Source organism: Carcharhinus amblyrhynchos, chromosome 5 (assembly GCF_965287045.1).
Source record: "Carcharhinus amblyrhynchos chromosome 5, sCarAmb.v2.hapA, whole genome shotgun sequence".
Lineage (NCBI taxonomy): Eukaryota > Metazoa > Chordata > Chondrichthyes > Carcharhiniformes > Carcharhinidae > Carcharhinus > Carcharhinus amblyrhynchos.
Window position 1 is genome coordinate 52,299,304 of NC_137328.1, and position 111,374 is coordinate 52,410,677.

At 42.2% G+C, this 111,374-nt stretch overlaps 1 protein-coding gene across 1 annotated transcript; it reads right to left on the bottom strand.

Moving 5' to 3' along the window:
* Window positions 1-1,359: 1,359 nt before the first annotated feature.
* On the bottom strand, window positions 1,360-98,047 carry LOC145343536 (uncharacterized). Its single transcript, XM_080189786.1, has 18 exons — window positions 97,986-98,047; window positions 95,029-95,113; window positions 90,620-90,653; window positions 89,861-89,939; window positions 83,475-83,563; window positions 80,315-80,461; window positions 79,632-79,683; window positions 72,550-72,700; window positions 51,758-51,836; window positions 41,913-41,998; window positions 32,643-32,730; window positions 30,281-30,329; window positions 16,673-16,760; window positions 14,075-14,175; window positions 11,701-11,785; window positions 7,065-7,100; window positions 3,022-3,126; window positions 1,360-1,464 (listed from the first exon to the last, which is right to left on the bottom strand). Exons 1-18 carry the CDS (start codon window positions 98,045-98,047, stop codon window positions 1,360-1,362), a joined length of 1,521 nt encoding a protein of 506 aa, XP_080045912.1.
* Between the last annotated feature and the right edge of the window lie 13,327 nt (window positions 98,048-111,374).

Genomic DNA, 111,374 nt, shown 5'->3' on the forward strand with positions numbered 1-111,374 from the left:
TATCACCAGCAAATTTGCTGATCTGATTTACTACATTGTCATCCAGATCATTGATATAGATGACAAACAACAAAGGACCCAGCACTGATCCCTGTGGCACACCACTAGTCACAGTCCTCCACTCAGAGAAGCAATCTCCACAACCACTCTCTGGCTTCTTCCATTGAGCCAGTGTCTAATCCAATTTACATCCTCCCCATGTATACCTAGTGACTGAACCTTCCTAACTAACCTTGCATGAGGGACCTTATCAAAGGCCTTGCTGAAATCCAGGTAGACAACATCCACCTCCTTCCCTTCATCTACTTTCCTGGTAACCTCCTCGAAAAACTCTAATAGATTGGTCAAACATGACTTACCACGCACTCAAACATGACCTACCACGCACCTACCACGATAACATGGAAAGAAAACTGAAAACGTCAAATTAAAACGTGATTAAAGGGGTCAATAATACACCTCCGTCCCTGCGGTGCCCAGCAGGCATGGAAAGCATTAACAATGCCCTCGGACACCACATGCTCCCTTTCCAGGGACACCCAGCTGCAATGTAGCTGCAGTAGAGAGGCAGACAGTCAGGTTGGATGACCCCCTCAATGGCTCTCTGCCTGGACCTGTATTGCCTCAAATCAGGGAGATCATATTCTAACAGGTTCACCTTGTGGACCTTGTTAAAGTCATTACAACTCCCTTGTCTGTCAGGAATCTGAGTGTATAATGCATAAGCAAGAAAGTAGAGTTGAGGCCACAATCAGATCAGCCATGATTTCATCAAATCTGGAGCAGATCTGAGGGGTTGAACAGCCTACACATGATCCTAATTTGTACATTTGTATGTATGACATGGAATTGCTTCTCTGAGACAGTCATTAGTGTTTGGTATTTTCTTTCCCCCCGAGCAGTAGAGATTGGGTTATTGAATATATTCAAGACTGAGTTAGACAGGTTTTTGATTGACAAGAGAGTTAAGAGTGAGGACAGGTAGAAAATTGGAGTTAGGGCACAATCAGATCAGCTTAGCTCCTATTGACTGCAGAGCAAATTCAAAGGGCTGAATGGCATACTCCTGCTTCTATTTCTCATGTTCTTATCTCTCAATATCAAGTAAACTATCAAAGACTTTCAACTGTACAAATAAATATATAGAGATTTTACATAAATTATACAGTAATACAATCTTGAACATTTGACAGATTTATGAACAAATAATACTTCCATCTTGCTCCTTATGTCATTGGATATCTTCCTTCTACATGTTTGCTGTTGATTTGCAGAAACGAATCTACTATCTGAGAATACAAGGAGAAAAGGCTAAACCCTGTAGAGCACTTTCAGATTTTTGTTTAATGCTTAACATCCTCACATCCCTTTAAACTGCTGCATTAAGGAGAGCAATTGCTGACTACGCATTTGAAGGCCTTTCTGTTCTTCATGCAACTTCTCTTGTTCCTGAAGCAATTCCACCTGTAAAACGGAGGTTTACTGTTGAAATGAAAAGGAGTTTAATCTCACAGTTCAAGTTCTTAACCATGATCATGTATACAGAGGATGATCTTGAGCCCATGCTCGCTGTCTGCAGGAATGGTGGCAGAGGCTCAAGATTTGGCGAAACCTGGAAGTTTGTCAGTGATGTAATCAGGTTCGCATTTTCATTTGTTAACATACTATTAAAGACTCCCCGACCAGATATTGCCATATATTCAAACTGCACCAACATGATGTCATGTTGGTGCGATGTACAACAGATTCACCCAGATATTACCTGTCACAGGGGTGTAAAAATGAATATAACTCACAGGGGAGAGGGACATGACCAAGCAGTAGCCTGGTAATGTCCCTGCCACTGCCCCTTTGCACAGGTGGGCACCATGCCCATGTCAACCTGGCAGTGCCACCCTGTACCGGGGGAGTCTCATGGGGGTGGGGAGGAATTCATTTATTTGTGGTTGGGGGAGAGCAGATGTGGGAGCTGAGAATGCCAGTGATATCGATTGCTGTTGGGGTGAAATTGTTCATTTTGGCAGGAAGAATGAAAAAGCATATTATCTAAATAGTCAAAGATTGCAGAGCTGAGGTGCAAAGGGATCTTGGTGTCCTAGTGCATGAACTACAAAAGGCCAATATGCAGGTATAGCAAAAAATTAGGAAAGTTATTGAAATGTTATCTTTTATTGTGAAGGGAAATGAATACTAAGTAGGGAGGTTATGTTTCAATTGAGACAACATTTGGAATATTGTGTACAGTATTAGTCACCTTATTTAAAGGAAGGATGTAAATGCATTAGAGACAGTTCAGAGAAGATTTACCAGACTAACACTTAGAATGGGTCAGTTGTCTTGTGAGGGAAGAGTGGACAGGCTAGGCTTCTATCCATTTGAGTTTTGAACGTAAGAGGTGACTTAATTGAAATATATAAGATCCTGAGGGATCGTGATGTGAAGAGGATGTTTCCTCTTATGGGAGAATCTGGAACTAGGGGTCACTGTTGAAAAATTGAGGGTCACTCATTTAAATTTGAGATGAGGCAAATAAATTTCTCTCAGAGAATTGAGTGCCTTTGGAACTCTCTTTCTGAAAAGGTGCTGGAAGCAGATTCTTTGAATATTTTTAACGTAGTAGAGGATAGATTCTTGATACAAGGGGGGTGATAGGTTATCAAGGGTAAGTGGAACACAGATTTGAAGTTGCTACCAGATCAGCCATGATCTTAGTAAATGGTGGAGGAAACTTGAGAGGCTGAATGGCCTAATCCTGTTCCTTGTTCATACGTTCATACAAAGAAGTCATGAGTGATAGTGAGGGACGCAGGAAAGTGGACTCAATCAAGTCCGTCAAGATCTTATTAAATGGTATAGTGGATTCAATGTATCGTATGACTGTTGCTCCTATCTCTTATGCTCTTATATTCTCACGCCTCTATTTTTGGGCTTGCATTTTCAGTATATCGTTTCTTTTGTGCCAGTTTTGGCAATAACTCAATTTTTCCTCCTTTTCTTTTGGAATTAATGGATAATCCTTACCCTTTGCTTGAACAGCTCCTGTCTTTCTCTATCATTTTGCTCAGCCCGAGCTTTAAGCCAGGCTTCATTCTGTGCTTTATGTTTCTCTAGCATCTCCTGAAGTTCCTGAAAGACAATGTTAGGAGCATTTCATTCACAAAAAAGTTGCGAATTATTCAAAATGAATTCTGTGAATTTAGAATTTTGATCCATGGAGAAATGGGCTTGTATTATTTCAACTTTACAGTATTTATGCACTGATATCACCATTCTTTATGTAGTGCATTTTAGATAGTTGATATCAGTTATCACCTTGTATTCAGACCTTCTATGAATTGTTGTAACAATCTTAGCATATAAGAAAGGAAAGAATTTAATCTCAGGATGTCCCAAAGAACTTAATGAAGTACATTTTAAAGTTTAATCGTGATTGTAAAATAGGAAAAGGTGGCAACTGATCCATGCACAAAAATATCCTACAAACCACAATGAGATAAATGACTTGATAAGGCCATGACATTTAATGATTGTGCTGCCTGCTTATTTAAATGATTCTCCTTGGTGTAGCATTGCCAGCTACACAATACTTAAGAGTTTTCCTTAATTAGTATATTACTTGCTATTGTGTATTTTCTTCATTTTCTTTTTGGGGATATCTTTACAGCAATATGCCACGCTGGCTGAGGTGACGGGCTTGAAATGTATTGCATATTTATTTGAATCTAACAAGCCACTTAAAAAATATTGATAATCTACATGAGAATTAACAAAAACATTGCCACAAGGTCAATTATTTAATAAATTAAGACTACTGCCACTTAAAAAAGCAGCCAGCATGATGTCTACTGTTAAATGGCTACATGTTAGAGCTGGGGAAAGGGATACAAAATCCTGAGGAGCGAGCACAAGATCATACCGGTCTGAACTACTTAAAGCAAGCTCGCATCTCTTGTAATGGAGGTGTACCTGGAACAGGTACTGGGAAATTATCAAATTACCCTAAGAGTGATTTTGATCTGTAAGATCAAGCATCAGATAAAGGCCAAGATGAGGTGCAATGCCTCTTCTTGTCAGCTTGAACTTTGTATGTCTCTCTTGTAACCATGAATTGGATTCAATTCGAATTGGTTTTGAAGCATGCAAAGAGATGGATTAAGGGCTTGCCCAGTCCACTCTGTGGGGTGATCTTGTAACTTTAAGAATGGAGTAATGAAACCACTGAATATGGTTTAAAAAAAACCCACAAGAAATAGCACAACAGGAGTGAGAGCAAACTCCAGGATTTTCTGATCTGCATTGGAGGCTTGGTGAAGAAGAAAAGAGATGTCACCTGTCCACAATGGGGCCAGAAGGCTGGAGGCCCATTGATACAGACTTTATTAATAATAGCAATGGTAGTCAATGCCAGAACTCTGTCCGTGAGGACCTGGACACAATGATACAACCAGTTTAATGATCTCACAGAAGTGTCCAAGGTCAGGAATGTATCTTGAAATTCCATATCCTACTAACTTCAACATGATTCTCACACACGCACAATGCACCACACCCCAGCAAGCACTTAACAACAATGTCTATTAATTATGACTCATCCAGGTCAGAATAGTACGTGGCTTGGAGGGCAACTTTCGAGTGTTGGTGTTCCCTGAAATCTGCTACCCTTGTTCTTCTAAGTGGTGGTGATCATGGGTCTGGAAGGTGCTGTCTAGGGAGGCTTGGTGAGTTCCTGCAGTACATCTTGTAGATCGGTGTTTTTCAATTTTTTATTTCTCCAGAACCCGCTTTTGCCAATTGGTCGACCTTTGGGACCCATGCCATGTTCACCTACCTTTAATGCGACAGATGAGCCTGCATGGTCCCCACAATCTCACTCCAATCAGGTTCATAAGATGAGAGGGCAACAAGCATATCGGGTGTAGAGTTAAGCCGGTTCACTTGTGCAGCTTCACCTCCACAGAAAGTCTCACTTTGCACATGTAGGTTGTGAAGGGCAATAGTAACAAAATGCTTGTATTACTCAGCACTGGACACTCCTGGGAGATGCTAATCCAGAATGATGACAATCTCACAGACTTAAGGTCTGTTTTTAAGGTGCTATCACAGTTCAGGTGCAGCAGCTCAATCTCCTCTTTTGGAGTCAGCTGTAACTTAATAACTGTCTGAGTTCTCAAACGCAAAGGGACTTTTCACTCACTTTTTTTTCTTTCTGAATCTGAAACTTCTTTTCTAGAGAGTAGAGACAAACACTGTCCATCAGGGCAGCCAGATGTGACTAAATACGACTTGTCAGTCAGCTGACAGTTCCCTCATTAACACTGTTTTCTTTGATGTGCTGTAGCAGTGTGGGGAACACATAGTAGTTTTGGCTTTTTACTCGCATTTGCCAAATGTCAATGACATTTGGAAAGTATCTGTTCCCAGTGCTGAAAACAATCACCCTTTCCTTGTAATTTTAAGTTGTTTGTTTAGAATTGAAAAGATATTTGCAAGGTAAGACCGAGTTAGCATCCAGCTTTCATCACCAAACCAGCCAGAGGGAACAATTTCTCAAGGAGGAAAGTGTGGATTTCATACCTCAGTTTATAAACTCTGCCAAGCATCCGACCCCTTGAGAGCCAACATATCTCTGTATGGAACAATAAATGTGTGCTCAACCCCCATTTTGTAACACAGAGACTCAAAACCTGGTATTGAGTGCACTACATTTAATGAAATCCATGTCTTTCACAGTTCCTTTCAACACCATTTCAAGATCAGATGGAATTCCTTTCAAAGCCTATGCTTCACAGTAAATGAAACAATGATTCTAGACAATGTCCTGACCAGCTGCTTCCTTAATCTTTATAACTCTGCTGTTTTTCCCAGCCATGTTGGCTGCCCAATCACTTGTGATTCCTCTGTAATTAGCCCAGTCGAGCCCGCACTTTCCAATCATGTAACCATTCAATGATTCAAAGATCTGTGTGCCAGATCTCTGGAGCTACTCTCTCCAGCAGACTCCAGTTGTGCCAATCACATCTCACGTAAACTAGCAAGGTTACACAATCTGTAATATCTATACTTTCATCCAGCTGTGTTGAGAACTCCCATGCTAACTTTAAATGAGAAATAAGTGGCACTTCTAAATTCTCAGCAATATCACTAATTCGACCAACCATTGTGTTATCACTAAGTGGGATGCATTTCAGTTTTTCAGCTGACCTCTCACATAGGACTATGTGAGCCATGTCTAATGCTGCAGGGAGAATTAATCCTCTACAACAATGTGGGGCATTTTCTCTTTAGCTATGCGGTAAACTACCATGTAAGAGACTAATAGTGCTTTGTCATTTGGTGTTAAATTTCTGTTAAGTGCTGGAGTTGATGATTCCAATTCTTGGTGCATCCTTCGAAAAATATCCAAAGGTTTGTTCCCCAGATCGCCACGTTTAGTCTTCAGCTGTCTTTGCAATTTTAAGGGTTTTTAACACTCATTCGCCAGGTTTTCCCCACATATAAAACACGCATGGGCTTTGTATCCTGATTTCTGTTGGCACAATTAACAAAATCATCCCTCAGAAAATCATCTTTACACTGCTTTGTTCCCAATTTTAGTTTTTTCTTTGTAGGCTGTTCACTGGAGGCCCTGGCACTCCGTACAGAGCTAACAGTAGCATTGCTCTGTCCTGTTGTGGATTCTTTGGAGCCACTCTCTCCAACAGACTCCAATGTGAGATCCTGGCCAGTAGGTACACTGCCTTTTAGTGTCTCTGGCTGTCTGCTTCTTGTCACAAAATAATCCATGTGTACAGTCCTCTTGTCTAGCTCACAACTGAAAGAAGCTCACCTCCAAGTGAGTTTGCACAAAAAGAACAAACATATGGGGCTCTTGGGACCAAGTGTACATTCAGGGCACACTGACCTGACACTGACACTGACCATATTGCCTCTTATGATCAGAGACTACTATTAATTATGTTCATTTCATCTCTTGATGCACAGAATTGGCTTCTCCAGTCAGAAGATGTTACAAATTCTCTTCTACTTCTGTTCGAGATCTGCATCCAACAGTCTCAGTGCTTCACTCCATCCATCCCTTGTATAGCACACAAACATAATTTCTGATGGAGTAAAGAATTGAGGCGGTGAGTTTGGCCACATTTAGAATAGTGTGTAGTTCTTAGCACCTAAATCAGGCAATCTTTGGGGAACACCATAACTCTTTTAACACCTGCTCATGACCCACCCATGGGTTGCGGTCCCCACTTTGAAAAGCTTCTTGTAGATGGTATACAATTGATGCTGCAGTTCATGGTGGAGGGGGTGCCAATCAACTGGACAACTTTGTCCTGGATGGTGCCAAGCTTCATGAGCGTTGTTGAAGCTGTACTAATCTCGGTAAGAGGAGAGTATTCCATCACACCCCTATCTTGTGCCTTGTGGACAGGCTTTGGAAGGTCAGGAGAGGGATTATTGGCCACAGGATTCATAGCCTTTGATCTATTTTTTGTAGCCACAGTATTTATATGGTTAATCCAGTTGAGTTTCTGGTCAATGCTAACCCCTAGGATGTTGATAGTGGAGAATTCAGCAATGGTAATGCCATTGAATGTCAAGTGGCAAAGGTTAGATTCTCTATTGTTTGAGATAGTTATTGCCTGGCACTTGAATGGCATGACTGTTACTTGCCACCTGTCAGTCCAAGTCTGGAATATGTCCAGATCTTATTGCATGGTCTACTTCAGTATCTGAGAAGTCATGAATCATGTTGAGCAGTGTGCAGTCATCAGCAAACATCCTCAATTCTGACTTTAAAACAAAAGGGAAGGTTATAGAGTCATAGAATCCCTACTGTACAGAAAGGGGCCATTTGGCTCATCAAGACTGTACTGACCATAATCCCACCCAGGCCCTATTCTGTAGCCCCACACATTTACTCTGCTAACACTAGGGGCAATTTACCATGGCCAATCAACCTAACCTGCACATTTTTGACTATGGGATGAAACTGGAGCATGAAGGAAACTCACGCAGACACGGGGAGGAAGTGAAAACCCGACAAAGACATTGAATGAGGCTGGAATTGAACCTGGGTCCCTGACACTGTGACGCAGTAGTGACAATCACCATGCCACGCATATGAATGAAGCAAATGAAGATGCTTGGGCTAGGACATAAGATGGTGTGTAAAAGAAGCAGCAGGACCTAATGATAGAGGATATTGCAGGACTTTATCCTATAAAGTTGAAGGCACTCAACATTAGTGGACCAAGATGGAGGGCCTGGTTGGTGACTGACTGAGTGTATCTGAGGTAACTGTATGTTCGTACCTAATCCTCCTCCTCACATCCCACATTCCCTTCGTTCACAATTTCTTCTGATTTACAAATTGCAGATGGTGTAAGTATACATCTCTTGTTTTACCCTCCCTCCCCTTACCATGACGCAAAACATGCCTGGCAGTCGAGGAACAGCAAGATGGAAGACCTGCAAACCCAGTCTGCAGGTGCAGCAGGTGATCAAGAAGGCGAACAGAATGTTGGCCTTTATAGCGAGGGGGATAGAATATAAAAGTAGGGAGGTCTTGCTGCAACTGTACAGGGTACTGGTGAGGCCACAGCTGGAGTACTGTGTGCAGTTTTGGTCACCGCACTTGCGGAAGGATATATTGGCCTTGGAGGGAGTGCAGAGAGGGTTCACTAGGCTGATACCAGAGATGAGGGGGTTGGCCTATGAAGAGAGACGAAATAGACTGGGTCTGTACTTGTTGGAGTTTAGAAGGACGAGGGGGGATCTTATAGAGACGTATAAGATAATGAAGGGGATAGATAGGGTAAAGGTAGAGAGATTCTTCCCGCTTAGAAAGGATAGCAGGACTAGAGGACACAGCCTCAAGATAAGGCGGGGGGGGGGCGCAGTTTAGATCAGAGTTGAGGAGGAACTTCTTCACTCAAAGGGTGGTGAATCTCTGGAATTCTCTGCCCGTTGAAGTGGTGGAAGCTACCTCGCTAAATATATTTAAGTCACGGGTAGATAGGTTTTTGATAGACAGGGGAATTAAGGGTTACGGGGAGAAAGCGGGAAAGTGGGACTGATCCACTTCAGATCAGCCATGATCTTACTGAATTGCGGGGCAGGCTCGAAGGGCTGGATGACTCCTCCTCCTATTTCTTGTGTTCTTAAGAGCAGGACGACGGTGATTAAGAAGAAATAACATCACTTCCTCTCACACTAGCAGCTACCAGCACAGACACTGACACAGTATGTACTTTAAAGGATAGCTTAGAGGTGGATATCGCAAATATGGAAACATTAATCATAGATGACCAGAGGAAAAAGGTACCACAATTATCAGCCTGCTGAAGAGTGAGGTTGCGCTGCAGAGGAATCATATGAGAACTTCTAGCCTACAGAGGAATGAATGTGCACTAAAGAAACATTTCATGCATTGGCATGTCTATCAGAAAGTCTGCATTTAATGCCAAACAGCATTGAAGAGTACAACATCAATATGACAGTGGGATTTTCAAAGAGCCTGGGGTCCAAATTTTCTAACGTGGACATGGCGGACAACTCAGTTAGCACACTTGCAGATTCTATTGTGATGTGACTTCTATTGGTCAATGTTTTCAGCTTCCATTGCAACACGTGCAGAAGTCACCCAATGTCAGGATGAAGTATGCATGCTTAGCTTGCTACTATACAAGCTTAGACTAGTCTCAAATAAGTTCAGACTGCTGTCATTATGGCTGCAGATATCAGTGTTCAAAAGCGCTTGCAGGGTATTGCAATAGCTGAGCAACTTTTGAGTAGACGTGAAACCATGCAGTTTAAACCTGTTCCCTTCTCTCCAGAATCCTGATTGCACTCTTCCTGCCAGGGAGAGAGAGAATTGATGACCATCAGGCAGTCAAAAAGCACCATGCAGGTAGTACATGAGCCCCCACATGCATCCTGTTCACTAACCAGTATTCAGTTCTAATATTGACAAGGATACTGGTTCATCTGGGGCATGCAGCCAGGGAGTGGTTCAGCTGCACTGAGGGATACAAGGGAAACAGGAATAGCATTAGTGTTAGCTAGGGGGAACGTACAGACATTTCTGTGGCTGCAAACGTGATTCCAGGATGGTGTGTTGCCTCCTTATACCAGGATCAAGGGTGTCACTAAGTGGCTGCAAAGTTGTGGATCCACATCAGAACCAAGGACATAGGTAGAAAGAAGGATATGGCCCTGCAGTCAAAATTTAGGTACAAAATTAGCAAGTAAGACTTCAAAAGTGGCATGTGCCGAAGTGGGTGACAGGCCACCTGGAGCAGATAGAAATTCTTATCTTTAAACTTTTTCTACCCTGTTGTTGAGATGTAGTACCTTTTCAAAAAAGAGTAATATTCTGCGGCATGTTACACAAAATTTGGGTTTGTGGTTGCATTGCAACTGACACAACTTAATTTTCAATGTACAAAATAAAATTGCATGATGCAACAGCTTTTTAAATTGCCTCAATTTTGTTTTAAGGAAGCAATTATACTGGAACAATATGGTAACTCCTTCAAGTGATGCTGGACTATACGGCTGGCTCTTCAGTGTCGTGTCACCAGAGGAAATGGAGCTCTTCTCAGCATTGGCCTTTATTTAATCTGAGTAACACTGCCTTCAAATATACCGAAGTCAGGTTAAAACCACTTTATTTTAAGCTTATTAGTTCTCAAGTAGGCTTACATTAACACTGCAATGAAGTTACTGTGAAAATCCCCTAGTCACCACACTCTGGTACCTGTTGGGTACACTGAGGGAGAATTTAGCACGCCCAATGCACCGAACAAGCATGTCTTTTGGATTATGGGAGGAAATCAAGCTATCCAGAGGAAACTCACACAGATATGGGGAGAATGTGCAGACTCCACACAGACAATGACCCAAGCTGAGAATCGAACCCAGGTCCCTGGTGCTAAGAGGCAGCAGTGCTAACCACTGTGCCGCTCCACTTCATTGAATCATACAATCCCTACAATGCAGGAGGAGGACATTTGGCCCATTGAGTCTGCACTGACTCTTCCCCAGGCATACCCTATAACCCATGTATTTACCGCCTGATCTATATATCTTGGAACACTAAAAGGCAATTTAGCATGGCCAATCCACCTAACCTGCACATCTTTGAATTGTGGGAGGAAATCCATGTAGACACAGGGAGAACATGCAAACTCCATACAGATAGTCACCCAAGGCCAGTATTGAACCCAGATCTCTAGCCCTGTGAGGCAGCAGTGCTAACCACTGTGCCACCATGCCATGCACTTCAGACAAATGCAATTACATCTGGTTTAAAAGATGCTTAGACTCTATACAAACTATGCCTTCAATGTCAAATTAATTTTGGTTCGGTTTTATAAAAGCTGTGTTCGAGCAATTAAAGCACAGAGAAAACAACTGAGGACTAACTGCTTTTATGGAGATTGAAACAATGTGGGAATCTTGTATTACTATTGGTCATTATTATGGCAATATCCAGTTAATAGCACTGCGATTAGTTTCCATCTTTAGCAGGACAGTCAACTGGGAGTTGCAGATCTGTTACTCATTAAGTACTCCCTCTCCTACCCCTGATTTTTCTTTCCATAACTTCCATTATAGGGCTCATTATAGACAGCCTTTCTGCAGACACCACAAAAATGAAAACTGCCTCCATTTTCCCTGTTTCTTGCTGGCATATCTTACCTGTTGTTGATTTCTGTACTGCTTATTGTAAGCTTCTTTTTCTTGCTGGAAGGCAATTTTAGCTTGAGTAAGTTCTCCTTTCTCACTGATCAAAAAAGGCACAGAAGTTACTTCCTGGTATTTTGTCTTACAAGCAGCATGATTTACAGATAGCAAGTCATTTTGTACAATTTATCTAGTTGCTTTATATTGCTATACCACCATATTAGAAGATCAGTTTCCTCAGTTAGCAAGATGGCTTGTATGTGCTTCAGATGAGGCCAACTTCACAGATTTGATTCCTGTTCTGTCTGGCAAGGACCTGCTCCTCGTTTTGCTGCTGAGAGCAGAGGACAGTAGCAAACCACCACAGACAAAAAAAACTATCAAGGAAACAGCTTAGGGTGAAGCATCAGCAGACAATGAGCCAAGAACCCACCACTGGGCAGAGCACAAATGAATGAATTTACGAACTGCCATGTTAGAATCCAGAGGTACAGACACATCTACCTCCAGTTATCATTTACCTGCAGAAGTGATTAGTTATAAGGGGTATAATGTCAAAATCATGTCATATATTCCAAACAGACATGCAGACAAATTCCTGCACAGGCGTGGTCAATGTCACTCAAGATCCCAACTGTCCTTTAACCTTTATAGTTAGGAATTAATTCATACTTTCAGTGGAAATATCAGCAACATCAGCCAATCAATAATTTATTGATGTGTTAAACAAGACTAATTTTTATTCAAGCAAGCAATTTCATCTCCTTCCCCATAAACAATCAATAGACTGAAATTTTATGAAGTGTTATTTCAAGCAATAGCACCACTTTGTAAGATCTGGTGTTTATCATTCTTACCTATGTAGCTATGTTCCTTAACATAGCACCACTGATTGCACGAAAAAGACAGGATTCCAGTGTTAAACTCATAGGTAATCAGCAACACCAAACTTTACCAAGTTAACATGAGGTAATGTAGCTGCCATGTTAATTTTAGCGTTCTGGGTCATTACATGATAAATTTTGCATAATTACACCCAAACAAATACTATGGAAGCCCCAAGAGGTGACAACACCAGGCATAACAAGAGGACTACAAGAAGGAACTGAGGAGCAGAACCCTGATACTGATTGCCATTCAGCATGATTTTTTATAGAACTTTGTGAACTTGCAAATATGGTCACAGAATGAACAAACCCCTCTTATGTCTTCCCTATCCCCTCCACAAATACATCTTGGTGTAAAATGCCTTAAATCTACTTGACAACTCACAAAAGTCACATTTCTCTTAGATGCTGCAAATTATTTTGCTTTACATTTAAAACTACCAAGCAATTGCTATGTTGCTGCAATACTAAAGTTTATCATTATGCATGTGACAATTTATGGTTTATTCACAGGCTTTTACATATTATCCTAATATCTCATTTATATCTAAACTTTTATTATGAAAAGCTCACAGAAAGATGATTTGTGTATTCATAGAAAAATCTATAAATAAGGTCTTTATAAGAATAACCGTCCCATCCAGTTTTGAACCAGAAAATATAATTATCCAGTCTATTTTGTTTGAATGCATTTAGCATTGCATATTGCTGAAAAATACATTTTGTCAAGGCTTTTTGTCTTGCACTCATCAGGACAATCACAAGAATACCAATTGTTCTGAGGAGTGCAAGAGAAAAAAGCTCGATGTTTGACAAATTGGCCGGAATTTTACCGCCCCACCTGCCATGGGAATCCGAGCGGGTGAGGGGTGGACTATGGAAAGGTCCATTGACAGGATTTTGCAGTTTCAGGATGAGCGAGGCTTTAAAATCCTGCCCACTATACTTTTTCAGCAATACACAAGCTCTGTACTGCCAAGTGATTAGTGTGTGTGATTTCTGCAAATATAGGTGAGCATTTGAGTATATGACAATGCTTCTGCACAGTTGTCTAATTTTTTGTGTTATCTTCCCATTAACAATGTCATACAAAAACTCAATAGTCTATGTTACACCAGAAACATTGCAGGCAGGCTGGAAAATAAATTGGCTGCCAGGAATCCTGACACTCATAAATCCATGAAGATATGCTATCCCTGTTGCAATGTAAAGCTCAAAATCACATTTTTTTACATCATTATGCAATATTCACCAGAAACAAAATAAACCGCTGTTTCTCCACCTTTTGTTTTTTAAGACTCTCATTAAAACCCACCTCTTCAGCCGAGCTTTTAATCACTCATCTTACTATTTGCTTTTTTGGCTTGGTATTCATTTTCTCTTTACCGTGCAAGTGAATTTTTCGGTTATAGGAAGGAAAATGAAAAACTATAATTCATTTCAATCTGTTGCTACAATGTTTGCACTGAAACCAATTATATTTAAAGTGTGACATAGCATACATGTCCAGTTTCTGAAACTCGATGTCCAGCATAGCGAAAGCATTCGTGATCATTTCTATAGCTTGCTTGCAAACGGAACTCAAATCCCTGGATTCTGTTGCCTACAAATTAAAAGAAACAAAAGGTCACTAAGCTTTCACTGCATCTGTTTTGGATTCTTTCACATCTGCTGAGCTTGTGATCTCATGTGGACTTGAAAGAAATTTGAAGGATAAGTTATCCCGCTGAATGAAGTACAATATGGGTAATGAGTATTTAACCACTTTGGCAAATGAGAATGATTGTGGCATAGAAAAGTTTTCACCATACCTCTCAACCTCTATTGTGTTACAAGGTTGAAAATCAAGTGTATTTTCTATAGCACCACCAAATCAGCTGGTTAGAAGTCATGCTTTTCTCCATGGCGCTAATTAACATGTGAACATCCTAATTAATACATGATGATTGAGATATATAAATTACATTGCATAAGTTCTTCAAATTTAGCATTATTGGAAAACTGACAATCACCAAGTTGATTACAAAAGCTGGCATGTTATATTTAAAGTTTGAATTTAGGGCTTTCAGTTCTCCAGAATAGCTAGAAGGGTGATGCAGTTTTCGGCTTTACAACCTAAATTTGTTTTACCCATTTATCATGCTTCCTCTCCTTTCAAGAGTTACCAAACCTAATAACAATTGAAACAAGTCATTGATTGAAGACCAAAGAGGCTGAATTCGATTTGCTGTTGAGGCTTTATAGAATGTTCTTTTAGTTAGCAATAAATGTTTGCTGCTTAGATAGTAAAGACATCAAGGGATATGACGATCATGCAATAAAATGGCACTGAAGTAGAATATCAGACATTATCTAATTGAACGGTGGAACAGGTTCAAGGGGCCACATGACCTCTCTTGCCCCTGGTGTCGAAATTTGCTGATGACACCAAGATTGGGGGAACGGCAAATTGTGCGGAGGGTGTGGAGAGTCTGCAGAAGGATCTAGATAGGCTGGGCGAATGGGCCAGGAAATGGCAAATGGAATTTAATGTTGGCAAGTGTGAGGTGGTCCACTTTGGTAGGAAGAATGGTAGGAAGGACTATTACTTACGGGGCGAAAAACTGCAGCAGGCGACGGTGCAGAGGGACCTCGGGGTCCTTGTGCATGAGTCGCAAAAACCCAGCTTGCAGGTGCAGCAGGTGGTCAGGAAGGCGAATGGGATGCTGGCCTTCATAGCGAGGGGGATTGAATATAAAAGTAGGGAGGTCTTGCTGCAGCTGTATAGGGCATTGGTGAGGCCACAGCTGGAGTACTGTGTGCAGTTTTGGGCGCCGCACCTGCGCAAAGATATTTTGGCCTTGGAGGGAGTGCAGAGGAGGTTTACTAGGCTGATACCGGAGTTGAGGGGGTTGAGCTATGAGGAGAGGCTGAATAAACTGGGCTTGTACTCGTTAGAGTTTAGAAGAATGAGGGGAGATCTCATTGAGACGTATAAGATGATGAATGGGATGGATAGGATAGAGGTGGAGAGACTCTTCCTGCTCAAAAAAGACAGTAGGACTAGGGGGCACAGCCTCAAGATAAAAGGGGGGCGATTTAGAACGGAGTTGAGGAGGAACTTCTTCACTCAAAGGGTGGTGAATCTCTGGAATTCTCTGCCCGTTGAAGTGGTGGAGGCTGCCTCGCTAAATATTTTTAAGACGCGGGTTGATGGGTTTTTGATAAGAGAGGGGATTAAGGGTTATGGGGAGAGGGCGGGAAAGTGGAACTGAGCAGCGACAGATCAGCCATGATCTTATTGAATGGCGGGGCAGGCTCGAAGGGCTAGATGGCCTACTCCTGCTCCTATTTCTTATGTTCTTATGTTATGTTCTTATGATTCCCCCTTGATATTCCTGCTATTCTCAATAGTATGAAAATTGATGGAAATCCTTCCATTAGCTTTTGACTATGTAATCCTCCAATTTTCCCTTCAAAACCTTGCGACAATGGACTTCTCACCTCAAACTTAAATTTCACTGCTTTCTTCATGATAGTTACTTGTTTTCACTATGGAGGTCACTGCAGATTTTCTCCTTCAACTCAATCCTGGCTAAACTTCCAGTTTTTTTCCCCTCATGAACTTTAAGTAAGCTGCAACCTACGCAAGACTAAATTTCTGCTTTTTGTGTGAAACATCCAGATAATGACCTTGGGGAGCGGTTAGCTCAGTTGGTTAGACAGCTGGTTTGGGTTCAATTTCCATACTGGCTGAGATTATTCATGAATAATCTTCTCAACCTTGACCCTTGCCTGAGGTATGGTGAAGCTCAGGTTAAATCACCACCAGTCAGCTCTTCCTCTGAAAGAGGAGAGCAGTCTATGGTAATCTGGGACTACAGTGACTTTACCTTTACTATTCTGAGATTAGAAGTAAGGGACATCTCGAAGATAAAGTGCTTTATTCTGTGGAAAAGCTGGGTGGAAGATGTTCAATTTTCTCACTTTCATAAACAAAGCTTTCACAAACAAAAGTACTAAAGTAAAACTACAGATTAAATTTACATAAATCATCATATCTATCGCAAAAACCAATTAGCATCACAACTAAGACATATTACTGAATAAGGTTTACTTACTAACACAGGTGGTGGTGAGTCTAGTTGTGCGGAAAATGGGCAGACTGCCAATTCATATTTTACCTTAGGGATTCTCGTAGGTGAAAACCTTCATGAAAATAATGTTTTATAATTAAATGGAATTACACAGCATAACTGACCATTTTCAACTAAAATGATTTTAAAGCACTTGCTAATAGTATGACTGTCTTAAAATTTTTCCAATCCTATTACTTATATGTGAAACATTAAAACTATGGTATAAGAAATGGGATACTTCACTAACCAATGGCATTATATAGATAGGTGCCAAATCCACCATTAGGATTGAACTATTGGAGTGCATGTTACAGACTTCTGGTTACTTAAGATGCTTAAAGGATTTTGAGAATGGCTCTGGTAGAAACAATGCAATTCAGTCTGAGTGAAGTATGAAAGCCTACAACTGGCAGCCAAATATCAAAACACGTACAGAATTCCCTAAAAGTGACGTCACAGGTGGATAGGGTCGTAAAGAGTGCTTTTGGACATTGGCCTCTATAAATCGGAGTATCGAGTATAAAAGTTGGAGCGTCTTGGTAAGGTTATATAAGGCATTGGTGAGGCCGAATTTAGAGTATTGTGTACAATTTTGGTCACCTAGTTACAGGAAGGATGTAAATATGGTTGAAAGAGTGCAGAGAAGGTTCACAAGGATGTTGCTGGGACTTGAGAAGCTGAGTTACAAAGAGAGAGTGAATAGGTTAGGCCTTTATTCCCTGGAACGTAGAAGAATGAGGGGAGATTTGATAGAGGTGTATAGGATTTTGATGGGTATAGATAGACTGAATGCAAGCAGGCCTTTTCCACTGAGGCTAGGGGAGAAAAAAACCAGAGGGCATGGGTAAAGGGTGAAAGGAGAAAAGTTTAAAGGGAATATTAGGGGGGGCTTCTTCACGCAGAGAGTGTTGGGAGTGTGGAATGAGCTGCTAGATAAAGTGGTAAATGTGGGGTCACTTTTAACATTTAAGAAAAACTTGGACAGGTTCATGGATGAGAGCGGTGTAGAGGGATATGGTTCAAGTGCAGGTCAGTGGGACTAGGCAAAAAAGTGGTTCAGCACAGACAAGAAGGGCCAAAAGGCCTGTTTCTGAGCTGTAATTTTCTATGGTAAAACATATTCAAGCCTCGAAGAAATTCTACCTGTAGACCAAAGAGACAATGACAAGTACAATGATTTTTCATCAGAAGTGAAAAAACATCAATGCAGGGGATTTTCCAGGTCCATTCACCACAGCTGGGAAACCCTATGGCCTGTTGAATCCAGTGCAAGAGCTAAGTCGGGATTCTGGCTGGGCATCAAGTCATTTGCGAGTGTGAGTGTATCAGCTCGCCCCATTGACCCCAATCAGGGTCCTGGCCAGAGTTGGCAGGAACCTACTTTTGATGCATAATTGCCTATTTGCAATTAATTATCAGGCTGGAAGCCCGATTCAACCACTGGGGTTCATGCTGGTTGCTGAGGTATTGGGTGGCAATGTAGAGAGGAAATCGTTAGATGCCAGGGTCGAGAATGGTGCCAGGGCAGACAGGTAGGTTCTCATTCTTGCAGCTCCATGGAGCTAAATTCATCTTCTTGCAACAGTGTAAGTTGGTCCTCCTGGTCAAACTGCTGGTGCTTACTGCCCCATCCCCACTGCATCTTAGGCTGCATTAAGAATGCTGTCTGGAGGTCTTCGGCCACAATCTAAAGCCACAGTCCAATGCTTCTACTAAGCATCCACAAGATGTGCTGTAGTAATTTGCCAAGCTACTTTGACAGCACCTCTCAAATCCACCATCTCTACCACCTAGAAGAACAAGGATTACAGACACAAGGGACGCCACCTCCTTCTGGTCCCTCTCCACACCATCCCAACTTGGAGTACATTGCATTTCCTTCATTGTTGCTGGGTCAAAATCCTGGAAATTCCTTCCAAAAAGTATTGTTGGTGTACTTACATTACAAGAAAAACAGCAGTTCAAGGCAGCAACTCACCATTATGTTCTCAAGGGCAATTAGGGATGGGAAATAAATACTGCCCTTGCCATCAATACTCACACACCAAGAAATAATAAAGACAGCTACATACCATTCCCCTTTCAACACAGAACCATGGCTTTCAATCAGTCTAGCATCCGGCCAGGAAAATTACCAGAAAACAAAGCTTCCCTCACTCCACTCATGGAACTGGTTCCAGACAACATCGGGGCGTGAGCATTGGTACTCCTTTAAGTAACATCGTACAAGTATTGTACAGTCTCAGAATGATTTAATGTTGACTCTCAGGTCACAGGTCACAGATACTCCACACAAGTAACTGCAAGGTTCTTATACATGAGAGAACAATAACGTTTTAGTCGAAGACAGTTTTTAATAGAAGGAAAGCTGTTGTTGGAGAGCAAATTGCTACAGTTCAGAAAGTGACTATGCATAAGGAAAGAATATAATTGTAAAAATAGAACTTGGAAGAGGTGACAGGAGACAATGATGTGAGTATGAAAAAAAAGTGAGCATTCATTGTCCTCTTTCTTTTCTCCTTTCCAGTCCTAATTAATGTTACAGATGAAGCTGAAGGTAAAGATGCAAACCCATGAGAAGACCATAACCAAACTTAGCATTTTCCCATGGATTATTTCACTTCATGTCCAGCAAGCAGGGTCTAGGCCCTTCAAGAAACCTAAAAGAAGTGCCCTATCAGGCGCCCGTCACAACTCTAGGACTTTGCATACCAAGGCACAGTTTTGTCTGCTTGTAGGAGAAGATTTAGAAACTATGATGCAAATACTGAGCACTGTCAAGTATGACAGGTAAGCTGTATCAGGTGTGGAGAAAGCATCATAGGGCTATGACTTCAGGTATGCCTGTAATCACCCGTTTGCAATGATCATGTTAAAGCAAAGACTGCAGAAATATTGAATGGTCCAGGCTGGCATACTGGCACAGTGGTCAGCACTGCTGCCTCACAGCGCCAGGGACGTAGGTTCAATTTTGGCCTCGAGTGACAGTCTATGTGCAATTTGCACACGAAATGGAGTTTCCATCTCCGTTTCTACATGGGATTCCTCTGGGTGCTCTAGTAGCCTCCCACGGTCCAAAGATATGCAGGTTAGGTGGATTGGCCATGGTATATGTGTGGTGTTACAGACAGGAGAGAAGGCCTGCGTAAGATATGCAATCAGAGAGTTGGTGCAGACTTGATGGGCCAATGGTCTCCTTCTGCACTGTAGAGATTCTACAATTTTATGATGTCTGGATCTGAAGTTCTCATTATACTAACCCCCAAAAGACTTTCTGCTCATTCTGCTGTTCTAGTGCGAAGATATTCCAATCATACAGATTGTGGGTGTCTTTCCACTTGCCAAAACAAGCAAGATAAATAATCACCTTGTTCAAATTTACAAAAGTATTATCTCTTATATCACTCGTAAAGTTGCTTTCCCATGAATAATTTCAGACAGCTTGGGCCTCACAACGCCCAATCAGTTGTTGGAAAATTCAAAGCACCTATTTTATTCAAGGGGCAGCTCAATTTATGGCTTGTGGCCAAGCTATATGAACAATTTCCTGGCCAGAATTGTGTTTTATTTTCAGGCACACTCTGACCCAAAGAATATTAAATCGCGCATGACGATGTCGGCATGTGCCCAACGCCATCATGCACTCACACAATATTAAGGTTGGCAAGCACATGTGGTAGTCTGTTGTGCACCTGCTGACAACTAATCAGTAATTTGCTGCATTTAAGAGGACCATTGACTCCAATCTTACACTGCCCATGTGATTGCTTAGGCAACACGGGCAGGTGTTGGCCATCCTGCTTTTTCACTTTTCTCATCCAAGGACAGAATGAAAGGAGGCAGAATCTTTATGTCTTCACCAGAGTTGTAAACAAGGAACAAAACATAATATGGCTGCCAAAATCTAGCAGAACAACTCCTTTGTAGTTTCTGCTTATGAGACTAAGAAGAAAATTTTAGCTTCCTGCACCCTATGAGATTAAAAATACATTATTTAATCAGGAATAATTGCTCAGCAGACCGGAAAATCACAATACACCATTAAATTTGTTTCTTTTCTCATTTGTCCCTACCGCTCTGAAAAGCAGTGACTCATACTAGGTTACAATTCTATTTGTGCTGGCAGCTATTCTCCAGTACCTTGTAAGGTTGCCAATTCTAGCTGGACATTTTCTGGGAGCAGTCAGCGCAGTGACATTGCAGAAAGCCAGTAGTGTAGCATGAGCAGGTTCAAAGGGAGCACAAGAAAGGAAGACAAACCCACGCCTCTATCGAACACATAGCAAAACCAAATTGTCACCAATTTGCACAGTACTTTCATTCTTTTAAAAATCAGCTAGCTCTAAATTCATCTCCATAACTTTCAACCTATCTCTTGCTAGTTTTTAAAACTCATTTATGGGATATGGGCATTGCTAACTAGCCAGAATTTTTGCCCATCCCTAATTGCCCTTAAGGTGATCGTAGTGAGATGCCTTTTTGAAGCGCTGCAGTCCATGAGGGGTAGGTGCACGCACAGTGGTGTTAGGAAGGGAGTTCCAGGTTATTGACCCAGTGATCCAAACCAGAATGATGACTGACTTGGAGGGAGTTTCCAGATGGTGATGTGCCCATGATGATGCTACCCTTGTCCTTCTAGAGGGTAGCGGTCTTGGATTTGGAAGGGGCTGCCTAAGGAGCCTTGGTGAGTTCCTGTGGGGCTCCTTGTTGATTTGAACACAAAGGACCAGTAAAAGAACAGCCTTTACAAACCTCCTCAGCATCTTGCATTACAAATTCCTGAAGAAAGATTCCCATTGTAAACATCCTGTTTGCACACAGTGGGAAATATATCCCTTTTATACACAGCAGACTTGTGAATTCAACGTTGTCTGATCACAAGCCCTGACAAAGGGTCAGACTCGAAACATTGGCTAAATTCTTTCTCCACAGATGCTATCAGACCTGCGAAGATTTTCCAGTACCTTCTGTTTTTGGCTCATTCACTACAACTTTGAATAAACTAGCAAAATAGCAGGATTTCAGTGAACTACCCTGAAATTCATCTTGTCCGAAAGTGGCAACTTGAAAACCAAGTATATGCTTCCAATTCCTGCCTGGATTAAAACTCCACGAGGATCGATATTTTCCTTCCTCCAAAATAAAATCCCACTAGGATCAGTTGCTGCCCTGAAGTTAAAGAAGGAAATCCTGTTCTACTGGCGCTGCAGATTTACATCAATTCCTCAGAGACAGACAATCATTGAAACCATTGAAGATGCCTTGTAATACTGTCTAACCGTGGAGAATTGACGTAAATCTGCAATGCGAGTCGGACAAATTTCTTCCCCAAAATCCCATTAAAATTAGACACTCTTTTCCAGTTACAGCGAGTAGATTTGGGCAAAAAAACTGACTTTTGAATTTGGCAAATCAGATTAACAATACACTTACACCCAACAATCTCAATTAAAAGTGGCTATTACAACACAATACAATGTAACTCCTTAAGTACATTTTTTTTTGGTTGTTAAAACGTGAAATTGAAAATGTGAACATCGATTCAATACCCACAGTGAATTAATAACACCTGAAATACACGTTACATCATATTTCAATAGGTATGTAATCATGTATAGGGGGCTATACTCCCAGTGGGCTGCACTGCTCGAGTACTGCAGTGGGCCAGGGCCATTTCACGGGCTTCCTGCTGGGTGTCATGGCCTCCATGAATATCTCAGCATCATCAAATCCATGCCAGAAATGGATGCAGAGCTTATTAGCATATGGAAATTGACACTTCCATGTCATTAGCGGTCTGGGACTGAAGTCTCCGGGCCCACTAGCATCCCCCACCCTCTTCCCGCAACCCCTGTGTGAGAGTGGTTCACTACAGAGGGGTTTACTACCGTCCTCACGAATGGCAATCAGGTGGCCAACCCCACTGAAGGGATCGGAGGCCATTGAGGCCATCCCAGAAGGTTGGGGGGAAGGGGGAAATACCACTTTCCAGGAGGCAAATTGGCACTGCCCACTGAACATTTTGGCATTGCCCATCAGACAGTGCCAAGGGGTGGGGCCAATGGGGGGATGTTGAGAGGCTCCCACTCCCTTGCTGCACTGGGATTGTAGGCAAAGGGGAGGGGAAATGGAGATTGGGGAACAGGAGATTGGGGCTAGCCATACAATTGGTTGGGGGCGGTGGTGGAGAGAAAACAGGTTTGGGGCTGACTGGGGGCCACATTTGAGAGGCCAGGGATAGGGGATGTGGGGCTAGTCAGCAATGCGGGGCCAGTGTGTATGCACAAATCTCCAAGCTGACAGATTGGTGCATGTGCAATGGCCGGCTCAGCGCAATGCTGACAGTCTGTTGGGTGGGATTAGGGCCCACCCATTGATTTTCAGTGTGAATTTTGCCAGAGCAATCTGCAGTGCTCAGAGTGCGGAAGATTCATCCTGAAAACCACGCTAAAAAACTAATGGGATATACTCCCATTTTGCCACAGATTGGGGACTTAGATTGTTTTTGTCAGAATCCTGGCCATAATGTTCAAATATCAGGATCAGTAAGTTTTTTGGAGGGCCAAATCTGGGCAGAAGGTATCTATTATTGTCAATTTTCAGAACTTTTGTTTTAGATATAGTTCAATTAGTGAAAGACAAAAGCTCCCAAGGGCCAAAGCAATTGATGGAATTTGAAGTTAAAATGAATGTGGTTACATGGCTCTAAACTGTAGCTCATCTTGAGTTTTGATGGTCACTCCCAGCACATATGAACAAGGAACAGAAATAGGCCATTCAGTCCCTTAATTTTGCTCTGCAATTCAACAACATCATGGCTGATCTGATAATCTCAAATCTGCCTCCCCCAGTAACCTATCACCTCCTTGCACACCAAGAAAGTATTTACCCCCTGCCTTAAAATATCCAAAAACTCTGCTTCCACCATTTTTTCAGAAAGAGAATTTCAAAGTCATCTTTAAATTATTCATATTACTTGGATACAAGTACGAACCAGTCCAATAAACAATTATGTCATTCAAAGCACTGATACGGCTCATCAGAGCAACAACACGCTTTACCACAGAATGATGGGATGAGCACTGCACATCCAGTTCACAAAAAGAGTGAAATCACAAGAGATGGGACAAAATATAGTGGGAGGATCTTTGCTAATTACTCAAATGCAGATCAAAGAAGTTATAAGTAGATGTCCATGTGAAGATAATGTTTTAGCACACATACATATATATAGCAAAATTCTGTAAAGTGAGACAGAAGGAAATAACTGGAGTTGTAGCTTCACAGGAAGAACAACATGGAGCAATTTTAACTGGGCCTTATTGGCATCAAGGAGCTAATAATGACCTCAAAATGGGGTGGGTAGGTCTTCAACCCCATTAACACTGTCACTATGGCTGTGCGATGGTGGGAGCACCTGCTGGTTTTAAATGGTGTCCTAATATGCCACTCAGGGCCTTATATATAGCTAATTTTTTAATAAGTGCTTGCTGTATCTGAAGATCCACTAGTGGTGTAGGATTTTAGAGAATTTCACCCCAAAAGTCTAAATAGTTGGTACACATGAGGATCTGTATTTCTGCACATCAAATCATAAGATAATGAAAAAGGCATTAGATCGTTTAAATGATGATCGCTATTACAGGCTGGTTTGGAGGATCACCTTATAATGTACGGTGTGCACTTAATTTTATAAGTATGAGGTATCTGGACAATAGGCATCTATAAGTCTTAAGCAATATATTACTGTAAAAAATATAAGCATCCAACCCAATTTATCCAGATAATTTCTCCTATTTTCTATTCATCTTATAAAAGAGAACATTGTAATCCTATAATTGCTTTAACATAATGGTGGAAGGGAAATATTATTTGGCTAGTAGACTTAAGTTTCAAATATTTATTTTAAATTGACTTTAAAATTCCCACATACAGTACCATTGATGAGAATCAAGTTTCTAAGACTAATTTTGCTGAGATCATCAAATGGTGAGTCCTAAAGAAAGTGAACAAAAGGGGAGAAAGGCAAAGAAAAATAAGAGAAAACATTAAGAACAAAGAGCAAAATAAAGAGGAAAAGTGAAGAAGTGCTGCATGTTAAGCATCTCCCTCCTCACTAATGGAAATTACATGATGTAATTATCAACAACCCTGCTTTTCCAACCCCAAGGGAAATTGCATGATTGAACACAATTTAGCAACAACTAGTGAGAATTTGTCATTCTGGTAAACATATAAATTGCTTGCATAATAATCCCAGTGATGTTTTTTCCTTCTGACTCTTGATGCATTAAACTTGGAGATTGCTGGTGGATTCAGGAAACTCTGACTCTGGCCTAATCAGCTTTATCTATTAATCAGCTCATTCAACTGGCATTGAAATAAACATTGATAGTACGATAATAGTTATTGAAACCTTTTACTATAATATTAAGGTAAATTATGAGATTAATTAATTTTATTTTTATTATCAGACTTTTTCTAACACAATATTTCATTACAAACGAACCTTTTTTTTCAGGTTAGATCTTTTCTCTATTCTCCTGACTCTCTGTTCCCACTGCCCATTTTGGAGGTGGGAGTAATTTCCACTAGCTGAAACACAATCTTAAGATCTGCTTTTCCAGTATGAATGAAATGCAGATTCTGAAAATTAATTCCAGATACAATGTGGCCAATTTTTAATTTGCAAAAATCACAGCCAAAGCAAAATGTGTTGCTGTTTGCAACCAAACATGGATGATATTTAAAAACTGTAAACTTCCCCGATCCCAGAACCTCTGGAAACCCCTTTCGTTCACTTTCTTTAAAAAAAAATGGGATGTGGATATCGTTGGCTAGCTCAGCATTTATTGCACATCTCCAATTTGTTTGGAGGTGGTGGTGGCTCGGAGGTGGTCATGTTCCCAAGTATCTGCTGCACTTGACCTTCTAAATGAAAGTGGTCATGGGTTTGGAAGATGCTGTCTAAGGATCTTTGGTGAATTTCTGCAGGGCATCATGTAGATAGTACACCCTGCTGCTGACCATCGGTGGTGGAGGGAGTGGATATGGTGTCAATCAATGGACTGCTTTGTTCTGGATGGTGTTAAGCTTCTTGAGTATTTTTGGAGCTGCACCCATCTAGCCAAGTGGAAGTATTCCAGCACATTCCTGATTTGTGTTTTGTAGATGATGGATAGGCTTTGCAAAGTCAGGAGGTGAGTTACTCGTCACAGTATTCCTAGCCTCTGACATTCTTTTAGCCACTGTGTTATGTGGCAAGTACAGTTGAGTTTCTGGTCAATGGTAACTCCAAAGATGTTGACAGTGGACGATTCAGTGGTGGTAACACCACTGAATGCCAAGGGGTGGTGGTTAGATTGTCTCTGATTGGTGATGATCATTGCCTGGCATTTGTGTGGCACAAATGTTACTAGCCACTTATCAGCCTGAGCCTGGATATTGTCCAGATTTCATTGCATTTGAACATCTTCAGCATCTGAAGAGTCGCAAATAGCACAATAATTGGTAAACATTCCCACTTCTGACCTTATGACGGAAGGAAGGTCATTGATGAAATAGCTGAAGGTGGTTGGGCCTAGGACACTACCCCTACGAGCATCCTAGGAGCCTGAGGTGAACCTCAAAGACCTGGGGATGTCCAAGGTCTGCAAGATGTACCTGTTGTACACACTCCCCTAGAGGCATGAACACATGTGCATGACGTACAGTAGGTGGTCACAGAGTATCTGCACTTTCAAGGAGTGGAACCACTTTCTAATTATAATGGGCATTCTCTGGTTCCATGTGGCCCCACAGGGTGACACGCATTCCATTTATAGCCCCCTGCACATGGGCATCCCAGTGATGGCGGTGTAGTCTGCAGCCGGTCATCCTGATGAGTGTGGCCCGCGTCAAAGTGGATGTTGTTGTCTTCCCAGGCGTACAGGGCATCTGTGACCTCAATGGGAGATGCCACAGAAGCCTAAGCTCAAGCCCTGGAAGGACTCGGATGCATAAAACTGGAGGGCCACCATTAACTTCATGGCCATTGGGAGCAGGTGTTCTCTTGCCTCATGAGATGCCAGGTCCATTGTCTCCCTGCTGAGATGCAGTTTGTGGCAGTATACAGCATCCAGCAGCACATCGAAGAACAATGCGAGTCCTGATGAGGCAGGGTTTCCATCTCCACCGTTCTCTGCCCCCCCAGTTTGAGCCAATGGGCGGCCAGGCCCTGGCCAATCAGTGGCCCCCTGACCTCCTGCTGCAGCCTCAAGCCTGGATTGGCCTTGTTCATCAATCATCACAGCAGCAATATGTGTGATTGCCAACTCTGCTGACTGAAATCCAATATCCAGTTTTGCTCTGGGGGGAGGGGGTCCGGTGGGTGGGTAGGTAAGGAGAGAGAGAAAGACAGTTCATAAGGTTTCCCACTCTCCCAGTAACCCGTGTCCCCATGAGTCTGGATGCTGCCAACCTGACACCATATGCCACCTCAAAGGGCTGTCGAACATTACCATATCATCGTCACCGTAGCCATGGACAGTGCCCATGCCCCCTCATAGTCACCAATGGCCTCGCACATGGCTGTATCATCCCTTACCTGATGCAGCATGATGCATTCTGCACTCCCAGTGCAGTTGCGTGGTCTCTGGTGTGCATTGTGAGCCTGCCCCTCTAGATTGCCAGCCCCCAAGGTACAGACACCCAACAAGACAGGCTATTGGTGGCAGCGTATTGCAGACTGGGCCCCATACCCCTGTGCCCATATAGGGAATAAGGGTGGCTGTGCAGGGGTCACCATTAGGAACGCTTGAAGTATAGGCCCGCATACACCCACCTGTCCATCTGGTGTTCTGTCTGCCACAAATGGCATGCAGTTCAGGCCGACAATGGAGAAACACCCTAATGACTTTCATATGACAAGTGAGCATTGTAGGGAGCACTGCAGAGTTCATGCAGTGTGAGGAGCCATGTTAAAAACTGCGAAGCTCCCTTGATTGGGGCGGCTGCTGCCAGACCTGGTGCTTGTTACTGTTAGTGGGGCCGGGGATGGAATGTCTGCAATAAACTACTGAGTCTATCCAGTGCACAGATGACAGGGTAACCAGTGCAACATTAGTGGGTTGGGACTCAACCGCATATGCAACCCCTCAGGAATCATTCAGTGGCCAGGGGGAATGTGTGCAACATGAGCCCCAAGCCAGTGCAAACCTCCTACCTGTGGGCCCCTGGACATGCCGATTCTTCCCAATCCCCAGCACCCATGCAGACCTCCTCCCCCTATATCCCACCCCGCACCATGGCAGCAGCTGACCCCCCCTCTGCATCCTGAGAGTTGATGTTCAGTGGTACACACCTCCTAGCTCTCCTTTGCTACTGCTACACCTAAGCCACACATTTGAAGGCCTGTACTAACTTAAGCTGGTATGACATCACACCAGAGAGGTGAGAAGCCTCCAGGAGGGGGAATGATTGCATGCCAAGCTCGCTACTGATGCTGAAATTCAGTCAATCTCATGCTAACTAATAAGGTGCACTCACTTTTTGGGTGTGATGCAATTCATGCCACTTGAAAGGGAGCAGGAAGATTGCAAATCATCTGGCACCAGGCATGAATCAGAATTTTAGTTTCACTCGCTATCTTTCCAGTTCACCGCAATTTGCATGATGATGTGGTAAAATTTTACCTGTGGTCTCTAACTGTTCAACATGTGCTATCCATAGACAAGACTGCAAGAAACCCTTGATGAACTATCTCAGCCATTGGAGAATGGATTTGTTCATCATCAAGGATAAAATTTCTCACATTGTTATTGACTGTTATTCCCAACAGTTTTAGATCAACCAACAATTGCCCTTCCTTGATAGTAGCTATAGCTGTACATATTTTCGCCACACATACCATTTCAGAGGTGGTGATTTTGGACAATGACCTGCAATTCGCTAATAACTGCTTCAAACATTTCATTGAATCATATGATTTTGCACATGTTACCAGCGCACCTAGATACACATCAGCCAATGGAGAGCTCCATATGGTCAAGGCCCTGTTAAAGAAAACCAATGACATATACGTGGCTTTGCTTAATTACTGATCCACACCTTTAAATAACACTCTGACTCCTTTGAAGCTCCTGATAGGTAGAAGGTTTTGTACTCAGCTCCCAAGTCTCCCATATATTCTTAAACCAGGTAAATCGGAAACCAACTCACTATTGTGCAAATCAGACTGTCGCTTTTGACTGTTACTATAAGGTGCAGGAACTACCAGCATTCCATTCCAGGGGAATCTGTTCGTATTAATGGCCATGATTGACCTGGCTGAGATTTAAGTTCTTTGGGTGATCTTTGCTCTTACTTAGTCAACAGTGACCAGAATGTCCTCAGATACAACAGATCAGCATTGGTGTCTACCAGCAAGCAACCTTTTGAGGCCTGGATTGATTGTCCAAATGAAAGGGAAATTTCCCCCCACCATTTCAGTGGGCTGTTTAACATTCCCCTTTGCAGTGTGCCTGTGTTTCCACTTTTCCTCTGAAAGAATCAAGGATGTATTAGATAACCTGGTCAAGCCTCTACCACACTTTGCCGCTTTGACTTAGAGGATCTGAAGGTAGTTTTCTTGAAAGGATGTAGAAGTAGGATAGGAATGCAAGTAGTTTATGGGCAAAATAAGAGGTATAAAGGGTTAATAACAGTGATGCTAATTGCTAAGTACATTATCATTTGACATCACTGATATCAGGCCACAAATAACTGAAGCTTGAATAAAGAATATTCAAATAGAGCTGTTTGTGTAAATTGTCAATAAATGGTCACTAGTTTGCAACAACATGATTTCTAGCTCTCTTCTACTGAAGACACCCAGATTCTGGTTGGGATACAAGATTTTGGATAGATAGCTCCCATGACTGACCTTGCCACAGGCTCCCAAAATTCAAATGACTGAGATACAAGGCAGGCTTAAACTACATTATTTTAAATAATGTTAAATTTCCACCCAGTTCTCTTCAATCCAGAGAAAGTTTATTTGTTCCACGGACCGATTCTAATCAGTGCATATGTCAATAAAACTGCTACATCAAATTAAAAGCAGCACAGCAAGCAGTTTATGCATTTGTTAAACAACTCCAGCTGGTCTACGTCTCATGCAGCAGGTCCCAGATCATTCTTCTTGTAGCTTTCAGTAAGCGGATACACCTGCATGCACTGATTAGAATCAAGCCCCCTGTAATGAGCCTATCTCCAAACTTCTGCAATGGTTTCCTCTCAAGATTCTGTCATTTCAGAATTACTTCAAACTGAATATACCCCAAAGCAAATTGTCTAGATAGAGAACTCGTTTCTAAAATTGGCCTAATTGACAGGCAATCATCAAAAGGGGCAATGTCTATTTAATCACTCTTTTCAGAAAAGGAATTTCAGAACTTAAAATTAATAGCTTTTACAATGAAAGGTTGAGTGCGTTACAATTACTTATAATGAGATAATTGGCCTACAGTGGTGATTAAAGTAGAAGGTGAATTCAATAGACATTTATAAATTTTTATTCTTAAATTGAGAGATCAACAAGCGATTAATATAAATGTAATGAAAAACACTAACCTATTACTGACTTCATTGATTCCAAATTCTGAGAAAATCTCTTTCATTACTGAAGTGAAAAAGAAGCAATATTGTAATTTTTTTTACAAATTAATTCTTTATAAAAGTAAAATAGGCTGGGGTGGATTAAAGCAAGAATGATTGTAAGTGTATTATGAGATTTAATTCATTGTATAGGGGAAACAACATAAGTGCATAAATTACCTTAGAGAAGCAACACACTAACACGAAACAGTGGGTAGGATTTTATAGCCTCACTCAAACGAGACAAGAAATTCTCGCCAAGGTCAACGCACATTTCCATTGCCTGCCCATCACCCACTCCGAATCCATGACGGATGAGGCAGTAGAATTCCGCAATTAACTCCGTTTCTCTCTTCACAGATGCTGCCAGACCTGCTGAATCTTTCCAGCATTTTCTGTTTTATTTATTGTAATTTATTTACACAGTGTTCCAAGTGTCAAATACATTCCACTTGGCGACACTCCAAACATTATTTTCCCTGTCTGAATGTTCATTTTGGAACTTCAACGTTAAAGTCTGTTGCATACTTATTGATAATTTTCCTGCAGGCTCAACATGTGATTTACTATACCACTAGAACACAGTAATAATGCTGCCAGCTTACAAGACACAGGATTATACTGAAGAATAAAGAATTGTACAGTGAGTAAAGTTCTCTGCTTCCAGCAAATATTTGGAAGATTTCATAGAATAATTATACGACAGAAGGATGCCAGATGGCCCAGTGTGTCCTTGCCAGGTCTCTGTGAGAACTCCTCAGATAGTCTCAACCACCTACCATTTCCATATCGTCCTTAAAATATTTTCTCTTCATATAATTATGGGAACATAATTATAGGAGCAGGTGTAGGATATTTGAGAAAATCATGGCTGATCTGATTGTGATTTCAATTCAACTTTCTTATCTGCACCCCATAAACCTTGATTCCTTTTGTCTCTGCCTATCAGAAATCTATCCAACTCAGACTTGAATAAATAAGACCCAATCTCCACAGTTTGCTGGAAAAGAGAATTCCATAGACTAATGACCCTCAGAGAAAAAAATTCTTTTCATCTCTATCTTAAAGACACCCATTAAATTTAAACTGTATCCTCTGGATCTAATCTCCCTCACAAGAGGAATCATCCTCCCAGTTTCCACACTATCAAGTCTCCTCAGAATTTTGTATGCTTCAATAAGATCACCTCTCCTTCTTCTAAACTCCGATATATATTGGCCCAATCCATTCAACCTCTCACACAAGATGAACTCTTCACCCCAGGAATGAGTCACATGAACCTTCTCTGAACTGCTTCAAACACAATTCTCTCACTTTACAAAAAAGGAGATCAAAATATTGCACTTTTCCAGAGATGCATTACATATATTTCTCCTCTCTTGATATCACTGACTGCAATAGAGGTACAGTACATCCCTGTTTTGTTACCAAATGGCCATTGCTCATACGTGAGCACCATGTTATTTGACTATGATGGCCATCACAGTTGAACCCAATTCTGTTCTCACCATGCATCCATAGAGAAGCAATTCCAGAAAGATTTGTTAGATAGCAACCATAAACATAGAAACTTGGTCAATCCTTAGCCCTTGCTGACCAAACCATGTGGCACCAATTGTTACATATCTATTTGGAGGCTAGATGATTCCTCAAAAAACAAAGATGTCTAACATTGGGGAATTGTATGACAGAGTGTCCAAAATGTGGGTATCCACTCAACCAATGGACGAGTTTTTTTTTTACTGATTTTCTGATACATACCGAAACCCAGCTTATTAGTTTTTAAATGAAGTGACAGAGAAATCCAGAGAGGAATTTCTGAGTTCCCAATAATGGATCATGTACCCTCTCTCCATAGTAACAGGATTAGGTTTGCAAGAACCTAGCCCCAAAACTGTGACCTTCCTCTTGTTGTGAAATCTCGCCCCTCAGGGGCTCAAATCAGCAAATGCCTGATTTACAGCGCTTCCAATTTTCCAGGCTTCAATCAGGAACCCCATAAAACAGACAGACTGGCCTCCATCCCATTACTATGATCTTTGATCCTTTTGAGCAAGTCTCTGAGCTGGGAGCAAGGAGAATTGTACCACTAATTAAATTAATGTGCCTTTCCACTTAGCATGTGATTTGATTTATTTTATTTATCATGGCATATAAAATGTAAGTTTAGAAAATTAACCCCCACAGGGAACTATGCCCACCAATTGTGCATATGAGGAATTTGAATGCAGGTCTCACCCTTGAATTACTCGTGAGCAAAGCTCTGTGCTGGGAGCATAATTTTGTAATTCTGTCCCATAACATTTTTATGAGCACTTACTGGAACCATGAAACTTACTTGGTTGCCTGTCAGATGGATTTATTAACTTCATTGCCTTTATGTCATTAAATTCCTGCTCCTCATTGACTCCACCGAAAATGTAAAGCTGAAAGAAAGAGCATTTTTTCTCATTCATTTCTATATTTAACATAATGATGGCATTCAAAGGCAATACATTTAATCCTAAATAAAAGCAGAAAATGCTGAGGCTGAACACAAAACCTCTTTCTTTTCAGATATTGTTTGACTTTTGTTTTATTCATTGACCAAAACATTTTTAGAATTTTGAATAGAAGATAAATTAAGCAGTAAATTGTTACTACCAAGCAATTTGCTCCCAATCTTATCGCACAGTCCCTGTCACATGCTAGACAGAAATTTCTTACAAATAAAATGTAAGATGATGCTTATGCCATAAGAACATAAGAACATAAGAAATAGGAGCAGGAGTAGGCCATCTAGCCCTTCGAGCCTGCCCCGCCATTCAACAAGATCATGGCTGATCTGAAGTGGCTCAGTTCCACTTTCCCGCTTTCTCCCCATAACCCTTAATCCCCTTGCCTACCAAAAACCTATCTACCCGCGTCTTAAATATATTTAGCGAGGTAGCCTCCACCACTTCAATGGGCAGAGAATTCCAGAGATTCACCACCCTTTGAGTGAAGAAGTTCCTCCTCAACTCTGTTCTAAACTGCCCCCCCCTTATCTTGAGGCCGTGCCCTCTAGTCCTGCTGTCCTTTCTGAGCAGGAAGAACCTCTTCACCTCTATCCTATCCATCCCTTTCATCATCTTATATGTCTCAATGAGATCTCCCCTCATCCTTCTAAACTCTAACAAGTACAAGCCCAGTCTATTCAGCCTCTCCTCATAGCTCAACCCCCTCAACTCCAGTATCAGCCTAGTGAACCTCCTCTGCACTCCCTCCAAGGCCAAAATATCCTTGCGCAAGTGCGGCGACCAAAACTGCACACAGTACTCCAGCTGCGGCCTCACCAGTGCCCTGTACAGTTGCAGCAAGACCTCCCTACTTTTATATTCAATCCCCCTCACTAAGAAGGCCAGCATCCCATTTGCCATGTTCTTATGTTCTTATTATGAATGATTTCAGCATCTAGAGTGCTAAGTGTACTGTTAACTGGTCAAACACATCAGTCGGGAGCCAATACCATGAGTTGCTAGCACCATTTAAAGCTAGCTTGCACTGCTTAAAGCTAGCCAGTACTCTTTAAAGGGAAGGGCACCATGGCTGGGCAGGTGTTCGCAGTCATGTAGGAAGGGACCTTATTGGTGAAACACTGAAGAATGTTACAACATGGGAAAGAGTGGATTCCAAGGTTTTTGAACTCTGAATCAAAAGCTTTGGTGAAGGAGATAGAAAAGAGATATGTCCTGTAATTTAAATCTGAGATTGTTAAAATTTTGTTAAGAAACAGCATTAAAAGATATGGAACTAAGGGGGAGATATGGAGTTAGGGTGCAGATCAGCAATAATCTAATTGAATTGTGGAACAGTGTTGAGGGGCTGAATGCACCCCCATCCCCCTTTGTTCCTAGGTCCTATGTTCCATATGTTCAGAAGGCATGGGAATTGATAGCCATGGAGGCAATTCCAATTATCATGCCTGAGGACATGGATGTACTCAAACAAGTGGTTCAATGTCCTCAAAAAGTTCAATGTACTGCAAAAAGTTCAATGTACTTAAACAAGTGGTCATATCCTACCAACAATTAACCTCAGAAATGACATCGTCATCACTCATCATGAACAATCCCTATTAGTAAGGACTCATTCCTATACTCCATGACATTCTCACATACTTTGTCCTTCCACAAGGCTTGCATTCACATCTCGTTACCTATGCACACTGTCAGCTATTACAGCCTAATCCTCATCCCAGTTCTCCTCTGATTTAACAACCGTGGATGGTGTAACCAGGCACCTCTTACTTTCATAAGAACATAAGAACATAAGAAATAGGAGCAGGAGTAGGCCATCTAGCCCTTCGAGCCTGCCCCGCCATTCAATAAGATCATGGCTGATCTGTTGTGGCTCAGTTCCACTTTCCCGCCCTCTCCCCATAACCCTTAATCCCCTCTCTTATCAAGAACCCATCAATCCGCTTCTTAAAAATATTTAGCGAGGCAGCCTCCACCACTTCAACGGGCAGAGAATTCCAGAGATTCACCACCCTTTGAGTGAAGAAGTTCCTCCTCAACTCCGTTCTAAACCGCCTCCCCTTTATCTTGAGGCTGTGCCCCCTAGTCCTACTGTCTTTTTTGAGCGGGAAGAGTCTCTCCACCTCTATCCTATCCATCCCATTCATCATCTTATACGTCTCAATGAGATCTCCCCTCATTCTTCTAAACTCTAACGAGTACAAGCCTAGTTTATTCAGCCTCTCCTCATAGCTCAATCCCCTCAACTCCGGTATCAGCCTAGTAAACCTCCTCTGCACTCCCTCCAGGGCCAAAATATTTCCCCTCACTGCATCACACTTCTGCCTCTCTTCTTTCCCGATATATCCAAGAACTGTATCCTGGCCAGGCAATGGATGAACAGCAAGAGCACAATGATAATGAAGATATGCCATCACTCGATATGACATTCACAGCTACCAGATCTCAAACTGGAATATGGAATTTAAAAGATAGCATAAAAGCAGGAACTAAGCATGATGACACAGTGAGCACATGTGGCCTGCACCCAGAGCAGGGGGCAAGGAGGACTTGTTTGCCCAAGAATTTTATTACAGGGGATTCAGGTGAGTATTTCGAAGGGCAACTGGCAGAAGAAATCTGTTGGGTATGCACAATTAAGTGCTTAGTGCATTGGGAAGCCTGTCAAAAAGTCAGAGTTTAATGTCAATAAACATGGAGGAGTCAGGCACCAACTTGGCACTAGGTTTTACACAGAACAATCCTTTCAGGGTACAAGTGATAGCCAACTTTGTACACTTCTGGACCCATGATGCAGAATCTCATGCTGAGGTCGCAGTAGCCATGCAATATCTGAGTGCTACAATGAAAAGCATGCTGATGTGCAAGGTCAGCTTGCTGCCATGCAGACTCAGACCACTACCAGCTTGGCTGCGGATGATAGTTTGAAAAGGGCTTTTAGGGCATCAAACAAGGTCACGAAGTTATCCTCTATCAGGTTATTAGAACCGTTGAATGCCGGTTGTAGGGAATGGCAGTGGCTCCTTGGAGCAAGAACTGCTGTGCTCTCCTAGAATCTCTACAGTGCAGAAGGAGGCCATTTGGTCAATCAAGCCTGCATCAACAACAACTCCACTCAGGCCCCGTCTCCATAACCCTACGTATTTACCTGCTAATTCCCCTGACATTAAGGGTCTTTTAGCATGGCCAATCAACATAACCTGCAATTCTTTGGGGTATGGGAAGAAACCGGAGCACCAGGAAGAAACCCACGCAGACACAGGGAGAATGTGCAAACTCCACACCCGAGGCTGGAATTGAACCTGGGTCCCTGATGCTGTGAAGCAGTAGTGCTAACCACTGTTCCATTGTGTTGCCCAGTGTCATTCCTAGAAGATAGCATTTGTTCTCTTACCCCGCCATTCTGTCATGCAATGTCCTTGCTGCTGCCTGTCATCCAATCAGATTGCTGCCACTCATGCCAAGATGCTACTGTTCATGGCAGGGCCTTCTCGTCCCACAGCTGCTCAAATTTGTCCCCTAAGATCATCCGCTGTTGTTTCTATTGCGGGTTTCCACTAGTCACTCATGCCATAGCCATGGAAGTAGTACAGCATAGCAACAGGATGGCTGGCACAGGCACATGGAAGAATGTACAACCAGAAGAGAAAATGCTGGAAAATCTTAGCAGGCCTGGCAGCATCTGTAAGAAGTGAAAAGCGCCGACGTTTTGAGTCCAGATCACCATTTGTCAAAGCTAAAAGGCATAGAAAGTGAGAAATATTTATACTGGAGAGTGAGGGAATGAAAGATGAGTCATAGCCATAGACACCAGGGAAAAAGACTGCTAATAGCTGTCCAGAGAGAGAATAAAGGGTAGAATAGCCAAACGGCAAAGAAGCTGTAAACTGTGACAGATGAAAGTGTTGGGGGAGGGGAGCAGGGGAAAAGATGGGACACAGGTAGAATGTAAAGGGAAGGCGGGGGGACAAAAATGTAAGGTATAAAGTAGGGGGAAAGAGGAGGGGAGAAAAATGAAGAAAGACAATAAAGAATTGAAACGTAGAGAACAGTAAAAATTAAATAAAATAGAAAGAAAACAAAGGGGGCGAAGGTGGGGGGTAGAGCAAATCATCTGAAGTTGTTGAATTCGATGTTGAGACTGGAAGGCTGTAAAGTGCCAAGCTGGAAGATGAGATTCTGTTCCTCCAGTTTGCATTGAGCTTCACTGGAACATTGCAGCAAACCAAGGGCAGACATGTGCGTATGGGAGCAGGATCATGTGTTAAAATGGCAAGCAACCAGAAGATCAGGGTTCTAATTGCGCATAGACTAAGGTGCTCAGCAAAGCGATCACCCAGTCTACGCTTGGTCTCGTTTTTAAGTTTTTTACACAGAAGGTAGTAATTGTATGGAATTCACTGTCCTAGTTGATGGTGGAAGCAGAGACCCTAAACTCTTTTTAAAAAATACCTGGGTCTGCACCTCAAGTACTGTAAGCTACAAGTCTATGGGCCTGGTACAGGAAGGTGGGATCAGAAACCGTTTAGGTGTCCTCAAACTAACATGAACAAGATGGGCTGGATGACCTCCTTCTGTCTGTAACTTTTCTATCGTTCTATCCTGTACAGCTCTGCATGGTCTGAGTTCATTCTCTATGTCATGCTTTATCTCAAGGGGATTACTTACAAGTGCATTCACCTGGGAGCAACTGACTTGTGCAGAAGCCTTTTTAGTAATTTAGCACCTGTCTCTTGAAATTTGAAACAACTACAAAAAGCACCAAATGCTTGTAGAGATGGAGCCTGAAAAAATCAAGCAGCAACTAGCTTGTAAGTAGCTGATGTTATCTTTAAATAGAACTGCTGTGGGTTTCTTCCTGCTGCTGAATATAAGTTCTATTGTACGGTATTAATTGGGATGTTACATAGAGCACTGAGCTCCATAATGGCACTGTTGGAGTCAATCAGAATTTCACATTTATAATGCCTACACAGCACCCTCACTAATATGACAGCAGGCACAATTCACGCCCACAGCCTCTAAGTGCCATGCCTTTCTGAAGCCCTACAGGAACGCATAATGCCCAAAGAAGGACACAGACAACTCAATTTCTCACCCTATATACACAGCAGACTCTGCTAACCCTGTAAAGCATAAGCATTTGGAAATAGAACTTTCCACAGTGAGATGGATAGTTAACTGTCCAGATTTCATCCAGACTTGTAAGAGAAAGAGCCTGGAAGCTACTTTAAAATAAAACAAGAGTAAATTAAGGAGATTTCTGAAAGCAGTGTAGTTGTTGAATGAAAAGTCTAAGGCAGCACACAAATAGCAATTAACCACAAAAGCATGGACAACCATATCAATTTCACTTCTTCTGAAATTGATAAAATCATATATTATTCAGAAGCTTGTTAAGATCTCAGTCAAGACCTGTAGTTTTTTTTAAAGAAATATATCCAAAATCAAGGAAGTTTGGCTAAATAATTTAGCCTCACTATTTTCAGGGCCTTGAACCTCATTCAAATTCCTGTACACCAAACACATGAATTATCCTCCCTTCCAATTAAATCCACCTTATCATGTCTAACCTTGTAAGCCAAATTTTTAGTTACCATGCAATCTGGGACAATCCAGGATGTTCCTCTGCAAAAATCTGTTTCTCTCACCTCAATCGGCTCTCGGGGATGTTAAAGCCAGCAAACCTGTCAACTCAATAACCAAAAGAGAAAATGCTGAAAAATCTCAGCAGGTCTGGCAGTATCTGTAAGGAGAGAAAAGAGCTGACGTTTCAAGTCCAGATGACACTTTGACAAAGCCCTAGCTTTGACAGATGCTGCCAGACTGGCTGAGATTTTCCAACATTTTCTCTTTTGGTTTCAGATTCCAGCATCTGCAGTAATTTACTTTTTTCTGCCAACTCAATATCCAGCATGAAATTCATTCCTTCAATAGTTAAACCAGAATCAGTTTCCATAGTACTAACTCCATTTACTAAGTCACTTTGTAAATTAACTTTTTACAAGGGAGTACATTCATAAATTCCATGAATACACCCCATCAATATTTTTGACAAATCAGATCTTCAGCCACCATCAATGACTGAACTGCCATCTCTCAAAATATTAATCTGGTTACTCGCTTTGTTGAAAGAGTAAGGAAATAGAGATAAAACATTAGAGACAAAACCTCCATAACATATAGTAAACTGACTAACTTCATCAATATCCATGGAAGAATCACCTTGACTATGCTGAACTATGTCCACCATTCTCATTGTTTTTGAGTGAACACTTTGCAATTGTACCATTGCTACTATTTTGTCATCTGCTTTGTTTATGTTAAAGTATTTTCCAAAGACTCCTTAGGTATTCCTATTACTACTACTGACTTAATATTTAGCTTCCAATAATTCACTTTAATGTGTCCCATCTTGCGCAATAAAAATATAATGGTTCCTCTACATAACTTTTATCCTCTATAGTATCATTTTTATTGATCATTTCAGCTTTTACTTTGTCCCTCAAGCCAGAATCTTTTCCATTCCAAAATTTTTTATTCCTATAGTTTCCCAATGAGTTTACAAATGGAGATCTACTGCCCCATAGCTTCCTAGGCATAGGGCAGTTTCTTCAGCCTACACTCTCCTTCTGCAAGATTGCTGGTGGGGGCTCAGGACAAAACCCAAAATGAAGAACCTCGCCAGCAAGATCGCGATCTCTAATTTCTGCTGCTCCTCACCAGCAATGTAATCAGGTTCATGCCCAAAATGGGCAAGAATTTAATTTGCATTCATTTCAACAAATCTTAATCCATTTAAAGACCCCCTCACCAGATCTTTTTCCCCTCTCGCTAGATTTTCATACAGTGAGGTTTACAACAGGTTCACCCAGATGTGAACTGGTCATCGGGATCCCACCAGAAGTACAAAGGTTACTGTAGCCCCCAGGGTAGAGGAACATGGCCAGGTAGAGCCCTGGCACTGGTTGGCACTATCAAGTTGACTGTGCTAAATCTGGCAATGCCAACCTGTGCTGTGGGCAGTGCGAGGGGTGGGCCCTAGAAAGAGTTTCAAGTATAGGAGGGACTCCTATGTGGATATGGTGTGGGGAGGAGGGGGACAACAGTCATTGTGGTCATCAGGGGTGCCGGCAATGATTGGCAGGGGGAGAGGTGGTGGGGGGGGCCTATTTGGTTCCCAGCTCTAAGGGTGCCCACCTCACCAGAGTGGCAGCACAAACTACGCCCACTTTTTTTGGCAGTCAAAGTGACAAGAGTTGGAGAGAAAACTAGCCAGTAGTGTACAAGATTTCCACATCGGTTTTCTCATCAGAACTGACACTCTGCCAAATTCTCATAAGATTCCACCCAAAATGTACCCATCTGTCAGAATTATAGCTCCTCTTATGTTAGAAATCTTATGGGCTTCCAGGTGTGATCTATCATCTATCTATAATATAATATCTTTTAGGTGGTGTTTTTAAATTCCTCCATTACTATTATTTCCCTCACATTTTCAAAAGACTTCTCTAACTTAATCAACCAAAACCACTGGGTCAAACAACATTGCTTTACTCCTAGCAATTTCTACAAATGGTTGATGCCGTTTCTTTCTCAGAGTCCAAAATTTGAATTGATATGCTTCTGGGGCAGGTTCATAGACATTAAATACTGTAGCTATTAGGGTTTCATAATCATAAGACTTTTCATCTAGAAGATTTAAATAAGCAGTCAATGCTTTTCCTACAAACATATTTTTCAGAAGAATGGTCCACTTCTCTTTTGACCAAGCTAGTTTTGTAGCAATGTTCTTAGAGAATACAAAGTGTCTTTCAACATCTTCTTCTCTGAATTTAGACACAAGGCATGAATTCCTTGCTAAATCAAAGTCCAGAGATGAATTCAAATCATTGTCCAATCTGTCTCTGATTAAATTTCAAACTTTTGCATTTCTCTCGACATCACACTAATAAATAAACTTAATGTTGTTGGTGTACTTCCGCCCACATGCATTGTAGCATTTTAAGAACACAACTTACCACTATTTTCTCAATGACAATTAGGGATGGCTAAAAAATGCTCACCATATCAGAGATACCAACATGTCATGAATAAATTTTTAAAAAACATAAGCTAGGCAATTGCTCATTGTGACTTTCCGATTTTCCCTTTTTTTCTCTTTTTTTTACCTTAGTGGTGTCCTGCACTCTTGGCCTTGGGGGATGTATCTTTCATCTCAATTAAAAATTGACAGGGTAGATTTTTATTTACTGTCTAATTGTAAACTTGATATTGCAGATTGGCCACTCATTATTGATATTGCCAAGATTTCATTTCTGACCTGTAATGCTAGTTCAGGCCCTGGATGAAACGTTGACTATCTAGCCAAAAGAAGACATAATACGGTACTGACTTTCCAAACAAGACATTAGTAGGTTTAAGCCCTAAAGTTGCAACACATCCCACTATTCAGTTATGCTTCATAAAGATGGGATAAGTGAAATAGAAACATGAAGTATAGGAAACGCATCATGCTGCAACAGGCTCTCTGAAAGAGCTATCAATTAGGCCTACTCCCTCAATCTTTCCCCGTAACCCTACAAATTTATTCTTCTTACGTATACATCCAATTCCCTTTTGAAAGTTATTGTGATCTTACTTTCACCACCCTTTTAGGTGATGAATTCCAGATCATAACACCTCATTATGTGACATTCTCTTCATTTCCCCCTGGAACTTTTGTCAATTATTTTAAATCTGTGTCCGCTGTTTACCAACCCTTCTGCCTAAGGAAGCAACTCTCTATGTAAAACTGTGTTGTACCAAAACCTATTCTAAACTTTCAATACTTTTTTTATAGTCCTAACCTTGTCTGCCCATAAGAGATTAATCCTTAACAAACAAAACAAAGTCATACATCTTTTTAGGCAAGTTTTCTGTTGTATGATTTTGGGGCAAAACTGATAATGCCCATGTTAACTATTACAAGCCAGCTGATTGGAATGTGGCATCCAATGGAGATAGTTCTCCGGTTTTAATTGCATTATTAAAGGTCAGGCAGCACTTTGAAGGCAGAAATGGGAAAAACTGAAAGCGGAGTGTTCAAGATGTTTGGCTACTGTACTTACATGGCTATGAAGAACAAATGCTGCATGGTTATGCCTACGTGCAGGGGAAATTCCAACATATAAAGGCATCTTCCACTTCATTTTTGCTGTAATATAAATGGTGTTAATATGAGACTCACTGCACCTCTTAACCTGTACCAGAAAAGCTAACTCTAAAGTCCATTGCAAAATATGATCTTTATGTTTATAGTACAGGCATATTTGATTATTTATCTTTGTTATATTCTTCTTCACTATTTTGGTTTGGTTTATTTTCTACATACAAATGAATAGATCATCATCAAAATTGAAAAGATCATAGCCCTAATAGACCCTAATAGACCTGAAATTTTGTTAGGTTCTACTGACATTGACAGGAGGTAGTTGGAATCCCCCGGGAGGAGAGACAGAAGGGGGGTGGGGGAAAGGGTGAGGTGGGAGAGGAGATGTAATTACAAGGAGATCAAAACTGGGAATTAAATATTCAGGGGTATGCGACTTTTCATAAGAACAAGCAGAAAGGAAAGGGTAGTGAGTAGCTTTGTTATAACATAATGGAATAAGTACAAGAGCAAGAAATGATCTTGGACCAGAAGATGTAGAATCAATATGGGTGGAGGTAAGAAATAACAAGTGGAAGAAGACACAGGTAGAAATAATCTGTAGAGAACTTAACAGCAGCTATAATGTAGGTTGGAGAATAAATAAGAAGAAAATAAGGGCATGTAAAAATAGCAGTACTTTAATCATGGGTGACTTTAACCTTCATGTAGCTTGGGAAAATTAAATTAGCAGAAGTGGCCATGAGAAAGAGTTCATAGGTGTATTTGTGTTAGTTTCCGAGAGCGATATGTTGTGGATCCAACCAGGAATCATGCTGTTTTGGATTTGGTTATGTGTAATGAAGCAGGTTTAATAAAATATGTCAGAATAAAAGATCCCCTTGAAAACAGTGACCATAACATAACGGAATTTAGCTTGAGAGTGAGAAACTTGGGTCAGAAACAACCGTGTTGCACTTAAATACAGATAATTATGTGGGAATGAGGGCAGAGTTAGTTGGAGTGGACTGGGAAAGGAGTTCAGCAAGAAAGACAGTTGATCAGCAGTGGCATACATTTTGAAAATAGTTCATGATTCATAACAAAGAAATATCTCAGTGAGGAAGAAGGATTCTAGGAAGGGGATAAATCAACCATGGTTAAGCATGGAAGTTAAGGATAGTATTAAACTGAAAGAAAAAGGCATACAGGCCATATTCTTACTACCTTGTCCTGCCCAACTTTTGGCAAGGTGGTAAGATCGGTAGGAGGCAAAAAATGAGAAACGCACCCAGTTCCTCACCTCCCCCAATCTTACCAGCCCTGTTTTGCCAGCATAATTGGCTTTAAAAAGGGCCCAAAGTCAATTTAAATATTAACAACATGCTTAGCCAATGGAAACTAGATGCAATGGCCTTGCCAGGAGAGATCAAAGGCCATTGAAGCACCCCCTGAGGCCAGGGCTGGGCAGTGTCCATGGGGCACCCTGGCACTTCCCACCAGAAACCATAACAGTGCCAGGGCAGTGTCAAGGGAGTGGGGACAGAGGGGCAGCAGACACTGTGGAATAGAGCTATGACAGGGAGAGGGAAGGGAGGGGAATTCTGCCGGGATGGGAAGGAAGGGAGGAAGCTTCTGCAGAAGACGTGGCGATCGGGGTGGGAAGGAGGGAACTCTTCAGATGGGGGTGATCAGCTGGGGGCAGCAATCAGGTAGTGGCGATGTCCATGGGGCTGGTTGATGGATTAGACTGGCATAGGAGGTGATCAGCATGAGGGTCCTGATGTCCGCGCAGCAGGTGGTGGGGGGTGATGATGGAGATTGGAGCATCTGTGCAATGACACCACTAGAGCTCAGCAGCCAGCTACCCCAGCGAACTCATGCTCCACCTTTTCAAGAATCATAAAATTCTGTAAAAATCCCAGAGCATTGGAAGACTGCCAAATGTAACACCTTTATTCAAAAAACGAGGGAAGCAAATAACAAGTTACTATAAGCCAGTTAGCTTAACTTCTGTCACTGGGGAAGCGTTAATGTTCATTATAAAGGATGTAAAAACAGAGCATTTAGAAATACATAATATAATCAAGCAGAGTCAGCATGGCTTCACAAAGGGTAAATCATGCCTCACAAATTTATTAGAATTCTTTTAAGTGGTAATGCACAGGATAGATAAAGGGGAACCAGTAGATGTAATCATTTGGATTTCCAAGAAATGTTCAATAAGATACCACACAAAAAGCTACTTAATTAGATAAGAGTCCATGGTGTTAGGGGTAGTATATTAACATGGATAGAGGATTGGTTAAACTAATAGAAGACAGAGTAAGAGATACATTTTCAAGGTTGCAACCTGTAATTATTGGAGTGCCATAGGGATCTGTAGTGGGGCCACCATTATTTACAACATATATTAATGACTTGGATGAGGGAAGTGAATGCAGTATTGCCAAGATGGCAGTTGATACAAAAATAGGTGAGTGGGTAAGTGGTGAGGATATAGGGATATAGCCAGATTAGGTGACTGGGCAAAAGTTTGGCACATGGAATATAATGTAGGACAATGTGAAGTTATACATTTTGGAAGATATAAAGGAGATTAATATTATTTAAATGGAGAAAGACTGCAGGAAACTGCATCACAGAAGAATTGGGGGGGGCGGTCCTCGTGTATAAATCATAAAAAGCTAGCATGCAAGTTCAGCAGGTAATTGGGAAGGCAAATGGTATGTTGGTCTTGATTTCAAAGTGAATGAAATGTAAAAATGTCTTTCTAAAACTATGTTAGATCACATCTGGCATATTGAGAACAGTTTTAGTCCCCTCATTTAAGGAAAATTATACTGGAATTAGAGGCAGTCCAGAAAAGGTTCGGTAGGTTTATCCTGGGTTTGGAAGATTTTTTTGAGGAGAGGTTGAGTAGGTTGGATCTGTACTCATTGGAGTTTAGAAGAATGAGAGACAATCCTATTGAGACACAGAGGACTCTCAGGGGTTTGACAGGGTGGGTGTTGAAAGATTGTTTCCCCTTGTGGGAGAATCTAGGAACAGAGGGCATAATCTCAGAATAAAAAGTTACCAATTTTAAGACAGAGATGAGGAGGAATTTCTTTTCTCAGAGGATAGTGAATCTGTGGAATTCTTTACCGCAGAGAGCTGTGGATGTTGGGTTGTTAAATATGTTCAAGGCTGAGATAGACAGATTTTTAATCAGTAATGGAATCTAGGGTTATGGGAATAAACAGAAAAATGGCGATGAGGAATACATCAGAAAACCCATGATCTCAATATATGGCGGGGCAGACTCAATGGGCTGAATGACCTATTTCTGTTCCTATGTCTTATGAACTTATTCTATGCTCACACTGTTATGTATAGTTACTATTTTTAAAGCTAAACAAGAAGGTCAAACACAACTAACATATTTTTAAAAATTCATTCATAGGCTCAGGGCATTGCTGGCTGGAGCAGCACTTATTGCCCATTCCTGAGGGTCTTTAAGAGTCAACCACATTGTTGTGGATCTGGAGTAACATGTCGGCCGGACCAGGTAAGGAAAATCAATTTCCTTCTCTAAAGGATGGGTTTTTACAACAAACATTTCAGGGTCTTCATTTGCCTTTTAATGATTTCAAATTTCACCATCTGCCATGGTGGGATTCAAACACAGTCCCCCAAAGCAATACCCTGTGTCTCCGGATTAATAGTCCAGCAACAGTACCACTATGCCACTGCCTCCCCACTAAAATTTTGTGACACTAAAATGTTATTTTTGTTAGCAAAATACAAAGTTTAGATGAAAATGTAACTTTTTTTATATTTCTATTTATTATTTTAATTAATTGAAAGCTCTATAGTTTAATTACATAGTTGGTGTAAAGAATCAAGGCCCACAACGAATAATGCAATGCTGTATCCTCAATATCCTCAATTATTCTGGAAGGACTCTGATACTTTATACTTCATAAGCAGAGGTTTTTGGCTGCATACTTGTAAATCCAGATGTAAACTATTGTATTTGTTTTTTGTGTTTTGCATCTCTGCAATATTTCAATCAGACTTTTTCCATTATCAGCCAGAATCATGTCAGCAACTGCATAGTCCTGCCACAAGATGGAGCTTCAGATGCAATGAAGTGCAGATCCCACTGTACCTACTTCATAATACACTCCAAAGAAAACTTATTTTGTCCTAAATTCCCACTGACAAATACAAATTTACCAATATTTTTACTGTTTATTTATGAGAAATATCTAGTCAAATTTTTTTAAATGATCTTATTACATTGTTAACTGCTAATTGAAAAGTTCTGAAACCAGATTGAAATGCCACCATAGTCCACTTGTTCGTGGCCTGTTTATTTGTTTTGTTCTGTGAATGGTTGAATTGAGGTGGAGAGAGTTCACACAAGAACACAAGAAATAGAAGCAGGAGTAGGTCACCAGGCCCTTCAAGCCTACCCTGCCATTCAATAAGACCATGGCTGACCTATGATGGCTTCAACTCCTTTTCTGTGGCATTTCCCCATAGCCCTCTATTCCTCGATCTATCAGATAGCCCCATTGTCCATTTGAATCTGATGCTAAGTCAGGGAATCTTCGAGCATCCGACAGCAGTAATGCTATCAAGCAAGGTAAGCAGCTAATCACATTAAGCATTCTCACGGACATTAAACCAGGAAGTAAAAGCCACCAAATACCTTCACATTTCATTCAAATTCTACCAATAATGAAATAAATGATTGAGACGAGCACACAGGATTAAGTTAAAAGCTAAAATTTCATGGTCAAGCTTTCAAAAACTAATATTTCAAAAAAGTGTTTTATCACAATGAAGAAATTAGACATTCAACAAATATTAGACCTTCAAAAGTATTCTTTCAGTGCACCCTAAAAACCCAGTTGTACCTCATTCAACAAGGTGCAACATTTTCACGGGTTTTGCCCAGGAAGACTAAAAGCATAACAGTGAAAGTTCTTGTTAATTCAATGATTTCTGAATGACCGCATTCTGGACAGACCTCATCAGTACACCCTTTGGAGGCGTGTCGAATCACTGATCAACTTCAGGATTTTTGTATTTTTTGGCAAATAATGTGAACTCCAGAAGTTGCTATCAGTTTCAGAGGCGTAATCCCAACAAATCTGGTGATTTTGTCACATTTATTACCACAAAATTCTTGTCAATGTTTATGAAGTCATTGCACATTAAAATTACTCTCTATCGAACAAAAGTGTCACAACATCAGGTTAGCAGCTTGGTTAGTCCTGATGCTAACTGAAATTGAGAACAGTGATAAAGGGCCCTGAATACCAATTGTCATGTTGATGGGGTTGGCCTCATTGTTAATGATTGGGTTACCACATTGAGGGGATAGATTGTGTTGAACAAGTCTCAATAACATGCTCAGGCTTCCTTTTCTTTCTCTAATTTCAAATGGAGATCAAACTTCATGGGCTGGATTTTCATAATAGACTTGGGAATTGCAAGTCTGGCCATTTCCCAATGTCACATTACCAAGTTCTTATGCAAATGCTGTTTTCATGATTCAGAATCAGGCGTGGGTCGGTGACATTTATCTCCATCCCTTGCACCTTTGCCAATGAGTGTATGGATTGAGCGTGGAAGAAGGTGTATCCCATCCTGGGCCCAAAAGAGGTGCTGTTATGACACCATAATGGGTTCTCTACAGATATAGAGAACAGTGAAAGGGGAGGCTGGCATTTGACATGTTGGCACTTATTATCATTGCTCATTTGACTGATGGCTGAAACATTGTAGCTGGCAGAGTTGGCCCATTATGAGCACTCTGTTAATGACCTCTCAAACCATTGCAGGGGTCATAGCTGTACTCATCTGATGCCTCTGAATTCTGAACTCTGAGCACTCTGCTATACCAGCATTTTAGTGCTTTCAGCTGCAAGTGCCTACATTTCAACAAATTAACACGCAACAATGTGCAACACAGCTCTGCAAGTGCTCACAGCAGCCCAGCCCAACTCAGATGCAGCACCTTTCATTCAGACTTCAAACCGTCTGCCCTTCAACTCACCTCTACCTGCAGACTCAGCAATGGAGACAACTCACTGAGAGCTCTGTGTTTAGACCCACCCCTACCTCATGCCAAAGCATGTATGCCCTTAAGGATCTCTGGTCCTTTACAAGATTCCCACGTAGCGGTAATGCCTGCCACTTTTCCGCTGATTCCACAATGCTGAGGCCACCAAGTCTGTGCATGGAAAAAGCATCACTGATATGTCAGAAAGCTGAATGGCACCCCCTTACTAGCATTCCACCCTGCAAAACTAATGACGCAACACAGACATGGACGACACACATATTGACCCATGTGCAACTTCTCCTAGGTCAGGATCGGTGAAGCACCAGCTAGGAGATCAAGGACATACCAACACCAAGATTCTCAGATCACGATTTGGACATCCTGGTCAACGAATTGCATGTTAAGAGGGATGCCCTCTTACCACCGGGCTACAAACTTCCTCACTGTTACAAACCATTGGAGGAGACATCCATGTCTATACAGCTCAGATCTGTCTCATCTCCCTTCTTCTTTTGTTTTTTCAGGGGAAGAGGATGCATGGTGCCCAAGAGGTAATCCAAACAAGGGGTAAGACCCCACTGCTGCAAGATTGTAAATCTGCATGGACATCTCGTCCATCAGTTGACCGAGTGCCAACAACCAAACATGTGGGTGATGGTGAATTCCCACTTCCAGGTGCACCAAGCCATGGAAATGTTATTCTCAGCAATGCTATGGTGATAATTGTCTTGGAGAATGATCCTAAGGCAGCTTTTTGAGTTGAAGAATGGAAGGATGTCATTGAAGGAAGCCAGGGACGTTCAGACTGACAGCAGCCGAGCATGGGAAGCTGAACTGAAACAGGCTGAGTGTGGGATGCTGAGACTGAGAGCAGGCTGAGTGGGGAAAGCTGAGACTGACAGTGGGCTGATGGGGAACGCTGAGACTGAGAGCAGGCTGAGGGGGGAAGCTGAGACTGAGAGCAGGCTGAGGGGGGAAGCTGAGACTGAGAGCAGGCTGAGGGGGGAAGCTGAGACTGAGAGCAGGCGAGTGTGAGACGCTGAGACTGACAGTGGGCTGAGTGTGGGACAGTGGGAATGGCAGCGGGCCGACCGCGGGACGCTGGGAATGGCAGCGGGCCGAGTGTGACTCCATTTACAACAGCTCTACGGAAGCTGGTGCCTTCACTTCTGACGAAGGTTTCAGAGGTGCCTGCTCAGGCAGCCAGCGCCCTTCATAGTGTGCAAGGCTTGGGGGACACCAGAGAGGACTCTGGGTGGGGACACGGTTAGGTTCAACTCAGGACCAGGGGTGGGGGGTCCTGGAATCCCCATTTAGTAGGAGAGGGGTCAGGAGGGGTCACTTGCACACCTTCTCTACCTTTCAAGTCAGGGCACCCCTTGCTCTAAAAAGGTCCTAAAGGCTGGAATGCAGACAGTGCTTCCTGTATCCTCCTTCCTGAGTTCCTATCCATATCGCTATGGAGCGATTGCCTTTCCTTAGTGGGCCAGGCAAGAGGGTGGGAGGGGTGTAATACTGCCATTCTCACACTCTACAGGATTGAGGCACTGGGTGAGCACAGTGGTACCCCACCCCCCCTCACTCCTCAGCTTGGTGACATGAACAGATAGGGTGGAGGCTGTGTGGGTAAACAAAGTGAAATTTATTGACAAATATTCAGAACAAATTACTGCAGCAGTGCCTATATTCACCCATGCTCACTGAGTGCCTATGGTTTCTTAATCTTCCTCACCCTCTTAATATGTTCAGCTGTATCACCAGGATCCTGAGCTGAGTTTGAGGTAGCTTGCTGACTGCCACGTCCTTTTGCCTGAGATGATTTTGGCGGGTATCCATTGATGGGTAGGGATCTTGAGGGTCCAGGTCAGCTTTCGAGCAGTAGAAATGTTAGACTGCTGACCTCCTCAGTGTCAGGGGCTAGAGGCATATCATTCATAGGGAGGGGAACGTGTAATGGACAGGAGATGCCCAAGGTCCCCTGGCTGGAGGGCCCTAGGCTGAACTCCTGCCAATCTTCTTCCCTTTGGTCTTTGTGAGCCCCTGTGCTCCTCGATGGGATGGAGGGGCAGGTGGAGTGAGATCCAGAAGTCCTGCTGTCCTCTGGCACAGGCTCCCATGGATTCCCACCAGTGTCTGCACCATGATGTGGACATCTCCTGCCATGGAGTTCATGTCCTGACCAAGGTCTTCACTGCGGATGCCAACTTTACAGTGTTGATCTCAGTGCACTGCAGTGACGGCACCATCTCCTCGGATAGAAGGTGATCTGATTTCTCCAGTCAGCCTTGCGCTCCAGGGAGGAATGCTGTCAGACCTACCTGAGTTTTGTGACTCTGTCTTTGCAGCTCTAGCAGATGTCGGATGACCGGGCCCAGGAGCACATCATTGACGTAGGGCTCAGCAGAGTCCTGGGCTCCGGCATCCCTTCAAGGGCCAGTTCCATGGGATGTTTCTGCCTCATTCTGCTGTGGATCTTCAGCTGTGATTGAGTAACAAAGAAGCCTACCTACAGATTGGACTCATCAAGGTATCAGTTTCTGCAGTCGTGCCAGGTGTGGGTGACAGAAATAATGCATCTTTGGAGAAGTTTCCCTCTGCACTGCTGGAACCCATTGAGTCCATGGGGAGAGAGAATGGTCCTGCCTGTTCTGGTGATTCTTTTGCTATCATTTTAGGACATTACATTCTAGCACTTACATTCAATCCATTTAAGGCACTTGGCGTCAGTGCATCACAGGGGATACAGAGGGAACATTGTTTACTCACTTGAGACTTGAGGAATGACAGCATATGCGTGGAGGATTCTTACATTTCTTTGCTGCCCCCACTTCACTAGCAGAACATGCACACTCTTCTTCCTCCCCAGCCATCTCAACAAGGACTTGCTCCTTGAAGCACGTGCAGGTTCACAACTTGGGTATGTCTCCAGCTGGCTGCACCCATTGATGCCTATTGTTCTCCAGTTTGTAGTGCAATGACATGGATAGGAAGAGAAAATGTGTAAGTGTGAACATTTAAGATGATGATGAGTGTAGCAGGTGTGAGACTTGGCTGGGAGCTGAAGTATGAGAAGTATAGCAGCTACTAGGGCAACATGGTGACTGTGGAAGGATTGGTGGGGGGGTGCGGGGTGGGGGGGGGGACTTAGTTCCTGGTGTTGACAGAGGCCAAGGAGGCTAAGTGAGTTGGGTGCGCAAGAGGTTCCAGTGAAAGACGGGGCGTTGTTCACTTACCCCGGCTGAGTGAAAAAGATTATTCATTTTCTTCCAACCCTTGCTGCTCCTTCCTCTTCTGGAGTGCACTTGTACTGATCAGGGCTGCCACTGCATCGCAGACAGGGCGGTCACCCTGCTATGTGGGTACAGGAATCCCCTAAATCACATATAAATGTTCTATTTTCCTCGTTCCCCACCACCCTCTGTCGAATAGCCTTGCAGCATTCAGCACCATTTTCCCTTAGCAATTTAAGTGAAATCATGAATCTTCCAGATGTGGAATCAATGGAGTAAATTATTTTGCCATCACTTCATGACATTACATTCTAGCACTAAACATGTTGCACCAAGTAGGCTGCCTTCAAGCAGTTCAATCCATTAAAATACTTTTTCTTTCAATAACATGGTAGCACCCTGAACAGCTGCACAAGGCATGCTCCCTGGAATACAGTTTTCACTCTAATTATGTTGTTTATTGAGACAATTTCCCATGCATTTGGATTACATTTACTATAAATATTCAAAAAATAATACCAACAAGGCACTTACCAAGGCTCAATTTCACAACATCACTTAATGTTGTTATGCTTTCCCCTTGATCATAAGATCCGCCAAATACATAGATATCCTGTATTTAACAATATTTTTACTATAATTTAAAACATTTTTAACAAGGGAGCTAACTATACAGAAAAGCACGATACAATACAACTTTAAATCTACCTTATCATGGTGTGGTGTGAAAGTATGGCATCCCCTGCCAGATGGTCCTTCACCTTTGACCTCATATTGGCTCCAAGTCAATGATACTGAAACAATGAAGTGGCATTTATTGGCTAATGAGTGAAAATACAATTATTGTACATCAGATGCCACAGAGACATATGTAACCCAGCAAGCCAGGCACACTATCATGTCTATGTGAGCTCTTTGATAGAGATCACAAGATAATTATAATGATTACAGAACAGCATTTAGTCAATTTCAATTTGTCCATCCAGACTGATGCCAAAGACCTATTATAGCATTTAATGGGTTCTTAAATGCTGTCAGTTTTTTTGTTTCTGTAGCCAGGATTTTTGTTTGGTGGGTTTCTTGGCCTGCCACTAGCCAGACTCGGAGGTAAACTCATCCCTGCAGACACAGGCTATTCTCCACAGTCATTGGCTGGAGATGGGTCTTCTGCCCCTCAATCTCACTACTGCTTTTCACAACACGGTAAGCTCCTCCCAATTGTTTGAAGCTCTGCTACAGACCTAGTTATATAATTGGCCAGGACAGTAATCCCAGCCCAGTGGAAGTGAAGCCTACCCCAATGGAATAGCTCATTCTTTCCTGAATACTGATGCCAGTGCCCCCTGAATCTAAACCCCTTCTTCCCAAACTGCTCTTTGAACTGCATGTTTAATTCTCTATTCTGTTTTACCCTATGCCAGTTGGCATTTGGCTCAGTTAACAATCCAGAGATGATTACCTTTGATGTTCTGAGTTTTAATTTGGACCCAACTCTTAGCAGAACAACATTCCTGGTTCTATCTATGTTGTTGGTTCCCACACCGATCACAACAATTGCATCCTTCCTGTTTCCACCCCAAGCTCCTGTCTAACCACAAAGAGATGTCCTTAACCCTAACAGTGAGCAGGAAACACAACCTACAGAGCTACCAACCACAACCGCACAGAACAATATCTATGACTATAGCATATCCTATCACTACCATATTCCTCTTTACTCCCCATACTTGAATTGCATCCTTCACCATGGTGCCATAACCAATTCTCATTCATGTGCACTCCCCCTCCTCATCCATGCATGTAGTAAGCAATTCACACCTGCTGGACAAAGTCAGAGGCTGAGGATCATCCATCACATGTTGATTCCCTGTACCTGCCTGACTTGCAGCTACTATCATGTCCCTGATCATTGACCAACTTTAGAGTTTTGCCCAACCTAATGGGTGCGACAGCTTTGTGGAACAAATGTCCAGATAACTCTCCCCATCCCTGATGCCCCGCAATGTCTGCAAATCAGACTCCAGCTCAGCAACTTTGAGTCAAAGTTGTGTAAATTGCAAATGCTTACTGCAGATACAGTTATCATAGAATCTCTACAGTGCAGAAGGAGGCCATTCAGCCCATCAAGTCTGCACCAACAAGAATCTCACCTAGGCCCTATTCCCATAACCCCACATATTTACCCTGCGAATCCCTCACTTGCTAGGGTCAACTTAGCATGGTCAATCAACTTAACCTGCACATCTTTGGACTATGGAAGGAACACAGTAAAAAGTCTGACAACACCAGGTTTAAGTCCAACCGATTTATTTGATAGTAAACTCACTAGCTTTCGAGGTTTCCCTCTTCTTCAGGTCTTCTATGGAAGGAAACCAGAGCACCTGGAGAAAACCCACACAGACAATGGGGAGAATGTGCAAACTCCACATAGACAGTAACCCAAGTATGGAATTGAACCCGGGTCCCTGGCGCTGAGGTAGCAGGGCTAACCACTGTGTTGCCATGTCACCATTATCTGGTACTACAGTGCATTCCATGGATTCCCACTTGCTGCAGTCATGGTGCACCACCAGCCCAGCCATTACTGTCTAACCATCTTTATTAAGTTAATGAATTAGTTAATAATATACATCATTAAAGTACATAGAAATGTGTGCTCCCCTAACTTGGAGACAAAGGAAGATAATTCAACAACTGCTGAAGGTTGAAAGAAAAATAGGAAAATAAACACATGTGTTGTCTGCCTGGTGCTCGGGTCCAGGATGTCGCATCTGGGCTGCAGAGGAACCTGGAGTGGGAGGGTGAGAATCCGGTCGTTGTGGTACACGTGGGTGCCAGCGACGTAGGCAGAATGCGAACTGAGGATCTGGGGAGGGAGTATGAAAAGCTGGGAATGGAATTAAAAAGTAGAACCGACAAGGTGGTTATCTCTGGGCTACTGCCTGAACCGAGTGCAGACGGGCGTAGGGTTGACAGGATTAAGGAAGTCAATGGGTGGCTCAGGGATTGGTGTGGGAGGAATGGGTTTGAATTTATGGGGCATTGGCATCAGTATTGGGGTAGGTGGGACCTGTTCGGGCGGGATGGGGTGGGTCTGAACCGTGCTGGGACCAGAGTCCTGGCGAATCGTGTAAAGAGGACTGTAGACAGGGCTTTAAACTAATTGGGGGGGGGGGGGGGGGGGGGGGGTGCGAGGGTAGGTGACATTAAGAGGCCTAAAGTTAAGGAGAGGGTACAGGTAAGGGTAGAGGCCGAGGATGTCCCAATAATAAAGGGAGTAGGGGGCGTGAGTATGGTTGGTGGCAGTCCGGCAAATAGGGTCCAGGTGAAGGCTGGGATGAAGGCACTTTATCTGAATGCACCAAGCATTCGGAATAAAGTGGATGAGCTGGTGGCGCAGATCGGCACAAATGGATATGATCTGGTGGCCATTACAGAGACGTGGCTGCAAGGTGACAGGGACTGGGAGCTGAATGTCCAGGGGTATCAAGTGTTTAGGAAGGATAGGCGGGAGGAAAAAGGGGGGGACGTAGCTCTGCTGATTAAGGATAGCGTCAGGGTGGTAGCAAGGGATGATATTGGAGCCAAAGAGCAGAAAGTGGAATCGTTCTGGGTAGAGATTAGGAACAGCAAAGGGAGGAAGACGCTGGTGGGTGTTGTCTATAGGCCCCCGAATAATGATCTGGAGGTGGGGTGGGCTGTTAACGCGCAAATAAGTGCGGCATGCAGGAATGGGACGGCCGTAATTATGGGGGATTTCAATCTACATATTGATTGGTCGACCCATGTTGGACGCGGTGGGCTCGAGGAGGAGTTTTTGGAATGCTGCCGGGATAGTTTCCTTGAACAGTGTGTGTTGGAGCCGACGAGGGAGCGAGCTGTCTTGGATCTGGTGTTATTTAATGAGGCGGGTAGAATCAGGGACCTTGCGGTGAAGGATCCTCTTGGGGAGAGTGATCATTGTATGGTGGAGTTTCTGGTGCAGATGGAGGAGGAGAAAGTGGGTTCCCGGACACGCGTCCTTTGTTTGAACAGAGGGGAGTACAGTAGGATGAGAGAGGAATTGGCGAATGTGGACTGGGGGAGCGCGTTGGAAGGTAGGTCTGCTGAGGAGCAGTGGAGGATTTTTAAGGAGATCTTTCTTGGTGCTCAGCAGAAATTTATTCCGATGGTCAAAAAGGACCGTAGGAGGAGAGGTAATAAGCCGTGGATAACGAAGGAGGTGAAGGAAAGTGTTAAATTAAAAGCGGAGGCGTTTAGAGTAGCTAAGAGTAGTGGGCGAGAAGAGGATTGGGAGAGGTTTAAATGTCAACAAAGATTGACAAAGAAATTGATAAAGAAGGGTAGGAGAAACTATGAAGCTGGGCTAGCGCTTAATATAAAAAAGGATAGCAAGAGTTTTTATAAGTATATAAAAAGGAAGAGGCTGGCTAGGGTGAACGTTGGACCCTTAGAGGATGAGAGGGGGGACTTAGTGGTAGGGGATGGGGAAATGGCTGAGGTCTTGAATAACGTTTTTGTTTCGGTCTTCACGGAGGAGGACGTGAATAATTTGTCGGGTGTTAGAGATGGAAAGGTGGTAGGACTGGAGGGTCTCAATGACATTACTGTTACTAGAGAGGCGGTGCTCGACAGACTGGAGGGGCTGATTGTGGACAAGTCGCCAGGACCGGATGGAATGCATCCGAGGGTTCTGAAAGAAATGGCGGAGGTGATAGTGGATGCCTTGGTGGTTATTTTCCAGACGTCGCTGGATTCCGGGGAAGTGCCGGAAGATTGGAAAGCGGCTAATGTTACGCCGTTGTTTAAGAAGGGTGCCAGGCAAAAGGCGGGGAATTATAGGCCGGTTAGTTTAACATCTGTTGTAAGTAAAATGTTAGAATCCGTCATCAAGGAGGAAATAGCGAGGCATCTTGAGCGGAATTGCTTGATAGAGCAGACGCAGCACGGTTTCGTTAAGGGGAAGTCGTGTCTGACAAATTTACTGGAGTTCTATGAGGATGTGTCTAGGGCGGTGGATAGAGGAGAGCCGGTGGATGTGGTGCTTCTTGATTTTCAGAAGGCGTTTGACAAGGTACCTCACAAGAGGTTATTGCAGAAGGTCAGGGGGCATGGAGTTGGGGGTAGGGTGTTAGCGTGGATAGAGGACTGGTTGTCAAATAGGAGGCAGAGAGTGGGGGTCAATGGGTGCTATTCAGATTGGCGGTTGGTGACTAGTGGAGTGCCTCAGGGGTCGGTGCTGGGGCCTCAGCTATTTACCATTTATATAGATGATCTGGAGGAGGGAACCGAGTGTATGGTGTCGAAATTTGCTGATGACACCAAGATTGGTGGAACGGCAAATTGCGCGGAGGGTGTGGAGAGTCTGCAGAAGGATCTAGATAGGCTGGGCGAATGGGCCAGGAAATGGCAAATGGAATTTAATGTTGGCAAGTGCGAGGTGGTCCACTTTGGTAGGAATAATAGTAGGAAGGATTATTACTTACGTGGAGAAAAACTGCAGCAGGCGACGGTGCAGAGGGACTTCGGGGTCCTTGTGCATGAGTCGCAAAAACCCAGCTTGCAGGTGCAGCAGGTGGTCAGGAAGGCGAATGGGATGCTGGCCTTCATAGCGAGGGGGATTGAATATAAAAGTAGGGAGGTCTTGCTGCAGCTATATAGGGCATTGGTGAGGCCGCAGCTGGAGTACTGTGTGCAGTTTTGGGCGTCGTACTTTTGCAAGGATATTTTGGCCTTGGAGGGAGTGCAGAGGAGGTTTACTAGGCTGATACCGGAGTTGAAGGGGCTGAGCTATGAGGAGAGGCTGAATAAACTAGGCTTGTACTCGTTAGAGTTTAGAAGAATGAGGGGAGATCTCACTGAGACATATAAGATGATGAATGGGATGGATAGGATAGAGGTGGAGAGACTCTTCCTGCTCAGAAAGGACAGTAGGATTAGGGGGCACAGCCTCAAGATAAAGGGGGAGCGGTTTAGAACCGAGTTGAGGAAGAACTTCTTCACTCAAAGGGTGGTGAATCTCTGGAATTCTCTGCCTGTTGAAGTGGTGGAGGCTACCTCGCTAAATATTTTTAATTAGCGGGTTGATGGGTTTTTGATAAGAGAGGGGATTAAGGGTTATGGGGAGAGGGCGGGAATGTGGAACTGAGCCACGACAGATCAGCCATGATCTTATTGAATGGCGGGGCAGGCTCGAGGGGCCAGATGGCCTACTCCTGCTCCTATTTCTTATGTTCTTATGTTCTTATGTACCCACTTTGCACACGTGAACCAAATTCCAAAGCACACACTCTGGACGGGAATTTCTGGCCATGCTAGCCCCAAGGCTGGAAATTCACACCCAAGATCAATGGACCTTTTCCTGTGGCAGGTGTGGACAGGAAAATTCTTCCCTTTGTCTACATCTCATTCAAGCTTATTCTGCTCTTGTACATCTCTTAGTCTGTCCACCTCCATTCCCTATTTTGGCGGGCTCCAAAAATGCTGGCTTACATGTCTGTCAGTCTTTGTATTGAGAAACACTTTCTGATATTCGGTATGTACTCAAATTGGTAGGTTATGATTGGTGGCATCTCCCAAGGATCTGGACTTCAGCTTTTCACTAATTTTATAAATGACTCAGATGAAGAAATATAGAGCCATGTATGTAAGTTTGCTTACAACACCAAATAGTGTAGACGGAAGCAGAAATTTATAAAGGGACATTAATAGATTAAATAATTAGGCAGAACTGATGGAGTTCAAAATAAGGTCATCCACCTGGAGATAAGAAAATTGGTCAACATATTTTTTGGACAGTGAAAAGCTGTAGTGGAGCAAAGAGATTTAAGAGATCCAGTAGAGAAATCACTAAAAACTAGTGAACAGATAAAAAACATGATTTAAAAGGCTAATGGAAATGATGGTCTTTGTGTTAAAGGGGTTCCAATACAAACTTGATCAAAGTTGTGATCAGCACTACAAAACTCTGGTTAGGCACCACCTGAAGTACTGCAGATGGTTCTCTATGCCACCATGCACACAGTGCCACCTTTTCCAACAGAATCTGCTGGCATATCCCACCATCGTTCCTGCAGAAAGATATATATTGAAGCAACACACACTCACCAGAATGATATCAAAGCTAAAAGTGTTAAGTTATGAAAACCTAGTTATAAGGCCTAGGCTTGTATTCCATTAAATATAGAGATTAGGGATGATCTAATTGAGGTCTTCAAGATAATCAAAGGATAAAAGGTTAAATAAAAAAAACTATTTCATCTGGTAGGGTAGCATAGAACAAAGGAGAATAATCTTTAAATTAATTTTAATTAAAAAACACAAAATAATGTCAGAAAGCACTTGGTGGCTACCTGCCATTTTTAAAACCAAATTAACTGGCTAGTAACAACCCAACCATCTACAATTTAATGTTGCTTGTTAAATTTTTCAGGTATTGAATGTAAATGTTTGTGAGTCTTTTATGCCAACTTAAATTAGTTGGCACAAGACAGCAGACAGGATCTGCTATAGGACTGATGGTTGGATATACCAACAGAATCTGTTGGGAAAGGTGACACAGTCTGCATGACTTTTATTGACACTTCTTAAAATCTTCAAATTGATTAATGAAGGCTTATACTGACACCAGGGAATGCTTAGCTATGACTGCCATTACCCATCTGCTGTATGACATACCAGCCTGCAATGCCTTCACATCAAGGTGTTATTCATATTGCAATGTGGATGTAGCTGCAACAAAAACTCAACAATACTAATAGTTATTATATGTGGCATTTAAAAATAGAAATGAGAAACTGGCCCTGATACCAAATGTAAGCTTGGAATGGAGCATTGGGAAGAGTTTGTAGTCAGAAAACAAGCTTCCTATATAACTAAAGGGGAAGTTGATCAGATAGAACTTTCTCTAGCTGACTGCTATGTATTGATGTATTGGCCAGAATTTTACCACCCGCCCATTACAGGATCAGAACAGGTGAGGGATAGACAATGGAAATGTCCATTGACCTTGGGTGGAGTTTTACAGTTTCAGGACAAGCGAGGCTGTAAAATCCCACTTGCAATATATCAGATCTCCCACCAAAGCAACAGTCATATTATTTGAGTTTATACCTGACAATAGATGTTATAGATCCAGATTTTGTGATTATAAAATTGTCAATGTTTGCCAACATTACAGTTATGGAAATGTCAGTAGTTTCTGGAGTTTGCACATACACAATTAAAAGCAGAGATCCAGAAGTTACTGCCTGTGTTTCTCTGCTCCTCCACAGGGTGTTGTTGAAGGCCTTGAAATCACTCAAATTGACGTGAACTTTGGCTTTTACACAATTCACCTCAATCCAAAAACCCTTGAAGATTTATGCCTTGTTAAATGAAATATATCTGGACCTCTAATGGTCAGCTAAATTCATAATTTCTGATGAATAACTTCTACAACTCTGAAAAACTAATTTTACATTCATGAAATGCCAAACTACTGATTTTTAAAATTTCATAGATGCTAAAATTAATTTACAAAAAGTAAGTTTGTTTATGATATTTCAGCTTCTACCTTAATGCCAGGTGTATGTAAAAATCTTTATTTCACTGTGCAAAATTATTAAATATTGAAGGATTTTGTTAGAAGTTGCTTTCTATTTTCTAATCTAATCAGTAGTTTGATTGCTATGAAAATTCTTCAATGTGATTGATTGTCTAGAAACAACATCACTGTTAGCTGACATTGGAATTAAAATAACATAAGGAAAGAGAAAATACATGCCACAGAGATTGTTCGATCTTTGTTGGAAGTTCACTTCAAAGTTAGTGGGAACGCAAAATTTTAATGTAGGAGTGATAGATCTGAATCTATGTCTAATTTGTTGCCCTTTTTGAATATAGGCACAGCAATCTACCGGTCCTGTTCTCTCTGTAATCCCTTTCTGATAAAAGATCATTAATCTGAAAGAATGTAATCCCCCCACCCCCAATTTTCCAGGAAGCTCAAACTTTCATTGGGCAATTGCCATGCTGTGGAACCATCCAAAACTCTGATTTAATTCGCAAGCTTTGAATGGTTTCAATTGTCTCACAGCAAAAATAACCCAGAAATCAAATAGAAAAATTAAAACTGCTTCTAACTCCTGGGTAATTATATCACTCACCTAGAAAGGTGTAGCTACATTTGCGATAAGAAACTAGGAGGGGAATATAGAATGCTGCCTGATCTGCTGAATATTTCTAATATTTTCTGTGTTTATTTCACCATCTGCAATATTTAATGTCTTTTGCACCATCCTTTGAAATATTTATTCAAATCCAAGATATATTCTGCTTTTCAGCTTCCCAGACTAAACAGCAGATTTTGAAATAATATAGAAAGATTAAGGCAATAATTATATAACCCTGCCTACACTTATCTATGTGTAGATAAGTAATTATTCAAACAACTTGATGTCAGTTAACATTTATTTTATCAAAATTCCCTTAAATAAGATATATTTTGCAGCTTTTTGCATTTATCTTTTTTTTTAAATCATAAAATTTGGTATCATGAGTCCCCAGAACACTTTTTAAAATGCAAACAATGCCGTGCAAAACAAGATAGTTGTGGTTGTTGGAGACCAATCATCTCAGCCCCAAATTATCACTGCTTGAGTTCCTTAAGATAATGTTCCAAGGACAACCATCCCAACTGCTTCATTAATGACCTTCCCTCCATTATTAAATCAGAAGTGAGGGTATTTGCACAGTGTCAACTGCAGTTGCTCAGGTAATAAAACAGTCAATGCCAACTAGTAATGAGACTGAATCAACATTCAAACACGCAATGTAATATGTGGCAAGTAATATTCACATGGTTCCAGTGCCAAATAATGATCACTTCAACAAGAGTGAGTCTAACCACGTTCCCATGCCATTCAACGGTACTACCATCATCAAATCCCTCAACATCAATATTCCAATGGTCACAATTGATCAGAATCTTAACTGGACGAGCCACATACAGTGCCTACAACAGCATGTTCCCACAAGGAAAATTCCTCTTAATTGCCTCTTTAATGTTATCAATTGCTTTTCTATCTCAGTTACAGGGATTCCAGACTCCTTCTCCAAAGTGACCCAGGAAAAGTGGCCAGAAGTGGGAGCGCACAAATCAGACACATTGTTTTGTAATTTTCCTGCTCTCCCATGCCATTTGCCCCTCCATCTTTCAAACTCCAACATTTCAGGTCATTGACCTTCCATCAACACTGAGAAAAGTGAAAGCCGCAACAGCTTTTAAGCAAATATGGAGGCTGGGGAAGGATGAGAGGGGAAAATTAAATAAAAGACCAGTCCTGATCAGAGGTCAATGACTTGACATTCTGGACTGAACCTTTCATCCCAAGGTGGGTGGATTGTGTCATATATGAGATTAAAATGGAGAAAACCTGAAACAAGAACACAGCCCACCTCAAACCAATCCACATACAGTTTTAACAGTGGCAGGATGAAGAACAGGTGACCATGCCACTCAAGGGGAAAGGACTGGACATTTATATTTTATATTGAGGCTACCTATCTTCATTTTAACAATCATTCTAATTTTAACTCATGTTGGCCAGGTTTCCCAGCCCTTGGGAAACACAGCAAGGGCAAAGGGTGTGAAGGGTTGAATCCATGAGGTAAATGCCTTTACAGAACTGCTTGTTGTGACTACACACAAAATCACCATCTAATTCATGAACTGTTTGCTCCTCCCAACCATAGTCAGATCTCCACACCAGTGTTCTGCCTCCCACAACCACCACTACAGGCCTGTGACCAGACCCCTGCACACCATTGGTCTCCACCATCCCCCATGCCATCAGACCCACCTTGAGATCAGGAACCACCTTACCCCCATAATTTTTCTTATATCCCCACTACACCTACCAGCTTTCATCAGCTCCAGTCTTATGAAGCAGGTGACTATCTGAGAGTCTGCCTATCAATGGGAACCTGACACAAAAATAAAGGAAACCTGCATTTAAAAACTGCAGGACATTTGCAAGTGGGGTTAAGCCCACTCTGGGCCTCAAGCATATGAACGGGACTTTTCGTCTCATCCATGGTGGGACTCATTGTGACAACAGAAAATTCAGTGTTCCTGCCAAGACTCCATTAACTTTCAGTGGCACTGGACAATCCCAGCCACGAACTAGGATGAGAGATTTCAGCCTATAATCTAGATTGTAAGGACGTGAAAATGAGTAGGTGAGTGGGACTGACTGGATTGCTTCTCACTAGAGCCACCATATGATCAATGAATTGAATGACCTCCTTTTATGATTCTCTAAGAAAATAATGTTAGTTGGAAGTGTATGATAACAATGTACATTAATACGTTAAAGGATTTGGAATACATTCTAAATCACGATGCAGTCTTCAACTAGTGAGGTGGGAAGGAGGGTGGTTTTTTTCCATTTCTAATCAGTTAGCTCAGATGGACAGTGAATGCTGTCATGGTGCTTAGACCAAATATCCTGTTTGGACAGTAAAGTCTACATATTTTTGTACATTTGTATGTGACAGGTGCCATTAGGAACCTCTCAACAATAAACAGAAGTGTTATTTTGCATACAGCATACAGAAGTGATAGTGGTTTCACTAACTGTAAGAAAGGAATATTATACCATGAATATACTACCTGGTGCACATAAACAAGCCTTTAATAGATAAAAACAATATTAAATGAAGTACCTGTATCAAGCACATGGATATCCTTATGATATAAATTCTCTACTGTTGAACCCCCAAATAAATACAGAAGTTCTCCCACTGTAGCAAAAGTGTGGGTGTATCTAAAAGAAAAATGAAAGGTAATACTTAATTTTTGCTACATAATAAATATTTGAGGACATTGTTAATATATTTTTTGAGATCAGGTTAAAAATCCTCTAGAACTGCAAAATATGTTTTAGGAACGGATATCCAAGCAATTCCTGTGTGCTTTACTTATCTCAGGAATTCTTAAAACCACATCATGATGTTCTGGCAAACATTCTAAATACTATTGCAAGATTTTAGGTGGATTATATGGACTCCAAGACATTAAACTGAAATCTGAGTCCATTCCAAAGTAATCAATATGTGAACCACTTTGAGGCTTTGAATTAGGGGGCAATGGTGTAGTGGTAATGTCACTGGACTAGCAATGTTGAGATCCAGGGTTCAAATTCAACCATGCAGCTGTGGGAATTCAGAAATGGTGACCATTAAACTATTATTGATTCCTATAAAACACCATCTGGTTCATTAGTGTCTTTTAGGGAATGGAAAGAAATCTGGCATCATTACCAGGTCTGGCCACGTGATAGAAATATGGTTGACTCTTAACTGCTCACTGCAATGGCCTAGTAAGTCACTCAGTTCAGGGCAATCACTCTCAGCTCACCTCTCATGGTCAACTCTTTTGTCCATGTTTGAACCAAGGCTGTAATGCAGTCAGGAGCTGGTGCAACCCAATCTGACTGTCAGTGAGCAGGTTATTGCCAAGCAAGTGCAATCAAATGGGCTGAAGACTGGCAACTGTGATACTGGGGACCTCCATAGGAGACTGAAATGGATCATCCACTCAGCACTTCTGGCTTAAGATTGTTGCAAATGCTTTATCTTATCTTTTGCTATGCTCTCCTTGACTCATAGAACACCTACATAAGGAGGCCATTTGCCCTATTGAGTCAGCACCAATAACAACCCCAACCAGGCCCTTTCCTTATAACGCACTTATTTACCCTGCTAATCTCCCTGACACTAAGGAGCAATTTGCATGGCCAAACCTGCACATCTTTGGAGTGTGGAAGGAAACTGGAGCACCCAAAGGAAATTCATGCAGACACAGGGAGAATGTGCAAACTCCACACAGTCACCTGAAGTCAGAATTGAACCAGGGTCCCTGGCACTGTGAGGCAGCCATGCTAAACACTGTACCAAAGTGCCGCCACATGAGGAAACTCTTGTTTTGGCCACAGACCAGTGGGACATTCAGGTAGTAGAAATCTTTTCTGTTGATGGATCTCAGTGGCTGGTCTCCAGGTACCGTATTGGAACCTTCTAAACTGATGACCTCTACTACAAAGGCAGCAGATGAATGGAAAGACCATCACCTGCAAGTTCCCCTCCAAATCACACACTATCCTGACTTTGAATTATACCGCTGATCCTTCACTGTTGCTAGGTCAAAATGCTGGAAATTCCTCACTAACAGCACTGTGGGTGTACTTACCACATGGGATGCAACAGTTCAAACAGATCACTCACTACTACCTTCTCAAGGATCGGCAATAAACACAGGCCTCGCCAATGATACCTAAATACTGTGAAAGATCTTTTTAAAATATCAGTTTAGTTGATGAATACCTGCAGCTGGGGAGCCCAGCAACAGAGGTGAAGCCCAGTGCCCTCTATCACTGCAAGGTTGTATCTATTACACAAATGTGCTGTCCAACTATGGCAAAGTGGACATTAGTGACCAGCAAGATGTAGTGACATGCAGACATTTTTGGTATTCTACTAAAGCCTGCAGCTGTCCTTGGAAGATGCCAGAAGCAAAGAAACATAAGTGCACATGATTTTAATGGGCAATGTCAGGGCAGGACATGCTGTGCTGTACTGCAAAGTCTTAGATGACATGGTCATAGGCTGCCTACAACGTAACAATCACCTTCAGTACTGTATTTCAGTCATTGCCTAGTAGCTCCATCTTTAGCAGTAGATTGCGTGATGAGGGTTTGGCCTCTCTTGGTATCCTGTCCCTTTTTTCTCTCCCATGCACTTCTGATGTCAATTCCTGTAAGATGGAGCTCAAATTCTGACAGTTGTGTCCTCTTGCCAGCTACAGCCTTCCTTCTGGGCAAGTGGCTGCCTAATTGTCCTTGGCAACAATGCCCTTTGCTCTTGTGGTTCATGATGACAGAGGTGTTGACCCCGTTCAAAGACTCAATGCTGAGTGCCCATGTTCCTTGCCAACTGGGCACAACAAAGGTGCCTCCTTACCAAGTGCCCAATTCTCCTATGCCTGCTGATCCTCTGATAGAGTCAGAGTAATTCCTTGGGATGCCCATTACTGGCTCATGACTCTACTTAACTCCTTCAGATGATTTGTTTCTGAATGCATGGATAAGCATATGCCCTTTTAAAAGCTCTTAACAGTTTTAATTGACCTCAGATGTGAGGAGAGCAGAGTTCCTGTCCCACCTCTGCCTGATGGTTATTGCTGGCACCAAGATTGGTGTCTTAAAACTAACATGCAATGTGGTGCCGATATTTTTGGGCTGCCCCATGCCACCTTTCTCAGCTCTGGGGCCCCACCAAAATTCAACTCATCACCTTTGCTGTGCTCCTATCATTTTTTTTCAATTAAACACTGAACACAGTTAGTTTCTGTTAGATCACATTGTCCAGTGTTCACAGTTCATTGGAGAGACAAAGAAAACATTGCTGACAGCAAGGGCCTGTTCTCTGGCTCAACAAGCAGTGCCATGCACAGGCCAGGGAATAGCATTAACCTTTTGTTGGCAGCCAGGATAAGGGAGAGAAATCATTGGCCCTGATGCCTCACCTGTTTCTGGGCCTCTTATTCCACGCACTTCCCCACCCTTCCCATACCACCCCTTCACACCTCTTTACGTTTTCATAAAGTACAGTAAAGTTTATTTATTAGGCATAAGCAGGCTTACATTCGCACTGTAATGAAGTTACTGTGAAAATCCCCTATGAATCCCCTAAATCCCCTAGGAATGATCCTTCAATCATGCGTGATATTTTTTCTCCTTTTCAAATTCATCAGTCAATTCACCAGTCATTAATATTAAGAGCAGCAAGAATATAATGCTGTGTTGGTATGTATATGCTGTATAAATGAGCCACCATGACCATTGAACAAATAGTGAATACAAATTTTACATCAACAGCATCATGCAATGATAGCACTGTGGAAATGACAACCCTGATTCTGGTGGTTGCATAAGCCCTCATTAACAATTTCTGCACATTGCACCTATGGATATGCCAACACTAAATTTATAACTGGGGGAAAAATTCAATACTTGTAACCTAGATAAGTTGCACAAGATCTTTTCCACTCTGTAGGAGTCGAAAACTTTCTCCTGCCTGGGTGCATGATATTATTCAGTATAATTATTTTCGTCTGGAGATGTAAGTAGATTCTATTTTATCAGCACTTTTATGGGTCAGAAAGATCAAGTGACTTCTGACCAACAAGGTGTTATGATTGAACAACATGGGTCTTCATTGTCAATGAGAAGAGTTAGAGTGCCTTTGTGTGAAACAACTTTTAAGAGGCCATACATAACCTTTGCAGTTTCCAGTGCCTTCAGCCATTTCTTGATATGACATGGAGTGAACCAATTAGCTGAAGACTGCCATCTATAATGCTGGGGGCCTCCAGAGGAGGTCAAAATTAATCATCCATTTGGCACTTCTGGCTGAAGACCACTGCAAATGCTTCATCTTATCGTTTGTATGGATGATCTCTTGGCTTGGTGGTAATGGTTGAGTGGGGGATAACATTGTCTTCATTATTCCCAGTGTCTACAATTCAAAAGTACTGAATTGACTGGAAAATGATTTGAGGCATTGTGAAAGGTACTGTATAATTGAAGGTTTTGTACTGCTTTCATTACATCTGCATACAGTAGGCAGAATGACAGTCACTATGATGAAATTGAAGGCCTAATGCTGATTCTCTAAGGGTAGTTAATCACAGACAAATTGATGCTAGGAAAGCGACTACAAAGAAATCAGTACATTTACAAAATATTTTAACTCTGTAGCTCATAAAATCTTACCATTCTGATTTCTCTGATGCCAACTCACAACCATAAATGACATCTGCTCCTTTTATGCTAATAACATTATCCCAATGATTTGTCAATCAGACATGTACCAGCAGCTCAGGAAAAATGTACATTGAATTGTTCTGAATTTTTCAGGGAATGATACAAGGTATGAAATCTCAGTGTGCCATTAACTCAAGAAATGGATTGCTTCCCCTTGCCCCAGAAGCTGTCATACAAATTGAGTTGTAAACTGTGAATGTATGGCCCATCTGAGATAACCTAGTGTAAGCTGGGTATAGTAAAAACTTGTTTTACATCAACCTTTGTTTTTAGTTTCTTATGTTCATTTTCATGAGGCCCAAGATTCTCAAGCCTCCGGTATATCAACACAGCCTGTCATTAGAATTTGTCTATTTTAAGGCATATTGAAAAATAAGGCTGCTGTTTATATGCTGGCTTAAAATTCAAAAGTGAATTATGAAATGCACAGTATTTTATTTTTCATTGTCTGCACTTCTGGGCTCTGCTGGCATCTGTGACACTGATGGTACTAACACGCAACATTAGAACTCTGTCACCTGTTATTTTTGATTTCTGCTTTGATTTTGGTATGATTACAGGGCAAAGTTTGGAGAGCCTCCCTATGATGTGTAAAATCTTTCCACTCTGGAGGCACCTGTTACAAATGAACACCTAAAGCTAATTGTCCAGACTCCCAATTATGAAAAATGACCATCTCAGTGAAGTCTGAAGGTGCCTGTGGAACTATGTTCCAGCACAGATAACTACATTTAGGAGAGACGGAGAGGAACATGTTTACAGGGCCAACGCTTTGAAAATTGACAGGTGGAGCCAACTCATATTTCCTGTTGCTCTCAATAGCAAAGCTTTATGACATTTTCTTCTGATTTTGATGTGGGGAATTGCCCACACATATGCAACTTGTATGTGTATACGTCAGACTCTCTGTACACAAATATTGTCATTTGTAATAGGCCGGGGAGAGTCACAAATGGAAAGCTTAGGTTGGATCTTACAGGGACGGTTATGATCATACATCTAAACATTTAGATTGTTCTGTTGGCCTAATGGTAATTCCCATTTGACTGATTCATAACAAATGGCAAAATGTTTACATGGATTTTGACTTCAGTGTGACCTTTGACTTTCGGTATAAAAGGATCCAAGTGTCTTATAAATTCTGATCAAACAATGGTGTTGCACTGTTTCAACCACAGCTTTGATAACAGATGTTCCTTTTCTCCATTAATCAGATGCAACAAAGTGCTAGGAGCCAGAAAATAAGAAATAAGCTTTTGTATAATGCTATTTTTGGATGAATTGCGGGGACGTCATTGATCTTTGCCTGTAGCAACAAAGGGGCAATAGCTCATCCTCAGCCCATGTTCCATCCTGTCTGATTTTCTCTTTCATTAAAGTAAATGGACAAGAAAATTGGACAGGGTAGAAAATGGTATGCCACTTTGGGATTGCTCATTTTGCACTACAATTCTAACAGGTTTGGAAGACCGATAATGATATACAAATCAATATTTTGTGTTTTTCACTATATGATTGCTTTAACTGTTAGAGTAATATCTGATTGTTTTGATTGATTGACAAACACTTAATTGTCAGTGCTTTAATTGTCAGATATCTTGTGTTTCTGTGCTGCAGTACTATTTACAAAAAGTATTCTGCCATTATTTAGCTGTTTGTTTTAATTTTCTGGCATATAATTCACACTAAGTGATACTGAAATATGTAGCGATATACTGATCACCTAAACTGTTTATTGACACTGTGGCACTGTGGTTAGTACTGCTACCTCACGCTGCTAGGGACCTGGGTTTGATTCTAGCCTTGAGTAACTGTCTATGTGGAGTTTGCACATTCTCCCCATGTCTGCATGGTGCCTGGGTCCCAACTTGATCTGAGGCCTCAATTGTGTGCAAGATGGGCCAGTCACCACCTTCCTAGTGGTGCTGCTCAGTACTGGAGAGCTGCCAGCCACTGATTGACCAACAGCTCGTAAGCAGGACCACCAACCCAGTATCTTTGCTCCCAGGAAAAGACCCATCACAAGATGCCAGAGCCTTCTCAAAAAGAGGCAATGTGGGAGGTTTTCTAGGTAGTGGCCGTAAAATTCTGCCTGATGCCTGAAACTGTTTCCACTGGAAAGAGGGTCAACAACCACAGAGCACAGAAATAAGATGGTTTGCAAAATATCCAGAGGTAACTAATCTTTTTTTACACAGTGCCTTTTGAATTTCTGGAACGCACAGGCTGAAAGATGGTGGACACAGCTTTCAGTTGTAACTTTTGAAGTAGAATTAGATATATATTTGAAAAGCAGAAACTTGCAAGACAATGAGCAAGAAACAAGGGAATGATGGGCAGCACAGTAGCACAGTGGTTAGCACTGCTGCTTCACAGCTCCAGGGACTTGAGTTCAAATCCTGGCTTGTGCCACTGTCTGTGCGAAGTTTGCACATTCTCCCTGCATCTGCGTGGGTTTCCTCTGGGTGCTCCAGTTTCCTCCCACAGTCAAAAGATGTGTGGGTTAGGTTGATTGGCCATTCTAAATTGCCCCTTAGTGTTCTGGGATGCATAGATTAGTGAGTAAATATTTAGGGATATGGGGATAGGGCCTGGTTGGGATTATGGTCAGTGCAGACTTGATGGGCTGAATGGCTTCTTTCTGCACTGTATGATTCTAAGATTACTGGGTAGCCCTTTCAAAGAACCGGTCATGCGGTTCCAAATGGTCAACTTTTGAGCTGTAAGATTCTATTGGAGTAAAATTTGGATCACTGGGAGCTACCAGTGGCACTGGGTGTATAAGAAAGTACCTGTAAACATGCATGCACTTTTGGGGTGAGTTGTGTCAGATTACATATTGGTGACAGTGAATGGCTGCCAGAAGTCTGTATAATAGACATATCAGTGTTATACATGTTTCAACACAAGTGGTGCCAGTTCGGATCTCATGGTTTCAGCTAATGCCCCACCACTTAAGTTTGCATCACTGAACAAATGTTTGCAGCAAATCACCTCCCTTATCATCTAGAAACACTATTTAAATTCACGCTCGACTACATACAGCTTTGTTGCAGATTGTTTTCTTTTGGTATTGCTTCAAAATTCTACAACAATTTATAATTACTTAAAAGTTGCAGAAGAGTGTCACATCATGGAGTGATGTGACAGTGGACAAGGAGCTTTTACTGACTTCAAGACTCCTTCACAAATCTTTTGCTCCCAGTTAGGGCACACTTGCAGGCATTCCCTTGGAGAACGAACACAGGGCACAGAGAGCAGATCAAGCTGTTGGGAGAGGGAAGAGTTGGATGTGGAGAAGGGCTCTTAGCAAAAGGCTGTTTCTGCCCAGGGTACTCAGTGAACAATGCTCCTGCCTGAACCTCGGTGAGAAACATTGTGCCAAACATCTGTGCTTTAGTAAAGGTGTCTTCGCTGAAATCTATTGACCTGCTGCAGCCACAAGCTCCGAAGATAACTTTTATGAGTTTCACTCCTTTCAGCCAGGAGTTGATGATGTCGGAGTCCTGATTGATCGAGATTGTTGGTAGGTGAACAACAAGGCTGTGATGAACTGAGCAGTGTCTGTGGCTCATGCTATTGAAGATACATTTGCTGACTTTGACCACTCATGTTGGTCAATAAAGTTATTGCAGTATTGTCCTCAGGTTTTGAATTCTGGCAGTGACCTCCTTAGCTCTCTGCTCACACCGTTAATTCTGTGCTGTGGGTCTCCTGCTGTTGTGTGGACACAGAACATCTTTCCTTTTCAACTGAAGCCTCCAGTGCATTATCCAAGAACCTTGGAGTCCACCATAAGTTTTAATAAACAATAAACATGAATCAGGTGCTCAACTTTTAAAGGATTCATGAGCCCCAGGTGACTTAGCAGCTGCTGCACTCTGTAACTAATAAGAATTTGACACCGAAGGTGACAGATGGCAACGAGATTAATTTTCAGATTAAATTACAATGCTGGTGAGCAATATATTAAGGTGTCATGGCAATGCGTGGTGAAACAATACACAAAAATAACAAATTATTTTGTTTGCTCAGTAAAAATATTAACTATGTACGATTCCTCATCAATCATACATTATATATACTTTGTAAAACATTATTAAATCAAATTTCTGATTAAATCATGTAATTCAATTTAATACCTGCTGTCCTGTAAACACAAAAGGTGCATTTTTAAAAAATTAGATGTCTCCAAGGTATAAAACTTCAAATGATTTACTAATTTATGATCATTACAAAAAAGCTTTTAACTTAAAATGAAGCTTGACTTATTATGGAGCTCTGCAGTGGATTAAGATTTTGTGGATAATATTATCTCATTCTGTTAATTAATTCTTGGAGAAAGACTCACATTAGATTAAACTAGTTCATTATGGGCAGAATAGGTGTGGGTGAGACTTGACAGAGGCAAGGTGGTTGGCTAAAAAGCACACTCGACTGTGGGAGTGAGGGTGGTGACTGAAGCACAGTGGGCAAGATGTAAACCGATTATGTTCTATACAGTGAGGGCAAGTGGGGTCGGGAGGGGGTGTGAGATTGCTGGGAGAGGGGCAGAAATGAAGATGAGCACAAGGCCCCACAAATTGTAAATCTGCCTCTGCCGCCAACCATTGAATGTTTACGTGAAAGACTTGCTTATTATCTCTGAATTTGAGACTCTGGAACTTTTATGAACAAATGATCAGTTCTTTGCTGTGATTCTTGTACTATAAACTGTCCTTTTCTCTATCCTTCTATTTAATGTGTGAGTGTGGAGTGGCTCAGCCCCAGCCCCCATACCCCCTCTGGGAATGGGGCAGAATTATCCTTGGAAGAAGAACCATCACAATATTCACTTGCATCTTCCACCAGTGCAGATACAGGCACTCAATGGGACCTAGTTCAACAGTAGGCTTAGGTTTACAATCTGATGGTCAGCTCACAGACAGGGTCCACAGATGGTGGAGGTAGTGACAGCTGAGACCAAGTCCAATGACGAGCCTCTGGAATCGATCCCAAGAGAAATGTCGGAAATGCAGAGATAAGCAGGGGAACATCAGGCAGAGTTGTCAGGGAGCCCAGGCTGCTGCCAAGGAGCTCTCAAGGACACGTGTGCAGTTGATGGTGTCCTGCACTTGTAGGAAACCTGAGATTGTGAGAATCCCACAGTTTTGGTAGCCTGGGCTGCTTCATCCATCTGGAATGAGACCCAATAGTGAGCTTGATTGAAAAGGACTTCCCTAATCTTCTTTATGCATTTGTGTACCAACTATTGTGATATTCCACAAATGTGCCCCAGTGGAACCCTAGATGACCTGCTCACAAAAGTGCTGAGCACGGCAGCCAATGATGTGAAATGCCCTGCAAGTCCTTGCACCAAAGATTCCCATGGAGAAGGTAGCAAATGAGATCTATCACATCCATACACAGGTGATACTGTCTTTTGCTCATCTCCACGTATGAACTGCAACTTCTATATACCTTTGGTTGTGCCACACATCTCAGTGGATTTTGCCCCTGCTTGGGAGCCTTTGGGACTTCCTGCAATCCTGCTACCTCTTGCTGCTCAGGCAAATGTTCTTTGCTGACCTGTACTAGTGATGGGCCCTTCTTCTCTTCATTTGAATCGCAGCTAACAACAAGGCAGCATCGCTTGCAGTCTGCATTCTTTTCCTTGTATCCGTCAATCAATACAATTGAAATGTCATTGCTGATTCCCCTTGAATGGTCTCTCTCCATCTCCAAGCTAGGAATCCAGATTCAAGCTTCTGGCCTGCTCTAAGTCAAAACATGACAACCCCAAGACACCCCTTGCACTGAACAACGTCCTGGAGGTTCACAGGTAGCTGAGCATTCCCTCAGACAAGACTGTGCATTCAAACAAAGGTCTTGATTAGGGTAAATACACCCAAGTGTTATAATTCTGTCAGGCTTATCTCCAGGAGCATAGACACTATCAATGTCTTGTACTTAGTCTGTAACTGTAAGCCTGGTGCCTTGTAAGCCATGGTCAGTACATTGAGGCTTCTAGTGTATGTGAAATTTTTGTCCAGCCATTGTGGCCCTTTATTGTTTGATCTTCCTTCCCTTTACAACATGCCTCTATCAGCAAGAGATGAACATTCAGAATAACACCAGCACCAGGACATAATGGATTCTCGCCCAAATGCGCAGTTCTGGTCGCCTCACTATAGGAAAGACGTAGAAGCTATTGAAAGGGTACAGAGGAGATTTACAAGGATGTTGCCTGGACTGGGAGGCATGCCTTATGAAGTTAGGTTGAGGGAACTGGGTCTCTTTTCCCTGGAGAGACGTAGGTTGAGAAGCGACCTGATAGAGGTTTATAAAACGTTGAGAGGAATAGATAGGGTGGATTCTCAGAGGCTATTTCCCCGGGTTGAAATGGTCGCTACGAGAGGACACAGGTTTAAGGTGCGGGGAGGAAAGTACAGAAGTGATGTTAGGGGTAAGTTTTTCACTCAGAGGGTGGTGAGTGAATGGAATCGGCTGCCGTCAGTGGTGGTGGAGGCGAACTCGCTGGGGTCTTTTAAAAGACTTCTGGATGAGTATATGGGGTTTTATGGGATTGGGGGTTATAGATAGGTGTTGATGTGATCGGCGCAACTCGTGGGCCGAAGGGCCTGTTTGTGCTGTAGTGTTCTATGTTCTATTAGTAAAGGAACAAAGCCTGGTCATTGGGCATTTGATGCTCAAAACCAGTACTCAGCCAAGACTTTTTCTCTATAGGTTGAGGAGATATTTAATAGAAACCCCCTATTAAATGCCCAAAATAGAACTCCTCCCCTACACCTCGAGATCCCTCCCATATAACTGCACCGTAGGTTACTGAAAGTGAACATGATGCGTATTACAAAAGTGAGTGTGACCAGCTTCCAACTTCCCCCTGTCACCTACCAAGTTTCTCATTGCCTCCTGTAACTGTCCAGCACCTCCCCTTCCTCCTGCCCCCGTTACCACTGCCCACATCATTGTACTTGCTGATTCTGGGAGGACTGACAGGATAAATGTTGAGAGGCTGTTTCCCTGGCAACAAGGTCTAGAAATAGTCTTTACGGGTCAGAAATCTAGAGCTGAAATATGGACAATTTCTTTATTAAAAGAGTTGCTATTCTCTAGATTCTCTATCCCAGAGAGTTGTGCATGTTCAGCTGTCAAATATATTCAAGTCTGACAGTAATATGTAATTGGGCTCAAAGGGAATCAAGGAATATGACATAGGGTGGGAAAGTAAATCATAGAAACCCTACAGTACAGGAAGAGGCCATTCAGACTATCAAGTCTGCACCGACCACAATCCCACCCAGGCCCTACCCCCATATTGCTACATATTTACCCTCTAATCCATACATCCCAGAACTCTAAGGGACAATTTTAGCATGGCCAATCAACTTAACCCACAAATCTTTGGACGGTGGGAGGAAACCAGAGCACCCAGAGGAAACCCACGCAGACACGAGGAGAAAGTTGATGTAAAAATTCAGCTATGATTATACTTAATAGTGCAGTAGGGCTCATAATTCCCAATTCTTATCTTGTTTTGAAAGTATAATGGGAGGAATATTAACCTAATCCACACATTGGCAACCTGACAAGATCAGGCAAGATGCTGGGTGGGATTTTCCCAAAAAAATTCCAAGTGACAAATTCACATAAAAACTGGAGCAAATCACGCTGTTTTTTTTCAAGCGGGACTTTCAAAATGAATCTCCCACACTCTGTGTACTGAGTGCTCTAGCGTGAATCTCATTAAAAAGCTGTGGGTGGGGCCTCTTCCTGCTGGAGAGGTCGGCAGCATAGTGCTGAGTGGGCCATTGGTCATGCATCAGTCAGAACAAAGAGCCTTCCCTCTGATATCCAGCCCTGATCGCTGGTCTCGCTCTGTCACCTAGCCTGAGTGCAGAGTGGTAGCAGAATCCCCACAGGCCTCATCCCCTTGGCACTGCCAGTGCTTAATGGGCAGTACCAAGGCTCATCCTAGGCATTGCCATTTTGTCCCTTGGGCACTACTGGGGGCTAGGCTGGCACAGACTAGCTGGAAATTCCCAGCAGCAACCCCCCCTTAGCCCTGACCACCTAGGGAGCCTCCATGCCCCCCCCTCCCCCCGGGTCACTCCAGCAGCACCAGGCTGCCAGGTCCTCACTAGTAGGGAGCTGTTGTAAATCCTGCTGGAGTGGAACACTCCCGTCTAGCAGAATGGGGAGGCTTGCGGTCCCAGAGACTTCAGTCCCAGGCGTGCTAATATGTTAATCCTCATCATAATGATTTATTCAGCTCCACACTGATTTCTGGTGTAGAGCTGACAATGCCAGAAACCAAGAGGCTGGAAACACATGAAGGCCATGGCACCCAGCGGGTAGCCCACTATTTAGCCTCTGCTTGAGTCTCCCAGTCCGCTGCACTGCTCAAGCTCCCGTTGATTTTACCTGCCTGATTTTACTATATGTTTAATTCAATTAAAAGTAATATTGGAAGGACTGTAAAATAGTTTCTAATCAAGAATTCAGAAGGATAAGTTTGATGTGAGGGAAATGAGTTGAAGTGAAAAGTAGGAGGTCCGTGGTCACATTTCAGAAGATTGTCGATCATGCTAGGTAGCAGGATGAGAGCTATGGTGAGCTGAGAAGGATGTTTCTATCCTCAATGCTCTCAGCAATCATCTGCAGACCATGCCATAGTTGGCCCCATGATGCTGAGACCATCTCATCTGTAGAGCTCAGAAGTTGCAAGTGTTCTTATCCCTTTTGGATTTGTTTTGCTTGCTTCTATTATGTGTCAGATTGTGAAGAAGGTGAAGAATTTCAGCGCTATGTAGCACTGCATTTGGGTTATGTGCAAGACATAGCTGAAAAGCTGGAGAAACAGTGAGGGGTGGGTTTGTAACTGGCAGTACCAGAGATAGGTGAAGGTGAAATGGAGTATCTGGTTATTAGGCCATACCTGAGTGCCAATGGGTGCTGCTGGGTGAGTGATGGTGGTGTGGTGCGTTGAGCAGCATGAATCATGTCATGTGAAGATGCAGTCACTGACTTTGACTGCAGACATGAAGTCATTGGACTTCTTCTGGCACTGCTGCCAGGTTCTTGAGTCCAGATTCTGGGAGTTGGCCTTATGACCACTCCCAACTGAAAGTGGTTCTGGGGGGTCTCTTAGTACCTCACAGGCCATGGCATCTCTCCTCTTGCCCACCTGTACCACTCAGCCTCCAAAACCACATCCATCAGCGTGGATTCCTTTATGTACTCTGATGTTCATTTGGTAAGAATTTTCATTGTAGCAATCCTTTCTCAGGCATTCCTTTAAAGAGCTATCTGGCCTTTAAGAGAAAGTAGGCTGACTGTATTACATCACTGACAAATAACACTGCTGGTGCCTCTCGCTGTGCATAGAGCTTGCTGGCAGTATTGAGAAGAGGAGACTAGTGCTGGGAGTGCAAGGAGTGTTGCTGAAACCATACAGATGAAATAGGTAGACCATTTTTAAAAAATTGTCCACCTTAATCTGGGTGGGTGCAAATAGTCACAAATTGCAGCCCTGGCACCTGTAAATCAGGATGAATGAATTTTATGCCTTAACAGTTTTTTTAAACCAGCACAGAATTTGGACAAATGAGGGAGCTGCAAAAGAACAAACTTTGATGACAAGGCAGAGGGCAAAAATGATCAAATAACAATCGGGGTGATTATGTAAAACAAAGTGGGGTGGTGTGGATCAAGTAAAGAAGCAAAAGATGCATCCGGAGGAGATACACAAGATTATGGCAGAATCATAGAAGGGAAGAGAGGCATTGAAAATGTAGCAAAGAACAGAAAGTGATCGAAGAAAGGTAGGTTGATCACAGGGATGCATATCTATTATAAAGATTTTGGTTGAACTAATGCAAAAACATTTTCCCAGAAAGAAGAAAATGAGGAAGTAATTACAAAGCACCTTATTGTACCATTTACATTGCTTTAAACGCTTCACAATGAATTATCATGAACACGATATGGCAGTCTTTCTAGACCAGGGACATAGAGCATATAGAACATAGAACACTACAGCACAAACAGGCCCTTCGGCCCACGAGTTGCGCCGATCACATCAACACCTACCAATCTATAGACCTATCTATAACCCCCAATCCCATAAAACCCCATATACTCATCCAGAAGTCCTTTAAAAGACCCCAGCGAGTTCGCCTCCACCACCACTGACGGCAGCCGATTCCATTCACTCACCACCCTCTGAGTGAAAAACTTACCCCTAACATCACTTCTGTACTTTCCTCCCCACACCTTAAATCTGTGTCCTCTCGTAGCGACCATTTCAACCCGGGGAAATAGCCTCTGAGAATCCACCCTATCTATTCCTCTCAACATTTTATAAACTTCTATCAGGTCGCCTCTCAACCTTCGTCTCTCCAGGGAAAAGAGACCCAGCTCCCTCGACCTAACTTCATAAGGCATGCCTCCCAGTCCAGGCAACATCTTTGCAAATCTCCTCTGTACCCTTTCAATAGCTTCTACGTCTTTCCTATAGTGAGGCGACCAGAACTGCGCACAGTACTCCAAATGAGGCCTGACAAGGGTCTTATAAAGTTGCAGCATTACCTCCCGACTCCTAAACTCAATCCCTCAATTAATGAAGGCCAGTACACCATACGCCTTCTTGACCACCTCTTCCACCTGCGAGGCCGATTTAAGAGTCCTGTGGACCCGGACCCCAAGATCCTTCTGCTCTTCAACACTACTAAGACTCCTGCCCTTGATAGTGTACTCGTTCATCCCGTTGGTTCTGCCAAAATGGACGACTACGCATTTATCCGCGTTGAAGTCCATCTGCCACTTCTCCGCCCAGTCCTGCATCCTATTTATGTCCTGCTGCAACTTTTGACATCCTTCCAGACCATCCACAACACCACCGACCTTCGTGTCATCAGCGAACTTACTTACCCATCCCTCCACTTCCTCATCCAGGTCATTTATGAAAATGACAAACAGCAAGGGTCCTAGAACAGATCCCTGGGGCACTCCACTGGTGACTGACCTCCATTCAGAAAAAGACCCATCCACAACCACTCTCTGCCTTCTGCAGGCAAGCCAGTTCTGGATCCACAAGGCCAAAGGCCCTTGGATCCCATGCCCTCTCACCTTCTCAAGAAGTCTTGCATGGGGGACCTTATCAAACGCCTTGCTGAAGTCCATGTACACCACGTCCACGGCACTTCCTTCGTCAATGTGTTCAGTCACATTATCGAAGAACTCAACTAGGCTCGTAAGGCACGACCTGCCCTTGACAAATCCATGCTGACTATTCCTGATCATGTCAAACCTCTCCAAATGCTCGTAAATCTTGTCCCTCAGAAGCCTCTCCATCAGCTTACCAACCACTGAGGTCAGACTCACCGGTCGGTAATTTCCCGGGCTATCTCTGTTCCCTTTCTTGAAAATAGGGACTACATCCGCAATCCTCCAATCTTCCGGAACCTCTCCCGTCTCCATTGATGACGCAAAGATCATCGCCAGGGGCTCTGCAATCACTTCCCTCGCCTCCCACAGTATCCTGGGGTACATCCCATTGGTCCCGGCGACTTATCTATCTTGATACAATTCAAAAGTTCTAACATATCCTCCACCTTAATATCCACAAACTCATTTGTGGGACATTTCATGAACTATTGAAAAGGAATAATCAATTAATCTTTTCTTCAAAGTACACAAAATGCTAGAAATGCTTGGACAGACAGCATCTGTGAAGAGAGAAACAAAGTTAGTATTTCAGGCTGATAACCTGTCATCAGAATGCCTTTGAATGGTTCTGTGAAACCTTGCAAATTTAACTGAACCATCTCAAAAGGTAACTGTGGCCCCATGTATCACATATTTTTCAAAGGAGAGTACTTTGTATAATGCAACTGTCCTTTGTTCTACATGATTGCGTCAACATTTAACGTAGTAAAATATCGCAAAATGCTTTACATGATGTAATCTACATTGAGCCTCAGAAGGTGAGATTGGGCTAAATTTTTCAGATGATTATTTTCAGCACTCGCGACCAGTTACAGCTCTTTAAACCAGCTGCCATTCCTTCCAGGTCAATTTTCTGGAAAGTGGCCAATTTGTAGGCTGCCTTTGGTGTGCCATCCAATTAAGGATGGCAGGCAGGTTGAGGAGTGAGGGTCAATCAGCACATTCAGAGCCTCCAAAGTAGCTGAGTGTCAGTGTGCTGTTGCTCCTTACATGAAGGGGGAATTAAACAAGTGTGAGAAAAACAGCTGAGGGAACAGCCATTTATGTACTCTGAGCACAGTCTCAGAGAGCTGGTCTCCCCCTCACCCCCTGCCCCATTATTAAGACGTGTGACCAAACACTTGGTCAAAGAGCTAGATTTTAAGAAGAGAGATTTTTATGTACAAATATCTTGATCAGAACGGTGATCAAAACATCGTGCAGTTTAACAAGTTTCTCTTTGTAATAAAGCTTATTCAATAACTTGTATCTTTCTATGTTAGCAGCTGAATACATTTCTGATGACAGGTGTCACAGCTTAAACCTGAACTTACCTAGGAGCTGGAGTCAGGCCCATAGTTTTAACGGGGGTCCAAGTCAGAGACACTAAATAACACAAAACAAGCAATAAGTCATTTAAGCCTTCAGATAAGCAAGCAAACTTTTTAACCTGAAACAGATAGGCATACCACTGAGTGTTTAAAATTATTTTAGACATCTTGTTACCTACCACACCAGCCTCAGTAGCTTTTGCAAATTATTAAATTATAGACCACAGCTGCCTCAATTAATTAATTGGTAAATGTACCAGTTATTGATACAATAGCATTAAGACCAGGGAATACAGATCATAAGATGATCCCAGGTCCTACAGCTAATTTATATAATATTGGAAAACATTTCCACGCCTGATTACTGAAACTATTGCTTCTTCCTAATGTTGTCATTGCAGTACACAAAAAGAGGTAAGATGTCCATTGCTCGAGTGGCTTCCTAAAATTGACTACCAGCTAACACATGGATAGTGATCACTTGGGTGACACAGAGAGTTCCTGTGGAAGTGAAACCTAGCAGAGAGTTTTGGTGTAATGTTGATTTTGAAGTCAACGGAAAAGAAAATCAAGAGTGATGTAAAACAGACACTTGATCCCAAATCATCCATTTTACCTTATTGTCCAAATCAAAATTACCCCAGTTGTCTTTACTGTAATCTATACATGTCGAAGTGTTTACCAACCTGTGTTAAACATGAAAAGGTCATCAGAAACGGCCCCATTCTGGATTCCACCAAAGACAAAAATGTTGTCCCCAACCAATGCTGCACTGTGGTTCAAAGTGCATGGTGCAATGCCACTAATCTGCAGCTTCTCCCACGTTAAAGACTCTGAATAATATAATGAAAACAACATTAGGATCCTGTTTATTTCAGAAAAAGGCAAAAATAATAAAAACACAATTCTAGACAAAATGTTTTCAATTCAAAGTAATGCCCTAATGTCTTTCTGGAAATTGAGTGGAGCTGCTTTAGAATGCAGGAGGTCCCTCTGGCATTATTTGGACTGAAAAATGATGGTTGCAGCAAAATTAAGAAACTATAAATAGTGGTAATATATTTCATTATGCTCTTTCCAAAAGGGGCTGTGGGACAGTACTTTGGATAAAATTAATCCATTTAGAATTTTAAGCTATTACTTTCTATTCAGAGCCATGTTTCAGATAGATTACAATGCCATCACAGTGAAACGCAGTAAAACAATCCCTGGAGTTCCCTCTTCGCAGCACAGTTTAGTGAAGCAGAAAATGTAACAAGTTGTGGTGCTGGCAGAATTTTCTTGTCCCATTTGCCACTGGAATTGTAAAGGGCAGGAGTGGACCACACAAAATTCCATTGACCATGGGCGGGACTTTCTGGTCTTGGGACGAGCGCAAAGACAGGCAGCACCACAGGTGACACAACTACCTGTGCAGCCCCCACAGCATTCCTCATTGCTATCAGTAGAGTACTGCTTGTCCCCTCAGGAAATTGGTGTAAATCTATAAGCACTGCTAGAAAAATAAATTTTATCTCCGTTATGCTTATACTGTACTTTCCTACAAAAACCTTGTAACGATAATAAAATGCAGTGGTTATAAAGAAGACGGCAGTCCCAGACAATCTGTAAGGACTTAAAACTAATTTAAAAGTCTCCAGAGTTAGACTAAATTTTCTCAGTTACTTGAAGACAGGTAGCAGGTTTGTAAAGCATTGTCAATCAGTCTGAAGGAGGCGGCAATCATTGGAAAGCTACAAGTAGTTTGGGAATAGGGCAAAATGGTACCCATACTCCAAAGGGTAACAAAGCAGACAGACAATTGAAGGACCATTCGTCTTTCTACAATTCATTAAAAATAAGCAAAGTAAATGAAAAATAATAAGATTGATTGTCAGGCGTAAACCTGAGGATTCCTTGTACAGCAAAAATCTAGTAAACAGCAGTCAACATAATTTCAGATGAGGATGAGCCTATCAGATCAAACTGCTTAATTTCTGTTAGGAAGTGAGAACTCAAAGCTGACTGGGGTAAATCCTAAGATATTGTGCACTTAAAGGAATTTGTTAAAGTTCATATAAATGGTTAAAAATTAAGCTTAATGCTTTGGGGATTCAGGGTAAAAATTCAAAATGGAGTAAGATATGACTGAATGATAAAGTAAGAATCAGTATTGTGACCAGGATGGGTGGAAATAGTCCCCAGGGCTCACACAATATTGGGCCTTTCCAATTTACATAAATAGATTCAGAACTCAATATACAGAATATGTGGTGAGGTTAATTCCATCTTGTCATACAAAAAGTCAACGGGGAACTCACCTGCACACCCGATGGCTATTCCAGAGCTATTTAATGCTCGGCAGAGCATTAATTGGCTGGAGACAAACCTTCAACTCCCACATAGGAACGGAGCCCTGCTTCTAAAATAGGTAGTCCTGTTGGGCCATCTATTGGTTACAGCTCTCTGCTCCCAGCAGTGGAATTGAGAGTGGGTCCAGTCAGTCCCAGTGAACAAAGAGCCAAAAACCATGTGAAAGTTAAGTTTGAAGGACTTTCAATGGGCTGGGTCATGAGGTCCGAGGGTAGGGATCGTGGACAAGGCAAGGGAGATGGGGAACAAGGTACACAATCCAGAGAAGGAACACCGGGGTAGGGCAATCAAAAATGGGGCCTTGCAAGCGATTCACACCAAATCAGGCGAGGTATCCTAAGTAGGAGTTTGCATGTTCTCCTCATATCTGCATGAGTTTCCACCAGGTGCTCCAGTTTCCTTCCATAAACAAAGATATGTAGACTAGTTGGATTGCTATGATAAATATGTGGGGTTACATGGTAGGGGAGGGGGTGGACAGGTTAAGATACTCCTTTGGATAGTAGGTGCAGGTGCAATGAGCCAAATGGCCTCCTTTTGCACTGTAAGAATTTAAAGGTTCCATGGATCCCCTTCCCACACTCGTCAGCCTTCTTCCATCATTAACCTTCTCCTGTCAGCCAAAAAGGGTGACCTCATCCACTGCCAGTAAAATCAGGGTGAGGTCAAAGTTGAGTGTATAGTTGGCAAGAAAGTTAATCACAGAATGTTATGTGCCTCGCAGCCTGCAAACCCAGCCACAGAGGACTGTTAAATTCTGCCCAATGTACATTTATGCATTTTATAAATGTTATCAGACTAGAAGAATAAAAAGGTGGCAAATTACAGAAACCACAGAATATACTAAAATCTGAGACATCCAACTGTCTCTAGATTTACTGTAACCCCGGTCCATTTTCTGGGTGGGATGGCATACAGGTAGAACTCACAAAAGAATTTCTGTTGTTAGCAAGGAAGTATTGCTGCTAATGAGAGAAATCCTGATTGTAGCATGGTGGGACCAAAGAGGAAGAATCCTGAGGATCTCAGCCAGACTTTTACTGAAGGTTCCAGTCAATACTGAGGCCTTCAGTCAACATATTGAATGGAGGCAGAAGTGGTCATTATGGCTGTTACCCTGATCTCAGTGGACAGTCTTAGGTAGTGGTGGGAAGAGGGGTGGATGAGAGACAAGTGTGTGCAATGGTTGGAGAAAGCGCGGGTATTTGCAGTGCAGATGGAGGTGAAGGGAGGAAATGGACCTTGGGGTAAGGAAGCCTTGTTTGGCTCCGTCTTTCTACTGTCCCTATTTTTCCAACCTATGTGATTGTCACTCCTGTAGATTTTATTCATTCGATGAAAAAATGAAATCTGAAGTGTTTTGATCATTGCAATTTTGGGCAAACAATAGTTTCAATAAAGAACTAGGTAATTTGTACAAATTATAAAACAAAAACTAGAAAGTTTACATCTTAAATGGTAAAATTAGAAAAAATAAATTTGGCTCAAACCCACCTATATCAAAGCAGTACATTCCAGGTAAGCATTCCTCTACAAGGTGGTAGGACCGGCCTCCAAACAAATAGATTTTTCCTTTCACAACACTTAAAAAGAAAGTTTTTTTTTAGGTTCTGCAGAAGTTTAAATGTTTTGCTACTGTATTTAACTTTACAAAACTCCATTGTACAAGAAAAGTTGGAGATAAGTAAAAAAAATTGCATGTTCATATATCAGCATAGAAACATAGAAAATTGGAGCAGTAGTAGGCCATTTGAGTGGAGAAATTTCTCCTTATCTCAGTCCTAAATGGTTTACCCTGTGTCCCTGGTTCCGGCTTCCCCGCTATCGAGAACATCCATCCATCGACCCTGTCTAGTCCTGTGAGAATTTTATAGGTGACTCAATCGCTCCTCATACGTCAGTCCTGCCATCCCAGCAATCTGTCTGGTAAACCTTCACTGCTCTCCTTCTAAAGCAAGAACATCCTTCTTCAGCAGGGAGATCAAAACTGCAGACAATCTTCCAGGCCCTGTAAAATTGCAGCAAGACATTCCTGCTCCTGTATTCCAATCCCCTTGCTCTGAAGGCCAACATACCAATTGCCTTCTTCACCATCTCCTGCATTTGCATGCTTACTTTCAGCGACTGGTATACAAGAACATACAGGTCTCAGTGCACATTCCTCGCTCTCAATCTATCACCATTCAGGTAGTAATGTGCCTTCTTGTTTTTGCTACCAAAGTGGATAACCTCAAATTTATCCACATTATACTGCTTCTGTCATGCTTTTGCCCCCTCACTTAACATATCCAGATCACACTGAAGCACCTCTGCATTCAAACTTGGCCCTAATGCACTGCGTAGGAAGGCTTACATGTAAAGACAGTTGATGAACAGTGGCAGTTGTTTAAGGAGATATTTAATTCCTCCCAACTAAAATATATTCCAGAGAGAAAGATAGATAGCAAGAGGAGAAAAAATATATTCATGGCCAAGCAAGGAAGTTAAAGACAACATAAAGACAAAGCTAAGGTATATCATATTGCAAAGGCCAGTGGCAAGCTGGAAGTTTAGAAACTTTTAAAGATCAACAAAGGTAACTAAAAAAGTGAAAAGAACAAAGGTAAATTATGAAAAAAAACTAGCACAAAATATTTTTAAAAAGCAACAGCTTCTATAACTGTATAAAAGACAGTAATCAAAGTGACTGTTGGTCTCTTGGAGCATGAGACCAGTGAGTTAATAGTGGAGAATACAGAAATGGTAGAGATGATAAATCAATATTTTCCCTCAGTTTTCATAGTGGAGGGTACTAGTACCATCTCAATAGCAACAGGTAATGCAGAGGTAATAGAAAGGGAGGGGATTAAAACAATCATCATCAGTAGGAAAAATAATATTCAAACTGTTGTGATTGTTGGCAGACAAGTCCCCAGGATCTGATGGGTGATATCATGGAAAAATGCTAATGTAACATCCTTATTCAAAAAGGGAAGGAGGCAGAAAATAAGAAACTATAGACCAGTTAGATTAAGATCTGTTATTGGGAAATTGTTAGAAGCCATTATTAAGGAAGTAATAGGGGATATTTGGAAAGTTAAAGCGCAATCCATCAAAGTCAGCATGGTTTTATGAAGGTTACATCATGTTTGATTAATTACTAGAGTACTTCAAAGATGTAACAAACCAAGTGGATAATGGTGATCCTGTGGATGCAGGATATCTGGACTTCAGGAAGGCATTTGATAAGGTGCCACACAGAAGGTTAATACACAAGGTGAGATCACATGGAGTTAGAGGTAATTTATTAGCTTGGATAGAAGACTGACTAACTGACAGAATAAACACGTGAGAATACCATCCACCAGGTACATGGTAAATACTCTTGCAACTCGGCCAACATTGTCTACCTGATACGTTGCAAGAAAGGATGTCCCGAAGCATGGTACATTGGGGAGACCATGCAGACGCTACGACAACGGATGAATGAACATCGCTCGACAGTCACCAGGCAAGACTGTTCCCTTCCTGTTGGCGAACACTTCAGTGGTCACGGGCATTCAGCCTCTGACCTTCGGGTAAGCATTCTCCAAGGCGGCCTTCACGACACACGACAGCGCAGAGTCGCTGAACAGAGACTGATAGCCAAGTTCCGCACACATGAGGACGGTCTCAACAGGGATCTTGGGTTCATGTCGCACTATCTGTAACCCCCGTGACTTGCCTGGGTTTGCAAAACCTCACTTACTGTACTGTCTGGAGACAATACACATCTCTTTAAACTGTGATCAGTGCTCCTACCACTCACATTGTCAGCCACTTCAGGTCTTGAACAGCAGGTTAGGTGTAAGGATTCGCATTTTAATCAGTAATCTCTAAACTGTCTGTGCTTTATATGCTCTGTCTGAGGCCAGAACTCTCCATTCACCTGACGAAGAGGGTAACCCCTCGAAAGCTTGTGAGAATATTATCAAGTAAATAGGTTGGACTAAAACCTGGTGTTGTCAGACTTTTTACTGTGTTTACGCCAGTCCAACGCCGGCATACCCACATCATAACTGACAGAAGGCAGAGAATTGGGATAAATGGGTCTTTTTCTGGTTGGCAGATATAACTAATGGGTGACATTGGGTTTGGTCCTCGGGCTCCAACTATTTACAATTTATATTAGTGATAATGGATACAGGAATAGAAGGTACTGTAGCTAAATTTGCAGATGACACTAAAATAAGTTGGACAGTGAGTTGCAATGCGGAAATAAGAGATGTATAAATAGATGCAGATAGGTTAGAAGAATGGGCCAAAATGTGGCAGATGGATTTTAACATGGATAGGTGTGAGGTTATCCATTTTGGTTGGATAAATGGAAAGGCAACTTAAATGCAGAGAGACTTTGGGATGCTTTGGTGTAGAGGGATCTGCATGTCCTTGTGCATGAGTCATTTGCAGTAAGATGCTGACATTGCCAAAGTTGCCTTTTGACGTAGTTTGGCAAACAGCATTATCCATAGACATGGTGGAACATGACTGAAGAGGAGTCTAAGTTAACAACTGCCAGTTATCTGCTGACTGCAACCGAATAAACAGAAGGCCCCAACATCAGCAGTAGCAAAGGTAATAAAAGGTCTCATTACTGGTGCTTAGGCCAACAATGAGTACAGAATTGTCAATTTGTGAAGGCAGAGTGCTACAGTTTCAAGAAGAATGGTTATCTTACAAAAGCATGTCAGAAGAAGGATTGATGCTGCCATGCCTGATGGAGCTGCCAGCCAATTAGATTTCTACTGAGGGATGGAAATCCCACACTGCCCCGATTCAGCCTTCAAACAGCATGTTATGACAGCAGGATGGGTTGGCATAGAGCAGTTCAGCTTCCCACCGGCTTTGCTTCCAGGGATCAGTCTGCCCCTCATAATGTGTTACTTCATGAGTCTAAGTTATGTGTTTTTAAAATTCATATGGCATTTGGGTGTTGCTGGGCTAGCCCAGCATTTATTGCCCAACCCTAGTTACCCTTGAGAAGGTGGTGGTGAATTGCTTTCTTGAACTGCTGCAGTCCCTGAGGACTAAGTTCATCCAGTGCTGTTAGGGAGGGAGTTTCAGAATTTTGACAAGGAGACAATGAAGGAATGGCAATTATATTTCCAAATCATGATGGTAAGTGACTTGGAGGGGAACTTCCAGGTGGTGATGTTCTCACTTATCTTCTGCCCTTGTTTTTTTAGATGATAGCAGTCATGCATTTGAAAGGTGCTGCCTAAGGAACAATGGTGAATTCCTGCAGTACATCTTGTAGATCATACACGTTGTTGCCATTCTTCACTGGTGGTGGAGGAAGTGAATGTTTGTGGAAGGTATACCAATCAAGTGGCATGCTTTGTCTGGATGGTGCTGCACCCATGCAGGCAAGTGGAGAGTATTCCATCACACTCCTTGTGATTTGTAGATGATGGCCTGCTTTGGGATGTCAGAAGGGGAGTTACTCATCGCAGGATTCCTAGCCTCTAATCTGCTCTTGTAGCCACAGTATTCATATGGCTAGACCAGTTCAGTTTCTGGTCAATAGTAACCCCAGGATGTTGATAATGGGGGACTCAGTAATGGTAATGCCATTGAATGATAAGTAGTGATGGTTAGATTCTCTTGTGTTGGAGATAATCGTTGCCCGGCGCTTGTGTGGCATGAATGTTATTTGTCACTCGTCAGCTCAAGCCTGGATATTTGATTATTAATACAAACATAGTGTTTTTCAGTTTCATAGGCCATTTGGTGTTTCTTCAGCCCTTGGAATTTTTCAAGGATAATAAGGACTTGAGCAAGCAGTGTGCTGTTTGCATGACATGCTTATTTCAGCTCCAAACAAACTCACAATGACAGAGTGAAAGAAGTGCTCAAATGTTTGGAAAAACCTGGAGTTCAGGTAAAGACACACAAATGAGGAATGTTTCAAAACTGCAGAGTACTTGGCCAATGTGTAGACAAAGATGGTTTGCATTGTATCAAGACTAAGATTCAAGTGATAGGAAATGCCCCACACCCTCAGAATATTTCTAAGCTCAGATATTTTACGTGTCTAGTAAATTATAATAGTAAAATCATACCAAATTTGCATCTATTAAATGAACTCTTGAGGAAGGATGTTCTGTGGAATTGGACAAAGGAGTGACAAAATATTCAAGTTTTATAAACAAATCAATAGACATACAATGCTTGTCCATTGCAACGTGTCCAAAAATTTTAAGATAGCACGTGATGCCTCTCCATATGAGGTCACCATTATCCAACATCTTTTGGTGACGACAGACTGACTGCATTTGCTTCACGCACCTTCAGTGCCAATGAGCACAGAACACAAAGCATTGTTTTTTGAATTTTAGATCAAGAAGATGTCATAAATACTCATACAGTTGTAGTTCCACAATTAAACCTAATCAAAAGCTAGTGCATCCAAAGTCTCCAAAACCCACTTTAGCAGCAGAGAAAGGCTTTGATTTTGTTTGCTTATCAGTACAACATTAAGTGCAGGTGATCAGAAGATCAGTGTAATGCCGATGTGATGTTTAGATTATCATCAGAAGTTAAGGTCAACAGGAAAAATGTCTTCTTTTTATACATATATGGGCCAGTCAGTACAGATTACATTGGAGAACCAATAAGTTGAATCAGAAGGCTAAGGAGAAAGGTCATCATCCTAAGTGGTTAAAGTGGCTACCAAGAAGAGTCATGAAAATATGTGGTCCTCACACATATTTAGTCGAGATGTTTGGTAGTGGAAAGGTTAGGCTTGTGCGTATAAATCACATTAACCTTCAGAAGCTCATGATGAAAAACAACCAATTGAGCCTGATGAATTAGTTAGCTAGGACAGTTACAGTAGCACAAGCTGTGCCTGAAAATGGTTTAGATCCAAGTCAGTGTCAGACAGACACATTTGAGAAAGTGGAAAATTCAATTGAAGATCAAGATCAAAATTAGCTTCAGGCCAATATGGGTCAAAGTCCTTCTCCAAATTTTGAAAGTTTGGGTCAAGAATGGCTGTTTCCTCTTGGGAATAGGAAACAAATGGAAATAAATGAAAAACAAGAAATGTATACAAGTTATATGGATTCAACACAGTGTAACTTTCATAAAGCAGGAGGAATGTAATAGCACGCTCTTGTGGCTATTTATGTATGTATGAATACAAACCAAACCAGAATAAACCAGCTCAGTCAGGAACTGGAGCTTCATGTGAATGCACCAGTGTTTTTACCCTGCCAAGATATCACAAACATCTCAGAGTTTGGCTCCAGGCAAGTAACTATCTATTTATGGACCCATCTTGATATCTTCATCAGTGGCAGCATTGAAGTGAAATAAACCTTGATTTCTGCACAGCATTTCAATTTCTCTTCTAACTGGTAAACAGCACATATAAACATGTTAATGTCAGTGACAGTAGATCTTTATATGCAACCCAAGTGTCTACTTATTTTTGCTGCCACTAGTGACACTGATAGATAAACTTTAAAGGGAATTGTTATTTGAAGATAATCCTACATTTTATGTCCTGAATTTACAAATTGTTACCATACCAATTTCTGACACTCCTGCTCCACTGAGGGCTGGAACTAAGCTGGCCTCCTCATCAGTATTACTGACATCATAGAAAGGAGGAAGAGTAATCACACTGGAAGTGAAACCAACCCTTCCCACTTCTGAGTACAGCACTCATATCCAGAGCAAAGGGAAGATGTTTTTCCACTGCTAGCACTAAATTAAAAATTGCTGATGGCAACTTCATTCACTGTTATCAATATCAGTGAGTTATGCTGTGAAGGCAACAATCTTAATCAGTCTGATCAGATATCCACCCCAGTATCTGGCAGTTTTCACTCCAAAAGTCCTATGTACTGTCTTACCACATGGAGTGCCCTTCTCTGGATGATGGTATGTATCCACTTTGTGGTATTATTTCCCAGCTCAGATCAGAGGGAGTTACTGTTATGAACAGAACATAAATCATTAATATTGTAATACAGTAATTTTTAAAAATAGAAATAATCAATCGGGAACATCGAGACTTTAAATCTGTTCAGACTAAATGGGCAGAATTCTTTGTTTTTGAACAGTGGCAGACAGCTCCGTCAGCACCTTTTCTGCTGGCCAGAGCAGCGAGATCCTGCGCTAGCTTCTGCGCTTGGAACTTAATTACGCACAGGTGAGTTCCTTTGTGAGACTGGCAGCTGGCTTGTCTGCCTGCCATCAGCTGGCAGGTTCAAAGATCTGGCACCATATTTCAGTATCAGTCCAGTACACTCATCACTCTCTCCAGCTCATCTGTCCTCACTAGACCACTCAGAACATCACCCTGTGGTAAAGGCTAGCAGTCTTGAAAAGAAGTCTGTTTCTCAATTCAACCACTTTCCCTCCAAGCCCATCACTTGAGAGGCACCCATGCCCCACTTCATCCTTATCCACTGCATCTGGAGTCTATGTGCATTACCTTCCAGCAAAGGATGTGGTATTCTTTAGACCCTCTAGTTTGTGAGCCTTTCAGGCAGCCTCGTCAGGGTGCAGCTTCCTTCCCCATAATGCACAATAAAAGGACAGGTTTAAATTAACCATTCATGATTTTGTATTTCTTAAATTGTGTTACAAACCTCACTATAGCTACATACCTGTAAGCATGTAGAAATCACCAAAATATTTGGGCTGCTCACCCTAACAAACACAAAATTATTCCAGAATTAGATTCAAACATTTCATAGTGACATATTGTATGAATGTAAATTACTAATTACAATTGAAGCTACAACATTTCTATTCCATTCAGAGGCACTAACTGACCTGTTAATTGTTTTCAGCATCTTTTACGATTTGAACACCTATGGTTTTTGTTTTCCTTTTAAGAAAAATAAAATGCTAACTTAACTTCTAAAGCAATCATCTTGTATACTTTGATGGACTAGATAAACCAAAGTAACTATTTCTACTTATTGAGCTAGTTCTTTATTTCCCTGATAGCTGATCTCAACCAGGAAAACTTCAGCATTTCTCAGGCGTGAGAAAGGAAAAACAAATTACAGGATTCATGCTTCAATTTGCTATCCAATGCCCTCTGCTAAAATGGAGGAATAGGAAAGATTAGAAAAGAGATGTAGCGGTATCTGGTAAAGAATGCTGCAAAGTGAGTCAGTGTAGATAGGAAGGGGTATGAATAGAGTCAAAATGGTTAGAGTTCAAAGTTCAAAAAGGGATTTATTGCATTAATAATGATGCGTTATAAACCTCCAAATTAGGGAAAGAAAATGGAAAAGAAAATTTGCTTTCAAAATAGAGAAGTGAGAATAACAAATTGCTACTCTGTTTGATTTCAGTTATCCACCCATTAATTGAGAAAAAAGAATGTTAGATCTAAAATGCATACAGGACTCATTCATCACATTGTATGCTAGTACAATGGCAGAAGTTTTGCTAAATCTGATTATAAATAATGAAATAGTGGAGATCAGGTAGATAAGTTAACTAAAGCTAGGAGTCTTGAAAGTTGTGATCAAGACATGATAAGGCTTAAAATCCAACTAGAGGAAAAGTTATTACTAAACTAGAACACCAAATTGTGTCAGAGCAAACAAATGGAATGGAAGTAGGCCTGATGCTGTGAAAGTGAAGAAGATTTGAACGTTTAGATTCATAGATATAGGTACATAGGACATTAAAGACATGAGGTAGGGTATCCACTTTGAATATAAGAACATAAGAAATAGGAGCAGGAGTAGGCCATCTAGCCCCTCGAGTCTGCCCCGCCATTCAATAAGATCATGGCTGATCTGTCGTGGCTCAGTTCCACATTCCCGCCCTCTCCCCATAACCCTTAATCCCCTCGCCTACCAAAAACCTATCAACCCGCGCCTTAAAAATATTGAGCGAGGCAGCCTCCACCACTTCAACGGGCAAAGAATTCCAGAGATTCACCACCCTTTGAGTGAAGAAGTTCCTCCTCAACTCCGTTCTAAACCGCCCCCCCTATATCCTGAGGCTGTGCCCTCTAGTCCTACTGTCCTTTCTGAGCAGGAAGAGTCTCTCCACCTCTATCCTATCCATCCCATTCAACATCTTATACATCTCAATGAGATCTCCCCTCATTCTTCTAAACTCTAACGAGGACAAGCCTAGTTTATTCAGCCTCTCCTCATAGTTCAACCCCCTCAACTCCAGAATCAGCCTAGTAAACTCCCTCTGCACTCCCTCCAAGGCCAAAATATCCTTGCGAAAGTGCGGCGACCAAAACTGCACACAGTACTCCAGCTGCGGCCTCACCAGTGCCCTGTACAGTTGCAGCAAGACCTCCCTACTTTTATATTCAAGCCCCCTCGCTATGAAGGCCAGCATCCCATTTGCCTTCCTGACCACCTGATGCACCTGCAGGCTGGGTTTTTGTGACTCGTGCACAAGGACCCCGAGGTCCCTCTGCACCGTCGCATGCTGCAGTTTTTCGCCACATAAGTAATAATCCTTCCTACCATTATTCCTACCAAAGTGGACAACCTCACATCTGCCAACATTAAATTCCATTTGCCAGTTCGTGGCCCATTCGCCCAGCCTGTCTAGATCCTTCTGCAGACTCTCCACACCCTCCGCACAATTTGCCGTTCCACCAATCTTGGTGTCATCAGCAAATTTCGACACCATACACTCGGTTCCCTCCTCCAGATCATCTATATAAATGGTAAATAGCTGAGGCCCCAGCACTGACCCCTGGGGCACTCCACTAGTCACCAACCGCTAATCCGAATAGCATCCATTGACCCCCCCTCTCTGCCTCCTATTTGACAGCCAATCCCCTATCCACGCTAACACCCTACCCCCAACTCCATGCCCCCTGACCTTCTGCAATAGCCTCTTGTGAGGCACCTTGTCAAACGCCTTCTGAAAATCAAGAAGCACCACATCCACCGGCTCTCCTCTATCCACCGCCCTAGACACATCCTCATAGAACTCCAATAAATTCGTCAGACACGACTTCCCCTTAACGAAACCGTGCTGCATCTGCTCTACCAAACAATTCTCCTCAAGATGCCTCGCTATTTTCTCCTTGATCACGGATTCTAACATTTTTCCTACAACAGACGTTAAACTAACCGGCCTATAATTTCCCGCCTTTTGCCTGCCACCCTTCTTAAACAACGGCATAACATTAGCCGTTTTCCAATCTTCTAGCACTTCCCCGGAATCCAGCGATGTTTGGAAAATAATCACCAAAGCATCCACTATCACCTCCGCCATTTCCTAGCAAATTGCACCTGTCCAGCATTCAGTACTTGATTACATATTAGGAAGATCTAAGTGATTGGGCCAGATACTCTAACCTCACCTGCAGTGAGAATTCTCCAGTCCTGCTGCAGTGGCAGAGATTTGGCTGAACCCCAGATTTTTCATTGTCACTGGCAGCAGCAGGGAATTCTGGTCATTGTCCTCCTTCCCCATAACCAACTCCATTCACTAGTTAAGAAGACCATCCTTTTTCCTGGCAACTGTCTGAGGTTCAGACAGACTGTTCGCAACCTTGATAGCACATTTGACACATATCGTGTCATCACGGAGTCCATCTACTTCCACTTCCATTGTACCACCTATTCCCTGCCTCAGCTCATCGGCTAATGAAACCTACATCTGTACCTTTCTTACCTCTAGATTTGACTTTCAAAAACTCTTGATCATCCTCCTATATTCCACTCTCTATAAATATGATGTCATTAAAATTTTTTGGACTTGTATCACATTCCATTCACCCATTGCCTCTGAGCTTGCTTGCTCCCCTTCTCTGTAACTTCTCCAGCCCAACAACCATCCGACATATCTGCACCCATTTAATTCTGGCCTCTTAAACAACTCAGTTGAATTTGTTCCACCATTAATGTTGTGCTTTCAGCTAACAAGGACCTTAACTTTGGAATTCCCTTCCTAAACCTTTCCACCTCTTTCCTCATTTACAACCCACCATTGAGTCCAAGCTTTTGGTCACCTGGCCTACTGTAGTTCAGTGTTAAATTTTGTTTTGTAACACTCCTGTGTAGTGCTTTGTGATGTTTTATGATATTAAAGATGCTATATAGATACAAGTTGTAGTTGTTAGAGTACAGTATGAAGCATTGGATACTACTCTGTAACAAGCATACTAAGGTTTCAGAGATGTTGGAAAACTAGGGTGTTGCTTGGTGGGAGGAAACGCAAATATGAAGAAGAAATGTTTAGATATCCGGAGCTTAATTTTTAAACAACATGGATTATAAAGCAATTGGATAGAAAAGTTAGAAATTGGAAAAAATGGTAAAAAGAAGTTGATTATCTATAGTAGTGGAGGGATCAATGCAAGCAACTATAGAGGCAAGATTAGATGAAAGAAATTTAGACCAGAGTACAGGAAAACACTCCTTCCAGAAAGTTGAGAGACATAGAGTCACTTCCAGCTGCTTTAGGCATAAACAATGTTAATGTTCTAGTTTAGATAGGAAGATGAAAAAAAACAATTAAACAGATATGTGAACAAGGTGAGTAAATGTGATTAGAATGAATTGTTTACATGGAAGGTTGGACTCAAAGGTCTAATTTTTGTGTTGCAATTTCTATTTCTATGTAACTTCCTCTCAAAGCTGAACTTTTAGCTACCTACCCCCCTTTTTAAAAACCTTGGTTTGCTTTCCTCTTATTGGATCTTCTTTCAAACCAATCTCCTGAACATAGATTTTGTTTATCTCATTGCTAATATGGCTCAGTGTAAAAATGAAGGATCTATGAGAAATAATGCTAGCAGTTTGATAAACTAAAAATTAGCTTTAAGTTGTGAAAATCCTTCAGTTAGCAGGCTGTAAAGTTCCATTGCTAATCAGAAGAAGCTTGCATGTAACAATCTGCTAGCAATGGAAAAACAACTGCCAGAAAAGATGTAGGCGTCCAAACTTCAAAGATTATGCTAATGTAAACAATTGAAAATTGAAGGTCACTATCACATGGATTATCAGATCAAAGCTATCATAAATCTACAATATCCTGAAATATACTGAATAAAAATGAAAGTAACACCTACACAATTACTCACTTTCATACCAACAGTAGAACAGCCTCCAAATATGAATGCTATGTTTCCAGCGACTGCCAATCCATGGCCATGCCTACAAACGATCAATTATAATTTTAAAAGGCACTTAGACAAGAACAAAACTCAAATTACAATGCAAATAGAGGGCAGAACTTAGTGACACTGTGGACTTGTTCAACTATTTTGTGAGTTTGCACTGCCCGCGGGAACATCCCTTACTAGAAATTGGGAAATGGGTATAAAGTCATGAACAGTGACTGGTAATTTCCCAATATACCTACTGGAAGGGATAATAGAAATCTTTGTATTAATTTTTAGCTCTTCATTATTAAGTTTCAATTAGAAGGCTGGCGATTTTAGTTTTTAGTTTCATTTCCAGTGAAAAGAAAAGCAAGGAGCAGAATGTATGACTGTGAAGAGCTCAACAGAGGCAAAACAGACTTTATTAGTCAATTGCATTGAGTCATGCAGTCATGAGAGAATTGATTGGGTAAAGGTGCCATCCTTTTGAGAAATCATAGCTTGTTTATCCAACTCCTCAGAGAACACCGTTGTGGCATAGAGTCAAGAGATAATTCAAGTGTTATGTCTCTGTAGCTGCCTTCAGTTAAGTTATTTGACTGACAACTCAGTCAAAATTAATACTTGATAACGTGAATGGGACAACTTCTGAATAAAACTGATGTTCGTTAAGCGAAAAATATAATGTGGCCATCATACAAATCCACACTGGAGAAAAAAAATATAAAAAGAGGGGTATTGAAGCAAATTGTTTAGGATCTAACAGGACCTGGTTTGCAGTTAACCCTTCAAGTTTGAAATCTGTAAAGCAGTGCGTTCTCCATTAACCTGAATTATCATTTGTATAATTTTTTTTAGCACTGGCCATCGTAAAAAAAAATTAAGTGCATTGGCTATGCTAAAATAATTTCAAATGTATGTATGAATATTATTAAGAGTAATTATGAGTGCATGCTTAATTTCACTTTTACCTAAGGAATTTCTTATCTAGTTGCAAGTCAGAACTTCCACAATAAAGTTCAACATCATTAACATAAAATTAGAAAATTACCAAAACTTTATTTGATCTTGTGGGCTTGTCATCATATCCAGATTAGATTAATGGAAATAAATCCTATTTTCTTTACAAGCTCTAGGGCCTAGAGTGAAACGACTTTGAATAGTTGCAATCTTGTCCACAGAGAGTAAAGATTATGTTACAAATATTAGATGATGGTGATGGTTATTGTGTGAAAGAGAAAGTTGACAGGCACACAACCTGCGGAAAATAATGATCTCCCTTTGAAGTTGAAGCTGAGTTGAGATACAGTTAGGATACATGTGGATGCAGAGAACTTTATGCTGCAACTCATTGTTGTCCACCATCCCACCACACCACACCCACTCTTAAATTGACAGCATTACTAGGTGACGTTCCCCTGAATTGACAGCTCTCAATCTGCATAAAACTAGGAATAAAGAAATTTAAATTACAAATGAGGCTGAGGAAGAATCATAGAATTCCTACAAGTGCAGAAGGAGGCCATTCAGTCAGCACCAACTCCAACAGAGCATCCTATCCAAGCTCTATTCCCATAACCCCATGTATTTAGCTGACTAAGTCCCTTAACTTATATATCTTGGGACACTAAGGGACAATTTAACATGGCTAATCAACCTAATCTGCACAAGTTTGGACTTTGAAGAGTTATGATTGCTTCAGTACTGTCGTAAAATCCACAATAACAATTCTGTTAAAGTCAACACAGTTTCACCATAAAGAATACATCAACAATGGAAATTGAAGTTTTTGTTTTAATTTAAACTTACAGATATCTAACAAACTAAAATAAACTACTTTATGGTTACTAATTAATTTATGGATGTGCATTTGTTTCTGATTTTAAATATTGGTAGTTTCTATTGCACAAAATCCCTCTGGGTGGCAGAGATCCTATTTAAAGGCCAATATTTAATGTTAAACAAGGTTATGGTGGATAGAGGTCATTCATTAACTCTGCAGTAGCAGGAGCTGCGAAATTTAGTCCTTGTGTGCCAACCAAGTCTACTTCCCTTCGTCCTAAATTATCGTAAGTCTTGCAGTTTAGCTATAAATATAAAACCATGGCATTAAATAAAAAATAAGGGCAAATGTCTGACTATAAAATGGGAACTAAATTAATGTTTCATGTCAGGGTATAATTACTCCACACCCCTCTAACCTTTCATCTGAAAATCATTGGATCCTGGATTTTTTCAAAGTCATGGAGACTCAGTGGCCTGATTTATGTACAGCTTGGGTAGGAATTTACAGCTGACTGAGAACACCGCTGTCATCTAGAACTCTTTTTATCTTTCTCTATTCAATGGACCTAACTGCATTGTGGTCACCAGGGATGGTGGTGCAGACAAGTAGGGGTAGGAGGTATTGGGGTCAAAGAGGCCAAGGCAACAGTGGCCAGACTTTTTGTGGTGAGGAAAACCCACTGTTAAAGGGAGGCTGTTGATGGAGCCGACGGTACCCCTCGCCGCCCCTTATTAAAGAAAAAAAAATGTTTTCACACAGTAAATGATTGAATACACTGCCTTAGCGTATAGTGGAGGCAGATTCAATTTAGGCATTCGAAAGAGGAAGAATATGCAGAGTTAGGGGAGAATGTCCCCCTTCTGCACTGTAATAATTCTATGCACCTCCTGCACGAGTATCCTGTGATTTCAGTCTCGGGAACCAATTTTGGAGTGTTACTATAATACAGTCGGTTAATATTATACCGTGTAGGTATTGAAAACATGCATAAATGCACATCAAACCTATTCCATTTAAAAGATTATTTATTATCCCAAGCTGCAAAACGAATAGAAATCTGATAACGATTATATTTATTTGGGTGTTCTTAGACAAGCTTTTTCCTCCAAACTGCTGATTTTTATTCTGTGCAATTTACCTGGGACACGGAGGTTCTCCTCTGACTTCTTTCTTAATCCAGTGTCCACTTGCCAGGGCCATTCCGTCTTACCTGCTGCAAACAGTTTACGTCAAATCCATTCTGCAGTGTAAACAATGAAGTGTATGTTCATAAGTATAAGTGGTATATACCTCAGATCAACAAGGTAAAGATAGTCACGCTGCAAGCGCGGCAGTTTATTCCAGTTACGCCACCGTTAACCCTAACACATGATAACTTATAACCCTGCGTTTACTCCCTTCACTGGACAGTTAATATTGCTGCTGCACCCACGCCAGATATAACCGCGTTTTCTTCTGACGCTGACTCAATGTAACTGCAGACTTTCACATTGTCCAGGTGCAGTTGCTATGCTACCTGCTCACTTGTTAACGACTGCCAATGGAACAGTGTTTCCGGGGTAATTTGAAATCCATAGAAACACAAGATAACAGCAATCCTGGACCAACCAACACTGACACGGTAAAAAGTAATAGCCACGAAACTCTCCATTTACAGCACTGCTAAAGCTGCATAATTTGTATCCGGTTGATTAACAATTGTAAGTCTAAATGCATATCGTGAATGGCTGATGGCTTAGGTGGAACGGAAAGTTATATCTTGCGCAATAGCGGTTTTAATAGTGGAACGAAAGCACGGGGATAACCTGAGATGACTTTTTCCATTTGAACTCTAAATTAAAATGTCTCATTGCTGTGTGTTTGGTGGCTGTAAAGACAGATCAGAATTACATATAATATCCCACGCTTTGAAACTGGGATTTTAAGGGCTCACTAACATTTTAAAAATAGTTAGTAATGAGAGCTCACATGGTGATGATATACTTTGAAGTCAAATCCTGAGTATATCTATCCATCATATATAATCTTGACCAGATATTTCAAAACATATTTTCACATTCTAAAATCTGTACTTGCTTCTCATATTGTATAACAAGGTACAGCTGCTAAATATAATACGAATTTTAACTATGTATTATTTATTCATGAAATTCATTTACTCCAAGTAACATGAGCTGAGTTTGCCAATTAAAAACTGAAATGGCTTTGGCCTCCAGATCCTGCTCTAACTTTAGCTGGGAAACCTCTATTTCAGATCCTGCTAAAGACCAGTAAACTGGTTGCTTCAGTATACTCTACATGTTCCTAAAAGGGGAATGTCATACAATGAACTTTCAGTCAATACTTTTAAATATTGGACACAAGCAAGTTAAGATGGCTGTCATAAATCATGTGATTTTTGGCATTTAGGTTATAAAGAGTATCAAGTCTCTGGTGAATACATAATTAAATATAGACATAGGCAAAGGTACCTCACAGCCATTTATGGAATTCATACACTTTATTGTTTAAGGATGGGCCAACACCTAAAGACTATGGAGTTTCCAGGCTCTTTGTCTTCATGTTTCACACTGGACAAAAAGATGGCAATTCAATTGCAGCTATCAACTTTGTTTGCATTGTAACTCAATGCCCTTCCCCATCCAAATTAGGTTAGGTGGGCCTCAGAAATGTTAACTCAATGGTCATGTGATCAAACCTGCTTTCAGGAACAGGTTACTACTCCAGGATATCCATCAGAACCATCAGTCACCAGTCAGTCTAAGAACAGATTCTGAAAGTAGCTACAAGTCATCAGCCAAGGTACTTAACTTGATCCAGATTCAACATTCACTCGAGAACAAACCTCCTAGATATTCAACTATAAGAAATTTCACAACCTGCTATGAACGTTTCGCTTTGCAAGACCATTACTTGAATGTTAAATCATCAAATCCATTCAAGAAACCACAGATCTGCCATGTTAGAGACCAGAAATTATAAATCAGAGACTGGATTAGCTGTGACTGTAAAAGTATGCTATCTTTATCTATATCCAATCTATGTGTGTGTGTTTCTCTGTGCGTGAGACCAAGTGTGTGAAGTTGTGTTAACTCAGGGTAAGTGTGTGAGAATAATAACCTTCTTTATTTTAGACTCAGAAAAGCTTGCTGCTGAATTATTAATTCAGATTAAGGAGAGACACACTACTTTCCATACAAAACATTAGGGGGGGGGGGGGCGGTGGAATCCTCCCAGCTCGCTGCATTACTCTAGCCATGAGACATAATCAGAGGACATGTAGCAGGTTTCCCACTGGATGCCACAGCCTCTGCGGGACTCCGGCTGCTGGGACTGAAGTCTCTGGGCCCACTAGCCTCTCCTTGTCCCTGCCAAGTGTATTTCACTCCAGTGGGGTTCACAACAGCTCCCCACTAACAGGGAGTTAGCGACCTGACCCCAATGGAATGGGGGGGGGGTGCATGGAGGCCTCCCAGAGAATTGGGGGCAGGGGGGTGCTCCCTGGGCATTGCCAGTTTGACAGTGCCCAGGAAGCATCTTGGCACTGCAGGGGATGGCTGGGGGATGGTGTCAGGATTGTGGATTCGGCACTTAGATTTTTTTGAGAGAATTCCATTCACAGACTATGGACAGCAAGATGACAAATATATTGTGTGAGACAAATGTTTGGGCTCTTCAAACTAGAGATTTGTACGCTGTCTACAAACAAAAGTTCAAATTTTCCTAATATTTTATAATTAATTGTGCATTTTTGCATGTTTTTCAATTTCTGTGTAATGTCGCCTAATTTGAACTGAATCCTAGCAGTTGCAGAGTTAAAGTGATTGAAGACTATTGTGGAGGTCAGCATTATTGAATCAACAATTGTTATAATTTAACAGCTTGACTCAATGATATAACTGATGCCTCTAAGTCAGGACATTATATGTTCAAGTCCCATTCTAGAACTTCAGGCTGGCATTTGTGCAGTCATGTGGATGCCATGCATTGTCAACTGCACTGTGTTTTGAATGGTGTCAAACTGAGATCCCATGGGCATAATCAGGTGAGTGAAAGGGATCTGTTTGAAGAAGATCGTTGTGTTATTCTCTCTCAATACAAACGTAACAAACACAATGACAATGATTGGTAAATTAAATGAGGGGTTCTTTACTGAAGAATAATAGGATTCCAGGAGAGCTGTTCATACATGTGTTACTGGCTAATTGACATTGCTCCATTTAATATATCACGTTAACTTGTATCACTTCCTGCAATAATATAAACCAAACCATTTACATGTTCAGCAGCATGTTAAACTATGTGCAATATAAAGCAAAATCACAAGATCCCCCTTTCCTTAAATAGAAAAAAATGTTAAGTTAGTATCTCTGAAACATATGCAAGAACTCTACCACCTCGCTCGCTATGGAATCGGAGCTGGCGAGGAGTGAACAACAGAAATGTCTGTTGACTTAGGGCAGGAATTTCTGGTCTTGGTCAAACAAGGCCATAAAATCCCACCTGTCCATATAGATGGTCTGCTGACTCAGTATGATCTGCTAACAATGAAACTTTGCTGAGATCTGGAATTGTCAACTTTTTTCTCTTGGCTCATAGGTATACTGATAATTATCTTGCATCTGAGTGTTGTATGTGTCATCTCCCTTAACTCCACGCTCAGAACTGGATTATGTACATGTTCTTGATGCCACAGGAATGTTAGGAATAGTGATGTTGCACAACTCTCTGAACTCTATTTATTCCTTCTCAACATTGCTCTTTCAGAGAGTTGGTGCAGACTTGATGGGCCAAATGGACTCCTTCTGCACTGTATTGTTCTATGGTTAAGTCATCACCTCTGACAGTAAGCAAGTTAATGGTTATTGTTGACCTTGGCTCTGCCTGAATATGGACGGAGTGGCCTTTGTGTTGAATTGGCTGATGCATCACACATCTTCACAGCTCATTCTATATCATTATTGAACCCTGGCCAGTAGCCTGTCTCACGTTCAAGTCATCTTGTTCCTTCAATGCTAATGTGACCCTGTTGTAACAGGACACATATATCTTGACAAAGCTTTTCAGATATCAGTCCTTGTCCGCTCTTGAAAATTACTCTGTTTGAAATGCCAATTTCATCATGAAATGGTCACAAAGTACTGAAGTCTGTGGGAAACTCTTGTACTGGAACTGGCCATTTACAGAGGATGATCTCTTATAATACTCTGAGGACAGGATCCCTGGAAGTCTCTGCTCAGCTTTTCAAGTTTGTCTTATCCACTTGCACTGGATCAATACTGTACATATTTCATTTTTTCACCTCTATTTCATTCACTTGTTTCTAGTGGTTTGTGATCAGTCTCAACAACAAAGTGTTTGCCAAATACATATGAATGGAATCTGGTGAAATCAAGCACAAATACAAATGTTTCTTGTTTAATGTTTGAATAGTTTGTCTGAGCAGATGTCAAGTTTTTGAAACCAAATGCAACTAGTTTGCATCCTGCAACAGACGTGCCCTGAGAGCTGCTTAAGGAACTTCTATTATGAGCAGACATGGGGGCTACCAAGGAAAAGCATAATGAGCATCTCCACATTCTAATGGAGATAGCTAGAAGAGTAGGACTCAGCTTTCATAGTAAAAGATGTGTAATTAATGTGAGTCATATTCATTTCTTCATTTCAATTTAGTCTGACAGAGGAATACAACCATAGAGTCATAGAGCTTTACAGATGAAAACAGGTCCTTCAGCCCACCTTGTCCATGCTGCCCAGTTTTTCCCATTAAACTAGTCTCAAATGCCAGCGTTTGGCCTGTATCGTCTATATTAATCTTACCCATGTAACTGTCTAATACTAAAATATAGCCCCCATGTCTGCTCTGTCATCTTCAATACAGGCAAAGCCAGGATCACTCTTGCTAATGTGATTCATTTGCTGTTGAAACAGGCCCTGACTCATTGACAGGTAACTGTAGAAAGCAATACCTCTCAACAGTGCTTTAAATGTCATTAGTTCCTGTGAATCTTTGGACAGTTGCACTGGCCAACACCCATGCTTTGCCTCTAACTCTAAAAAGAGCTTGGGTTTAGCCAAGTCCTCCAGAGTAGGCATCTTGAAGAGATGCCTCTAGAGTGCTCCCGTTAATATCTGGGATTTAAGCATACTCTAATGCAGGCTTGTCCAGTTAGCGGTTAAGACCCTCTTCGTTGCCAGTGAAACCACCGTTCAAAACCTGGGAAGACAAGTTGGTAAGTTTAAAATGCAGGTTAGTGAAATTCAAGATTTTGCAAGGTGCTGATTGTCCAACACAAGCCATCCCTTTCCTGTGTTTGCAGCCGATATGTTCCTATCAGCAGCAAATGAGGGAGAGAGAGTCTTTGATTGGAGGAACTGTGAATGTCAATGATGCTGAATGTGCAGAGGGCTGCCAGCCCAAGAGAAGCACAGGTGTGTTGAGGCTGGAATGAAGGTAAAGCAGGGCTGGAGCTCAGCGAGGGCAAAGTTTTGAAAATCCTGGGGAGGAGATAGTGCCATGGTGCATATGAGGGACTGAGAGAAGGAGAATGAGTGTGTGTAGGAGTGAGGGAGAGAGTGGAGTGTGTGTGGGGGACTGAGTGAATAGTGTGTGTTTGTGGGACTGAAAGAGTGAATGTGTATAGGAGTGAGGTTGAATATGTGTGTGAGAATGAATATGTGTGTGTGTGCGTGCGTGCATGCATGTGAGGGTGAACTATGGGAGTGAGAGAGTGAGTTTGTGTGGTAGTGAAAGTGACTGTGGGACGTCTCGTGTGTGTGAATGTGAGTGAGTACATGCACATGTTTGGAAGTGAAAAAGTTGTGTGTTTGTAGGAGTGAAAATGCGAGCGTGTGTGTATGTGGGGGTGAGTGTGGATGCATGTGTGTGTGGAGACTGTGGGGGTGAGAGAGTGAATGTGTGTGACTGAGTGAGTGAGTATAGAGGGACACATGCAAGAAGGGAAGGGGTTGAAGAGTAGGAGCTCCATTGAGGGGAAGGTTGTACACAAACACATGACTGGAGGTCAGGAGGCAAGGGGAGGTAGCGATGGGAATGCAACAGCCACCTCACTGGAATGCTAATTCTAAGATGAGGACGTAGCCACAGCTGAGGCAAGTTAGCTGATCGGTTGCATGCTGGGAATCAGTTAACTGTAGCAGTGATGCCCATTCAAACAACACTGATCCCTCAAAGTGACAATGATTGTTCCTCCAGTTTCAAGCCCTCATGTGCAGCTTTCAGATTCACCAGAGTATTCTGCAACTGCAGAATTATTGGGATACTGAACAAGCTCGAGAGGACCCTCTTTGAAATGTGGCCCTGCAATATTCACTGAGTATAATAAGCCTTAATTATTATAATATGCACACTGAATATTCACCCTCATGGTTAGGCCAAACTGTTCAGGCTTAGAGTGCAGTTCATGATGATCTCAGCATCTCAGTTGAAAGCAGAACATTCAGTCACCTGGCCAAAGCTATCAGCAGTCAGTCATGTGAGTTGAGATGAGTGCAAAACATGGTGAACATTCATGCTCACCCCACAATGGGCATCATATTGGGGGCCAGCACTTTCTGACATGCACCAAGAGGTCTTGAGACCATAGTTACAGACAATTCCTTGACAAAGTGGACCTTTACAAACAAACGCTGACTCTTGGGTAGAGACCAATAGGAAGATAGAGTCTAGTGTTGTCACTGTCTCCATTATTGCTTACAGGCAGGAGAACATAGATCATAGAACAGTACAGGCCCCTTAGCCCTTGATGTTGTGCCGAGCTATGTCCAAACCCAAGATCAAGCTATCCCAGGTGGGTAATTAGATGCACTTAGGACTCTGCTGTACAAGTCTCCTCCATCATGGACCAGCATGAACACCATCATTGCTGCTCCTCTAATTTCAGCTAATGACTTCCAGGTGACAGTGATTGTTGAATACCATGCTCACATTGCCCTTATGCTTTGAAGGATAAGCATGCTTCCGTCCTGAGATGAGGTGCTATCTTGAGGAGGGTGACCCAACTTCAGATATCAAAAAGTGCTGCCTCCTCATACATCCATCCCAGCATCACAACTGCACCCTACAAGGCACAAGATACTTACATGATCATCAGTGTGATAGTGGCTGCATCTCCTCAATCTGGCAAGGTTCCTCAAGTCTCACAACACCAGATTAAAGCCCAACAGGTTTATTTGATAGTAAACGCCACAAGCTTTCGGAACACACTGTTCCTTCATCTCCTGACAAAGGAATAGCGTGTTACAAAAACTTGTGGCATTTACTATCAAATGAATTTGTTGGACTTTAACCTGGTGTTGTGAGACTTCTTACTGTGTTTACCCCAGTCCAACGCCGGCATCTCCACATCAAGGTTCCTCAAGGAGATTCTTGATCAAGTCAGCCACGCACAATGTGTTACATTGATGGTGAATCTGAAACATGACACTTGGGACAAGGCAGTTGATGAAATTCCATTGATGTGAGTGCACTTACAGAGGACTTTGTCAGCTGCAGGACACTTCCCAAATTAACATTCCCACCTTGTAGTTTCAATTTGTGTTCCTGAGGCTGGAGGCTGGACACCTGACAACAAGGAGGCCAGGTAATTGCCTCCATGACATTGAGATGTCTCCTCGCACACACAACCAGTGTGTCTCCCTGGACAGCCCTCGCCATAGTGAAGTTTAACATGCACAGACAACATGAAGCCTCAAGGGCACATGTTTTTGCTTATGATGAGCCCTGTTCTGGGTCATCAAATTCTCAATCCTATCCCATTGCTCCTCTGCACATTGCCAGAAGCAAGGATGTGTAATTTGACAGCATGTCTAAAGGCTATTGGGCCCTCCAGAGATCGCCAATTGGAAGTTCCATCAGTAACCTTTTGGAGTGTCAAGGCAATGGGACACACATCGCAGTATACTTCATGATGAAATCCTTTTCCCCAGTATAGTCAAAATTACAGAATGAGAGATATTTGCTTGAATGTTTCAGCACCTGTACACAGATGTGCCATTGCTTCTTCACATTGAGGTGGCAAGGTGCTCCTAGGTTTTGCTGAGATCAGCATATTGGCTCTGGGAATGTCAGATATCTGTCTGGCTGAGGGAAGTGCACATAATTTCTGGTAATAGGCTCATATTATTGAAATCCTGCTGAGGGATAGCGGGTAGGTGAAGTTGGCTGGAATTTGAGCCTTTTGCACGAGTGATACATCTTTCCTTAAACACCATACTTTCCCTGCTCAACAATGTAGACAGGATAGGGAACACCGCAATCATGCAGAGCCAAGAATGCACATAATGGGACCAGCAACATATGAAAACAGGGTTTTTGTGAGAACCATAGTTTTAAGAGTAGGCATTACTGATCTGGAGAGTGACGTTGATACAGAACACTCACTGTAGTCAGATAGTGAGATACTGCAGAGAAGAGAGGCATAGGGTAGAGACAATTCATATGGGTGTATGCAGGAACCAGTGTTTAACACATGACTGACATTAGCATAGCTCATCATAAGGCAGCACAGACAAGAGGAGACATGAGACGATTGTGAGTCTATTTACATTTATGAACATTATTTACATATGTGTAACACCCGTGCCGATGTTGTGCAACCATATCTGTTTCACTTTCTTTACCCTGCTGCTACATCTTGGTGCTTCCTAAACGTCCATACTAGATCCATAAATGGAGGTGAAGGCAGCCTGTTCTGGCTGGGTGGCCAATAGGAACAGCAACAATGAGGACAACAGTGACAACAAGAGTTGAGCATGCTGGGAATTTTGGTCAAGTTATAATTAAACACTGATGCAGGTCAGAATGGCTGCAGTGAGTCATGAACTATCTTATGAAATGTGACTAGCTGCAATTTTGTTTTGTCTGGGTGTGCAACTGCCTTATATGACAGCATGGGATTACCATTATCTCCAAGTTTCCCACAAAGTCACATACCGTCCTAACTCAGTGATATGTTGTTGTTTCTTCAAAATTCCTGGGTCAAAATCCTGGAACACCTTACGTAACTGCACTATGGTAGTACCTTTCCCACAGCTACTGCTATGGTTCAAGAAGATGACACCAAGATTGGGGGAACAGCAAATTGTGCGGAGGGTGTGGAGAGTCTGCAGAAGGATCTAGATAGGCTGGGCGAATGGGTCAGGAAATGGCAAATGGGATTTAATGTTGGCAAGTGTGAGGTGGTCCACTTTGGTAGGAAGAATGGTAGGAAGGACTATTACTTACGGGGTGAAAAACTGCAGCAGGCGACGGTGCAGAGGGACCTCGGGGTCCTTGTGCATGAGTCACAAAAACCCAGCTTGCAGGTGCAGCAGGTGGTCAGGAAGGCGAATGGGATGCTGGCCTTCATAGTGAGGGGGATTGAATATAAAAGTAGGGAGGTCTTGCTGCAGCTATATAGGGCATTGGTGAGGCCACAGCTGGAGTACTGTGTGCAGTTTTGGGCGCCGCACCTGCGCAAAGATATTTTGGCCTTGGAGGGAGTGCAGAGGAGGTTTACTAAGCTGATACCGGAGTTGAGGGGGTTGAGCTATGAGGAGAGGCTGAATAAACTGGGCTTGTACTCATTAGAGTTTAGAAGAATGAGGGGAGATCTCATTGAGACGTATAAGATGATGAATGGGATGGATAGGATAGAGGTGGAGAGACTCTTCCCGCTCAAAAAAGACAGTAGGACTAGGGGGCACAGCCTCAAGATAAAAGGGGGGCGGTTTAGAACGGAGTTGAGGAGGAACTTCTTCACTCAAAGGGTGGTGAATCTCTGGAATTCTCTGCCCGTTGAAGTGGCGGAGGCTGCCTCGCTAAATATTTTTAAGACGCGGGTTGATGGGTTTTTGATAAGAGAGGGGATTAAGGGTTATGGGGAGAGGGCGGGAATGTGGAACTGAGCAGCGACAGATCAGCCGTGATCTTATTGAATGGCGGGGCAGGCTCGAAGGGCTAGATGGCCTACTCCTGCTCCTATTTCTTATGTTCTTATTCCAATTCAGTCTCACTGGGAATATTTAATAAATGGTATCTTGGCTAGTGAGGCTCCATATCTTGAATGATTTATAAAAAAAGCCATGTTTCTTTAAAGACAATCAGCGTGTGTGATTATGTGTTGACATCTGGCACATTGTTGTGGTTTTATCTGTGCAATGTAACAGTTATCAGTTAATGGCGGCACGCAATGAACGTGTAAATTTAGTGATAATCTGCTCAAAGGGCTGGTCCTCTTTTCCTTTCTCCACACCTCACAGCTGTGTTTCCCCTTGCCTGTAAGGGTCTCCATTTTCAACTTCAATTAGGAGAGGAAATAATACATATTGCCATATGTGCTGAAAAGAAATATAAATTCTCTTTCCCTAAGCTCCTTTCCCACTCTGTATATGACTAATGCTATAAAAAGCTCTGACGAAGGGTCATCTTCACTCAAAACAAGTGAGAAGGATGCCATTCAGCCCTTCGAGTCTGCACCAATTTTTTGGAAAAGCATCTTACCCAAGCCCACCCCGTAACCCCACACACCTTTGAACACTTAGGGGCAATTCAGAAACGCTACTCATGGCATGAATCAATTCCAGCTTCCCGTACTGCCTGCATCCACTACAATTCGCCCAGCATCACAACAGGTCTAAAGCAGATGCCATCTTCCTGGCCCTACACTCAACTCTGGAACACCTAGTTAACAAAGACACCTATATCAGACTCTTATTTGACTACAGTTCAGCCTTCAACACCATTATTCCTACAGAACTCATCTCCAAACTCTGTGGCCTGGGCCCGTTCCTCCTCTACGATTGGATCCTGAACTTCCTAACAGACCGCAATCAGTAAGGATAGGTAACAACACCCGCTCCACGATTATCCTCAACACCGGTGCCCCACAAGGCTGTGTTCTCAGCTCCCTACTATACTCCACATACACCTATGACTGCACAGCCAAATTCTTCTCCAACTCAAATTTCAAGTTTGCTGACGACGCCATCATAGTGGATCGGATATAAAACAATTACAAGACAGAGTATAGGAATGAGATAGAGTATTTGGTGAACCAGTGCGATGACAGTAATCTCTCCCTCAATGTCAACAAAAGAAGAAGATTGTCATTGATTTCAGGAAGCATGGAACATGCCCTGTCTACATCAACAGGGATAAAGTAGAAATGATAGAGAGCTTCAAGTTTTTAGGTGTCCAGATCACCAATACCTGTCCTAGTCCCCCCATGCCGACACTATAATTAAGAAAGCCCACCAGCGCCTCTACTTTCTCAGAAGACTAAGGAAATTTGGCATGTCAGTTACAACTCTCACCAACTTTTACAGATGCACTATAGAAAGCATTCTTTCTGGTTATGTCGCACATGGTATGGCTCCTGCTCTGCCCAAGACTGCAAGAAACTACAAAAGTTCATGAATGTAGCCCAATCCATCACGCAAACCAGCCTCCCATCTGTTGACTCGTCTACACTTCCTGCTGCCTCGGCAAAGCAGCCAGCATAATTAAGGTCCCCCACACACCCTGGACATGTTCTCTTCCAGCTTTTTTTAAATTCATTTGTGAGACATGGCGTTGCTGGCTGGCTAGCAGTTATTGCCCATCCCTGGTTGCCCTCGAGAAGATGGTGATGAGCTGTTTTCTTGAATCACTGCAGTCCATATTCTGTGGGTTGACCCACAATGCCGTTAGGAAGGGAATTCCAGGATTTTGACACGGCGACTGTGAAGCCATGATGATATATTTCCAAGTCAGGATAGTCAGTGGCTTAGAGGGGAACTGGCAGATGCTGATGTTTCCATTTATCTGCTGCCCTTGTCCTTCTAGATGGAAGTGGCTGTGGGTTTGGAAAGTGCTGTCTAAGGATCTTTGGTGAATTACTGCAGTGCATCTTGTAGATAGTACACACTGCTGTTACTGAGCATCAGTGGTGAAGGAATTGAATGTTTGTAGATGTGATGCCAAACAAGCGGCTGCTTTGTCCTGGATGGTGTTCAAGCTTCTTGAGTGTTGTTGGAACTGCACCCATCCGGGCAACTGTTAGTATTCCAGCACACTCCTGACTTGTGCCTTGTAGATGGTGGATAGGCTTTGGGGAGTCAGGAGGTGAGTTACTCGTCACAGTATTCCTAGCCTCTGACCTGCTGTTGTAGCCACTCTGTTAATGTGGTGAGTCCAGTTAAGTTTCTGGTCAATGGTAACACCAAGGATGTTGACAATGGGGGATTCAGTGATGGTTACACCATTGAATGCTAAGGGGGCAGTGGTTAGAGTGTCTCTTATTGGTGATGGTCATTGCCTGGCATTTGTGTGCTGTGAATGTTACTTGTCATTTGTCATTCCAAGCTTGGATGTTATCCAGATCTTGTTGCATTTGAACATGGACTGCTTCAGTATCTGAGGAATCGTGAATGGTGCTGGACCTTGTGCAATCATGGTGAACATCTCCACTTTTGACCTTATAGAACATAGAGCACAGAGAAACTACAGCACAAACAGGTCCTTCGGCCCACAAATTGCACCAATGATATCCATATCTACTAGGCTTACCTATAACCCTCAATTCTATTAAGTTCTAAGGTGAGAGGATATAACATTTTATAACAGAGGGAAGGTCATTGATGAAGCAGCTGAAGATTGTTGGGCCTAGGACAATACCCTGAGGGATTCTTGCAAAGATGTCCTGGTGCTGAGATGACTGACCCTCCACCTCCACAACCACAATCATCTTTCTATGTACCAGGTATGACTCCAACTTGTGGAGGGTTTTTCCCTTGATACCCATTGATTCCAGTTTTGCTAAGGCTCCTGGATGCCACACTTGGTCAGCCTTGATGTCAAGAGCTGTCACTTTTGCCTCACCTCTGGAATTCAGCTGTCTTGTCCATGTTTGAACCAAGGCTGTAATAAGGTCAGGAACTGAGTGACCCTGGCAAAACCCAAACCGGGCATCACTAAGCAGGTTATTGCTGAGCAGGTGCTGCTTGATAGCACTGTTGATGATTCCTTCCATCACTTTACTGATAATTGAGTAGACTGAGGCGGCAGTAATTGGCCAGGTTGGATTTGTCCTACTTTTTGTGTACAGGACATATCTGGGCAATTTTCCATATTGTTGGGTAAATGACAATGTTATAACTGTACTGGAAGAGCTTGGCTAGGGGAGCAGCCAGTTCTGGAGCACGGATCTTCAGTGCTATTGCCAGAATGTTTTCAGGGCCCACTGCCTCCAACTGTTTCTTGACTTCACATGGAGTGAATTGAATTGGCAGGAGATTGGTATCTGAGATGCTGGGGACTACTGGAAGAGGCTGAGATGGACCATCTACTTGGCATTCTGGTCAATTGTTGCGAATACTTATCTTTTGCACTGATGTGCTGAGCTCCTCCATCATTTAGGATGGGGATATTTGTACAGCCTCCTCCTCCAATGAGTTAATTGTCCACCACCATTCACCACTGGATATGGAATGGTGGTGAACAATTAAACAGACTTTTGTATCTTTTTCCATTAGGAAAAAGATACAA

Coding starts and splice junctions, on each gene's coding strand:
- LOC145343536 (XM_080189786.1), bottom strand. CDS start 98,047: ATGGCCCTGGCAAGTGGACACTGGATTAAGAAAGAAGTCAGAGGAGAA. Junction 7,101..11,700: donor AGTACAGAAATCAACAACAG/GTAAGATATGCC, acceptor TTACTCCATCAG/AAATTATGTTTGTGTGCTAT. Junction 1,465..3,021: donor AGGAGCTGTTCAAGCAAAGG/GTAAGGATTATC, acceptor TCCGTTTTACAG/GTGGAATTGCTTCAGGAACA.